Source organism: Lampetra fluviatilis, chromosome 20 (assembly GCF_964198595.1).
Source record: "Lampetra fluviatilis chromosome 20, kcLamFluv1.1, whole genome shotgun sequence".
NCBI classification, from domain to species: Eukaryota; Metazoa; Chordata; class Hyperoartia; order Petromyzontiformes; family Petromyzontidae; genus Lampetra; species Lampetra fluviatilis.
In genome coordinates this window covers 3839269-3983447 of record NC_136294.1, presented here as the reverse complement: position 1 = coordinate 3983447, position 144179 = coordinate 3839269, and the positions used below count along the sequence as shown (strand labels likewise).

The window sequence follows — 144179 nt, the reverse complement described above, 5'->3', positions numbered from 1 at the left end:
TCGTGAGAATTGTTATATATTTGTATTATTTTATTATTTCCCTTCTACGTGACTTTACCGAAAGAACCAATAATATGATTTCCTGCAGTCACGAAAGCTTTAAGTGTGATGACTCCGTTGAACCACCAGGGGATGAATCGTTACACCTCTACAGTCTGCTATACTGGCTCGCTGTAATTATGCTGCCCGACTACTTTTGTATTAAGGCTCAAAGCATTAATGCATTGCTTGTCTGTCCTTCTGTTTGTCTGTAAATTTGGGTTCACTATAACTCTTGTGATGATGATCCAATGTGAACAAAACATGAGCGTTAAGTCGCCTTGTTATGAGTGACTTACGCTACAGTAAACTGGCCAAATTTATCAAAGCGTTGGTCAAAAGTATGAAGAGAAAACTATGCAAAAAGGAGTATTTGTAAATATGAAATGCATTTGATCAAATTGAGTAAATAATTTCAAGGACAAACGCATGCTGGAAAGCATAACATAATCCATGCACATGCATGTTTTTTCTTCCTTGCTTGTATTCAAATCAACATTAATCCTGGAGCATGTCCACCCACCACTTTTCTAGTCCACACCATGGACTTCAGTTTCACTACGTTGGTGATCCAGCACAGATGTATGGGCATCTGTAGCGGGGCATCTGGGCAATGCGATAGAGCCACTAAAGACACCATCAGCTGCCTGCACGCAAAAGGGGCCGGCTGCATTTTTAAAACGTGTCTAGGATTCCCTCAGCTCTTCACACATTAGCTGACACTAAAGCCAAGATCATGCGCAAATGGATTAGGCAAAAACAAAGAACATTCCCCAGTTGGCATGAGGTGTTTAAAAATAATTTAGTTGAAATTTGTGCCAGATCCCAAGGGAACATTCTGTTGTGTCACCCGGAGGCCAAGTCCTATTTTTCTGAAATAGTGGGACTGAATCCACAAATAGAGCAAGGATGTTCATGTGTGTACCCATACATACTTAACAGGAGCTTACATGCCGTTTTGTAAGGGTTACCACACTGAACTCACCATCCAGAACACAAAATCATCATTGGCGTCGTTGTGTAGAACACAGTATGACAAAAGCAATAAGCGGACAATGAGTCTCCTTCGGATAGATCTGTCTCTCCACGTAAAAAAAAAATATTTGTTTTTACACAACTCATCGGCTGACAGTTCAATTCCATCTCCCGGCACGGCAGTTCAAATAATGGTGCAGGTTTCTCAAAAGCCTCCCACCACTGCCTACCCAGCAGTTGCACAGCAAAGCAATAAACCACAGTCAGTCGATCAGCAGGTCGTGTTGCGGTGGGGCCAAAGTGTGGGTAAACCCACCTCTTCCAAGGATTTGATCAATGTGGCAGAGTAGACCAAATGACGCCCACTAGAGTTCGCTCGAATGCAGACCCTTTTCCACCGGCAGCGGCGTTGAGCAAGCATTTGCAGGGCCGCACCTTGATCCGTTTTCGTTTTTACCCACTTAACAATAGTGTCACTCGGGGATAGGGTCCCTAGCACCGCCCTCGCAAAGCCGAAGCCACCACAATCGATGCTGGTGGACCTTTTACCTACACGGGCTGGTCAGCACAAAATGAAATGATATATGGCTTAAGCATCTCCAATATGCCTAAGCCCGTGACACTCCTGACATACATTGAGCTGGCGAGAAAGGAAATGACGTGTTTGTCGAAAGTATTATTATGCCAGGTGGTGGAGACGTTTTATCTAGCAATGCTCGGTTGGGTGTAAAAGATTAATTTTAGAATGTGAGGAGGTTTTGTGTAAGAATGCTTATTAATTTTCTAAACCCTTATTTTTGTGCTGACAAAATAAAGCCTTGTATTCGTCCAGGAAAGCCTTGCTGGTCCTCAATACTCACTTGTACAAGGGTCGTGCATTGGGTTGTTTGGCCATTTCCATTAATGGAGTGTTTGGTGTGCAGGAGAAAAAATTATCCATAAATAGTTGAAACATACGAGAAGGTAATACTCAAAGCAGCACACTGATAGATTTAATAATCCATTTATTTACTGGAATGTCATGATCAACTTACTACTCAAGCCTGCAATACCTGGTATTTTCAGGAAAACTCCGATCCGAGCTATAACCAGGCTAATCCTTGCTTCGTTTTCCAAGCCCCGGCTAATCTCGGGCGAATTCATTCAAGGGTGATCTTGTCACAGGGTTTTGCACGAATGCAGCGCATTGATATGAATCTGGCCATTAATCATCACCTTAATAATGTCACTGTGTTTTATTTTATAGTGTGTTACATTTCATCGTGGAATACCTGACGCATTGTTTAAAACAAACGCGGGCCAAATAGCCACGTGATGTCCTGAAACTGCGCCATGTAGCGAAACAACACAATTTGTCATGTGCAACATACACTTAAATGTGGTCATATGCAGATAAATGGCTCTATATGTATGCCAAAACGACATCTGCAGTGCATACATGAGTAGATACTCATATGCATGCGACAATATGCTTTGTATATTAGTGTGCACGCATGTAGACATAGATTAGGGATGAGTTTCTTATTTCATAGCTACAGCGATAGGATTTTCTGATTTTTAAGCCTACTTTCATTTTAAATATTTGGTATTTTCAGACTTAAATCTATTAAAACACAATATATATCTTATATGAACTACATTTCAATCATTTGTATATGCTAACAAATGAATTATTTTTGTGCATACATCGGTAACGGTAATAACGTGATTTCAATCGAAATATTCGTTTTTTTATATAATATATGCTCAAATTACATCACATGACTGCACTTTTGGCGAAAAAAATCTCAGAAGTAACTCAAGTGAGGCGACGCCATTGAGGGAACGTCACTTCCGGTGACATGACTCTCTGTGACATCACTTTCTGAACGTCACATTGTCGGATCAATCCAAAACAATGTTTTATGGGGGACGGTCCGAAAAGTAGTATCGTTGGTCGATTTTCAGATTCATCGGATTGATAAAAAATCATGAACGCATCCTTAATGGAGATATAGAAGGATGAAATGGTGTATTATAGGGTGGAGTGGTGGATCACACATTTTCCTATCAGAATCAGAATGTGTTTATACTGGAGGAATCCCATGAGATATACAGCTCTTTTTCACAGATGTTCAATCGAGGCTGGTCAGAACGTTACAACAACAAACAAGCTTTCGTGACTGCAAGGATTCATACTCTTAGGTTTTTTCGGTAAAGTCACATAGGTAAAAATAATAATAAAATAATAATAAATGAAAATAACTCAATTAAATCACGACGTTTCGGAGGCAACACAAGTCTCCGTCTTCAGGTGGGACCGTCACAGCCAAATTTACTGTATCAAGTGAAGAGTAATCCAGGAGACACGATCTTAAATACTAGTTGAGGGGAGGGGGGAGGAGCTTATCTAAATGTGGCAGTTGGGGACTGGGAGGGTGGGGGGGGCTACAAGGGAAGGTACAGCTGATACACCTCGGCTTCTAGCCCCGCCTACTTCCCCCCCCCCCACCCTCCCAGTTCCAACTGCCACATTTAGATAAGCTCCTCCCCCCTCCCCTTAACCAGTATATATAAGATCTTGTCTCTTGGATTTCTCTTCACTTGATACAGTAAATTTGGCTGTGACGGTCCCACCTGAAGACGGAGATTTGTGTTGCCTCCGAAACGTCGTGATTTAATTGAGTTATTTTCATTTATCATTATTATTTTATTATTATTATTATTTTACCTACGTGACTTTACCAAAAAAATCTAAGAGTATAAACAAACAATATAACAACACGATAGGAGCGCAAAGTATAGGAAAGGTAAACAAATAATTGAAACAAAATATCATACGAGGTAAAACCCACTTGGGTATTGCTGATTTCCATTCCTTTCCATGGATAACATCAGTGGAAAAGGAAATCTGAATTGATCTTGATCCCACTTTTATCAACTCGCACTGACCAGCGTGGTGAAGTATGGTCAAATAACCCCCATGGCCGTATACGATGTGGAGAGGTCTTCATTCCGTAGTTAATTGACAAGTTGACATACATTGCTCTTCCTACACAGGGAGCTCTATCGCAGACAACATTCATTACGTGGAGCTCACACTCGATTCACAGCTATTACTTAAACTCCCAACTTTACACCAGAGACTTCATCTGAAGAAGTTTCCATGGCAAGAAATTGCACGCATATGCATCGGTGGTGGGTGTCGATGGGTATGAGGAAGTGTGTATGTTGATTACCCTATGAATAACCCAACCGGTAATGGATATCCATTGTAATGTAAATACGTACATTAACAACTCCCCAACTCTGGTCTTCGCACCTGATTGGCTCACAAGTGACAACATAACATTTATCCCTCCAAAACAGGATAATTTTTCCACAAGTCTGGCTGTCTCCTGATGATGCCCGTTGTAATTGCAGGCGAAACGTCGTACTCGAACTGTAAATATTGTGGTCTTACTCTCCAACAAACCGGTGTGCTGTAGTAACGAATTGCCATTTTTTATTTACGTGACAAACCTTACTAATTGGTTGTGTCGGGTGGTGGTGGGTTTAACGACACATTTATATAGCTCTATTATGGGTATTAGGAAGTGTTTGCTATTACATTTTTTTGCAATCGATATTGGAATGATGCTCTGGTTAACGGCACGTAATGTGAAATAAGTCACAGTACACAATGGACACACACTCGCAAGGCACTATTCAAGAGCACATTTTTCCAACTCTTCCACCTAGAGATGGAATTTTTTTCCCACCACCCTCTAAAAAGTGATGATTACGCGAGCCTAATTGTACGCGTAGCTGGAGGGGATGATTGCTGATCGCCAAGACTAATGATGGCACAGGCAGCCAAAGAAGAAATGCACCGAGAATATGGAGCAATGCAATCAGCTCGTGCACAGGTACTCAGCGGATTATGACATTGCAGGATTAGGAGAGATGATGATAGGTTCGGGAGGCCATCGTCCAGTTGGATTGCTCATGGCTGCTGAATTTTAGAATCAGCACTAAGCCACTTATATTTTTTTACCGTTTATTTGCTGTAAAGCAAATACAATAAATGCATTGAGACCTTTCATGACTGGTGTATTGAAATGTTAAATATATGAATTTTTTTAAAAATTCTCTTCAATAAACCCAAAACTTTTTTTGAGCAATGAATAATTTCTTGTCCACGCATGTTTAATCAAATAGTTTAATTATGCATCCACGACTGGATGAAAGGCCTCTCCCATGCTGTGTTTGTTGTTGAACCACGCTGATCCATGTGTAGTGAGTTCAACTGAGTCGCAGACGTTTTCTTTTGGAGGCAACACATTTATTTAACACCACCACACGGGGTAACTGCCCTTTAACAGAATAACAACCTATGGTGGTGACCACCAGGCTAACGACACTAATTACAACATAACAAGCTACTACGGACCGGGACCACAGCTCGGGTCCAGGCCCACGTGTTGGAGACTCGGTAGAACGTAGGACGTAGATGAAGGTTTCTTCAGGATGAACAACAACACCGGTCCCTCTGGGGGACCCGGCTTATATTCTCTGCGGCGTGGCTGGCTCCGTCCTTGGCCACGACCACCTTCCAGAATCCTCGAGCAGGATCTGGACCCCAACCACGTGACCACCCCTAGCCCCCACTTGGGGCCCCTTTGTAGACTTAACCGGTCACGTGTCCTCTCGGGTCAACCAGAGTGCCATGGCCTTTAGTAACCTCATTCCTACGGCCGGCACTCCCACACCCTGTCCTGTAGGGCCGGCACTGTACGCCGAGCGTGGTGCCATCCAGCGCTGTCAATCAACGCTGACCGAGCCCCTCTAGGGCCGGCACTACACCCACACCACGTGGTGTTCGCGATGTCGTTACACCGCACGCCGTGCCTCTCTAGGGCCGGCACTAGAACCACACCACGTGGTGTTCGCGATGTCGTTACACCGCACGCCGTGCCTCTCTAAGGCCGGCACTACACCCACACCACGTGGTGTTCGCGATGTCGTTACACCGCACGCCGTGCCTCTCTAGGGCAGGCACTACACCCACACCACGTGGTGTCCGCGATGTCGTTACACCGCACGCCGTGCCTCTCTAGGACCGGCACTACTCGGTGACATCCCTCGATGTCACTACACATGTAGGTTGGTGAAGGGCTGGGGGAACGGCAGCAGGAACAGTTCAGATAACACCCGCCTCTGATGTTAGCCGTAGCTGGGAGGTGAACCCTGCTCCACCTGTCCTCTCCCACGTACACGCGTTTTTTTTGCAGATTAATTTGAGGCAGACCACACACATCTGAAGAGACAACATCGCTTAGCATGCCTCGGTTGTGCTATCTATTCGGAGTGGACTAAAAACCTCAACGCAGTGTTGCATATTAAATTCCTCTGGACTTATCGCACCAACGCGCAGATTCGGCACGCGGCTTTGCCTGCTCCATGCCCTCGGGTGGTCAGGGGGCGTTAAAAGGAAATTGGCACGACACTCCGTGAGAAGGTGGTGGGGGGTGGGAATGGGGGTGGACTAGGAGAGGTGGTCTGTCAGACAGGAATTTACCTCTGTGGAGTGTTCCCAGTTAACAGCCGCCGTGCTCGGTCGCGGGGATAAACGCGGCGCACACGACGCACGCAAATTGGGGATGCATTTTAACGCTTCAAGACGACACCGCGTGCAAAAATAGATAAATAACGGAATGTTTCTCGCATCACTCAGTCGAGTTCGAAGAACGTGCTGCGAAGTCACACCAGACAGCGCCCTGGTAGCGTCGTGGAGAGACCATGGGCTGCATTAGTAATGGACAGTGGACAAGTGCGGTTTGAAGTCAAGAGCAGTAGCAGCAGCAGCAGCACTCCATCTTGACGTTGGTCTCCTGCGTAGAAGAAGGGAAAAAAATCGAATAACCAGTTCTCCTCGGGCAACTGAAGACTCCCCCATCGCGTGGAGTGAAATGTCAGGCATCTTGCCAAACAAAAGCGCGGAACAAACACAGGCAACACATTTGAGAGCTGTACGGCAAAAACCGAGAAATCGCAGCGGTAGTTAACCTGTTCGTATTAAGGCAGTTTTTCCTCTCGTGATACCGAAACCGATTGCACACGGAACTCTTAGGATGTGTTCACACGGGAATTCTGTAATTCCGTGAGGTCATTCCGTCGTCGCTGGACTCGCGTTACCTGAAACGTCGTGCCTCGGTTTTTGCGGTTGTGCCCGAGAGCCCTCCGATGCATTAAACGTTTGTACCACCTGCTCACGACACTCGGCACACCTCGGATAGTTTAAAGTCGAACGTGTTTACGCCACCACATTGGATGTTTAAGCTCGCGTCATGCGGTGTGTGACGATTGCCTAATCAGCACGTGGTTGCCATGAGGAACAAAAATCAGAAATATTTCCCTCTGCTAACGATGTATGTTGAACTTCTTTTGCACCTTACGTAGCTAAACATGCTAGTCGGAGGTGTGGGGGAAGGACAACAAACTTAACATGAAAATCAGGTGTAAATAAATGAGTTTTCAATTATGATTTAATAGTGCATATCTCCCAGTGGCTTCTCGACATTGCAAGGGAGCGCGTTCCAGATGACCGCAGAAGCGCATCTCAAAGCGCGCGCAGCAGTGACCGTCTTTGTTCGATGGTTAGCCAAAAGCCACTGCTACCCTTTGCTCTGTACCAATCCCTGACCGGTTGTTGGTTAACTTAACATTTACTTATGCTTTCTAGTGTTCATCTTCATCATCAGCCACGGTCAAATCCAGAGCTGGATGAAGACCTCCCAAAGCTGTCACTGCCTTCAAGAGTCTTTAAATGTAACAATTCATTGAACACCTGCATACAAGCTGATTCCATTGCACTATCTTCTTTATGGACATCATCCGAGGGCGCATTTCTCTCATTTGGCTGCCGCTCTTTAATTAGTCTCGACCACCCGCCACCATCCCTTCTAGAAACGCGTCCTGCCCAAGCCATTGTTACATTTCTTAACAGTTCGGACGATGTATCTACTGGCAAAAAAAAATGGAACGAAGGCTGATAATTGTAGAACAACAAAAAATGAACGCGGAGAGATGCACGCTCGGAATTACATTGAGAGACTGACAGAGGAGCCCACAGTTTAATGAATACACCAGTTGGAGAGAATTAACGTTTGAACCTCGTGTATATAGTGACACGTAATCTTCACCGCACCGTGACGTCACTTCTAAGCGATGCTTAAGTGGCTATTATGTTACATCGGCTAACTTGAATGATCTCGCATCGACTCAGGTTTCGGCTCCACCCTTCGCTGAACGTAATTCAAATGTTGATTTTTGGATGCGCGGGACCAAGACGCACACCGTACGGATTTCAGATGTGACCTTACAGGTTGAGGCCCTTGCGTTGAGCATTTCACCGCTCAGGTTTTCATCACCCACTGCTGCGGCGGGGGGGGGGGGCATCTTCACGAGATGAGGCGCATTCAAGGTAATTTCAGGAGAGTGCATTGTCCATTTAGTGGGGAGCGTTTTACGGGGTTATTCCCGGAAAGGCAGAGTCATTGAGGCATTCGACAATATGTATGTTGAACTTCTTTTGTACCGTACGTAGCCAACCACGCGACGCAGCATGGACGGGTTGTGCTTTTTCTGTAGAATTAAATTGTTTACGTATGTGATGTTTAGATTTGTGTACAATGAATTTTAGGTGTATCTTGTAATGTTATTGTTTGTTGCGGTTGAACCCAAATCAAGAGCCGAATGGCTCACAGGGTAAATCCTAATAAATGAAACTTAAACTGAAACGTACGGTACGGTAACCACAGAAAGCAGTTCTAAATAATGTAGTTGAGCCAGAACAGTGCACAAACGCACCAAATCTTTCAGGTGATTTTATTGGCCTTTTTTGCGTAGCCCTTGTCAAGTAAATAAACAAAAACTGGAAGTGCGAAATATTATTCGACAAAGTCACAGTATCGTACGATATTCGACGCAATTAGAGCACGATCACAATGGCTATTTACACCGACAGTTGCGATTATCATGTGGCACGTACGTGGTTCGTATGTTGGAATATAATTGCATGAGCTTCAAAACCAGCTTTCAAATTTAACCTTCCTTTTCGATCACGTTATTTTTTTTGCGCGAGCGACACGTCCAGCTTTTTGTCTATTTCAGTCTGTCACCTCTCTATTGCTGTCTCTTTTTTCTATGTTATTTCATGTTATTTTCACCTTCCTCTCCCTGCTTGTCACATTTCCATGCAAATTGTGCAATCTGGGAAAGGCCGCTTGTTGAATGAAGCACCGTGATTTTTTTTCATTTCCTCCCCCCCACCAAACCCCTCCCAGTACCCGCTTGAACATCTCCATTAAATGAAAGAAAATCGCGACAGATTGCTGACAAGTGAAATGGATTTCAGCAATTACTCGCCGCACCATTATTAACCCTTCGATGGACGGTGCGCGCCGCTCGAGGCAACGTCGTATTCTCTCGCAGGCACCACCGCCGCCTTCTTATCAGCGCATCGCTTTAAAAGTCGACGCTCGGGAAATCATTTCTATCCACGTTTGTACGGCGAGGCATCCAATGTGGCGGCGTTGGCTGCGTTGCGGCCGACGAGGAGCGACGCGAAGTTCTCGTCCGCGACTTTCCGTTGTGTTTCCACCCCGACACCCAGCTGCTGTCTTCAAAACGGCGCCGGTTAAAGGATTAATGGCCAACAAAGAGGTCTTTGCGTAGCACCCGCTTAGAGTGTTCTGCATTATAATGCCGTAAAAGACAACCTTTGCTTGATAAAAAAATAAAGAGAAAAAAAAATTGTCTAAAGGCCACTGCAGTCAGAGGACTGGAATTTCAGATGTGTGCAATTGTTACCTTTTGGACAAAAGTGCAAAATAAATACTACACATTATCTATACAAAAAATATTCCACCAGGTAAGGCTCACTGAGCTATATAGCTCTTTTTCAGAATCGACCTGCCCACAAATAATAGCTCAACGAAGTGGCCTATCTTATATAAATTTACAACAGCCAAATACTCTAAATGCTTGATTTTCAATGTTTAGATTAAAAAAAACCAGAGGACCTGGAGAAAAACCCATGCCACCACGGGGAGAACATGCAAACTCCAAATATATCCAGGCGTCAGTATTGGGATCGAACCCACGACATCCTTCATGCCAGACGAGGGAGTTAACACCTCGCCACGCAATGCACAGGAAAATGCACGTGTGTGTGGCTGCCCTCATCTTCATGGCAGTTTCGATATTCATCAGACAAGCCAGGCGGAGGGTACAAAAAATATAAAAGCAGATAGTGTATATGCTTGCGCTGTTCAGAGCGTGGAAAATTCAAAAGGAAATGAATCACAGGTTATTAAGTCCGAATAAACCCAATATAGACACCTTTGATAACTCCGCAGTCGCCACATAATTTACAATCAAGGGATCAAACCCTGACAACGGCAATGCACATCAAACACATTTCATTGAAATTGAATGTTTATGGTTAACGCAGCAATACATGCGCACACACTGAATATTGAATATTCCTTGTGCATATTTCTAAACCATTCACACATTCTCTCCCTCAAGCAGGAAGATACTGAAATGTGTAGTGCTCTGCTTTATCACAATCATCAGCCATGGTCAATCCACTGCTGGATGAAGGTCTCTCCACGTCTCACGATTCTTCGATATCGCAGGATAAACAACTTCTCCACACGTATACAATGCAATATATATTGTTACCAGTGGACCTAAAGAAGGCTTTTCGGCAGTGTCAATTACCTATGACATATGGATCGTCAAATTCGTTTTATAACCCTTTGTAAATAGCAGTATTGAGGCTTGTGTCGACATTTAGCTAACAGAATTTGAGGTTTCCAAATGCTTTGACTGAAGCAAGTGGTGATGAATTCCAAACGCCCGGTCATACGTGAATAGAGCGCAACCATGACTTTCGTGAGCGGGGCCACGAATATTGCTCCATCAATCGGTCCCGCTTCTTTGACGATGTCCACAGTTGCACCATCTGGTCAAGAGGCCTTCCATTTATTTTCACACTTTGAATGTGTACGGGTCAGAAAATCCCGTTTCCGCTCCTTTTCTCTAATTGCCCCCTTACGCTGAAACAAACTTCCCCACCGCATTAAGCGACGATCACCCTCCCTGTCGAGTTTGTGTTCCTCCCTCTTCTCCCTGGCCCATCCTTCCCTTCATCCCGAGGTACTCCAGTAATTCCTGTACACACTAACCTCTCTCCCCATACCCCATCCATAAACAGCACATCGCCTATACTCTTTGGTTCTTTCGGTATAGGCACGTAGGTATAAAATAAAATATATCACGACGTTTCAATCGCAACACAAGCGGTCGTCCTCAGGGGGAAAAATATAATTCAGCAGTGGAACTAACTAGGATATCACCTTTAGCCACCCTCGTTGTACCACTCATAAGCCTTGGATAAAGGCGCTATAAAAATATAAGATAAGAAACATAAACATTAGCAAAGAAAACGGAACAAAAGCTGAAAGGTGTTGTAGGATATTTTGATTGGTGCTTCCTCGGAATCAAAGAGAACATATGCACGTTAAAGAAATAACATTGTTCAGAGGAGTAGCTGAACTTGGGCAGGACACTATTAAACTATTTAAACTATTTTTTATTTTACCAGGTAAGCCCCACTGAGCTATGTAGCTCTTTTTCAGAAGCGACCTGGCCACAAATGATAGCCCAATGAAGTGGCTTATCACGTGGCAATCTATAGCAGCCAAATACTCTATATGCATGTTCATTCTAAAATGTGGAGGAACAAACCGGAGGACCCGGACAAACGAAGTGGTGTATCACGTGGAAATGTATTGCAGTCAAATACTCTAAACACGTGTTTGTAAAAGTGTGGGGGTGGGGGGGGAACAGACACGGAGAAAAATCCACACGACCACGGGGAGAACACGCAAACTCCAAATATACAGCAGCAGGCGTCAGGGTCGGAATCGAACCCACGACCTCCTGTATACCAGGCGACGGAGTGAACATCTCGCCACGTTGACACGTTGCTATGAGCGGATGATGGCTCTAGGTCGAGACCTAATGACATTTGAAGCCAAAGGATGGAGCATGACCCATTGTACGTCCACCATGGAGATGGAGCAAATATTCCACTTGCTTGCTTGATGCCTTCATCCAGCGGTGAATAGATCATGGCTGATGGTGCCATTGATGATAGAGATTTGTATGATTAAAGTCGCTCTCGTGAGCGGCCAGTCACTCACTGCCGTTCTCAGTAGCAAAGGAGGGCTTCTAAAGTCAGCTCGAAGTGTTTTTGAATGCAGCTCCCAGGCTCCGTTGCCATTGTCCAGAGCTTTGTGTAGATCTGTGGCTGGATAGGGCAGAGGGGTGGTGGAGGCAAACCCCCCCCCTTCCCACAGCTGCTCCGAAATGTTAAAAGGCATCGCGTTATCATGCAATCTGTTGTAGAGTGTGGGATGCTAAATAACAGGCAGCGGTCACTGCCAAGACGAGATCTCTTGGATGGTAATGTCAAAGGCCAAATAAAACATTCCAGCAACTGCACTGCGTAAAAAAAAATCTGTATTTTTAATGGAAATGGGATCTCACCCCCCGCCCCAAAAAAACATATAACAACAATAATATATGGCCCTTTGTGAATCCACTGTTGGATACAATTCTCTCCATGCCGTATTAGTAATGGGGATAATACCTTGTGTTTCACCATGCTTCACCATGCTGGTCAGTGCAGCGTGTTGGTGAAGGCGGTGTCCAGGACCGGTTCAGGTGCCATTCGCCACCGCCTGGAATCGAACTCATGGGACCGGTTTTGTAGTGCTTCCCCTCTGCGCCACCACCCCACCACCACCCCACCACCACCCCACCACCACCCCACCACCACCCCACCACCACCCCACCACCACCCCACCACCACCCCACCACCACCCCACCACCACCCCACCACCACCCCACCACCACCCCACCACCACCCCACCACCACCCCACCACCACCCCACCACCACCCCACCACCACCCCACCACCACCCAATTAGGAAGCATATTATTTACACATGCAAAGCTGAGCCTGGGGTGACATGAACTCTATAAGTCCAGAGATTTGCATGAAACGTCGTATGCTATTATTTAATTTATTTTCTTTCTACGTGACTTTACCGAAAGAACCAAAGAGTAATTCCCGCAGTCACGAAAGCTCCAAATCAAGTCTATAAGTCCACTGATAATGAATTACCTCCTATTTTAAACGAAAAAAAAACTAAATCTGAGTCACTATGTGTTTAAGGAGTACAGTATATGTCTTTTCTTTCCTCGCAATGTAAATAATTGTTGCACCGCGTTTAAACACCTTTATTTACTGTGCGTGCCTAGCAGAGTAAAGGTTAACTCCGAGCGGGTCACAATTATTATTGATTGTGGCGCCACCTTGTGTTGAGGGAGCCATACATTGTGCATGATTGTCTTGCCCTATGCTGCAGGCTAAATAGCCCAATACATCACCGAATGCACGAGCAGTGTTCTCTGAATTCCAAAAAGGGCACAGTAGCAAGTAGTAACTACAGCGGAGGCATTACCGGCGCTCAGCCTCCCTGCGCATTTGTCCGCGTGCGCCACGCTAAATTCTGCTTGGGCTGCGTTTCGCAAGCTGCATGCAATGCACGGAGAATTGGAAATCACAGCTCCTGTCAGCAGACCTTCCTGATGCAGCGGTGCATTGCACAATGGGGTTTTTGCAAATTGAGCCCACGCTAGTGTTTCCACGCATTGTGTGTGTTTGTTGAAAAGCTTGCCAGCCGCCAGGAAGCCGCGAAGCATTCCCGGCCGGGCGCTTATAATTGACCATTCATACAGCACCTTTCAGCAAATTTGAGATGCACCATAGATTGTCGGAATAAGCCCATAAATCCCAGCACTGCCTCGCTGCAAAGCGCAGCGTGCCGTAATTCAACACTACTTAATGAATTTCCACCTCTCCCACCCAATTCGGTACACAAAAGGTGGGGTAGGAGGGAGGGCGGGGAAAGCAATACTGCGAATCCGTGTCGTGGAGTGGCAGGTGTAATGCAGAATGTAAGTATATTGGGGTGGTATGATCAGATCCTGGAGTGAAAGAGCAGACCGAAAGAATAGAAAATCGGCGGATGGGTTCTGCAGAGCGTGTCATTATGTTTGAAAGCAACATTGGCGTCACACACAAATTGGCGGAATGAAAAGCCCTCTCCACTTTCACGCTCTCTAATTTTTGCACATAGCACATTGCCTGTGTTTATTTTTTTGCGTGCGTGTGTGTGTGCAAGGTAGGTATATATTAGTGTTACTATTATTACGATTATTTACAGCTCTTTGTCATTTTCCTGCTGGGTGAAGGCCTGCCGATGCCATCTTCGAAATGCTTTTTTTACCACACTCATATCTTGAACCAGCGCCCTAGTTCAGATATCAGTTGCGATAACAATGTGATATCTGATATCCCTGATGATAGATATCACATCGGATATCTGATATCGGCGTGGCTGGGAATAGGAGTCAGAAGCTGGAAGATTTATTGCGCTGTGCGCTAACCACTGTGCCTCCACTACACCTGCATATGAAATGTATTAATACGTATTTTTTCACGGAATATATGCTATATATAGTATTTCTTAGAATTCCAGGCATGTATGTGCATATATCGCCGTGAGGAGCTGTGTTCGCCACCCACTGTGTTCAGTGGGAAGTAATCTCCACACAGCAGTGTGCCTAAACTATTTTAAGTGGGTAGTAAATCAATATAAATGTAGCAAAAAAGAGAAGACTTTATATACGTAAATAACAGCCATTCTCAATGCAGCAATTGATTTAGGCCGCCCCCTGCCCTGTCGGTCGGTCAGGGGTGGTTTTGTTTACCATTCTCCAACCACGCTGGTCAGTGCGGTTTGGTAGAAGGTGGAGGAAGGCAGGGCCGATTGTAACATCACCTGCCACTGACGTTGGGCGTGTTGAGGAATTGCATTCGGATCGCTGGTTTCATGCCATTGCTTGTGAACCAGCGTAAACCAATGTTCCACCCGTATGTACGTCTCAAAAAATAGACTCGGGTTTAAGTAATTTATTTATTAATTGCATCCCCAAAAAAACATTTTTTTACTACCTTCTTTAAGTGTCAGCAGAGTGGAGCTCCTATTATTTGTGCACTTATTATTTGCGACTCCCATCATCGATCGGCAACCCTCAAGTCTATCCACAGACATTCCGAATGTCCGTATATATTTTTTTTATGTTGGATGGAGTCCCGGATTATTTTCATGCTGTTGTCCAAGTTAATCTGCGGCTAAGAGGCACATTGAAAATTGGTCACCAACGGCACCGCATTCACCTTATTATCCACATTTATCCGCGGGCGATTGAGTAGATAAATAGGATATATTTATAAATATATAAGAACTTCCGATGAGCATGGTTTGCTGTGTACGGCGCGAAAGAAGTTCAACATACCTGGGTACATAATGGGTTGCGCTATTCAGTGAGGGATCCGAATGGATTTTTTATCTCATGAAGTGACGGGTTTTGCACAACATTTGGTCATGTGTTGGCGCAGTGGTTAGCAACAATAAATACAGGGTGCTTCAAAAAAACGTTAACACTTGAATGGGACTATCGTTTTCAAAGGGAAATGAACGGATAATACACTGTAACATTATAACAAATGTATTTTAATAGCTTCAAAAGGTCAGTCTCCACTTGTTCGCCATCGTTGTCAACACATTGCCTGGAATCGTCTCCAGGTGGTCTCTAGAGCCCCGGAGGCAGCACATTTCTCGTTGAATTGTTACAAATTCTCGGAAGTGTTCACATCTTTTTGAAGCACCCCCCTTGTATATCCGAATGCTCACGAAACACGTATCGATTCGTGTGTGTGCAAGAATCGATATTATTTTTTCTTCTTCTTTCCAAATTCAGTTGACGTTGTATGTAATCGGTTCACCACAATGCAATAGGGGCCGTCCATAAATGACGTCACGCGATTTTGGAAGATTTTTGACCCCCCTCCCCCCTTCGTCACACGGCGTCACAAAAAGTCAGACCCCCCCTCAAATATGACGTCACAAAGCTCTGCCCCCCCCCCCCCCCAAAAAAAAATAAAACATGCTTCAAATCGTTTTAAACTATTGTCATTGTAGTGCGTATTTAATGTGGCCTGCACTCTGATGTTGTAGGAGAAAACATTTATTAAAACGTCTATTTATTCAAGTAGAACGTGTTGTCTATATTTATTTAAAGTTGCGCATTTTCATGTGACGTCATATTTCTCAAACCCCCCCACCCCCCCCCTCGTCACACATCGTCACAAATGTCTGACCCCTCCCCCCCCCCAGGTGCATGACGTCATTTATGCACGGCCCCATAGTACACTTGCAATATTTGGAACCACGAATAGCACCCCCCCCTCCCCCCAACCGCATCGATGTGGATACACAAAAAAGTGTCACCACATACGGTAGAGTTGTTCACTCGTTTATCCGACAAGGACTCGCTCACCTGGAGAATTACATTCCAGGAGACTTCACTCTGCTGCCGTTGTGCCGCCATTCTGCACCTGGTAACAAAAACAAATTCGGAAAACGATTCCGCTTTGTAATACCATACTTCGGGCAGAGGAGTAACAATTCAAAAGCACTCTCCGGCTGAATGTACAAAAGGCGCACTGAAGTTTTACAGGACTTCGCTGACACAAATGCAGCGCTTTGTAAAAGGCTACATTGTAAACGTTAAAAATGATACTACAGCGGCACCAAAGCCTACGCTTTTATTACAAAAAAGTACCGTTCACTGTAAAATTATATACCAGCATCTGCAGCCCAGAACGAAATGCACTATAAGATTTACACAATACAGTAAAGGGTGGATAACTCAGACGTTCCTACCCACCTGTCTTCCTACACATTACATTCCCCTGGGGAAGGGGGAGGCGGGGGTGGAGAGCACAGGTGGAGTTAGGGAGAGGTGAGTGATTAGGTTCGGGTCCGTGGTGGCAAAAGGTGAGAATGGAAGTGTTAAATTTGACACCTCCGCACTAAACATAGGGCTGCAAAATACATGGGTGCCGAGCAATAAAAGGGGGCCCAAAGTGGAGAAAGGCCTGTTAGATGCTTAACAAAGGCTTATTGCAAAATCCTCCTGCTTCAAGAGACACGGAGTATTGTTCCAGCAGTATAAATCTCGAGCGCATCACAAAGGTGTTGTATTAGACCGACGTTAAGAAGATAAAAAATATATAATAGTTTTGACACAGCTGCAAAATCCCATTGCAGAAACGTAGACCCAACCAAGTCGCATCGGTCTGACTCGTGGCGAAGAATCTAGCCCGTCAAGTTGGAAAATCTCTGCTCTTCAGCAAACATCAATGTAACCATTCTCGTTATTGTGTACAATATTAGTAACAATATAAATAAGCAGACAATACGAACCCTCTCACATAGCTGTGGCTTGTACACAACCCCACCAGCCGCACGGCCTTCTGGGAGAGCGTAATTTCATCTTCAATGGTCCGACACAAGTAAAATAAATAAAAATGTGGCTGATGGGATGTGTACAAAAAAACAACATCAATCTGATAATTTCTCACGACAGATTATTTCCCAGGAACAACCAAGGACACCAGATGCCTGCTGATACCACAGGCTGCAGATAGCAACATTCATGAGCTCAGTGAGATGGATGGTACAGTCAGACTGGAGTGCAATGTGGACGGAGGGAACGGGTAAGCCACACAAATAATTAACTCACCTATTGTTGCTGAACTATAACATTAAATCACATTGTTTTATTGAAATGTTTATTACACACAGGGCTGAAATGCTCATTGTAACACAACATATGTTATGCATCATAAATTCCATCCATTCTAAATTTACCAGTGGATGAAGGCCTTCCCATGCCATGTCAGGTCATGGGAGTGCTATGATCATACTTCACCACATTGGTTAGCGTGGGTTAGTGAAGGCAGATGGGAGGGTAGGACCAGTTGTGATATCGCTTGTCACTGATGCCAGCCCTGGCCAGGAATCGAACTTGGGTTTGCCAGGATCATAGCACATCACGCTAACCACTGTACCACTGCTCTCGCCAAGGCATTGCACTTCGATGTCCACGCGAAGTCCCTTTGTTAGTACTTCATCCAAGACTGCAAGACAAAGATCCCCCGTTTAGCTTCAACAGACTGTAGGGGCAAGTGCTGTTGGAGAGCGCCTCTGAAGGCCAGTATGGCACACGAGGGAGTGGGTGGCCAACACCACGCCCGGCCACCCCTGTCTCCCGAGTGGCAATGTTTTTATACACTGCACCAGGCACTCATTTGAGGCTGAGTCGACCTAAGTGAGGCGCAAATATACGTCACTGGTGTTAGCCGTGAGTGGGAATCGAACTCGCGTCGCCGGGTTCATAGCGCAGCGTGCTACCACTCCCCACTACTGCACCACTGTCTTCACAGCCCTGTCACTGTCGAACCACTTTCTACGTTGATGTTCTCTCAGAGGTTCGAAGCCAGAGGAGTCTTAACGAGCTATGTCTGGGTTAGTGTAGCAGATGAACCACACAATCAACCCATCCAGGCTTACCCAGAAATTCTGCCATTGTAGGTGCGGAGATTGAGCGTGCGTTATCATGTGCCCTTTATTAACAGTCCATGGCATTGTTGATGAATGTCACGCTTCACATTTGTTTTTTCAATTACATTTACCAAGAAGTTCCAATATGACATTTCAACAGTTGTGATTATGTGAGACAAGAAGTGCGTTGCTGTTTGCTGTTTGGGCTTACATTAAAGTTTCGGCACCCAGCTGGTACAGGGACTCCTCTACTTACGAACGAGTTAGGTTCTGTTCGAAGGTCGATATGTTCGTAAGTCCAACTTTACTGCTGTCGATTCCAAACGCGTTCCACGGCATCTACACTAAACACGGGGAATGGGTTTCAAAGTTGTGTAATCTCCTGTAGATGTCACTGGTTCTTCTTACTACCGCCCTCAATAGTCTCACCACTCTTACGCTTCTGAGACATGATTGGGGTTGATAATGTTCGCGAAAAGCAAAGACAACGTCGTAGTGAACTGCACAGCGACAATACAACAAGAGACAATAGCGGCGGCCCAGGCAGAAATGCTGGGAATGCTGGGTAATGACACTGAACAACCACCGCCATCTATTGCACAGCGGTTGAACTTAAAACTTTCGGTCTGAACAGGCAACTGGACATACGGACAGGTTTGTCCGTGTCTCTGAAAGTTCTTAAGTCGAATGTTAGTAAGTAGACGAATCCCTGCATACACTTTTTGGATATTCAATTTGTCATGGATTATTAAATTACTTATCCTTGCACTTGCCCACAAAACCTCCGGTATATATTTAATTCACGCTTGCCTGTCATCCAATTCAACTCTAGGCAACGAGCAACGTTGCCTAGAGTTGAATCGGCAACTGGAATTGCACTTCTGTTGTCAACAACACAAATATATGTCGATTGCAGGAGTTGCAAAGTTTACAAACAATGCATTGATTCATTCGGTAGTCACCATATTGCAGCCTCATTGCCCAATACATTTCACTTTACACCTTCCAATACCAAAAACAAACACAAATAATAATTCGCCGCTTTTCTAATGTGCAGTTGGGAAAGGGTACCATCATCTTCAATTACCTGATCTGTTTTGGTTTCTTGTGGAAAACATCTGTAAAAAATTGCACATGATGATCCCGGCACTTCCCTATGCATTGTGCAATTGAACATATATCAATGACAGCGATATGTGTTGAAGACTTATTACATATCTTTGGGGTCGAGATTTGGCCAAGAATTTGCACATTTTGAACTTGAAGCAAGAGGTTTGCAGTTCGAGCCCTGTATTATACTGTTGTCATTCTTTAAAAAAAATCCAAATTAGAAAAATATTTTTAAATTACCTAATTGGGTAAAAGCCACATGGTGACATTAGCACTTCCTGTGAGATTAAAAAACATTTTTAATTTACCAGGTAAGGCCTACTGAGCTGTATAGCTCTTTTTCAGAAGTGACCTGGCCACAAATGATAACTCAACGAAGTGGCTTATCATGTGCACATTTATAGCAGCCAAACACTAACAACGCACACGTTTATAAATGCGGAGGGAAAAACCGGAGGACCCGAAAAAAAATATCCACGAGCAGTGGCGGCTCCTGCAAAATCTCTCAGGGGGGGCAAATGTCTGGATGATTGATAATGATAAGGTCCACCCATGCAATGGATAAATTAACAGCTTAAGCATGTAAAAGGCAACTTCACTTCTTTAATATTAATGAAAAATAAAGTGACTCTTACAATACATCTTGTTTGTTTCTATACTCACTATTAAAACAAACCACTCAAGTTTATTTTATTAAAGATTCCACTAGGTGGCGACAAAATATATTGTTGGAAGAAACGTGCTTACATATGATGACGTAAGCACGTATGATGACGTAAGCACGTTAGGGCGAGCCCTCCCGGAAGCCATAGAGAATCCATTGCAGCGCCCCCGTTCGAAAAAAAACATCTTTGAATGTAAGTCTATGGGACCACTCGGGGCGATTCTCAGCTGGAGGGAAATCGCCCAAAAAGAGGCGGTACTCCACAGAACGTAGCATGACGCTGATTGGACTATATCCAGAGGCACAGTGACGGCTAGCGTGACTCTGTGGTTGAATGACATTGGGGGTGCGTCACCCAATCGCCCTAATGAAGAAACCGCCCCTGTCCACGAGACCATGGGGAACACATGCAAACTCCAAATATACAGAAATACACGGTCGAACCCACGACCTCCTCCATACCAGGCAAGGGAGTAAACATCTCGCCACAACGCCACCCCAACTACCACATACTATACTCGTCTCTGTGAATCTTGGTGCCTCCATGAAGGGGCCTTTTCTTCTATGAATGGAGTGACTATCAACTATGCTTATGATGTAATGTGATTCAATTATATAAACACCTCAGTAATTGTTTCCTTGAAAGTCAATAACACTAATTGATAGTTAATTATCTCAAAATACACATGCACAATGCAGAATATAGTCATATTTAAAGATTTAAAAGAACAACAAACTGGTTGTGCTTTATTAGTTTGGAGCCAATTGAAATCGCTTCCTTTTCCACTCAAAAAAGGATGCAACCGCTTCTTGTACAGCAGCTCTGACCCAATTCGCTAATTTGTACAGACACAGTGCGAATCATCTCCCCATATATTCATAAAAAAAACATATCCAAGAAGTTACCGTGAGGTTGATTTTTTTTGCTAATTTTTTTTCTTATTCAGAAAATATTGTATTGACATTTCCCCCAACCCACCCCACCATGTAAAGGGGCCTGCACGTTAATGGCGCGCTCACAAATCACCTACTCATCCACCTGCAGCCAAGAGTAATATCTGCACCGCGATGAGACCTAGTGCTTCATCTATTCTTCGCGGCGCAGTCGTCGGTTAAGTTTTATTTTCACGAAACGTGTACAGGTAAACGGTGCTTCATTGAGGCAATAACAAGTGCGTGTGCGTGTAGTGTGGCGGTTAGCGCGCTGTGCTCCAAACCTGGCCACCCGAGTTCGATTCCCGCTCACGGCCAACACTGGTGACGATTATCTGAACTGGTCCTGGGCCTCCCCTAGGTTGACTCAACCTAAAATGAATACCTGTTGTGGTGCGTAAAACATTACCACTGGGGACACAAAGGCGGCCAAGCGTGGTGCTGGTCACCCACTCCTCGTGTGCCATTCCGGCCTTCATAGGTGCTCGCTAGCAGCACTTGCCCCAACAGTCTGCTAAGGCTACACGGGGGATCTTTGTCTTTGTGTCCCCCTCCTAAAGCGGGAAGTCGTATTCCTGTTCGGGAAACGGTCCCAGTTTATTTTCCTCTTCAGTGGCGCGTGCTGCCAGCGGGGTTTGTGCTCACCGTGTGTCCCCTCTGTCTTTCGAGCTCGCATCCACGAACGCTATTAAATGTTATTTTCGCGTCGTTATCCTCCTCATGACACCGTGGGCAGCGGATGGTGGCACAGGAAAATTAATTGTTGCAGTGCACTTCTAAGCCGCCTTGACAAAGGTCTCCGTATAGCCCATAACAGACTATTGGGGCAAGTGCTGTTAGCGAGCACCTATGAGGGCCGGAACGGCACGCGAGGGGGGTGGGTGACCAGCTCCACGTCCGGCCGCCTTTGTCTCCTTCATGGCCATGTTTACGCACTACGCCAGGAACCTCATTTGAGGCTGAGTAGACTTAGTGGAGGTCCATGACCGGTGCAGACAATTGTCATCGGTGTTGGCTGTGAGCAGGAATCGAACTCGGACCGCAAGTTTCCCTGCGCAGCGTGCTAACCACTGTGCCACTGCTCCCCACAAGCAAATCCCTTGTTAACGATTCTGTAGTTATTGATGTCGTGTTAAAATGACATAATTAATGTCCGTGTCTAAAAAAAAATTTCCACTGAAAACTCTATTCGCATTGGTTGATATTAAACGTGATAATTTGACACTGCAATGTACGTTAAACGTAGGTTCTTTGGTTTTGCATAAGCACTGCAGTGTGAGAAATAAATTGGAACATATTTGAACTCAATGAGGCGAGGATAAAAATCAGAGAACAACATACATTTAAATAGCGGTAACCTCAGGCATCAGTATAAATGGAGGAAATTTTAATGATTTCATGTTGGCTGATGATAGTTATTACAGAAAAGCGATAGGAATGACCTATGTGCATTGACGGAATAACTTAGCAAAGAAGGCGGCAAAGTGGGACTCGTGATAAATACGAGAAAAACAAAAGCCACGTGCTTCAAGTTTGGAAAACACATCATCCTAATAAACGCCTGGAAACAGCTACTAAAGCGATGACAATTTGCGAATTGAAGAGGCGAATGTGAGTAGGTTGGAATGGTTTTGGAAAGCGAAACTTAATTATTAGACAGTTTTTTTTTCTTCTAATGCGAAAAAACAAGGTAAGCAAGCGTGGAGAGGTGAATTCTTGGAATTACACATTGAGATATAACACGAGGGGCACCACAAGGTAAGCAAGCGTGGAGAGGTACATTCTTGGAATTACACACTGAGATGCAACACGAGGAGCACCAATTACAGAACCCGTAGCAAGTTTGAGAAGGTCATATTTTCTCTCAAGAAAATGTAAGTGGGCTTGGGAAGGACAGCGTCCCTCTGAGAAAAGACTGAGCCAGTGGCGAAAGGAAGAAACGCGCCACGAGGTAGTCTACGAGAGATGTGTGCAGGAGACGGACGGACTTTTGTATCGCAGGTCTGTGAGAGATGGCAATGGCTGGGGGGGGGGGGGGTAGCCTTCATCCAGCAGTGGATTGATCATGACTGTTGTTGATGATAATGTGGAGATGTAATAATACCGCAACGCATAATCATTTTGCATACGTTGCCAAGAACATGGTGTAAATGATAGCTCTAAGTAATGTAATCACCCGCGTCGTCGCTTTAAGATGTTCTCTGTTCATATTTTGTTTGTTGCGGTTGCACCCGACTCAAGAGCCGCATGACTCACAGGGCTACACCTAATAGATGAAACTTGAAACTTGAAAGTCTCTCTGAGTCTCAGAAAATATTAAACAAGGCCCTACATTCAGCTGTGTTTCTCAGTATCCTGAGTATCCTGAGAAAGCCCATGTATATCAAGGGTTATACTCAACATTCCTTACAGATGGATTTAATCTTGTGTAATTTGCACATGTAAAATCAATGGTCTTATATTAAAGTAAAAAGTCTCGTGCAGCAAGCATTTGGGTTGGGCGACCTTTACAGTATTCAGAAGTTTAACCATGGGAGAGATCGCTGATGAGTTGTTTAACGTGTACCTAATCCGGGCAATAATCTGCTACTCGGTGCAGCTTTCATGCGCAATGCCGTCACTTGAGCACATGGAGAATAATACATTTTCAAGATGAAATCCAGCAGAGAAAACCATTACAGTATTGCTGCCGTTACCCTGTGCCCTTCATCGATACGTAGTCCTGTTCCACCCAACAGACACACATTTGGGTCTATTTTTGTTTGGTTCGCGAGCGTAATTGTATGAAGGGATGCTGCCGTGATGTATAATGGCCAGCACACTGGACTCGCAATCCGAGGTCGCCAGTTCTATTCGATCTCGTGGAGTGGCGGTTCAAACAATGCGACAGTGTGAACGGGTTCACACACAGGAGTGCGAATGGTTTCTCTGCGCAGTTAAGTCAATCGGCGGGTCGCTGAGTGTGGTGAGGTTAAGTGTGGGTGCCCCTGCCTCTCTTGGGGCGTCTGGCAAGCTAGGAAGAGTGGGCCTGACGGACATCTTTTTGACGGGGGCTCGGTCAAGCTCCATCTAGTGAAGGCCCTTTCATGAGCAGCAGCGTGAGCAAGCATCGTAGGGCTGCACATTTACCTTCTTTATTTATTGTAATAATGCCATTTTACGTAGCGTTGTTCGTGCTATTGTATCTCACAACGCTTTTTAAAAGTGTGTCCTGCATTGCGTGAAGATCCCAACAAAACTAGCAATTTCATGCATTGAAAAAGAAAAATCATCTGAAGTAAAAAAATCGCTCTGACCTCTATCCACGAGACTTGTATTGGTCGTGACTTTAGTCTTCTGCGCCTGCTGCGAACAAGTTATGTTCGTCTCTGAAATTCACTTGATAAAAATCTACATTTCATGCCACCTTGTAACATGATACAGACATAATATTACGTAAGCAGACCATACTTTCTATTCAATCGGATTAACCAAATAAAAACGTGTGAGAACGATGTTACGACTGTCATTATAGTGATCTTTAAATGTGTCTCAATTTACTGTGTAAATTGATTCCGACTGAAGACACCGTTTAGCTTCACCATCTCGCAGCAAGGTCGGCACGGTGGCGATACGTTAACTATCTCGTCTGGTGAACAGGAGGTCGTGGGTTGCATCCCCACCGTGACACCTGCTGTATATTTGGAGTTTGCGTGTCTCTTTTTCTCCCTGTGGTCGCGTGGATTTTTTTTTATCCGGGTCGTCCGGTTTTTCCCCCCCTCCACATTTGGAATCAACGTGCGTTTCCAGTATTTGGCTGCTTTACATTTCCACGTGAATAGCCACTTCGTTGAGCTATTATTTATGGCCAAGTCGCTTCTAAAAATGAGTTTCATAGCTCACTGGGCATTACCTGGTAAAATGTAAAAAAAAGTTTAGTAAAATCGCTTAGGTCATGTGCTCTATATACTGAAAGCGTGTCATTGTGCTTCCCCAAGAAACTCGGCCAATGGGAATTGTACACGGTCTCATAAAAAAACAATGATAGGATCATCGGAGTCACGAGTGAAGATTGACAGAGGATTGTATTGAAGGAATCTCACGATTATAACAAAAAAAAAATCAAAATTATTAGCGGGGCCATATAAAACATGTGTGCAGGGAAATCTTGTGTCGTAATCTCCCACGTGAGTGAACCAATTCACGTCTCTTTCTTATGAGTCACATCGCATGATCTTAGCCCTTTGCTTTATCAAAAGTCGCAGCGTTTACCCATGAGACATGTATATGTGATGAACGAATCAAAGGAACCTAAATGCAATTTGTATTTCTCCACCTCATGTTGAGGACTTGGTCTGCCAGACTGACTGGTTTCATCTCATCCACACTTTGCTCAACCACCACCACCACGACCACACATTGCAGTTCCCCGCTATTCCGTTTCTGTTTTGTTTCTCGTGTATTGCTCGACTTTGCAATTCGCTCCCATTGTCTTTCCTGTATCTAAACGTTAATAACCTCGCTCAAATAAACAGATGCGTTAACTCTTATCTAGTGCGTTTTTTTTATCGGCCTCTTGATTTTTTGTGCCTTTGGGTCTGTGTTCAGTAACAATGTAAAACAAATACACACATACACGTGAGCACACGTGTATGTTTTCCAATGTGAGAAATCAAATTTGCTTCAAAACACGGAGCATACATGCACCTGTGCCTAACTTGTTTCTGACAACTCTTGCCCCACACGTAGGGCACTGTCTTTTTTAATTTCTGTGTGTTTACGTCACTGGCAGACTAAATTATAGCGCTTACTTGCACTGGAGGCTAACTTTTTAAGGCCTCTCTTGTTCTCGTGTTTTTTTTGCTGTTGCCTGTGCTTTATTTACCACCGTTAAATAGCTCGTGTTGTTAGTTTGTGCAATATTCCTTATTGTGGCGACGCTCACGCGGCATGGATTTCCCTTGTAAAATATCCGGGAAACTTGCTAAACGGGACCACCCGTGTAACGAATAAATTTAACTCAAACTCAACGTGCAAGTGTTTCATATTTGGTAAATTCGTTCACCAGCACTAAAAATAAATGAACGAGAGGCTGACATTTTAACACGTAGGAGGCTTTCGCGACCAATATCATCCATAATAGAGGTTTTTTGGGTGAGATCGCGATCTAACCCAAAAAAACATCACGTATTAAGGCTGAAATGGTAATGACAAAACTAATACAAGACTCAAAATAATTGCTCTGTGCTTGGAAATGTAGACCGCCTTCTATATCAAATGAATCACGAACTTAGTTTTATTACGGTACTTTAATGTATCTCTACAAGCCTTTGGAATATTGAATGAAAACTAAAAATTAATATGAATCTGTCGTTGCCCACTGACTTTTGTCACGCATCATCATGCATCAAGACAGCTGCAGATTATGGAGTATACTAAACAAAAGGCAGATTCACAACAAAAAAATATTGAGGGGTTTCAGAGCGATAACACATCTACTACGCATGTGATTTGTTCAATTTCCCAAAAAATATATATTCTAAGATGCAAGAAAATATTCTTCCCTTTGTGCATTGCAATATACGCTCTGGACTTGCATTGCTCTGGGGGAAAAAACCGATAAAAAGTCTGCTCGCAAGACATACACTACAAATTACAGTAATAAACTTGTTCTCGTAAGAGATGTCTTGGGGCTCACAATGGGCACAACGAAAAACCAGGCTCGCTCTACGTGCATGACTGATTTTAAAACGAGAATATTTTGGCAACAGATGTCAGTTTTTTTAGACATACAAGTCACCCTTTTTTTAAATGGGACCTCTCATTTTTAAAAGATGAATTCTTTCATACGCATATATAACTTTGAATATCGCAAATGGGAATTTTTTTTATGTGTTTTTAAAGGGCAGTCAAAATTTTTATTATTGGCAAGATGCTTAGAACGGAAATAATAGCATCAAAATCTGTCTCATTTTAAATGTTTAATATTTGCTTTCTTTGAAGCACAACATGAATCCCAAAAAACCTACATTGTACAGTATTCCTGTTATATCTACTTAGGTTTTACCTTAAAGAATAGCATCGAATGTCTATATAATCACTATAGAGCGAAGCTTTTCCATGCATTTTAAAGTAAGTTGGGTCTTGAGGGGCCTAATTATGGTGTTCGCACCAGGAAAAGGCATTTTTTTTTGCCACTGGCAAATATGGCATGGCGACTCTAGTGGCAGGCAACTGTCGAGTTTTTAAAGGTGATTTTGACCAGTTTTCGATGGCTGCTTTGTCTTGTTAAAAAAAGAAATATTGACAGAATTTCTTTCACCAAAATGTGCCTTCAATTTAAGTCTCGCAAGAAGAATTATTTTAATTTCCACTTCTTGGTTCCATAGCTCTTGGAAAAAATATTGCAATAAATCAGACTGCCTCGCACAAATGCAGGCCTCCTTTGTCCTCCTGAATAATATAGCACCAATAAAGGAAAACGCCGCGTAACCCAGTACGCATACCTTGGGTATTTTTCCCTGAGATGTAATAACCAAGGAAAACCCTGTGTGCACACTTAAGGCATACTGTGTTTAATAATACAAATATATATATACAATTATATTAGCACCACAGGAGGACGCATGCCCAAGAGGGCGACCAATGCACAGATGGAACCGGGAGATCGGCTCTTGGCGTTTGCTGATTGCTCGTAAAAGCCTTATGAAGCTGTAGAAAGATCGTGGCTGGTTATGACGAATATCGGCAGATAGGAAAGTGCACTGTGCTATAAATTCAGAGTGTTGAGTTAGACTCCCATCTGCAGCGAACGGCTGTGGCGAGTGTGATGTCCAAACCCCCATCGACAATCCGCACTGACCATAATGGTAAAGTACGGTCAAACAACCCTCACGATTGACACGGTGTGAAGAGGGCTTTCATACAACCATTGATTGACAGCAGGATCTGTATTAATAATGTTATTCATTTCAATGAGTTATATACAGTGTGTGTTAATGTATGGCTTCAAAACAACCACATTCCGTGAGGTAAAATTTTAAACCTAAGGCAAAGTAACTTACTTTTCATCTTATTTAGGTGGTGTTTTATTTGCTTTGTCTTCATACCCTGCTCCGCTATGAACACATTGAACGTAATCACCATTTGTGAATGTTGGTATAATAGTTGATTATGTGTGATACGAAAGTGATTAGTTGAAAGATATTGCTCCCACTAGGCACATTTGAGCAAACCTCTGAGAGATTTGTGGTTCCCGCATTGCGCTGTGTCAATGGTATTAATTTCATGGTAATGTGTTAATGTATGCAGTGCATTTACAAAAAAAAAATTAGCATGCATTTCAGCGTGAATCCCAAGTGAGAGACGTGATTTATATCGTTTACCCATTGAGTTGATTGCTTTATTTTGCCCTTTTGTGCCTTTGGCACATGCCATGCGACCATGTGACCATGGCGTGTGCAAATGGCTAAGGAGGGCTTTTAATATTTTATAGGGAGGCAATGGTGCCTCTGTTATAATCATTCAAGTGGCATTAGCAGACTAATGGGGAACAATAGGCAGACGCTGTACAGTTAATTGGAAGACTGTACCTTACAAATAACACATTTGACTCGTAGGACTTATTGACAAATCATCTTCATCATCAGCCATGATCAATCCACTGCTGAATGATGGCCTCCCCAAGCCGCCATCGCCTCTCACAATCCTGCGATGTAACGATCCACATAGCACTCACTCATCAACATTATGTTTGACAATTATTAAAATAAAATAAAGTTATTCTCAGTGGCTTATTAGTTATATGATGATTTTTTGTTGTTGCTGATGTCATTTAACTGCCCCCCCCCCATCTCATTAACTTTATTTTTTTCTACATATGCACGATAAGTCATTAAATTGTGTTACGAATCCGTGCTTTAGCCGCACCAACTTCACAATAATAATAATATCCAGGGGCCTGCCTTGGCTCCTCCCACCCTCAACCAGTATATATACAAGGACGGTTTTCTTGGAATTTCTCCTACTTGATACAGCAATCGTGCTGTGACGGTTCCACCTGAAGACGGAAGCTTGTGTTGCCTCCGAAACGTCGTGATTTTTATTTTATTTTTTATTTTACTTTTATTAATTTTAATTTTAATTTTTTTACCTACGTGACTTTACCGAAAAAACCTAAGAATATGAATCCTTACAGTCACGAAAGCTTCAAATATAGAATTACCTAAATATGCTTCGCGTAAAAAAACAGAGATTCTTTCACAGTGAAATTATTGTTACACACACCCCGTTTTTTTTGTATATGAGCATGCAATTCACACCAGTACACAAGTGTAGACAGAGCACATTGAAACACAACTTCCAAAGGGGTAGCCAAGACCGAGCATGCAACACACCGTAACATTCCAGTACAGTAAAAAATAATGAGCACTTTCCCAGTACCGGCTGTACGCCCAGATTCACACGTGCATATATGTGCAACCGTCACATCGTGCACCCTGCACATAGCTGGTTGGCAAGAATACATACATGCCATGCCACCTGAGCCCTAATTTAGATCATTAGCCCCTTCACAATTCCCCCATAACCTCATTAGCATTCAGGGGAGCGTACAGGCCTCGGTACAGCAGACGCGCTGGGCTCAAATCACACAGGCACGATTTCACTTTTAGCCCGGGGCGACACGTGTATGTGTGGCTAGCAGCGCGACCCCTTGCAAACCCAGCTGTGCCAATGGAAACAAATGAGCCAATTGCAAAGTCGCCTATTACAGAGGCTATGGTCCCCACTGAAACCTCGTTATCGTGTGTCCTGATCTCCAATTAATGCTCTTTTGATCCAATCTGACCCCTTAATGTTATTGCAATAGCAGTCTACATTTCCTGGCAGATGAAGTCTTTGATAGTCTCTTTTTTTACACGATGCTTTATGGAGCGCTCTTTAATTTCATATTTTTTTTCTCATTTTTTTTTTGCAAAGAATACTATTTGCTGCAACACGTGATTTAAAAGTAAAAAAAAGTTCAAGAGAAAGTAACGAAGAAGAATGAAGTCATTTATTTAATTCCATGCAATTTATTGCGTTGGCTTTTTTCACCAAGTACAATTGTAATGTACCTGATTTTTTTCAAACCTCTTTGTAATACTGCAGGTAATAAATCTCGGTCAATATGATAACACTGCCTTTGTTACATCCGAGTGGGTCTAGCGGAATAACGTATAATCTACATTTTATTCTGGATACAAATTTTTTGAATCGCTCAAATGTAGCAACATATAATCTGGAGCAGTCTGCACATTGGCGTGTGCAGGTTATAGTGCATTCGAATTTCCAAGGTTGTGGCTTAGGCCGACAAGAAGTGAGGTAACAAGTGGCGGTCTGCTGCATACCAATAGAAGCAATTTGGCCAGGCCATCTGACAACTGTGGAAGAGCTTTGTTCACCAGCCAATGCTTTTATTCAACACATTACTCAACTTAATGCATGAAGTAATAATTATTTTAGCAAATCTTTGGAACAATCCGCAGCAAAGCTTTTTAAATGCTATTATGCGCGATTAGTAAAAGCGAAACTTTTTGCTAACGTGAAATTAGATCATTTGCAGTCCTTTGTCAGTCAATTCACTGTTGGATGATGGGCCCCTGCCAAGGCCGTAGCCATGGAGTCAACATTGGGGGGGACCAAATCTTCCAGGGGGTCTGGCCCCCCCCCCCCATCCCAAAAAATATTTCTAAATTTGAAAACTAATTTCCTGCCATTTCCTGCCTTAAATATAAAAAAAAAAATCACTAACACACAGGATGGACTTTTGATTAATTTTTTACAATAATGTCTAATAGTGTATTGTATGTCATTGCTCTGTTTTTTTCTTTTTTTAATTTTCTTGTTCCATTGTATGTAATGGCAGAGATTAGGGATTTATAACCACAATCATGTAAACAGAAATCTATTTTATAGCAATATATTGGGGGGGACATTTTGAGCATATTTGAATATGGGGGGGGGGGGATGTCCCCCCCCCCTAATATATTATAATTACGGCCTTGGCTCCTGCCCAATGCTGTGTTGGTTAAGGGAGGGTGTCGTTTCAGTTTATTTCATCACACTGCTCAGTGTAGGTTGGTGACGGGGAAGGCCCAAAACCGATTGAGACGTCACTAACCAATGATGTTAATTCTAGATTTGAAGCTTTCGTGACTGCAAGGATTCATACTCTTAGGTTTTATCGGTAAAGTCACGTAGGTAAAAAATAAAATTGATACAGTAAATCTAGCTGTGACGGACCCACCTGATGACGGAGACTTGTGTTGCCTCCGAAACGTCGTAATTTATTATTTTATTTTGTTTCTATTAATTTTATTTTTTACCTACGTGACTTTACCGAAAAAACCTAAGAGCAATGATGTTAAGGTCAGGTCATCAGGTTCTCAGTACAGCATGCTAGCCATTGCACTACCACTCCACTCAAAAATATAAACGATTATTGCCGTTGTTGTTTTTGTTTCTCCAGTATAGTTTGACTGTGCAGTGGAGCTGCGACAGTAGTTTAGTGCACTGCGCCGTGAACCCAGCAATACCAGTTCGATTCCTGGCCACGAATAACATGAATGGCGAGTGATATCTGAATTAATCCTGTGGGTAACCAGGCCCCCCACCACCCCCTTCATCAGCCATCACTGACCAGAGTGGTAAAGTATGGCCAAACAACCCCCATGCCTGCCACGGATTGGAGATAACTTTATCCAGCAGTGAATTGATAAATGGCTGTAAATAGATGTTCATGTTATTCCATGACTAGTAGTGTTGACCTTTGACTTAACATATTTTTTATCCACGTCGTTTTTGTTATCATAGCATAATACTTGCGTGCGAATAGGCTGCGTAATAATAATATTATTATTATACACATGGCTTCTCATAGCACTAAATAGAAGAAAAATAAGCACGGGCTTTGTAAAATATTCAGTGGCACTCTCTGCACGAGTAGAGCATTTTGTGTCATCGTTATTGCTAAACGAGCCAGCTCCCGTGTGCAATGCATCTTTCCGATCGTGTAATGGCAGCGCTCTTGAAATAATCTCAACAAGGTCCAAGTGAGCAATTGTTCACCTCTGCATTCGAAGTCAATTGCAAACCACTATGTAAATAAGAGAAGGGAGGTTGGGGATGAGGTGGGAGGGGGGTGGGGAGTTCATAGTTTCTACGTTTTGCTAAAATGCATGCTATGAAAGCTATTGTTTGACTAAAGCTGCTGGTTATAATCCGAATTCTCACCGGAACAAATCAAATATATACTTTTTCAAATTCGCTATGCAAATTAGTTTCTTGCCAAGCATGTAAAGACGAAATGAGAAAGAAAAGGTGAGTGCATATTTTCCACTCCAGGTGTATAAGGGATGGTTTGGCACAGCAAATATATGCAATGTATATATAGTATGCAATCAAGAAAGCTGACGTTTTAAGTGGATTACAGCTTGCGGATGGATTTAAGTGAGTCGACAAGCCATAATCAGATGCGGGATGGGGCTGGCTTTTAGCGTGTTGGACCATTTCACTCACAGTTGCAGATGGAAGGTCCATTTTGGAGAATGTCTCGATCCGCACACGGCACAGGGTCTTTTTTAAGGTGAATCAAATTTGTAACAATTTACTTTTACCATTTTGTCTACAAATTGCAGATCACAGACCATTTGAATTCTCTCTTTCTCTCTCTCTTGATGTCACACTTCACTTCATCTCAGGAGATGAACTCAACACGTGTGTCAATACCACAGCCATGAAAGAAAGAAAAATGAACATAGTTTGTGACATTTTAGGCAATGGTCCTTCTTCACAGCAAATAGCTCAATATATGTATTTTCCTTTTTTTAGCAGTGCTATTGCCGAAGGTGTTACGTTGTTTTGATAATTGTGCTTCTGGCACCATTGCCAACGCAGGAATACGAACGTTTTTGTTTATCGACAGCCATTATCAGACTACTGTTGGATGAGTGCCTCTAAGTGCTGAAGTCACTGCCCATGATCCAGAGAAATTTGGACAAATATCTCTTCCACGATGGTCTTCATTGTATTACTCTCTCTATGATTATATTGTTCTGCTGTTTCTTCCCTTACTGTTTGATTCTTTCTGTAAAGTCACGTAGGTAGAAAAATAAAATAAAAATTATAATTTTTAATACCTAAGTGACTTTACCGAAAGAACCAAAGAGTATGGATTCCTGCAGTCACGAAAGCTTCAAATCAAGATTATTTATCCTGACCAAGGTTATTTGGTTGTATTAATACTGTTACTACTATGCATATATTGGATTCATGATATGCATAAATTTTTGTCCAATTAAAGAATACAACATTATAATTTTAGTTATTGGGTGCGAAGCTGTCTCTCTATCCATATATATTTTTTCTATACTCAATTGTTAACCCAAGGTCACCTTTGTAAAAGCAACTTTCATCTCAGTAGATCTTTTTTTACCAGGTTAATGAATTTAACCAAATAACAGTGGCCTGTGAAAAGTAGCGTATAGCTCATCGGACTCCTCCAGTATAACCTAATTTTCTGATGAAATATTTTGGTGAAGTATGGTCAAACAACCCACAGCACTGGCACAGTGCAGAGAGGCCTTCATCCAGTAGTGGATTGACAATGGGCTAGAAATCACAATTATTACGAGCGCGATTACCTCGCTGACCAACTTCTTCATCAATATATTGGCTCGAAGGTCCAATGGTTTTCAGCTCGTGAAATATTTGATTTGTGACTGTCCATCTCCTTGGGCCACTTTCCGTGGATGGCTCAATCGAGGACTTTATCCTCCAGGCACAGTGGAATTCTGTTTTACTTGACACAATTTTTTTTTGTTACGAACACTCTGTTCTGTTTTGGTGCTCCTGTTTATTTCATCAGTTCAGCCATAATCATATATAGGACCATCTATATATATGCTATATATGGAGTGATAAAATCAACGGGCATATATGAGTAAGATAGATTATGGTTACACAGCACCGGCGGCTATGGAGCCGATACGGGTTGGTTTCCCTGCAGTAAATAATGGTTGATTATATATACAGTGTGGATGAAGCTTTAACTGTTGAGGTGGGGTGATATCCGTGTATTGTTATGGCATATAAAAATACGGCCAAGTGGCTCAGCGGTAGAGTGGACATCTCGGCAATCTGAAGGTCGCGAGTTCAAGTCATGCTTTGGGGGTCGACTCAGCCCATATTTCCCTCTGGGGTCGATCAAATGAGTAACCAACGTAGTGGGATATTCAATAGTGGATGTCCTATGGATAGACCCGTCACCACAATAGGAATGCGGAATTTCCACCGCTGGCTTACACTGAAGCTGAGCTTATTAGAGCGGCAGGTCACTTTGACTTTTGGACTCTGTGTGAAAATAACACGGGGCTCACGACATGTGTTTTTTTTATATTTTCCCATCGGCAGATCGCCCATGGTTAAAGCAGCCTGCGGCACAGTTAATGCACAGTTCACACCTGCTGAGCATCTCGGCATACTCATAAGTCCAAAGCGTCACCTAGCTGCCAAAGTCTAAGCGCCATACCATTCATCAAACTCACGGGGCAGTCAGTGCATTCTAAAAAGGCTTTTGAATCGGCACGCCGTAGGTGAGGGCATCGCTGTGCGTTGAGCGGCAGTGTTCAAAGCATGGTCAAGTAAAAAAAAAAGCCTCTGGCTGTGATGCATTTAAATGAGGGCGTCCACAACAAACGTGGGGAACGAAGGCAGGCAAATTGAATTTATGGATGATAATACCAATACTAATAAAATTAGAAAAGGCACAGAGCATTCCCGAGCAAATGCACAATTTTAGCATTCAGCATAGCGGGTGTTATTCACGGTGTGAAAGCAGGTATAATACGAGCTGATTTTCTGGTGAATAAAAATGATAAATAGAAACCAACAAAGTCATGCATAGTTTCCTTTTTTTTGGTTGTATCGGATATCCAAGTCGGGGCTGCTTTTAGCAATAGCCATGATTTACAATGCTATTTTCTCTGCTCAGAATTATCCAATTACAAGGAAATAAAAACAGTCATAAAGCAGCCGAACAAGCCCTTCCAGTGGCGTATAAGTCACTCCGCACGTGTAATTTAAAGAGCAAGCGTCTCTCAAACAAACAGCGGAGTGTGGGGAAGGGGGTGGGAAGGCGTCAAGGCTCTGTCCAAGGCAACGTTCGTACGACGTTGATTCCGAGCGTAAACCACACTCCCTCTTAATGATAGGACAAGTTTATCCCATGGCAGTAAATCACTTGTTTTAAAATGTCACACAGGCTGCCTTTCCCGCTGCTTTTCATAACACTGTCAGCAACTGGGCACGCGTGTCTTGCCGAGCGCCCGGCCACACAGGCGCACACAGGCGTACGTAGGCACAAGGCAACGAACAGCCGTCTCGCATTAACATACTTTTGGGGCAAGTGATGTTAGCGGATACCTATGAAGGAGGGCTCGGAACATGGTGGGGTGGGTGGCCAGCATCATCCCTTAGTCATGATATTTACACGTTGCACTAGGCACTGATTTGACGCTGAGACGACCTACAGGAGGCCCAGGACCGATTCAGATGTTTATCATGTGTGTTGATTGTGAGCATAAATCGAAGTTGGGTCGCGGGGTTCGTAGCGCAGTGTGCTAGCAACTACACTACCCTAACCTCAACACACACAGACACACGCAAGCATGTACAGGCCTACGAAGGCGCACAGAGGCACGCATGCACACGCACGCACACACACACATCGGCGCTCACACAAAGAACAAAAAAAAATCCGCAACAAAAAAAGTGCCCCTGACATTCGATGTGTTTGCACAGCGCTAACAGCAATGGGTGCCAAGTAGGAGCAACGTGACAGCTCTTATCCACGCAGCCAACAGCCACTGACGACGGATTAGCTGCGCGCCTCTCTTCGGCAAACATTCTGCAAGGAGAGGAGAGCTGCTAAAGCAAACCATTTACCACGGTGGGGTCACCTATGTGCTCCTCGTCGTTGCCCCCCCAGAAGATGCGTCCTAAGTGTGGACACAAATGCCGATCCACAAAAATCAGACACTAGGGGTAATTGGATTTTCTCGAGTTTAATTTCCACACGAATTCCAACGAACAAATACGCTTTGCAATAAATGATATTAATCTAGTAATTGGGAATTGAATGTGAAATCGTAGGCCTGACCTGTTTTTTTTTACATATAAAAATGTGCTTCTGGAATGATCACGAGTGCACGCGACCACAACTCGGCGAAATACATTTTGATCAAATCTAGTGGGGCACTTTCAGTATAAATAATTATTTTGAGATCATAAACGGACGATGATTAAGTGGGCTCTAACCTATTTGTATATATAACAAAGCGTTTGTTGTGAAACCGCGTTGGGAGCGGTGCACAAGCTAAAAATAGTGAAAACTCCACACATCCATCAAAACCACATCCCGAACAGGAAAATAATACAATAGGCAACATCGTGGCCAATGGCCCTTCTAATAGGCAATGTTTCAGACAAAGGCCCCTTACCACATAGCCAAAAGTTCCATTGCCCAAACGTTTACAATTATATATATTCATCTTCTTGGTTCTTTCGGTAAAGTCATGTAGAAGGGAAATAATAAAATAATAACATAATAAAATATTATTTTCTTTTAATAATATGGTATTATGTTTTAGTTTTATTATTTTATTATTTCCCTTCTACGTGACTTTACCGAAAGAACCAAGAAGATGAATCCATGCAGTCACGAAAGCTTGAAATCGATATATATTCTGTTTATATTTTTTCTCTTTTCAAAGCAATGTGTTCAGTTTGTGTTATTTACGTGTGTATATTTATGATGAAGCAGCGAGCAATATTTATAAAGTGCAAGGATATTACGGTATCGCTCAACATTTTTACATTCAAAAAGGCACTATTATAAATGTGTAGTGGGTTCCACGGAGACACACACTTGACTTTGGAGGCAACACGTTTATTCTAACACCCCAACGGGGTAACTACATAAACGTACGGTAAAATGAAATTGGTGGTAACTACCACGGGAACTAGACCACAATGGGGTACCTACACAACCAGGTCAGGTAATTAACATACTGCCTGACCCACAATGCCGAACGTGACGAGCGAAGACCGAAGAGACGTAGCACAGTGGGCTGATTCTAGAAGACAGCCCTGATCGGCTCTCGGGACCTCCCTTTTATGCCCTTGAGCGTGGTCTGGCTCCGCCCTCGGCCACGCCCCCTTCTGGATCCTACCAGAAGGTTCTGGGCCATACATCACGTGTCCCTCTCGCCACCTTTTGCCCCCCCCCCCTCGCTATATTTTCTTGGTCACGTGCCCTCTCGGGTTCACCCAGACTGTCACGTCCTTAACTGCCCCCTCTCTGACAGTCCCCAGAACTAGGCCTCCTAGGGCCCCCTTCCATGCCATACATACTCTGGTGTCAGAGAGAGGCTCTAACACTCACAGTTCTACTCTTGTATGAGTAGTTGGCGCTAAACGCCGGAGTAACTCAATAATCGTCACTACAAACGTTTTCATAATTACAGACCATTGGTACTTAAACAGTATTCTAATAACCCTATCATAGGTCACACCATTGCACTTACCAATCAATACATGTGTTGCTAATTTACATTTGAATAGGTAATAAGACAACACATTCAAGAATGGGACCTTGGTGTGGATTGAAAGACTAGGATTTGAGAAATGTGGCTTTGGACAATAAGCGATGCATTTATTTCCTAGGTGAGCTGTTGCCACGCTACTAATGTTCGTTGCGGTTCAATGGAAGGTTTAGTTTACGTCTGGGCTGTCAACAAATCCTTTTGTCAATACGTTGAATAAAAGCGGCGCATTGCTTGGTATAACCAGAACCCTGTGCTCAACACAATTTAGCCCTTTGAAAGCACTGTAATGACATTTTTTTTACAGGTCACAGCTTTCAAAGACGATGGATAAACGCACAAGCTTCTATAAAATTTTCAAATTCTTAGTCGAAAAGCGGATCATTTTGTCACGACCTTTTTTTATTTAAATTTTCAGTCACACGAGCTGAATGAGAGATGAGCACATTTTTTTAAATTATTTAATGGCTTCCAATTGATTGTTTTATTATAATAGCAATCACGTTGTCTCATTGTGAATAAATTAAACGGGAATTGCAAAGCTCTATTTTAATCATTTTCCCCATGTAGTAAAAAATATGTCTGCATACCAACTGTCATAAGTGAGCATCAACTGTGCACAAATTCTCAATTGCAATTGTAAAGAAGAACCGTAACACATTCGTTTAACTGCACCATGGGGGTTTGTAAAGCCATGGATATATAAATTTGAAAATTACACATGTTCTGTCCTAAAATGAGCATTAAAATTCAGTCCTGTGAGGAACTAATGATTGGATAGCATAGAATTCCTTATTGCCTTGGGCCAGTTTAAAATATTTCCATATTAATTGTTTAAGACATACCATGCACTTTCCAAGGCATAGTCTTGACTGGATAACTCAAACTGGGCATATTGTATTTGTTATATCTCTAAATAAATAAGTTAATACATATATCCACTCTGATTTTGTTTGTGAACCTGTTTCTACCTTCGTTACTTGTAATTTTCTACTCATGTAAACATGATATTAATCATCATCGTTCAAATGTATTTTATTCATATTTAGGTAAAAAAGAATATTGTGCATGGCAAGTAAAAATGTAATACTTAATATTTCAAGTGTATAATGTTCTAAATTTATGAGCACCTACTTTTATACATGTTAATTCAAATTTCCAAGAATGGAGAGTGGGCATTGACAGGACACATTATCATGAAGGATTATTGAAGATGATCAAGAATAATGATGCAGTGTCAGTCAACAAAAAGATCGAGGAAATGGAGCAGAGATATTTAGAACTAAACTTTGTTTTTAATTTTAGTAGGTAAGGCCAACTAATCCATATAGCTATTTTTGAGAAGCGACTTGGCTATCACAAATGATAGCTCAACGAAGTGGCTGATCACGTGGACATTTATAGTAGCCCAAATAGGATAAATGAATGTTTATAAATGTGGAGGGAAAACCGGAGGAGAGAGACATGCAATCTCCAAATATATAGCAGGCGTCAGGGTCGATGCATTCGTGTAAATTCCACAGTCTTATGGCAGAGGCGGGTTTATCCCTAGGGCATCCACTGTTGACATCCTCACAAAGTGGTACATATTTTATCGACCTCATGGGAATTATGGACGGAGTCAACCACCAACCAGAATTTGAACTCTTAACCTTCCGATGGCAAGGCGAGCTCTACTGCTGAGCCACCCTAAACTTTACAGGAACATTAAACATCTGCCTATGTAAAATATTTGTTTAGGCTTTACTTCTTGACAATCACCAACCAAATACATTTGAGAAAGTCACCATAACTGAAAAACACATACGTGAAAAATATGAAAACAGTACTGGGGGAAAACATTGCGTCCATTCATTGATGCAGACTTACTCAGTGCTTTCAACATTTACGGAGCTTTATGCAGCTCGGTAGTTATAGCTCCTTTTGCCTGAAGAAGCAGACAGATCATTTCGCGTTGTGGCCACAGTTGCTCACCTGGGAGATCATATTTACAAGCATGCAGTCCGTGCGCTTGCTACTGAGGCAACTGAAGTTTGTGGAACATTTTCCCTCTGCCCTGGATATTTATTTTGCTTGGATGACAACATTCACCCGCCATGGCGTTGTAATGGTAAGCACTCTGAACTCGTGATTCAGGGGTCACCAGTTGGATTCGATCAGCATGAAGGGTGAAACAATGGTGCAGGTTTCTTATATCCTCACCACCAACACCACCCCCACCACCACCCCCACCACCCCCATCACCTCTGTTGACCCAGCGGCTAGTCGATCAGCAAGATCGTGTATGGTCGTATAAAGTGTGGGTTCATCTCACCTCTTTAAAGACGTCTTCCTAGTGTGGATGAGTAGGCCAAATACCCTCTCAGTGTCTGCAGGGGCTCACTTGAGCTTCCTCTAGTGAAGGCTTCTCCGCAAGAAGTTTTACATGAACGAGAAATTGCAGGGCTGTACATTTTTTTTGTAACCTTAGCAATCTTTATATAATAAATAAAAATGCACAACGCTTTTACTGACAAACAAATGCCACGCTTGGGATTTAGCTCTGCATCGCACTTCACGACTGCACGGTTTATGTTGCTGCAGGGTTCCTCGCAACGACAGCGGCGGCGAGCTGCTTCGTAAAGACAGGCGCCGGGGGTTTTGTGGAGTGCCACTCAAGTCAGACCACTCCGGGGGCGCTCTGCGCAAAGCGGTGCAAGGGAGGCAGCGGCGTGGGGGGGAGGTGGAAACGGGGCCAGGAAGGCATCCGCAAGGGCTTTGCATCTTGTGGATGCTGCCGCCGGCTGAGACCTCGTTTCACGGCCGCTCCGTGAGGAATCACCGCAAGCGTGGACGGCCCCCGACGAAGGAGGGGACCATGTGAAGACGGCACCTGCATGGCGCCGCGGAGGAGTTTACGTCTAATGAATTCAAGGACCTCCCACGCAATGGGGGGGGGGAGTATGATTCCGTGAAAGATAGCGTTCAGTCAGTACGAAACTCCCCGGGGTGGGGGAGGCTGCTAGGACTTTGTGTGGATTTTTTTTTAAAACATATTTTTATTTCCAAGGTTAAGTTGCAGCATGCCCAGCTCGGTTAGAGGTTACCAGACCGAGAAGCTTTAAGATTCAAGGGAGTTTTGTTGGTTACGAACAAAGCCACGTGGCTTCGCTTTGATCCCTACAGGTATTTGGGATCAGTGACAAGAAAGCCACTGGTATTTACAATTCAAATAGGAGGGAAAAAAAGCCATTGTTGTTTGTTTATTTATTTACGTCTTTATTCTCGAGCCAGGCGTGGTGGTTGCGTCCCTGTGGTCCGGCACTTTGAAGGCGGAGGTTGGTGGATCACACAGGTGTGTGATAGTTCCAAAATACCACGTGACTGTCAAGTGGTCAGTTGATGGAAATATAGCATTTCGATGGAATCCAACCGTTCAGAGCTTTGAGTGCTGTCCCCTTGCAAGCGTGGTTATTTTTTCACGTTTCGTAATTGTACTGGCATAACGTAGTAAAATGCAATGTGTATAATACTATTTACATAGATACTTCATGAATACTGAATTAGCCTATTTCCAGTATATATATCTGAGTGAGTGTATATGCATATTTCGTGGGGAGTGATAGTGAAGCGGTTAGTGCACTGCCCTCAGAACCCTGAGACCCGAGTTCGATTCCCGCTCACGGCCAACATCGGTGATAATTATCTGGACTGATCCTGAGCCTCCCTTAGGTCGACTCAGTCTCAAATTAGTACCTGGGGAGGTGTGTAAACATTACCACTAGAGAGACAATGGCGGTCAAGCGTGATGCTGGCCACCCACTAACATTCTACCGTGCCGGCCTTCATAGTGGTTACCCGCTAACAGCACTTGCCCCAACAGTCTGTTGAGGCTATTCGGGCGATATTTGTCTTATACATGTACGTGTATATAGAGACAACTCGATGATTATAGCCAGGACACATGGGCAGCCACAGGAGGGAACACGTCCAAGAGGGTGACGACTGAGACGGAGATGGAGCGATGAAATCGGCTGTTCCGCAGCCGCGAATGTGACATAGCAGAGTCGCGAAAAAACGGCAGCGTCGTGGGGAGGGTATTCATCAAGCAGCGGATAGACAATCGCTGATGATGACTCTGTCAAGTGCGTTGTGGATTACGTGCTGTGTATGTGTGTAGTCGATTTTCCAGGTAACTTGGTGTGACCTTGGAAACTAGAAATTCTCCTTCAATTTATTCACCGGGTCCACACTGCTGAAGATCATTGCGCTCCATGGTAACCACGTGTCTCAATAAAAAAAAAAGTCCTTAACATTTTTATACGAGAAGAAAAGTAATAATATAATTAAATCACCCCCCCCCCCCCTTTCTCCTTGGATAATCCCAAAGGGCTAATGAACCATGGTGCTACTGTTTGTCTGATTGTGAGATTGGAGAGTGAATGAGGAACAGTGAGTGACAGGCTTTGATACAGCGATAGAAACAGAAATGTGGGGGTATTCGCATATATTACTATGCTAATGTGTGAGAATACGTGGTGCGCAATTGATTTAACCTTGGACGCATAAACTTTTAAATTTGGCTAATTTGCTGTTTAATTTGACCTGCACCAAGAGACATTTAGGAAACCACCGCTTCCCTGTCCAGTCTCCATGTTGATTATTATCATTGAAATATTTAATGATGTCAGAAAACCCTGTCCTCTAACACTCCGAGTGGACGACCTCTTAGGTGATGTAGGTCATATTTCAGGGGTGTGCGGAACTGACGCAAGTCACACGCCCAGCGCAATTCAAATTAAATGTATATACAATGGGTGGCGAGAGTCACTTTGACCTCTACGACGAGCAGTCATGGGCTTTCGCCGTGCTCCCCAACCTGGCTGATAAAACGTCCCTCGATCCGCTCCAGAATGCCAGAACGCGAGCCGTTTATGCAATGTCAAAGGTAGAGGGTGCCAGCCCTGCTTTGCTTTACTCATGCCACCACTGGCGATATCGCCTCAACTAGTGGAAGCCCTCTTGGGGGGTATTTCAGCCTTCCCTTCCACGCTGGCCGCACGTCTTGGACGAGGTGGATAGTTACCCTCAAATTACCCCACCACACGCCACCTGCCGAACGACTAGCACCTCATATTCTTAGATTTTTTCGGTAAAGTCAAGTAGGTAAAACATAAAAAAAGTAAAATAAAATAAAAATCACGACGTTTTGGAGGCAACACAAGCTTCCGTCTTCAGGTGGTACCGTCACAGCCACGACAGCTGTATCAAGTAAATGAGAGATTGCAGGAGCTACCACTCCGTTTCTCTCATTTACTTGATACAGCTGTCGTGGCTGTGACGGTACCACCTGAAGACGGAAGCTTGTGTTGCCTCCAAAACGTCGTGATTTTTATTTTATTTTACTTTTTTAATGTTTTACCTACGTGACTTTACCGAAAAAACCTAAGAATATGAATCCTTGCAGTCACGAAAGCTTCAAATCTAGGACTAACACCTCGTGGTATTTGATCATTTATACTGCCGGGCGGACAGAGGCTGGCGGTTTGCGGATTTTTTTTTATTCTTAAAGAAACCTGCGCCATCCTTTCAAATGCCGTAGCGGGAGATCGATTCGAACCGGCGACCTCCGGATTGCAGGTTCAGTTTCGCGAACCGTTGGCAACCCGGGACGGCAGCATGGCGATGGCCGTTTGTAAATGACGCCAGCCAACAGCACCTAGACCCGGGGCAAGTTTGGCTGGCGAATGTAATAAACCCTCTGCGATGAAACCTTACTTGACTACACGGCCCCATTTGTCTTCCCAGACCAAATCAATCAGCCGCCGACAACTTAGCGATGTCAGGACGGCGAGGAGACACGCGGCTGTTTTCTGGAGTGTGGGCGGCAGACAGTGGAGCTAATCTGTCAAGTACGGTTAATCAAGTGTACTATGTGGCACGAAATTTATGGGTTTAAAAAATATATATATTATTATTTAAGAATAAGAAACCATGAGGTACATTTGGACTCAGATGGACGTTGCAGTGGGTATATTACCATTCCTATGAATATTAATGACAGTGAAAGGTGAAAAGATTTTCGAATAATGTTCATCACAATGTTTCATATACTGCCACTATGTCCTGCATGGAAAATAAAAGAGGCATAACAGAGTCCTGAGACCTTTTGAAAAAATCTGTGTTCAGGGTAGCTGTGGACGAATTCTTTCCCACTCACCACCCGTCTTGCGATTTGATGAATTGTCATGATTCCGAGTTGTGACTCAGTACAAGGATCCATTTTCGTTATTCACCATCACGGCGAACGCAGCGCCTCTCGTGTCTGCAGGGTGAACGTCGAACAATTGCGTACACGTCAAAGAACACAGAACTGAAAACGACCGCTTGTTAACACGCACGGTTCCATGCTTGCATCGTGCGCTTAAGAGAATCGGTATTTATCCATGTTTGTGGAACATGCTGCTCTGCAATTTTTTTTTTTTTAAAATTCTTGAAAACGTGAATTTTGTCTTCTCGGTCCACAATATTATTCTACGTGAAACATCTGATAATTTGCTGCTCTGATCTCTGTTGTGTTTCACCTTCACCTACAATGGGGGGGGGGGGGAGGGGGTGGTTGCTGTAGTCACATCAGCATGGTCACTACTTGTTACAAAATAAGTTCCTAAAAGGTCCAACAAGGTTCGTATCACTTGTACCCGAATGGTATCCACCCAGCAAATGTGGTTGTAATGTGTACATTTGCAATGCATTGGATTGGTTGTGTGTATGTATGTGTCCGAGTTCTTAGCGTGCTGCGCTACGAACCCGGCGACCCGAGTTCGATTCCTGCTCACGGCCAAAGCCAGTGATGATTATCTGAACCAGTCCTGGGCCTCCCCTAGGTCGACTCAGCCTGTGTGTAAACATCGCCACTGAGGAGACAAAGGCGGCCGGGCGTGGCGCTGTCTATGCACACCCTCGTGTGCCATGCTGGCCTTCATAGGTGGTCGCTAACAGCACTTGCCCCAGCAGTATATCAAGGCTATATGGATCATCTTTGTCTTTTGTATTTTTGTAGCGGTGAGCTCACTGACAGCCATGCGAAAGAAGAAGATTAACAGCACTTGCCCCAACAGTCTGTAAAAGCCATGGGGTGTTTTTTTGTCTTTATAGTGGCAAGGGCACTGCGATCTGAAATTGATTCCTGCTCACGGCCAACATCAGTGGCAAATATCTCAACTGGCTTTGGGCATACCCGAGGTCGACTCAGCCGTACGTGAGTACATGCTGCAGTGTGTAAACATCAGCACTGGAGAGACAAAGGTGGCTTGGCATGAGGCTGGCCGCACTACCCCAATCGTGCAATGTGCCAAGCCTCAAGACGTGCTCGTGAGCAGCACTTGCCCCAACGGCCCGTGTAGGCTACACGGTGAACCTTTGCCTTTGTTTTGAAGAATGTTGGACATTTACAGGTTGGAAATTCACTCCACGGGGCAGCAGGAGATGCCCTTGAGATTTAAGAGTTGAGTGTGATGGTGTCAGAAACAAAAGTATTGCATCTGCCAAACCCGTTCCTCATTCTAGGTTTCAGCACTTGAAGCCGAGAATGAGATAATATTTTATACTTGTGCATATGTATGTACAGCATACATATACACAGTTTTATAAAGAACATGCATTACCTGATATATGTGTATAGGGCCTGTGGATTTACGATATATAAATTGTGTGCAGATGGTAGTCAAACATTTGTTTGGTATGAAAATGCTTACAAAATTCACACGGGCACCAACCTATAATTGTGTTAAACTTATTTTAAATACACAGTTGTATCTTAATTATTGTGGCTACTATAACAAACGTTATTTTGCACGTATGTTGCATGTAGATTAGTTATCCAAAGTAAATCTGCATGGTTTGATGTTTTCATAATAAAAATAATTAATGCAAAGAAAAACTGTGTATTTTAGCTGACAGATAGAGGGTGGTCTTCTGGCAGAAAAAAAGAAAATTTCTTTCCATTTCAGAGGGAAAAAAAGCGTTCAATGTTAAAGAATATAAAACAGTCTCCCAAATTTAAAATACAAAGGTTTGAAAGAGACAAAAAAAGGCCCACAATATATATTTATTTACTGTTTATCATTTACCTTCATCTTCTGCTTTCACATATAAAGTTTAGAGTCCCCTTGGTAAAATAAGGACCCATCAAACCAGAGAAAGGTAAATACCAACAAATAAGATTTAATCAGTTCTGAAAAAATATTACGAAAGGGTGACATAACTGCAATTTGACGTGGGCGGCACACAATAGGATGCACGTTCTTTAAAGCTCGGCAAGAGAGTAGCGAAAAAAAAAAATTCCTCTTTACATTATTCCCACGTTCATTTGAAGAATCTAAAAGCGGAGTTGATGCCGCAGTGCGAGTGTGGAGTGCTTGGGGTCTGCAGTTTCCTCCGTTTTGATTTCTCAGGATGATGACTTTCTCGTGTCACGGCGTGGCCATTTCCTCCCACGCCGAGACAGCGCCTGCGGAAACACAGGCACCAGTGTCACCGGATCTCGCTCTGTCGCCTTCCGATAAGCCAGCAGGCGCCTGTTTATAACACAACTGAATCAGCTCTCTTCGTGATTTTTTTTTACCATTATTTGCTCCGATCAACCCATTTGACGATGACAAAAATAAAACTTGTTCGTACTGAGCACCGTTGGTTGTGTACGGTGCGAAAGAAGATTGACGCACGAATATATACGGACATCATCCTGTAAATCGTGATGATGGATGTTGACATTTATTTATTTTATCAGTGGAAGAATATTAATGACGTTGTGTTGGTTGTCCTCATAAATGGAGTGATGAAGTTCTTGTCACGGCGGCACGCTGGGCTTACAATCCAGAAGTTGCCAGCCCGATTTTAATCTCCCAGTGATGAAAAAAAATTGTCACGTTTCTTGAATCCTCTCCGCCTCTGTCCACCCAGCAGTAATTACAAATGGGTACGACACCGTCGATCGGCAGGTGGCATATGATGGTGTAAAGGCTGGGCCACTCCAATCTCTTCCAAGATGTCTAGCCTGTGTGCAAGAGTAGGGCAAATACCCTCGATAGGGCTCTTTGGGGTTCCTTCCGGGAAACGCCCTTGTATGTTTGTTGAACTTCTTTCGCACCGTGCGGAGCCAACCGTGCCAGCGGTGGCGTGAGTAAGCAATTGCAGGGCTGCACCTCTATCTTTAAAATATAAATATAATATAGACGATATTTTATGGTTCATTGTCAGTCCACTTCTGGATGAAGGCCTGTGGAGTTTTTGGCCATACTTCACCAAGTGCCGCTTTCAACAGCTGGGGGTCCAGGTTAGGTTCCGACATTACTCATCGCTAAAATTTATTTTAGAAAAAAGATCAAGTCGCCATGTCTCAAAGCACGGGGGGGCTTACCACTGCTGTGCCACTCCCCTTATAAAATTCATAAATTATTTTACATAAATCCTCCTTAAATGCAGTTGCTTTTTAATTATATGCTAATGCAGTAATAGCGCAATTAAATGCGTGTTTAATAGAGAAGGATGTAATTGTTTTCAATGTTTACAATGTATTTGCTTAAGTGCACCCTGTGATATCAATAGCTCTCCTTTAAGTATACAAATGGCAGATGTTGGCTAATTGGTGTTCAGAGCTATTGAAGGTTACCTTTCTCTAAACAAGAGCGCGACTGTAACAATATTCATAACATCACTATAGATTCTAACGGCAAGTACATTTTCCCAAACCCGTGCCTGAGTTTATTAATTTATGAACTGGTTATCAGTTCAAAGCAAGTGCACCACTATACATACATTAATCATAGCATTAAATAATTACTAGTTACATGAATGAATGCATGGATGAATGAACGAATGCACAAATTGACGGGATTTTCACTTAGTGTATTATTTAAAAATTCTACCCATGTGGCGTTGGAATGGTTGGGATATTTCCAGTAGCTGTTGCATACCAAACAGCACTAAGCACTCAAGGATATGCAAAAAAACACCCAGTATATGGAACCACACACCGAATACCATGCAATTGGAATATTAAGGGGCCTTGCATTCTTTATTGCGTGCAAAATTGGCCATTATGCAAAGTGTTTCAGCCCCGAACACTTGTGAGTTTGTGGAATTCCTACAGCGCTGTTTATCCCATTTGCATAAAGCTGTGATTGTCTCTCCCTTCTCCCCAACACCGAGCCGCGAGGGCACTGCATAAATGGGCCCATTTCGAGGCGGCCTGTCTCTTGCCATGCCGTGGATTTGCATCCAAACGTTCCCACCGGGGGGCCCCGCTGGATCACCTGGGGTAGAGCGATTCCGCGGATGCCTCGGAGCAGACCTAATTGAGATAAACGGAGCACGTGCTGGACTCCCGTCGTCCTGGGTTCAGGATGTTGCAACTTGGCCTGTCCGGTCAACGGCCTCGTAATATGGCAAGTGTTGTGGTTTAATGACAGTCGCGCTCTGCCGGGAAAGTAGGGCTTTATCCGCGGTGTTTGAATGAGAGTGTAGTGGTGTGTTTTGAGGTGCAAATGACTAGGTTACAGGGGTAGCGACGATGTATGAATGGGTGGGAATGAAAAGTTTCAGCAACAAAAATGTTCCTGTGCAATCATTAGTTGAATTATGTCCCCCTTCCCACTTAAAAAAAAACCTTAAAGCGAGCTTGAGAGAGCTTGAGATTGCTTCCGTCTTTAGGGGTTGGGAAATAACATAGACTCGACAATGAGTTGCGACCGGGACAACATTAAGGGTTTCAAAATGTACGGATGCATTGACGTGAAATGACTTTGTCATTCAGTCGTGACGACCACTGCGCCGTCACCGACGATGACGATTGTGGTGTATACAAATGGCAGACGTAACGAGGAGTGGAACAAAAACGAAAATATAAAACAATGATTTCTCACGAACGTACTCCCCCAGCACCTCCCACAAGGCATTGCAGGCAACACGCTCATGTGCCTTCTTCAAGTGTTTTTTTCTTCCAGATTGTAATGACTAAAACTGCCCCAGCAATGTTAATCATAATTCATCACTTTGATCCCAGTCCAGCCTTGGGTATGCATACTCTGACATATAGTCTATCTGCGTCCCCGCAGTAGATATATCCACTTGTTTAGCGAACTTATTTCACTCGCAATTATCCTGAGCACAATTTTGCAGCCTTCTTTATTCAGACCTTCAATCATATCCTGCAGCTTCGCCCCGCTGGTTTTTGTAATGACTATGCCATCTGCAAATCTGGAATGGTTAATATTTACTCCGATTGTTTTTATGCCTTTATTTCTGCATTCTACATTCAGTGTCTCTGTGAACGACTTTTGCGCAAACCTATCTCCTTGTCTCACCTGCCTTCGAATATGTATGATGTTATTTTATTTCGTGCAGCCACAGTCCAGCTTTTACACATTTTTCAATAGATGTTTGTGTCTGTTCTCCTATAACGGGTGTTTTCATAACGCAAATTGGATATAACGCGATTAACGTATTAGGGGAATTTGTTTTAATAACGTGGATGCGAATCGTATATAACGTGAATGAGTGAACAAAACTATGTCGCGCGAGAAGGAATAAGCATAGCATCACACAAGGTGGGATGCTGCTGGATGCTTCTAGATGCTACCCACGCGCCTCAGTCGTCGTTCAGCCTCCATACGCATATCACGTGTTATCGCGGACTGTGCTTTACCCGATATATTTATATTAACGCGATTTTCCCATAACGCGGTGTTCTTTGGGAACGCAACTGCCGCATTATAGAAGAACAGACCTTCTTTGGTTGTATGCATTTATTTATGCCTTGGTTTATGAAATTTTAGATGACTGCACTAATTTCATTGAGAGTTCAGTACTTTTACAAATCTGAACTTGACAACGAATCGCAACGTACCAACGGAACAAAAGAAACTGGAACGCGAAGTTGAATCGTGCACGAATAAGAATGGGGAGGTGAAGGCTTGGAAATACACCGAGAAGACACACAGAGGAACACATGGGTCAAAGAACATACGCATGTTAAGAAACCTAGAGTGGGCTTGGCAGGACGTGCCCTGCTAGAAGGGATGGTGCATGGGCATATTTGTTTTGGGTCTATAATGTAGCAGGCCTGACTCCACTGATGAAGCCCAGAAGGTGAAATTTTTCCAGAGTGGTTGTTGTTTCCTTAAATAAATACTGCTTACAAATTTCTGGGTGGAAAGCCAAAACTCTGATGGACTGAGCAAAGTATATATAAATTTCGATTTAAAGTACATATATTTTTATATTTATTTGGAGGTCTGCGGATATTTGCTTTAATGCACGGTGCAAGGCTGACGATTGGTGAAATTTAGAGACGATCAAGGCTCGCATGCAAGCAGAGGTTGCGTGGCATTTAGGGACACTTTACTGATCCGCGGGTGTCTGAGATGAGGGGGTTTCAACATCACCATGGGGTCAGGTTGGGTCGTAAAGAGATAGTAAAGACTGACAGTGAAATAATGGCAAATGTAACTTCTAAAGGTTGGTTCAATATAGTTTGAGATTGCTCCACTGCTCGAAAACACCTATACCTTTTTACAACAGCACCACAAACCCATTCAATCCCATTTCCCACTAGAAAGCGTGTAACCTTGCCCGGTGAGTTCTCTGAGGATGGTTATGGCCGTGGCATTAGAGTTGTGGCTCCACGTCAATAAAAAAAAACAACACCGTGGACGAATGCAGGGATGGGAGTGGGGGTGGTGGAGATGGTGGGGGTGGTGGGGGATGACTCGTAGCTCTAATTGACCGTGTCAGGATATTGAGGCAGTACCTCTGGGATGGTGGGGTCAAGTGCCAGGATGGGCAAGTGGGAAAGAGAAATGAGCGTTGTCCTTCAGTTGAAAGTGCAATGACTCTTCTTATTTGTTTATCTTACATTTAGCACAGGCACTGGAGTAAATTGACACACACACACACCACAAAACAACGCATTACTCGCACGGTTTAAAACAATTCACATTTTGCACTCGAGTTTTGTTGTGATTACCGAAAGAGTCAAACACAATGAGGTGAAGTTGCAACGCTGAAATTACTTGCTGACATCAGCGCTGGTGAAAGGGCCTCCACTAGAAGGAGATCTTTTAGAGTATTTTGGCCTCCTCTTCAATGTCCACTCTTCAATGCCCACTCTTCAATTTTGACTCCTCAATGCCCACCAGACGTCTTGGAAGAGGAAGAAGTAGCGACACTTTACCGCGCGATGCCGGTCGAGTCACTGTAGTGTATCAATTCATACTTCTGGATGAACAGAGGTGGAGGGTTGTCAAGAAACTCGCACCATTGTTTAGACTACCGTGCACGCATATTGAATCGTCGACTTCTGGATTACAAGTCCGGTGTGCTAACCATGATACCAAGTCAGTATTCCTATCGACAGTGTATACATTGATAAATAGCTGTTCATGCACTCGTGTTGTCAATGCTACGAATGTGCTCTTCAGCTGAAGCTAAATTCCTGGCTCAATGCTGTCTGAATATAACAACAACAACAACAATGCCAATGATTTACCCAGGAAAAAGCCTCACAGAGACTCATCACTATTTCACGAGGGACCTGCTTTGGGGTGTTTTAGCCAATTCGGTTTCATCGGTGGTTGACTTCATGTGGCAAGGAACTGGAGAACCCCGGAGGAAAAAAAAACCCTCTCCACCATACACGAAGGGGTCGCGACTCAGCACTTTTATCTCCGGGACGCCTCTCGGTTCCATGCGCGTAACACTTCGCAAGCCCTGGTCCATCACCGATCCAAGTACCAAGCAGGCTTTAACCGTCCTCGGCTTCCCGGGAACACAACGAGATATCGGGTGCATTCGGGGCGCTTTCGTTTGTGGCCTTGATGTAGCACTAGCAGATGACATTTAAAGATTGTCAGCGTTCACGATGGCTGTACCACTGAACTAGTAAATGCACCGCATTCGCATTAGAACGGGGGGTGGGTGGGGGTTGAGGGAACTAAACTGTCACGCCAAAAACAAAATAAATGAAAAAAAAAGGTCATCTCTGTTCGATGCATTTATTTCACGAGGAACTAATCTGACCATTATTCACATTATCTGCAGATGTCAGTACGCATCTGACAAAGCATTCACCTCTCTGGCTAATGTGAATGCCAGCCATGCAATGTGGATGAGTGCATTGCGTTCGTTCTGCATGAACGTCAGTCTCCTTGACTTGCAGGTCTCGTGAGCAGCTGGTCCAAATACGGAGAACAGCAAGAACAACAAATAAAGATACTGTACTGTTCATTTACTCTCTTTTCTTTTCCACGGAGGCTAATACCGAGGCTAAAATCTCATTTATAAACAATGATTTGGCTCATGAAAGGGGGCGCTCACCCACCTGCACACAGCTTGGCAACAATTTCAATGATTAACAACTGAAAATGGCCAAGGTGCGGCTAAATATTGCCATTCATTACGTATTTTAAGGTACATTTACAGCGCTGAAATAGATTGCTCGTACCACCGCTGGCAGAAGGCCCTCCACTGATGGGTTATGTATAAAGCCACACGTGTTTAGAGGGTAATTTTGGCCTACTCTTCCATGCCGGGCTGGCATCACGGATCAGGTGGGATAATCCACAATCAATCCCACCACACGTGATCTTCCGATCGACTGACTGTGATGTTACCCATTTCTGCTGGCGGGTGGATAGAGTCTGGGCTGTGGGATTTAATAAACGTGCACCGCTGTGGTTTACTGTCGCGCCGAGAGATCGAATCGAACCGCCGACCTCTGGATTGCAAGTCAAGTGCGTGTGCATGTACGTACGTTGGACTTCTTTCGTGCCGTATGGAGCCAACCGTGCTCATCGGAGGTGCGGGGAAAGGACACTAAAACTAAACACAAAAAAAGCAGTTCTAAAAAAATTAGTTTTTGAATCCAGATGATGGCAAAGTGCACAGCTCCAATTGCTTCCTGATATCGAAAGTAAGAGCGTTTGCACGTGACTGCAGAAGCGCATTCGAAAGGGGTGCAATGTGGTGCGCGAAACGGCATGCCTGGGCCCATGCTGAGCAGATCACGAAATTGTCAAGGGGAATTGGGCAAAATAGCAAGCGGATCCATTTCTCTCCATGTGCTTACATTCTGAATGTTGAATGCGCGCATCACCGCTGTTGCATATGCAATGCACAACATGCACGCAGTCATACGTGCAGTGAGTTGTTGCGCGTCTTGTTAAAAATAACCGTGTCGATAACTTTGCTGAGTGCCCATATCGTTCAGGAAGCGGATTGTCGTTGATTCATTGCCAAGGCTTGTATCACTGTCAGAAGTGCTATGAAACACTAATAAATGGTTTATTTGTTTTGCCAATTTCAAAAACGATTTCCTGTATTGCATAAATACATATGCAATTGTTGTTACATGTCAGCATTCAAAATGCAGACACGAGTGAGAGTTTCAACATATTTCAGTCAACATTTTTTAAAAGTCCCGATGACGTTCCCATTAACTGAAATGCTTATTTTTTCTTGTTTTGCGATCCCCGCATATATTTGCATCCCGCACCTCTCCCCCTCTTTCCATCTCCGCCCTTAGTTTACACTGAATGTTTCTGCATTCGTAGTGCAGTTTGAGAGTACTGTACTGTAGTGTGTGTGTGTATACATGCGATCGTTACAACTGCGATAGAAATTGAGTCGAGAAAGAAATAGAGATGGCATAAAATGTGAGTTTTATGTTCCTGATGATGTATGGAAGCTGCTGCCATCTGCCCTGAGAGTTGTCTCGTGTGTTCAATTATTAATCACCATTATCAAAAAGACGCGCTCTTTGGCTACACAAACTGACAACGACCTAATCCCACCTACCCACTGAATAAAAAAAAACTCATTGCATCAGCAAATGCTCTATTTTCCCTAGTCGGTGTGGAGTTCTCGATTAATCCAAAATTAGCTGCTGGATCATTAGCCACTGCGTCGTAAATTATGCATTTATTTCCCCTTTACATTAATTATTTAAACAGCCAATGGTAAGTGAAAATATTAGTTGTGGGAGGCTTTTTTTAATGGAATGTTGCCATTGCTACATGGAGTGGTGATGATGTATTATTGGCGTAGGCAGCTCCATTGCATCTTTATTTGCCAAAATGTATTTAATTCCATTTAAACTTTGTTAATTCACTTCATAAAGTAACAGTAATAATTGTCATTTACAGCCTGTTATCAATCCACTGATAGACGAAGGCCTCCGAATGTCATGTTGTCCATGGGATTTATTTTAAATCAAACTTAACAATTATCAATGCAGGTGGGTGAGGGGTGGGGGTGAGAGGTGAGGAGGGGGTATAGGTGGCTGGGGGGGGTGGGGAGATTTAATTTGCAATTAATTGTATCCATAATTGAGACAACCTCAAGATTTCACGACTTGGGAGGCGCTGCAGTAAATAAATAACAACAATACAGATGATATGACTCAAGTTACCAGGTTCGTAAGAGCACAGTGCGCTAAAAAATGCGCCGTCGTTCCCCCCAAATGAATGAACCGATTCATATTTCAGCGTTCTTCAGCGGTCACTCTCCACCGGAACATGTGACTGATTTTATTGTATGCATAGCCTGTGTGCGACTATTTATACATACTGTAGATAATGCATGTGCCGCTCTGACTGTAGAATATGAAAATAGGCAACACAAATCAGCATTGCTGATACATACTCTGCCATCATCGTAAGCACGTTTTTTTTTTCATTCCAATAAACAGTGAACCATATGGAGGTCATTTGTATGTTGCGTTCGTATGGTATACGTTATTGCATTTTTATGTCTGGCTTGTCATTACTGTTATACTTATTGCCGTATTAGTATTAGTATTGCCTTTGCATTACCCTGATCATCAAAAGCCATAATCTCGATAATCGGTTATCTAAAACCTATCTGGGAGCGAGGAATGGCTCACTGCGATATGAAATGAGCTTAATGTGACTCGGAAGGTGGAACGATTCCTGCATTTCTCTGTTTGTCCTCCGCTCTTCCATTCCAGTTCTGCACACCGCGCCACAGCCTCAATAACTCCCCCGGAATCCATAGCATAGCCAATTTTAACAAAAGTTTGAGCCATTACATTATCTGTGCGAATTAAATCTGCAGCTGAGCTTTGCAACCTGCAGTAAATCAAACCGACAACTTTTTTTTTTACCTTTACTACAACAAAAATGCTCTGATTGCAAACGTTAATGGATATTATCACGGCCCGGAATGCAGACAACAGAGGTGACGGACGCTTGTTTTGCGCCCGAAACGTCGTGATGTATTATTTTATTTCTATTATTTTATTATTTTATTATTTATTTTTACCTACGTGACTTTAACGAAAAAACCTAAGAGTAAGAGGTGTCTGTGTCGCGAGTCACTGACGGTAAATGTTACGTAATTACATTTTAAAAAGACAAACAGTTTCCGTCGCTAACTATTCCAAACTGAAACTCGGCTGGCGAGCCACGGAATGGTGCTATTCTTTATAAAGTTAGCAGGCCAAGGTTAAACGCATACAATTCATTACGAACTGACCTTGCCAATCATCTTGAGTGTGCCATTGTGTCGTACTACTGATTATATTTTACATGCAGGGAAAGAACCAAAACGCCTTTGAATTCTTTAAATATAAAACCGTGATTTTTATTCTGCTGCAGTACGTAAAACAAATGATGTAGTGCTATTTTATGCTCTATGTTTTATGATTTTTGTTGTTGCTTTTATCTTTGATTCGTATTTGCTTTGTTGTCGTAGTGCTTATGTTGTTGGTTTTGTCATTTTTGTGTCCCAGGTGACAATTGAGACTCCATTGCCTTTTGAGGTCTCATCTAAGTCAGACAAAATGAACTTGAAGCTTCATACAGCGGTGGCGAGATGTCAACTACCTCATCTGGTATACAAGAGGTCGTGGGTTCGATCCCGACCCCGACCCTGACACCTGTTATATTTGGAGTGTACAAGTTCTCCCCGTGGTCGTGTAGATTTGTCTCCAGCGCATCCGGTTTTTCCCTCCACATTAAAAAATATATGCTTAAAGTATTTGACTGCTATACATTTCCACATAAGCCACTTCGTTGGGCTATCATTTGTGGCCAGGCCGCATATGGTAAAAAGCTAGGTAGCTCATTGCGCCTTACCTGGTAAACAATTTTTTTTTTATAAGACCACTGGGATGACATCCCTGGGTTTGCTTTTAAAGAAACCTCACCAGCCCCTCATGCACGTTTCAACGAGCGAAAATAATTCACTATGTAACACGATTGATGTTACTGTGTATCGTGTCATCTTTTAATTGCTTATGCGTCAAAAGTATAGAAAATGGCTATTATTCCCCCAAAACTTTTTATTTGACCAACATTTTTACGTGAAAGAACGACACAAATGCACACGTTTTCTCATTGAAAATAAGTAAATAAAAAAATATCACTGCATTGGTCACAAAAGCAAAGTTTGTGGGAATACTAGCCATTTTCTGTACTTTTGAGGCATAAGCAATTGGAAAATAACACCTACTACCTAGGAACAAAAATATATTTTTTTGTTATATAATCAGACCCAAAGCCGTGCTGGGTTGCTCCTGGAATGACCATCCCAGGCATGGTTCGTTTGTGCTCTCTGCTCGCGGTTGCCTGGGCATGATGCCCCCTCCCTGTTGGGTCCCACCGGCCCCCTCTCTCACTTCCTCGCGTGGGCGGCGAGAAAGCGACCACGATTAAATCATTTACGATGTCTAATGTATGGACGTGTTAGATTGTTGTTTGTTGTTGCTGTTGTCTGTTGCTTTTAAAGATGTGGCCTCCGACCTTTCTTATTTCATCTCACGCCATCTCTCCCCCACTGTCTTCCTCTGCTTTTGTTTTTTGTCTTGAATTCTGTCAGACTCCACTCTGTAGTTAATGTTGTCCATCTCTTGCCAGTCGTTCTCTCGTGACCAAGTTCTGCCTTATTTCCACTGAATGTATTCTCTTGTCCCTCTTCTTTTTCTCTATTTATTCATGCGTGATGTTAAGCCATCCCAAACAAAAAAAAAGTCCAATATTTGTATGTTTTTATTTGTCACGATTTTTTTTTTACCAAAAAAAAACGTCCCAGAAGCTCACCAAAGTGTGGGACATGTTGCTTTTCCGAGTTGGCCCCCTGATATTGTGACCGTTCGCAGGGGGAAGTTCTGATGCTGGCCTCCTTTCACGTTTCTGAAGGCGAGCAAACGGCCATGCACCTCAGGCCGTCATGTGGACCCTCCATCAACTTAAACTATTACTGTTTTATTTGATCAGGGAAGACCCACTGAGCTCGACAGCTCTTTTTCAATAGCGACTGGCCACATATGATAGCCCAATGAAATTGCTTCTCACGTGGAAATTTACAGCAGCCAAATACTCTAAACGCATGTTGAGTCTAAATGTGGAGGGGGTTCGTGGAAGGGGGGACCGGAGAACCCGGAGAAACATCCACGCAAGCATGGAGAGAGAGGACAAACAACATCCAAATATCCAGGCGTCAGGGCCGGGATCAAACGCACGAACCTCCTATATACCGGGCGAGCTAGTTAACATCTCGCCACCGCGGCTCCCCAACTTGTTTTCATACAGCCGCCTTGGGCCGCCGTGCTGGCAACGATTCCGTCCGCCCAGCAACGGTAGGCAAGCGTTGACAGACGCCTCATTTTCACAGCCAGCGGAAACCGTCCTGGATCGGATTTTTTTTTTGTACTCGACTGGGCCCAAGTGCCTCGGTCTCCATGGCAACGTCTTACGGCGGCTGAACCATTCCCAAGGGGGTTTCAGGATCCTTTGCCCCTGGACTCGTTTATCGATCCGTGTTCGACGCTCAGAGCGAGGCAGGGCCCCAGTAACTGGGCTACTCTTGTTTTCTCGCACATGTAAAACAGCACCGCATTAACGGATAGCATGTGCATGTACTGTGCAACAATTCAGGGCCATCAATCTTGAAAAAATAGTCCTGAGATTCAGTGAGGGCTTTTATGGATGAATAGAGGGAATATGTATTTATGTTTAGAGGAGCAGTGGCATATTGCTTTGCACCAAGGCCGTAGCCATGGAGTCAACATTGGGCGGGATCAAATCTTCCAGTGGGTCCCAGAAAAAAAAATCTAAATTTGAAAACGAATTTCCTGCCATTTCATTCCTAAAATATAAAAAAATTCACTAACATAGAATTTACTTTTTATTAATTTTTTACAATAATGTCTAATAGTGTATTGTATTACATTGCTCTGTTTTATCTATTTTACCTTTTCTTGTTTCATTGTATCTAATGGCAAAGATTAGGGATTAATAAAGTACAACCATTACCACAATCATATTCTCAGGTTTTTTCGGTAAAGTCACGTAGGTAAAACATTAAAAGTAATGAAAGTAAAATAAAACAAAACAAAAATAAAAATAAAATTCACGACGTTTCGGAGGCAACACAAGTCTCCGTCATCAGGTGGGACCGTCACAGCCAGATTAGCTGCATCAAGTGAAGCAATGATTCAAAATGTAATCCCTTATAAGCAAGTTGAAGGGGGGGGAGGAGAGGGGGGGGGAGTTCATCAGAATGTGGTAGCCAATGAATGGAACGTATCGGGAGGGAGGGGGGTGGGAGGGGGAGGGAGCCAACAAAACATTTGGCGACGGCTTGGACGCGGCTGCTGCGCACGCCAACACAATGGGCAGAAAGGGGGGAGGGGAGGTCTGATACACATGATAGAACAAAGGAACGAAAATGCCCATGTTTATACCAATGCAGGCTGAAAAATGAAGAGAGTACTGTTAAAAATAACTGGGGATGTTAACACTCGGTGAAGTAAATTAAAATAGTGCCTGTCAGATAAGATGGTCCAAAAAGTGTAATTAAGTCTTTTTTGCGTGGTTAATAACATCTTTCCAGTGATTACTGAGTTTGTACCCATCATCACGGTTGAAATTATGTCTGTGTTTGTATATTTGTATGGCTTCGTGTACAAACCTTTGATGGTAGCCAGGAGGCTTGCAGAGAACCTTGGTCTCGGAAAAGACAATATCATGAGAGCCCGCCGAGTTGTAGCAATGATCGGCAACGGCCGAAGAGTCAGTTCTGCCGTGTTTCAGATCTGACTTGTGCTCGCGGACACGATCAGCAACATGACGTTTTGTTTCTCCAATGTAGCAATCACCACAAATGCAACTCAATTTGTAGACTCCAGGATACTGTAAGTCAGGAACGACATCCTTCACAGATGGAATCAGATCACGGATTTTATGCACTGTGCTGAATCGGACTTGGATCTTATGTTTGTTTAGAATTTTGGAGATCTTTTTGGTCACGCCTGCTATGTATGGTAACGTGATAGTTTTGGTCGGAGTTTCATGTGGTTGTTTCATGAAACTCTGACCAAAACTATCACGTTACCATACATAGCAGGCGTGACCAAAAAGATCTCCAAAATTCTAAACAAACATAAGATCCAAGTCCGATTCAGCACAGTGCATAAAATCCGTGATCTGATTCCATCTGTGAAGGATGTCGTTCCTGACTTACAGTATCCTGGAGTCTACAAATTGAGTTGCATTTGTGGTGATTGCTACATTGGAGAAACAAAACGTCATGTTGCTGATCGTGTCCGCGAGCACAAGTCAGATCTGAAACACGGCAGAACTGACTCTTCGGCCGTTGCCGATCATTGCTACAACTCGGCGGGCTCTCATGATATTGTCTTTTCCGAGACCAAGGTTCTCTGCAAGCCTCCTGGCTACCATCAAAGGTTTGTACACGAAGCCATACAAATATACAAACACAGACATAATTTCAACCGTGATGATGGGTACAAACTCAGTAATCACTGGAAAGATGTTATTAACCACGCAAAAAAGACTTAATTACACTTTTTGGACCATCTTATCTGACAGGCACTATTTTAATTTACTTCACCGAGTGTTAACATCCCCAGTTATTTTTAACAGTACTCTCTTCATTTTTCAGCCTGCATTGGTATAAACATGGGCATTTTCGTTCCTTTGTTCTATCATGTGTATCAGACCTCCCCTCCCCCCTTTCTGCCCATTGTGTTGGCGTGCGCAGCAGCCGCGTCCAAGCCGTCGCCAAATGTTTTGTTGGCTCCCTCCCCCTCCCACCCCCCTCCCTCCCGATACGTTCCATTCATTGGCTACCACATTCTGATGAACTCCCCCCCCCTCTCTTCCCCCCCCTTCAACTTGCTTATAAGGGATTACATTTTGAATCATTGCTTCACTTGATGCAGCTAATCTGGCTGTGACGGTCCCACCTGATGACGGAGACTTGTGTTGCCTCCGAAACGTCGTGAATTTTATTTTTATTTTTGTTTTGTTTTATTTTACTTTCATTACTTTTAATGTTTTACCTACGTGACTTTACCGAAAAAACCTGAGAATATGAATCATTGCAGTCACGAAAGCTTCAAATCTAGAATTACCACAATCATATGAACAGAAATCTATTTTCTATTATAATTACGGCCTTGCTTTGCATGCACCGTGCTTAGAACCCAGGGACCAGAGTTAAACCCGCCGCGGCTTTTGTGCGTTTAGTTCGTTGTCAATTTGGCGCTACGCACGGTGCGAAAGAAGTTCAGTGTACATACATGCACGTATCTGAATTGACGCTGCTCCACGCCTTTCCAATGATGTGCACACTGGCCACAGCGGTGAAGTGTGCTGGGGAGAATCCCCACAATCAACATATCGTGGGGAGGCCTTCATCCAGCAGTCGATTTACAAAAGGGCTGCATATGTACTCCTGTAATTTGCTTTTTTATTACTGTCATTAACGATTTCTGTGCGTGGGATGCCATCATACAAACAGCTCTCAAGTGTATGGCGGTTGATGGCTGGGCACAAATACATTGGAGCATAGTGCAGTACAACAATGGCTTGGTGCACTGCCTTTGTGACAATAATACCCCGTAGAAAGCAGTCGTTTGATCAGTGGTGGTCGTACATTGAGTCACTATCCAGGCTGACGAGATTCGCTTTATATTATGGGCGATGCCGTCAGAGGCAAAGGGATCAGATATTAATTTCTATTGTATAAATTATTTGTTATTATGGCGAGAAATATAACACACTTAAAAATATATAATACGTATAAATGCACTAAAAATCATGACGACAAAAACACACTAAATATACATGTAAAAATACACGCACCTAATATGTCTCGCAGCAGTGAAAATGAAATAAAATTGCCACCCGAAAGGAACGGTAACATAAAATTTGTATTTACGGAGTGAGCCCATTCACCAAATTGTAACTGCACGGCACTGCATCCCTTTCAGCCGCAGCTTGGCCTCTGCGATGCTTTGCATGCAACACGGGGTTTGCTGGCCGTATGAGCACATTGTGAAACTACCGTAAATAAAGAGAACACATTGTTGAAGGGGAAACTCTTTAGAGGTAAAGCCACGGTTTTTTATCACTTGCTAAGAGACGTATGATGTATGCTCTGGGCTGCTATTACACAAGTATAAAGTGGGATGGAAGGTTGTGCTTGGCTATAGTCAGAGCGTTCCCCAGGCTCCCCATGCTACAATTGCCACACACCAAGAGGCAGTGCACACGTCCGTACATTTGAACAATTTTTTTACGTATAAACGTATTATAATTCTGCATATATGCACGTGGCCCATCTGTGTGTGCGTGTGTGCACTGTGGAGGAGGCTCGTGAAGGACGCTGCTACTGGGCATTTGGAGGCAGTCGCCCTCCAACAACAACGGAGGGCGGAGGAGCGACGCTCACAACAACGAGCGGAGCGCCGGGTGGCTAAAGCGCAGCAAGTTGGTAAAGTAGGGGGCACAGGTGGTGCATCAGCCAGTCATCTCGGTCATCTCAGTCAGTCGACCCGTGGCACCTGGGTCTGCCCCGTGACCTCCTGCCAGCGGGCGTTCGACACTGCACGTGGCCTCAAGGTGCACATGGCCTGGCACAAGCGTCGTGGTGACGTCACCGCCACTTAGTGGCGAATGGCGGTTGTTGTTGTTGTGGGGAGCGTTCGTGTCGCGATGAGCGCGTTACGCATGCAAATCTGGCGACGCGAGTTCGATTCCCGTTCACGGCCATTAACACCAGTGACGATTATCTGAACCGGTCCTCAGGTTCCCCTAGGTCGACTCAGCCTCAATTAAGTACCTGGTATGGTGTGTAAACATCACCACTGGGTAGACAAAGGCGGTCGGGCGTGGTGCTGGCCACCCACCCCCTCGTGTGCATTGCCGGCCTTCATAGGTGCTCGCTAACCGCACTTGCCCCAACAGTCTTTGAAGGCTATATGGGGGATCTTTGTCTTTGTGTGTGTACTGTAACTGCAAATTTGGCGACACCGAGCTTGATTCCCTGCCGTCAAAATATGGTCCCTTATCTGCTTATTTTTTAAATGTTATTATCCACAATGCACCATGACCATGCGTAATATATCTTGCGAATTAAACCTAGTAAAGATTTTAACACGTGATTTTACGATTGCCTTCTGCTCTGTCCACCGAACTGCATCCCGGCCACCTGTTTGTATGTAATTCGACCACATTTCTTGGCAGGATGAACCAGAGCACACTGTGATCTGGAAGCCACTCCTCCGCTCCATCAACTCCGCCCACTTATACATAGCCACGCCCAACTCAGACGCTAGCCCCGCTCTCTCCTTCTCATGTTGGCCACGTCCACTGCTCAACTAGGCCCAACCCTTTGCCCATAGCACGACTCTAGCACAGTGGTTCTTTGCTCATTTTCAGAGGGAGGGGGGCACTTTCACCGATAAGACATCAGCAATGTGAGGGCCGCCACACATTCGGTGGTTTGACAGCAGCATGATGATGATGATGGGGTGTGTTTTCAGTATTTGTGTATTGTTGGGGGCCCTTCGTCAGGGGCGGCACTAAAGGCCACTAGGGGCCGCCAGTGACCCCCTGGCCTTGCAATGAAGAGCACTGCTCTAGCATGACGCCAGAGAATTTTAAACAGGCCCAACGCCCTGATGTTTACAAAAAATATATTCTGGGAACCGGGACGGCTTTTCTTAAAGCGGGAACGTCTCGGGGCCACTGGAGCTCGCTTGCAGTCCAAGTGGCCCTGGAGTAATGCACAAATTATGGGTCAACCAAATATCAGCTCCGATTCAAATCCCAAAAGACATTTTTATCTAATGAACATAAACAAAATAATGCATCTCTCTCGTCGCTATCATGTCTGGACCTCTATTATTCTCATTTTTCTACAGTTCTGTTTTTACCTCATTGAGGTTTTTTTTTATCTGACTAGACATTTATCTTATTGCCTATATCTCTTCTGCCGTCTAACTAGGATCTTTTCAATTGAAATAAAAGATCCCACCCCCCAAAAATACATGCTGCTTAGGTCACCCGATGGGCTAACAACACCAGCAGTGCCTCGTAATTACCAACATACACACTGTAGTCCTACCACATATTGTACTACAATGCATTGTTACAATCAACAACAAGACATAGACGAGGGTGAGGGGGAGTAAAAGGGATTTTTTTTTATTAAATCATTATTTTGTATTCTGTACTTCTGTCATGTGTCAGCGAACATCACAACCCGCAATGCCCACAACAACGGAGAAAAGTTTAAATGTGTTTCAAAAATATTGACAATGTAGCGGAATTTTGTGATGTTAAGAAGCCCTTGCCATGACATGTCGCAGTCTCTGCCCGGTCAAACCCAATTGTTCGAATTTAATAGACAAGGGTATGACTCGTCAGATAAAAAATAAAAAAACGTTTTCTACCATCAGTTTACGGGATTTTGAACCAATGTTACCACTACGCCATTGGCCATCCTGGGCTTTCTGACCATTAGGCTGATAGACTAAAAAGTTAGAGAGCATATTTTTTTCATATTTTAAGACACAGCCTCACCAGTTTATTGCGTGCAATTTATGTTTAATGTTCCAGAGTCCACCATGGCAAGCCCACTGTTACAGTTATTTCACATGACTCAGCAGCACAAATTTACAACAGTCACACTCCATCAAGTTCACCATCATCATCATCAGGCCATGGTCAATCCACTGCTGGATCAAGGCCTTCACTCCCCACGCTGTCATCTTATCTCACAATCCTGTGATAGAATGTTGATGAATATCGCGTTGCACACGAGCTGATTTCATCAATCCATCTCCACAGAGTACGTAGGTCCTCACTTCTCCGACGGCAACTCCATCGTTATTGTTGACCGGTGGCAATCATCCCTTCAAGTGACCGGTCCTGTGCAGTACCACTTTCTTTTCAGTTTAAGTTACGTCTTTAATCTGCATGTGGTCACACATTCATACTCTTCTCTTGCCTGCTTTCAATGTTTTTTCCAATCATGGATCTCACAATGCTTCTTTGTGCATTATGGTTAAACCTGTTTTGTTAACGACTGCATTTACCTTGTCAAGGCAGGGAGTGCACAGGGAGTAATAGTAGTTACGTACTCATCCGGAGAATTATGGGGAATAAAATCAATATATGTCCGTCCGTATGTCGGTCTGTCATTCCACATAAACGTGTGAAAGGATTTTTTTATCCCACTGTATCCATTTTAAACATTGTATTACCCATAATGCTCTACAACAATGCTCAATGCGTTTCTACACAAAACCTTTTTTTTCACTGAACAAGGCCCGACCGTGAAGCTAGATTGCTCTTGCCAATAACATCGAGCGACACGCCTGACTGCTGATGAGACCCATAAGGTCAAAGCTGGTCCAAACTGTGCTCAGTTACATGTCTGCTCCTGGATAACATCAGTCTGGAAGGTCAATTGGACAATGGGCTACATTTTTTTTTTCATAAGGAGAGACATAGACAAATGGAAGGACATATATTTTATTACCTATTCTGGTCGGTCGACAACACCTGTCCAATATAGCAGTACCGTACTACCTTTTGCTGCGATTAAATAAGGTAACCTGCAGACAATACTCTCCAGGACAGTGACTATGTGATAATTGATGTCCCTGGACACCGTTGCAAATGAGATGTTGAATCTCAAGCGAATTTTGATCTGAAATATCTTACTTAAATGTATTAAATATGAATAAAATGACTTAGCCATTATGCGTTTCGATGGCACGCTTTGAACTGCCGCGGCCGTTTTAATTTTCAGATTATTTTCACTCTGCTGTATATTTTCGACGGTAATACAACAGCGTGTTGAGCATCGTCACAGGAGCACGTGGGGGGAGAAGGACCACTCTTAGATCAAAGCTCCCTGACGTATCAACCCTTGACCGAAAATGGAGAAAAGATTACAAGGATGGCGAGGAGCTCATCTCGAGAATATCTTGGAACACCAGACAAAGACCAGCGATATTCGTCGCTTGTCAGAGTGTATCAATTCTCAGGCGAGAAACGATACGAAAGCCAAAGGGCTTACGAGCCTTGTTCTGAAATTTATCAAGTTTTCCGAGGCTGCACGCAGGCACACCTTAGCTGGATTGAAAGTTTCCCCCCATGATGACAGTCTCCCTTTAAAACAGGCACAGCCGAAGATAATTACTTTAATCCAGTTTGTTGACATACTTGCCAAGGTCGCATTTTTTAATTGCTGATATTTACCTCACAAGATGAAGCTAAACTGATTTTTTTTTACTTTACACAGAGGTGTGATTTCTATCTTGGTAATTAAATACATTTTACGCCACATTGCCTTGGCTCTGTAATGTACACCGGACTGGATGCTATGACATTGCGGCACCCAATACCTCCAGGACTGTATGTCGAGGAGGGCTTAAATATTTACGAGGTTGTCTGTGAAGCGCATTTTTTTTATTTAAAATTTATTTACATCAATATTTCTTACAGCATACTGTCTCGCATTAAAAATAAATAGTTGCAGAATTAAACCCAGTAACATTTCAAGAGGCATCAGCACATTTTTTAGACGTTTTTATTGAGTGTTTCATGGACAGTGCTGTATCAACATTGAATGCAAAGCAAAAACAGATCCACAAGGCACAGGTTAAAGCCCACCATTTCCCCAAATTAATAAGTAAACAAAGATATTACAGAAACATCTCATTGATGTGTTATTCCTTTCGTCTCCTCTGGGAGATTAAATATTAAAAACTGGATAGTTTAGTTCTTTTTTTCCCGTGACCAAATCACCCGGTGTGTGCCCGCTCTCATTAGGTCTCAGAAGCAAAGTGGGGTTCATCTTTGATCGTTTGCTTTGGATGGGTGACCACCATGCATGGCGCAGGTGTTGGAGCACCCCTGTAGTCACGTGACCTTGTTTAAAGGGACAGAGGGGGGGGGCATACGAAGACTCAACGCGGAGGGCACGACAGAGTGAGCGTTAAACACACTTTAAACAGAATTGAAGCTTTCGTGACTGCAAGGATTCATATTCTTAGGTTTTTTCGGTAAAGTCACGTAGGTAAAAAAAATGTAATAAAAGTAAAATAAAAATAAAATAAAACATTTTTTACCTACGTGACTTTACCGAAAAAACCTAAGAATATGAACACTTTAAGCACATGCTAATCGTGAAAGAGAACGATTAAATCTATACGACCTGCATTCGTCTATATCTAACCCCTTGGCGTGAGAGAAAATGCTGTGACGCCCATGACTTCATTGCCGGCCCGTGTTAAAATATTGTACCAACATCGTTTTTACTTTATCTTTAAACAAGTCAGAAGGGGATGGATGAGGCTTCTGCAAAGGGGTGCGACGGGAGGGAGGGGGCTCAGTACCCTCCCCCCCCTTCTGAACCCCCCGCTCCCACTCCAGTGCATCAAAATCCATGATTGTAATGTACTATGTATGCTCAAACATCTACACTCCCAGACTTCACGAACCCACGCTGACCAGCGAGGTGAAGTATGGAAAACTCAACCCCCATCCCGCCCACACCCCTTAGGCATTATATAGATCAACGCACTCGGGTGACAGGCACATTGCATTGCAAGCACATCCTTGGAAAATAAATATTACCAGCTTTCAAAACATACGTTTGAAGGACCCACATGGGCTTGGGGTGGTCATCATCCAACAGTGGATTGAGAGAAAGAGCTGTTCGTCACACGCATGTGCGTATATTTACAATGTATACGGCTAACGGTCACACTGACCGGGCTGACATTTTTGAGAAAGGTTTGTAATCTGAGGTTATGCTTCACGACTCAACACTTTTTTTTTACTTGCAACTCGAAAACAAGGGTGGAAATAATGGCTTAGCGGGAGAGTTATCCATGATTGCCTGTCCAGCACTTTCGAATAAAAAAGGATGAAAATTGTAGCAAGAGAAAAAAACAACAAGCAGATATCTCATACAATTTATCCTGAAAGTGAGCACACATAAGAAACAAAAATTGACTTCTTAGACGTTGACATCGTTGTGTTTTTGGACAGATATAAACATCAAGCATATGCGTCTTTCAAAATCTGTTTTTGAACGTTGAAATTTTTTGCCAGGGTTGTGTACTTGAAATGGAATCTGCCTTTCACCCAAGTACATTGAACCGACAACACCTTGGTCTGACGTGAACGTACACCTAGCCTGGCGCAAATGCCATGGAGGCATCTCCACCACTTGTAGAGAATGGTGCAAACCGTATTATTTGTTTTTGTCTGGAATACAGCACGTAGAGGTCCGATTATAATGTATACATTATAATTTCCCAGAGACATAATGCCAATAATAATAATAACCATAATGAATCTGCAAGCTTGGTTTTCCATGTTAGACTGCACGTTCAACGTTTCTCCTCCCAAGCTTTAGCCACGCACGACTGCGGGCGTCGTCATGAGTTCAATGAAGAATAAATGTTGAATGCGCAGCCCAACCTGGAAAACCAAACGCGGATTGCAAGCAGCTGCGGAAAAAGGAAACAAAAAACCTATCTCTTCTTGGTTCTTTCGGTAAAGTCACGTATTATTTCCCTTCTACGTGACTTTACCGAAAGAACCAAGAAGATGAATCCCTGCAGTCACGAAAGCTTTAAATCGAAAAAACCTACCTGTTAAATAATAACGAATCTGACTTGCAAAACAGCCCAGATGAAGCAAACGGGTCAAAGTAAAGATCGCGAGAATAAAAAAAAACATCGTGCGGACAAGGTCAAAGGTATAAAAAAGGACGGGAAAGTGGCATTGTATGGAAAAGCCGAGCTAAAAAGTATTACCGGTGTGTGGCAGACAGAGGAAAGCTGCGATATAATGACGAAAGGTGGAAGAAAACTGGGGGAGGAGGAGGAGGGGGGGGAGGAATCGATAAAGTAATAACCACAAGGGTGTTGTCGCATCTGTGGCTGAAAGCCCGTATAAGCTGCGGCTCTGTGCCTATAATTTCACTCGCACCCGGCGGCAGCAGGCAGCGTGAGCGAGGCTGCATCTCACGGCTGCGCTTCAGGTGACCTTGTGAACTTGGCGAGAGCACCACGCTCTAAACAATCTCCCACGAGGACAAAGCCACCTCAATCAATGCGCAGTGCGCGCGGCTGGCGCAGCGTATAATATTTCACCGTTTACGCTGAGAGGCTGGTGGGGGCCTGAATTCTGTTTTGGGAGGTTTTGTTTGCGTTGTTTGTTAACGCAGGTTTTAAAAATGAGGAATAAAAATAAACAGACAGACACGCGCGCGCGCGCACGCACGCTAACGCCGCAGAAGGCATCTTGGTTTAAGTTTTTTTCAACACGAGGTATTTAAGTTTCAGTTGTCAAAACTATTGATCTGAACACGTTTCTTTCGTGGAGTAAATATCCCGAAAGCAACAAGATAGTGGAACACATTTGAGTAATTTCCACAACAAAGAAAGCATAAGTGCCTTTATTCATTTAGACTGAATTCACTGTCATGGCTAAATAATTAATGGTGCATCAACAAAACATTTGTTTGGTTTTGAGCCTTGTATTATAGGGTACTTTCAAGTCCTGTGTTAGGTAAAACGTTGTGCTAAATTACTTTGTGGGGCCAATTTATATCTTGTGCCCTGATATGAAAAGTTATCGGCTATTCGCGTAACGCCCAAACTACATTTTTTTATTGAATCAATTAAGGGTTCAAAGTTATTTTTTATAAAGAAGACATAACGGCTTTAGTTTCTCATATCACGCACATGCATGCATTTGAGGCCCACTTAGGGCAGTGTCGTTTAAGGTCATTTGTCATGAAATTATACAAGTCTCAAGAGATTCACTTATCAATATAAAGTTGTCTTTACAATATTAGCCAGCCACGGAATGGTGGTACACTGGTTTGAACACAGCGACCGGACTTTGATTACCAGCCACGTTTCAAACATAATTGGCAAGTGATACCTGAATTTGTCCTTACCTCCCCGCTTCTCAACCTTTCATAATCAGAATCTTTACTTATTCTGGCGAAATACAATGAGCTACGAAGGTTTTTTTTGCACAGATGCCCAGTAATATGAGCACTAACCGGCACGGTAAAGTATGGTCAAAACAACCTCGTGACCAACTTGTGGAGGTCCTCATATTGAGGCAGATTGACAAAGGGCTGAACATTGTTTTTGTTCTCATACACGGTTCGGGCTTTCATGCTCTTCATTCCGGCCGTCTTCTTGATGGCATTAGTTGGCAAGTCCTCAGCATGTTTTGAGGTCAAGCTCATTTCGCACAAAGTGCTGATAACTTCTAAGAGCATAAACCATTACGCAAACTCCGGTCATCCTCGCAGTGGCTTTTAACTTACCATCGAACAAAGACGGTCACTGTTTCGTGCGCTTTCGGATGTGCTTCTGCGGCCGTCTGAAATGCTCTTCTTTCCGATATTAGGAAGCCACTGAAGCTATGCACTTTTAAATCTCAATTGAAAACACATGTTTTGTTAAGTTTGTTGTCCTTGCCCTGCACCTCCGATTAGCATGGTTGGCTATGTACGGTGCGAAAAAAGTTAAACGTACGTACATATCGCATGCAGGGAGAGTGGATCGCCAAACTACGAAAGATGGATATTGCTCTACATGCTAAAGTTATTTCCGGTGAACTGGAATTTATCTTAACACTAGCCTTACGCAAATAAAGTAAAAGTTTGTCGGAGAATAATACATGCAACTTTTAGCACTTGTTAAAATATTGTTATGTGTAGAGAAAAAAAAAATAGAGGGTGTTGATATTAGTTATTTATTCATGTAAATTAATATTGAGTTTCATTTATTATTTATCACCACCTCGCTTGGCCAAACACTTTTGTTTAATGATTTGAGAAAAGCCTCCGGGCAACTTGAGCAATATGTTCTACGTCAATTGTTTCCCCAAAGCATATTGGATATTGACGTATCGCCTCGAAATGAATAGTAAGCCATAATACATTTAAAGTGGATTTACTGGCCAAAATGTAAATACCACGACCGCCTCACCAAGGACTCATGAAATGAAAGAAAAGTATTGGGTGACTGATACAACAGAGGCCTTTAACCTGTGTCTCTGTTTACGCGAGCCTGTTCGCAACGCATTCCTGTACCAATGACATTGAGACCGCTAAAACCACCTGATTAATCTTTTTCACATAGGTCTTTTTTTAAATCAAATCGATGAACATGCCCCTACCGTGGTTTATTATTAGCCAAATTGCAGAAGCTCTAAAGACACACGGTTAACCCCCATAATTTCTGCAACGTGGAACGGATTTATGGAGCGGTGGCCTTTTTTGTATGGGTGCCGCCTTGTGGTGTGTCGACGGTCAGCGCACCCGAGGTGCAAATTCAGAGGCCGCCGGTTCGATCTGTCGGGCGCAGCTGTGCGAGTATCCCACAGTTTGTTTATGCACACGTGATCCCCCGCCTCCACCCGAATCTGGGCTTCGCACCTGATTCGCTCACAAGTGACGACATCGGATTTACCCCTCTAGAAAAGACCGAAACAGGAGGATTTTCCCACAACTCTGGCTGTCGCCTGATGATGCTGGTTGTAATTACCGTCGAAACGTCATACGCAAATTGTAAATGTTGTGGGTTTACTCACCAACACACCGGTGTACTGAACGGGTGGTGGCGGGTTTAACGACACATTTAAATTTACGCAATCTAACCCAAAAACCTCTAGTATGGATAATATTGGTCGCGAAAGCCTACGTGTTAAGCAAAATACTGGGTCGGCAGCTCCCTTTGTGGTGGTGTGAAGCGTGGGTACTCACCCCTCTTCCAAGGCGTCTGGATAGTAGGCCGCGTACCCTCTGGAGAGGATTCTCTCTCGAATCGAGTGGAGGCCTTTCTGCCAGCAGTGGCATGAGCAATACATTGCAGAGCTGCGCCTTTACAACTTGTAAATGGAGTAGCTTTTAAACTCCGTTTACCCCAGCCTCCAACTCCCCAAGCACTTATCGTGAAAAGGTGTTCAAGTGTATTTATGGGAGGAAGAAAAAAAACAACACCAGGAGTATTTAGAGGCAGTTTTAAAGCACACTTTATTCAAGTCAATTACAAATAAAAGAACAGTAATCACGTTTCATTTTATGAACGTTTATAGAGACATTTACATGTCCTGCATTAGTTGTCAACTCATTACAATATAACAGGTTTGCATTTTCCAAGTAACTACATCATACCATCTAGTCACTTTCAGATACATTACATTTGCATAAAAACGTCAATTGAAAGCTGGGAACTATTGGTATTAATCATTCTATTTAACTATGCCAGTTACACTGTTTACATAAATATTGTGTGTAATGAATACTGGATGAACATGTTAATGACTGTGCAAGCCTAAAGCAATGGTTTCATCCATTACAATATACATTTTTCTGATTTCATGGGCTAACGGTTTCATATCGAATATACGAGATATATATATGAAAACAAAACTTTTCTTCTCTTCGTGTTTTTTTTATCAACAACAAACACACTTTCTTAAAATTCTACATGCGGTACATTCAACTTACGGAATTGAAAAAACAACAACTTTTAATTAGAGCATGCATAAATACAAAATAGCTGCTGAAGCGTATAATACCATATCAAAATAGATATTTGGTCAAGGAACACTGGCATCAACAACACAGTAAATAACGCGACACAAAACAGCATTGCGGAGGACACGCGCAATATATATTTATTTTTCACGAACACAATGGCGTGTTGTGATGCTGCGCGCACGTATTGCCATTGTACGTACATTACGTGGAACTTCTTTCGCACCGCACGTAGCCAACCGTTGCTAATCGGAGGTGTGGGGGAGAAGGACAAATATCGTTTCGATTTAAAGCTTTCTTGACTGCAGGGAATCATCTTCTTGGTTCTTTCGGTAAAGTCACGTAGAAGGGAAGTAATGTATTTTATTATGTTTTATTTTTATTATTTCATTACTTCCCTTCTACGTGACTTTACCGAAAGAACCAAGAAGATGACAAATATCGTATTACGGGAACCGTGAAAAATCGCACGCGGATTAACCCCACCCCCCTTCCCCCAGTAGTGGTGGTTGCAAGAAAGACGGGGCGCGGGGGGTGATCAGGGCAGGAGTGGCAAAGCGCGGTTGGCATGGCCGCTGTTGCAAATAAACCATGGGCCCCTGCGGGTCCCAGTGCAAGGGATGTAATACAAAACAAAAAGTTGTTGCCATGGCAGGTGCTGCTAATCTGGGATCGGCAATATTGTGAGCCCCCCACATCGATGATTTTGCACAGCTCAGCACAGAGTCACGTCTAGGACCACCTTCAATGTAGCTGAGGAACATTGGCATCTTCACGCCGAAGATTGCGGCTGTTATGATAGGAAAGAACCAAAGGCATTGCATGTTGTGAATAACTTCTGTGTCGCTGCGCATACTGCGTTACATGTTGCTACATTCTTGATTTGAAGCTTTCGTGACTGCAGGAATCCATACTCTTTGGTTCTTTCGGTAAATTCACGTGGGAATTATGTTTCTACCTACGTGACTTCACCGAGAGAACCAAAGAGTATATTGCTACATTTTTTTTATTTCACGCAATTTACAGCCCTTCCTCAATCCACTGCTGGACGGAGACCTGCCCACACCGTCTTGGTAATGGGGTTTGTTTGATTATAATTCACCACACTGGTCATTGTGGGTGAAGGGACTGGGATGGACTGGTTTAAGTATCACTCGCCACCGATATTAGACGTGGTGGGGAATCGAACTCAGGTTGCCTGGTTCAAAGTGCAGTGCAGAACCACTTGCAATGCCGCTCACCACCCATTTGACTTATCACTGCTTTTTAATTTAAAAATATATTTTAATACGTTTTTTTAATACTCCGAGGACTTTTTATTTTTAACACTCTCCAACTAAGGTTGAAAGCGTTGATGCATTATTCCATCTGTCTGTCAGTCTGTCTGCTCAGTCTGTCGAAAGGGTCGGCTAGAACTCAAAGCCTTACAATTTATTGTCTGCAGTAAATTAAACGGGGGTTAGCCTTGTAACCACGGCAAAGACATCGCACAGTGTGCACACGCATCCGATGGCATCGTTACACGCGATGTCATCTCGCACTATCACGAGTCACGCGCCATATTCTCGCGACGTTGTGTGTCACGTCACGTAATTGAGCTCTAACACTCCATTTATTTATTTATCATCATCATTACTGGCCACGAGCAAGACAATTCTGGATGAAGTCCGCCCCGAGCCACTGTAATTTCTATTTTTAAAAAAAGCGATGTAACGATCCACCTAGACATCCTCTGGGGCACGTTCCATTCTTTGGTTGCCACTCCATCACTTCCCTTGACCGTTGCTCATCTTCGAGTGACCAGTCCTGTCCCAAGCCCACTCACTCGCTTTCGCAGCTTGAATGATTTAATGAGGACAAACGCGTGTTGTCAAGAGTTACAGAAGCCATTGATGCGCATGATTGTTCATCCTCGTTTAAAATTAATGTCGCTACTTTTATTGCTTATATTGCACCATGGAAATAGAAAGAATCACCAAGCAACTAACACCAGGATGTTTGAGAACTACATGAATTATTATATGTATATAAAAAAAAGTCACACTTGACAGCAGAAACCTCAAATAATTTGAGTTGTTAAAAGCCTATTAGATAAGCGGCACTAACATACGAATGTCTGCAAATCCTCTACACCAAGTGAAACAGTCCATAGATTAAGATCTTGTATGACCTCCATCACGAATCTGCTTCAGTTCACTGCATTGTTTAACTATATATCACGTATGCTTTATCTAGCAGGTCCTTCTAGTTTATCACAGCCCTGAACTCAAAGTGTATTCTATTATTTTTTATGACCTACACTGCTGATATTTGTTAGCAATGATATTGGACCTGATCTCAAAGACTGAATCGGTGTCGTAACATTATCTATAATCAAAGATTATCGTAACATAATCTATGTTACGTAAACAGTATTGTGCGTAATCATTGGTTTTTATTTATAGGTTAAAAAAAATGTAAAGGTAAAGTTGCACTCTTGCAAGTGCTTGGTCACGCGACCGCTGGTGGAAGGGCATCCACTAGTGGGAGCTGTAGAGGTTCTCGCTCTAGAAATTATTTTCTTATACCCTTCCACGCTGGCTATACATCTTGGAAGAGGTGTGAACACCCACACTTTACCCCCCACGCCATGCGACTAGGGCGATGCGGTGGCGAGATGTTAACTACCTCGCCTGGTATACGGGAGGTCATGGGTTCCATCCCAACGCTGACGTTTATATATTTGGAGTTTGCATGTTTCTCTCCCCGTGGTCGCATGGATCTTTCTCCAGACCCTCCGGGTTTTCCCTGCACATTTATAAATGTGCATTTAGATTATTTGGTTGTTATAATTTTCACATAACCATTTCGTTGAACTATCATTTGTGGCCAGCTCGCTTCTGGAAAAAAAGAGCTATATAGCTCAGTTGTGCCTTACCTGGTAAAATAAAGCAATAGATAATCAACATGGGGTGTGGCATTTAAGAAACTTTCTTCAATTAGCTTGCCGGGAGATCGATTTTCGCCAACGACCTCTGGATTACAAGTCGCGTGCGATAACCATTGCACTGCAGCATCCCACGTGATGTGCTAGTTTATTTGAGTCCTTGCAAAGGCATTTTTCACGTGAGCACTTCTTCACGCAGTTGAATACAAATTCTGACCGGCTGCTGCGGTGGATAATGGACACTAAAGACAATGTTTTGGCAAAAAAATGTCATTGGGATATTTAAAATTGACCAAAAGCTCTCACCGTGGTCGGCACCTGGAACAGCAACAAACAAAAAACAACAAGCATTCTGTTGAGGCTGCTTAAAAATCCATAACAATAACAGCTGTTGACATTTAAAAACGCAATATCAGCGCGGCTTGTGCCTCAGTGTCACTTTTTGTTCAGCAATTAAAGAATGGCAATAAACTAGCGATCAGGCCGGTTAGGAGCTGATTGCTCTAAATATGAGCGTTCCGAGCACCGCCCACCCCCCCCCTCTGGAGGGATCGCAAACTTTTGAGAGCGTGACCGCGAAAATTGGGGCAACTCAAACGGCAACGCAAAACGACAGCAGACAGACGAAGCGCGTCAATTTGCAAGCGGTGGCTTTGTTTGGCGCCAGGGTTTTGGTTGACACGGCCAACGATAATCACTCCCTCGCGCAACGGGAGCGAACATGGGGGTTGACGCGCAGCCCTGCAAATAGACTTGCTGGCGGGAGGGCCTCAAACTTGAGTTCAAGAGGGCTGCTCTACAGACCGGGAAATTTGGTCTACTCTTCCAAGCCGGCCAGACATCTTCAGAGAGGTTGGGAATTACCCCAAGTTGTTTTTGTTTGTTATTCCTTGTCACACGTGACCTGCTGATCGAACTCACTGTGCTGCAGCCATTTATACTGCTGGGTGGACAGAGGTGGGGGGATTTAAGAAGCTTACCCATTGATTCATGAATATAGTTTATTTTTGTGTTAGATCGTGTAGGTATAATAGAATTTTCTTACACGAAGTATATATCTATTGTTTTTTACTTCAACCCTCCATCACCCATCTGACAGAGTCCATCAAATCACGTTGATTGGCTCTGTCAGGTGGTGGAGCGTTATAGTTATAACATTGACATTATACCCACGCGACAATGTAACCCAAAATAACCGAATCGTGAGCCATAACATCGGTCGCGAAAGCGCTGCGTGTCAAATTTCGATTTAAAGCTTTCGTGACTGCAGGGATTCATCGTCTTGGTTCTTTCGGTAAAGTCACGTAGAAGGGAAGTAATAAAATAATAAAAAATAAAACATAATAAAACAATTCTCACGACGTTTCGGCCACAACGCAAGCAGCCGTCCTCAGGTGAAGAATGAAACACCACCAAGCTTGGAGCGTAATATTTAAGCTGCGTGTCAAGTTAAACTCATCCGGCGTCTCATAGCGGTGCGTTGAATCGAACCAGCGACCTATCGGATCGCAAGCCCTGTGCGCACTGACCATTAAAATCCGCGGCAGCCGTTCACAGGCACGGGGGGAGGGGGGGGGGGAGTCGAGGCTGTCCGCCAAAGGTTCCCGCTGACTCACCCGCTGTCGGCTGATCACCGCACGCCACGGTCCCCTGCCGCAGTATCACCGGTGAAAGGGTTAATCCCGGTGCGGATTCCGTGACCTGATGGAATGGAATGTGCTCTCTGACATTGGCTCTTAGAGCCTCTATAGAGTAGAGGGCAGAAAGGGGGGGAAGGCTCCGGGGACTGGAACAGGGGAGATGTGTGCTGCATCGAGTTTAGCCACTGATGGCTCCAAGATGAATGCTGTTGTCACACCGCATCTTTGCTAACCATCCGAACGCTGCCCAACGTCCGCCGATGTAACGGCGGGAAATCTCGTACCAAAAACAAGTCGCGCCCGCCTGCCGAATAACCTTGTCCGCCGAATATTGATGTTATTTATTCTGCGGCGGTTTGATGGATTCCATTTATGTATTTGTTCCCCAATTTTCTGTATTTTATCGTTTCAGTTAAAACATCCACGTGGCCTTCCCTTCCTAATGCGCCGAGAACATTAGAATTAAATATTCAGCGCCTCGGCGTACCACGTGTGTCCTCCGCTATTAGATTGGACGCATTAAAATGTGTAAAGCGCAAGTAATGCTGATGGATGGGTTTGCTGCCAAACACATACTTTTGTTTAAGCCTCGCGATAACGAGGCCATTGCATGACTCCCACAGATAGCGCGCGCGTGTATCTATCATGGCGGAGGAGCAGCCCGCTGAAACATACCTTGTGTATACACAATTCAAGCAATTCCAGCCAGGACCCCCATTCATTGTTCAAAGAAGCCCATGCTGACAACATCCAACGATTAACACGAAGCACGGCAAACCGCACCTGAGAGGCGGGCAGACAGAACCTGGATGCACCCGTGAGCCATTGCGTTTTGCCAAAAGACGTACAGGCAAAATGCCACTGATCATTTACTGGCAAGCGCGTCTTAATGGGATATTGAATTCCGTGGTAATAATGACATTGACCAAGCGTAATCAGCACCGACATGTACAGCACGTGCTCGCTCTCTCAACGCACGTATCTATCTATCTACCTATTAAATAAATCTGGACGTGGGTTAAGCACGTGCGAGTTAGACGGTGGAGTGCAGGCTCGGCCGGGACTCTGCTGGATGTGTGTAGTAATGATTTTCCCGGTCCTTCTCCCCGTCTGTTCCCGCTGCCGCGACAGCCCTGCCCATCTGCGGCGCGGCAAGCGTGCGCATTCCGAGCTCGCACGCTGCCTCTCGGCGCAGCCTGAGCTCCGTCTGGTGTCCCGCGACCCCTCCCGGGCCGCAAGCAAAGCGGCCCAGGAGCAGTGGAACTTCGTGCTGCAGCTGGCGCTGGGGTGGCCGGTTTTGCTGCTGTTGCTGCTGCATCGCCGACACGGAGCGGCGGTTCACCATGGGCGCGGGGCAGAAGCCGGCAAACTCCTCGGGGCTGCACCGTCGGCAGGTAGACGAGCACTTGGTGCCGAGCGTAGCCGAAAAGAGCATGGGCCTTTGTTGCGGCGGCTGCTGCTGCGGCTGCTGTTGCTGCAGCTGCTGCTGCTGAATTTGTGTCTGCGTTTGCTGAGCGCTCTGCTTCTGGATGTGAGTGCGGCCGTCGGCGGTGACGAGCCTGCGCTCCTGCGTCTGGGTTCCGCCGAGCAGTGCGGACGGGATGTAGTGGATCTCGTTGTTGGCCAGCTCGGCGCCGGCCGGGCAGGTCATCTTGGACTGGCCGCTCGCCCCCCGAGGGCAGCAGATGCTGCCCCCGCTGCTCGGGTGCTGACGCCAGCGGCGACGGGCGAAGAGAGCCAGCATGACGAGCAGGACGAGTAGGAGAAGGGCGATCAGCCCACCCTGTGAAATCGGACGCACATCAAGTACATTATCATTAGCCACGCAGCTGCTTCTCCCACCATTTAACAAATAGGGCGTCTCTTGACTGCGCGCATCAGCGGAGCTGCTAAGGATCGTGCCAGCGAAGCGAGATGGTGCGGCAACAATTTTGACGTTAACATTCATTAAAAGAGTGCAATTGACTACTCGGAAGTCTATCGCGTTACTCGCATTTTTTTTTAAAAAGCCATTATCTAGAACTTAATGTGCTGAATGAAATCAATAACGAGTGCACTTTACATTGTAAAACAATGGCACTTTATCCCTCAAAGGATTATGACTTCAAGAAATTGGATACGGCAGAGGACTCTGCGCCGGTGACTTCTACGCGCGAAAGAAAACCTGTCGTCTGAACAGCTTGTCAGCACGTCTGCAAGAAGGGAGGCTCGCGAGCGTTATTCTTTCACACCTTTTGGAGAAAGGTGACAATTAAACAAAACAGCTTGCACCCGATGAAACGTACCCACGTGCCAATTAAAGAAATAACTTGTGCTTCACGAAATTCTTTTACGAACTTAATATTAAGGGTACAATTTTTTTAAGCCAATTCCCAATCTATTTCTCTCAGTCCCATTTTCAAATGAGCTGCCAATGTGGAAATTATTCTTTTGAATGGTAATGTACAAATGCTGCATTATATGCTATGTCAACTTTTGTCGTCAGATCCTCGCTATAATATCACGGATTAATCAGCATCACACCCGGTGTCACGTAGCTTTATCTGTGGGCTGACACAAACAACCGGCAAAGCTTCCAATTATTCTATTCAAATGGTAACACATTTCACAGGCCGATGTCAGGACACCACCGTTAATGTCTATTGATGTATGGCACTGGATTGGTGTCTTAATTTTAACGCAGCGGGGAGCGGGGAATGTTTATCCATGAATTTTGATGTTGGCAATTATCGTGCGTTGTAACGAGCTTCCTATTCCGATTTTTTTTTCACGGGACACCACATCATTAATTGTCACTGCTTTCTTGCAAAAGCGGTACCGGCTCGTGTGTATTTGTGTGAGCGCGCATTATTTTTTTCAAAAGACACAGTGTTTATATGCGCCTTGGGCAATTCCCAAGATTACATAATGATTTAAAAATCAACACATGCAGAATTCAACATCTTTAACATCCCTACTTACTCACATCCTCAGACGAGACTTGCTCACGTGCAAGCGCTTCACAGCTTTGTAATCTGTCACCATTTTCATCCATTAAACCAGCAAGCTTTGCTTGCATTTTTCAACCAATGTTCTTCTTCTTTCGTTCTCCATCTAGGTGGTTGCGATGAAACGCCCCCCCCCCACTACTCCCCCTCCACACTCCCCCCCCCCCACACACATTGTGGGCCCAATGGGACAACTTAGCATTTTCTTTCACTGGAAGGCATCCAAGAGCCAGCGATAAACAGATGGTGCCAATCTGCAGGAACGTAAAAATAAAAAGGCCGTGCAGTGAAACAATTCTACCTTAGAGTAGTAGTAGTAAGGAGCCGAGAGCACCATGAAAAATGTAATACTTGTGGAAAATTGGTTAAAAAAAAGGAAAGCCTAATAGAAATATAAACGGCAACATTAAAGAAATGAAATGGTTCATATGGGCAGGCGTTCACATACAAGTTTGGTGATTGCTGTAATGCAGGTCTCTCAGTAAAGCCACACACATTCCAAATTTCATCCCAATTGGCGTTGCCATATAAGAGCCCCATTAATTTTCCATTCTACCCACCCTGTGTGCCTGGCAGATGGGTGCCACGTTACCCTGGAGTTGTGGCAAATTAGTGTATTTAATTTAACGTGAATTTCAGAAATGAAGGACCGAGGAATTTATTTTTTGTCGCTTTCTTTTTTTGCAGCTAGTTGCTGATCATGAATATTTCACACCCGTGTGGTGAACTCTTTGCGCTGACGGAACGTACTATTTGCTGCACAGTAACGAAGCTCTGGGGATGCTTCTGCTGTGGCCGTAATGCTTAAGCTACTTGGGACTTGCGATCTAGAGGTCGTCGGTTCGATTTGATCTCCAGGCGCGGCAGCTGAAAAAGTGGTGCAAGGCTCTCAAATGCCTTCCGCCCCGCCTCTGTCCACCCAGCAGTATAAATTGGGTACCACCAGAGTCAATCGGTAGGTCGTCTGTGGTGGGCTAAAGTGTGGGTATGCCGACCGTTTTCAAGACAATCTGGCCACTGTGGAAGAGGAGGCTAAACACCCTCTAGAGGGGTCTCTGTCGAGCTCCCGATAGTGGAGGGATATACTTTGTGCGTGTGGTTTTTTAGAAGACCTCCATTCTGGCGTTGTCCAATAGTTATGACATTTATTGTGGGGAAACGTCATCGGCATACGTAACAATGTCATTCAAAAACTCCTGGCCGTGCAATCTGCTCTTGATAATCGCTTTTGGAGTTCTTTGTTTATTCACAAGCCTGCGATGCAATAAAAGATACACATTTAAATGGTAACCACTCTGAAATTCCCCAAATCCTTCAATCAATCTTTCACCTCTGCCGAGGGCCTTTTGTTTCTCCAGAGGACATTATACGTGCTGATAAAAAATGTATAGAAGAGTTATATATGCATGCGTTAGGGTGAAGCGGTGGTGCGGTGCTGAGCGCGCTGCGATTTGAGAAGAAAGGGGCATATTCTGGACTGGGTCATATATCACTCACCACTATGTCCAGGAATCAAACTCAGGTCCTCAGGTTCATAGTGCAGCATGCAATCTACTTCTCCAGCACATTCCACTATAAATAATAAAAATCCCACCCAATATCACGTGCATATTATCTAACTAGTTTAACGATATACCTGGTGTAGAAATTAACACTCTTCTAAACACGGTTTTAGAAGGTTCAACGCCCAGTAAATATATTTATCATTAATAATTCATCTTAACTTAAGTGCAGTAGTAAAACAAGTATACTACTACGAATTACTTTTATTTTAGCAGGCAATGCTCACTGAGCTATATAAATTATTTTTAGAAGCAACTTGGCCACAAATGATAGGTCAACGAAGTGACTTATCACGTGGAAATTTATAGCAACAAAATACTGCCAATGCATGCTTCTAAACGTGGAGGGAAAAGCTGGAGGATTCGGAGAAAAATGCATGTAACCACGGAAAGAGCATGCAAACTCCAAATGCACAGGTGTCAGGGTTGGGATCGACCTCCTGAATATTGGGCAAGGTAGCTCCCAGCTCTTGAACCTGAGACTATTTGCACAGTTTATATGAGCACATCGCATGCCGATAATTATAACACGTACAAATGTGTTTTTAAAGAACATTACGAACGGTCTCGGAATATTTTTTTTTTAGCAATTCGACTGCACAATATTTGATGTCTATATTAGATGATTCACAAGGAACTTAGCGGCCGTCCATGAATGACGTCACGCACCTAGGGGGGGGGGGTCAGACATTTGTGACGGGGGGGTTGAGAAATGTGACGTCACATCAAAATGCGCAACTTTAAATAAATATAGACAACACGTTCTACTTCATTAAATTGACTTTTTAATAAATGTTTTCTCCTACAACATCAGAGTGCAGCGGCACATTAAATACGCACAACAATGACAATAGTTTAAAGCGATTTAAAGCATGTTTAATTTTTTTTTTGGGGGGGGGCAGAGCTTTGTGACGTCATATTTTAGGGGGGGTCTGACTTTTTGTGACGTCGTGTGACGAAGGGGGTGGGGGGGTCAAAATCGTTCAAAATCGCGTGACGTCATTTATGGACGGCCCCTTAAAACAATTAATATTTTCCTTAATGCTGCTGGTACTATTATTGCACAAACTGAGCCTTACATCAACCAGAATATCATCAAGAGCAGATGACGATTTAATCACCAATGCATATTTGTCGATATGTTAGATTTTAATATTTTCGATTTTGTTCATTGTACCTCCACAGCAATCCATTGGCTGTCCACGTTACGTAAAGCACGTAACGCATTCACGCTACCCCTCCGTAGATGTCCTAGTTATTTCTTGGTTCACGAATTTGCCGCACACACCCTGAAGCTATGTGTACTGGCGCAGATAAAAAAAAGGAATTTAAAAAACACTAATACAACAACCCTCAGGGGAAAATTGTCGCCTCATTTTGGGCCGTGACACCTGCAACAACAACACAGAGAGCCACGGCAGCTGAATGCCGTCGTTTACGCGAAAACGTTTCCGCCTCACTTCGCTTTACGCGACGCGCGCACATCACCTCGCAGGAAGAAGAAGACGAAGAAAAAAAGAACCCCATCGCAAAATATTGCGCGAGAAAGTGTCGTTGGAGCAAATGGGTGGCAATGGCGAGAAGGGGGGGTTGTTAGAGCTGGCGCGCGCACGCACGCACACGCACGTGCACGCGCGCGCACGCACGCACGCACGCGCACGCACGCACACGCACGCACGCACGCGCACGCACACACGCGCACGCACGCACACACGCGCACGCACGCACACGCACGCACGCACACACGCGCACGCACGCACGCGCATGCACGCGCGCGCCATTCCACCGTCGTTTTCACGCCACGCACGGCGTTGCAGAGTGGTTGCGAGGGCAACCTCAGGATTACGAAAAAAAATAAGCATTGGTGTTGAGCCTTTCTGAAAACACAACAGGTGTTAAGTTGTTCGAGCCTCAACAACAAACCTTTTGTAAGGAATCAATCACTGCATTACGTACACGTACTTGTGGTGAACTTATAGACGTGTCTTCTTTAGAAGACTGCCTCTCTAGTGGAGGCCAATCAGTTTCAAAGAATAATGAATATATTACAATCAGAGGATGTTTTGTTTCCATGTTCAGTGCATGTACTTGTGGTACATACGGTATTGATTAATTGTAAAATGTATCTATTTGGTGTTTGAAAATCTTAACACCTGTTGTATTGCCAGAAAGGAAACAACCTATTCTGACTTTTCATACATTTACACTGGCAAAAAAGGTCCCATGAGATAACCTCAAGATTACCGCGTAGGCTTTCGCGACTAGTATATTATCCGTAACTCTCCAACACACTGGTGTGTTGAACTAGTAACGATCTGGTGATGTTTTCTTTACACGACAAACCTCACTAATTGGCCGTGTCTGGTGGTGGCGGGTTTAATGGCACATTTATATTTACGCGATCTCACCCAAAAAAACACTCTATTATAGATAAACTCAGGATTGTTTATACTATACTTAATAATATATCAGCATTCAGATTTAATGGATCTAAAATTGGAAAAAAATCTAATGATTAAATTATTACGTACTGTATGTATGTTGAACTTCTTTCGTACCGTACACAACATACTGTGCGAATTGGAGGTGCTATTATCACGGTTTACCTGAAAAATGCATTGCTTCTGGACAGCAGAACGTCGTCTTTTTATTATTGTGTTTCATTTCCCCCCTATAAAGCTCCTTCAATGATTCACTTGGATTCTCTTACGTTTAAAGTTAAATTAAATGACCCTAAAAAATGAAGATAAAAACACAGAAGTACACTGCCTACAATTTTCACATTTTAACAAAGGTCATGTCAGTTGTGAAAAAAGCCTCCCTAAATATTGTACTTGTCGGCGCGCCTTTTAAAACGAACTGATGGGCGAAGCCACCACGCACGTAGATTTAAAACTGATATACAGAAGCGCGGCCAAGACGGTGACAGTGTCCTGCATGTTAAATGTACTTTTTGCTGTCAGATTGCTGTCAGCGATGCCAAAGTACTGGTGCGCTGCCGACTAAGCGTTGGTTGCAGGCCACACGAAAGCCGAGATTTCCCACTCATGATTTCACATACGTTACGGCATAAAAAAAAGCGCATCAGAATCTGTATTTATACTGGAGGAATCCGATGAGTAACAAAGTTCTTTTTCACAGATGTCCAGTAGAGGCACGGTCAGATAGTTACAACAACAAACATTATATGTACAGCCCCCACCCCCAACTCAAATTTGCTCAACCCACTGCTGGATGGCGGGCCTCCTCGTGCTGTGCGAATCGCGAGGGTTATTTGACCACACGTCACCACGCTTGGACAGACAGAGTCGGCGGGGTTGTCGTGTTGCTCGCGAGGCTACGTGGTGAGCAGTGGACTCAGACTTTATATGAGCTGGGAAGGCCCATTGAGCTAAACAGGAATTTTACATTAAAATTACCGGTAAAGGGCAGTGCACCAATATCTCTAGTTGTACTGTACATCTATGATTCCTACTTGCAACCAAAAACAAGTGAATTGAGCATTTTTTTTTACACATAAAAAATTATGATTGTATAAACATAGTTGCAGGGAATATAACAACCACTGCTATATCTTCTTGGTTCTTTCGGTAAAGTCACGTAGAAGGGAAGTAATAAAATAATAATAATAAAACAAAATAAACATTATTTTAATATGTTTTATATTAAAATAAAACATAATAAAAATTATTTTATTAGGTTTTATTTTTATTATTGTATTACTTCCCTTCTACGTGACTTTACCGAAAGAACCAAGAAGATGAATCCCTGCAGTCACGAAATCTTTAAATCGAAATTTAACCACTGCTATACTTTGAAGTAACAACTCTCTGCCTATGCTTCCTACCGTAACTGGCGTAGCATGTTCATGGAATCACCCAACACCATGATCGCACCCCCACCTTGGTAGATTCGGGGGTGGGCAAACACAAACTGCATTGTCATCTGCGGCGCGGATTTGAACCCGAATCCATCGTGTGTTAATCTCAGCTACCCCGTGGCTTAACCCTCTCGGATACAGACGATGCTGATTTTATTTCCTACTTAATGTCACCTCCCCGCACCCCCTCTGTTCCCACCAGGGCACCAACTACACGCTGGAAGGTGTGAGTGTCAGACTGGCAAATGGTTCCCAGTGATTGTTGATTTGGTTACATATGGCATCCCAGCAGTCACTAACCGCATCTGTACAAGGTAAGCCTATCCATAATACTCCTATATTATTTTACCATCTATGTTCATGTAACCCTATTAACAGGTTTATATAGATAAACAAATGTATGGGGACAAAACAATACGAGATGAATGAAGCAACTGGCCTGATAAAACATTCCCAAAACAGCATTCCAGACTCTTCACGCTGATATTAAGTATTAAGCACTGGAAGGAGTTCTACTCTCCTGTGAGTGTATAAAATGTACAAAACTACCGGTTACCAACTCGTATTTAAAGTGTCCGTCATGGGCACAACCAGCCTTCATGTCGCTGGTACGATTGTTCAATGCAGACCAATAAAAAAAATACCACGGTTATTATTCCATAACGTTGTGGGTGTCTCGTTAGCCGCATCTAAACGTGATGGGGGTGACTGCACACCCACGATTCCCTACAGTTTCCGCATTCCTTGTTTCCCATCCCCTGGCAGTTAGGCCCTGCGACATGTGAAATGGTGGTGCAGTCCATGGCAAGCGCCACGATGGCGAGATGTTAACTCCCTCACCTGGTATACAGGAGGTCGTGGGTTTGGTCCTGACCCTTGACGTCTGTATCTTTATAGTTTGGATGTTCTACCCGTGGTCACGTGGATTTTTCTTTGGGTTTTTCGATTTTTACCTCCACATTTAGACACATACGTTTAAAATATTTTGCTGCTATAAATGTCCACATGATGAGCCCCTTTGTTGATCTATCTTTTGTGGCCAGATTGCTTATGAAAACTATCTCAGTGGGTCTTATCTGCTAAAATAAAAATAGTTTATAGTTTTTTTTTTTATGGAATGCCAAGCCATTGGTATTATGTTATGATTATTTTTTTTAATGAAACCCATAATCAAACAATGCGGCAATGATGTATCCTAAGAATATCCACAGAACGTGATGAGTAGAATACTCCAAGTTATATAAGAAGAAGAATAGACATATTGAATAGCAATGCAGATCAAACTAACATGTTGCTTTTCAAGAAATGCATCATAGCGGCAGTTTTTTTGTCTCTCTCTACTCGTGTCTGGCTCAGAAATATATTCCGTATTTAAAATGTATTTATTTTACAGCATTTTTTTTTCCTACCGAAAAAAAATCAAGAGATAATGAGAGGATGCGCATTTCCGTATCAGTCAGTATTGTTTGTCAATGCGGGGTGACGACTAATATACAGCAAGAGGAGGTCGTGGAATGTATTTATATAAACACAGTGTCACGTGCATCTGTAATGCATTACAAATGTATCCAGCACACTCATTTATTTTGTGACCTCCCACATCAAGGCACCAGCTCTATGATCAACGCCTTGACCTAAAGATGCTGATGTCTCATACGTAAAGAAAAAATTACAGCCCTTCGCCAATCTACTCATGGAGGGAGCCCCCAACTGCTCCCCACTGCCACCCCACATGCTATGACAGTCAATGCGGTTCGTTTGACCACGCATTACTATGCTGTCCCATCTGCGATGGTGAGGTGGGGTCCTATTACCAGTTCCGATCTCCCTTGTGACCGACTTAAGCCATTGCTGGGCAATGTACTCAGCCGATGGGATTCAGAGCACAGTGCGCTAGCTAACCACGGCCGTCGCTGCTTCCACGTATAATTGCCATTCTATCAATTATTCATGCGGAGAAAACTCACTAGTCTCACTACTTTCTCACGAGGCTTCTGCATGGGGTTGTTTAGCCAATAGCAGAAGTGTGTAGTTTGGCAAGTGGGAGAAAGGTGCAGTAACTAAAGAATACCCACCAGGCATACATGGGGGTGACACTCAGCACTGCCTTATCCTTGCCGCACCTGCAAACCTACAACTGCTGGCAAGCCCTAGTGGTCAGTCATCTATGACTACTAATCAGGCTCAAGCCAGCTTAGTTTCTGAGATCTGACAAGATGAGTCATCGATCTAATGAAGTAGTCTTTATTTGTATGCATGGCGAATGTTAAAGACTTCCCATTACCATTTTTTGGCAGATCAGCGCCACTTCGTTTGCCAGAAAAACAAAAAATCACAAGACACTTTACCAGCGCTAAGTTGGAACATATTACCCTTGAGATGTGTTTTTTTTGGCTCCTATTAAGTTACACTCAATCTGTTGATCAAGACTTTGGAGCCATGAAATGCAGAACAGACTGCCATGCATTATACATCGCGATGTGTGAAAGTGTGCACTTGAATCATATTAGATAAATAAATCAGGCAACAAGGAATGGAAATATATATATAGAATGCTGATGCTTTTTTTGTTACTGAATCCCCCCCACTGTTTATGCATTATGATACAGTTTCAACCTTAAGTATATGTTATATGTGTAGTGTGGTTTTATTTACGCGGACAACTTCGTCTTTTCTCCTGTGTCACTTGATTCACAGCATCCCACACGGATGCTCCTCTTGTTCAACACCACGCTCTCCTGTCGCGAACTCTTCCACCGGGAGCCTGCTACTTCGAGCTCACTCTCTCTCGCTCCGCGAGCCTGTTACTCCCCTCTCTCCTAGCCCAGGGGTCGGCAACCAAAATAACAAGAAGAGACATTTCTTTCCAATTCGGTACAAAATTCAGTATTTCAAGAGCCGCAATGCATCTGAGTACATACTGTACATACGTACATATCGTCAAGAAGCAGCCCGTAAAGAGCCGCATGCGGCTCCGGAGCCGTAGGTTGCCGACCCCTGTCCTAGCCTGTCACGGACTCTCTCTCTGTATACTCTGCCAGCTTCTCACCCCGCTAGCCTATCACACTCAGACTAAAGATTCCGCTAGCCTCTCCACTGCTAGCCTGTCTACACCGGCATCTCCAACCTCGCCCACTGCCCCAGCGGGGGGTTCAGCCAACACCGCTGGGGAGGAGGATGAGGTGTGGAGGGCGACGTCCCGGGCTTCTCTCGAATCTCTTCACTGCTTCATCTCCAACCAACTCAACCCAACTGCCTCACACGTTCCCCTTATATCCCGCTCCTCATTAAGTGCCCTCAGAGGGCCCTCATCAAGCAGGCGTCCTTCCGGCGTCACTTGCACGTGTTCTGCCCCTTATCGCCTCTTTCTCTCGCCTCCGTGGCGCCTACCCCGCGTTTGCATTTGCAGCCAGGCCACCAGCCTGCACCTGCTTACCCTGAGCTGACCTCACTGTGTGCAACCCAGTGCATGAATGAAACTACTGTTTGCAAACCCTGCACGCGTTACGCCACTACATATGTAAAGCATTATACGTGTAGTGTGCACACACTGTCACCAGTGCCACAACTTGTGAAGATATAGTTAAAAAAGCCACAGTGGATGCAGCAGTTCTGTTCCTTGGTACATTTGAAAGAAAAAAAACACAATCATCATTAGGAGAGAGAAAGTCTGTTTAATTACACCAAGCCTGTCAAGGACAGCATCGCAGAACATTCAGATTTTTATTTTATTTTTAATTTTCACGAGTTAACATCAACTTGAAGTTTCTAATTAAAAACCGTACATTTCAATTTCTGGTTATCTTACTCATGCAACTGTGCAAGTAGAGATAATTATTGTTATAATTATTTTAGTTCTATATGTCTGACAAATGTAAAAAAAACTATGTAATTGTGATCGTAATTACATATGAACGTATTTAAGACGATCAAGCACTCACACGTGCACACAGAGCAAGGATCTAAACTCACTCTTGTCAAAGCATTGGGCACTATGACTAAATATTCCAGAATGTTCTGGATACTGTCATATCTCGCAAGCTAAGCAGGATAGACTCTGGATCGTGCTTGGATGGGTGACCACCAGTCCAACGAAATACATTACATTGTACTTCTGTGCTCCCAGATCTATCCTCCCCACCTTCACCAACGCGTGTTGACCAGCAGCGTGAAGTCTGTCCAAACAGCCCCCATGAATGACAATAGGGAAGCCTTTCATCAAGCAGTGGATTGACCAAGGACTGTAAATGATCATTGTTCAACTTAGCATTGGTGGAAACGTCTGCCAAGGCCTCCCCCATCAAAATTCACACACTTTGAAGATATTTTTAATGAGAAAAATCCTGTATGTGATCCCCTTAATGCTTTATGCATTTTCCATCAATTGCAGTGTGATTATTTGTCACGTGACATTCAAACCAAGATTTATACAGTATATTTTTATTCTAAGAGCTGACCAAATTTAAATGACGCAATTGTCAACTAGGCTGAGACCATTAACTCGCTACACTTAAGAACGCAGTCATCAGCATTATTTATTTATTTAATGACAGTTCTTTACCCAAGAACGCCTCACTGAGTCACGCGACTCATTTTCAGGAGGGTCCTGTCAAGTTTCCGCAGGTAATGGGGAATAATTGCAACGCATGATCTCAATTGAGTAATTTTCTTTTCAGGTATTTTTTTTTTATCTAGCCCAAAAAGGCCAGCATGCACTGGCCTACTCTTGCGAATGATGTCACGCGAAGCAGATGGAATGCGTATTTTTACGAATAAATACACAACGCAGTTTTTTTTCAGGGCGGCCGCTAGATTTGAACCGTGTAAACCTCTGCAACAGATTGTGAATGTGTATCTGTAAGGCCACATCACCACCTCAATCAGCGGTGGCTGCCCTGGATTTGAAGTTAGGATTCTCAGCAGTGCTGGCTAAGAGCTCTGACCTCTGAGCTACCTATTGCACAAACTTTGTAATTTGTGTGTGTGTCAATGTTGCCGAATACAGGGCCCAAAGGCCCAAAACGCTTAGCGGCCTGTCACAAACAGCACTCTTAAGGTGTTAGAGCAGTGGTTCATAACCTTCACTACAGCCTTTTACTCCTTTGGTTCTGAATCGTGATACAAATTTAGAATGTGAATGAATACATAGGTTTGATGAAACAAAGTAGTTGTACTTACGTGCCCATGTTTAATTTGTGTTTTCGATGATTCACCTTCGACAAAAATGTGCTCATGTCTCGCACCCCCAGGGGGTGCGTGCACCCCAGATTAAGAACGACTGTGGTAAAGGAAACGAGTTAACGCGAGCAATATAGGTAGGAAGAAGATATCAAGAGTGGAAATATGCAACCGTGTCACCGCACAGCACACGTGCGCGTTATATGTTTCGCGTGCACACCGTTCACATTAAACAATACAACGCACTACTTAGGAAGTGGATAATTTGCGGTGACACAATAAAAAAACAAATATGCGTACGCAGAACAAAGTGGCATATAAATAAATAAAATCGGTCAGACGCAGCTTTGCGAATCCCTCATTAAAAAAAAGTGTATTACACCTCACCCTTTTGTATGTTTATTTGCCTCCTCTGGCGCCGTGAGTGGGAGGTTTGATGGATACTGATTATCCAGCCGATGCTGTACACGCACACATTCGCAGAATTCATGCTATTTTTACCGACGCGTATTTTTTTCCTTGCTTTATCTTTCCGAAACAAATACGCGATGCGTGAAATACGCGGGGATCCCTTGAAGCTCATTGGAGTCACATTTGACGGCAACTTTGCAGGTGGCGTTTACCAGCGCAGAGATGGAGCATTTAACAACAGAGTGCAGCTTATATATGAGATAATGATAACAGCAGTGGCCATTGTCGGAGGCTCTCTGGTGGCACTCGAAATAGCAAGATTACCGCATTTTATAGGCAATTTGATGCAAGCGTGAACTCCGCAGCTGTACGGAGCGTGGGATGCGCGGCCCATTTCATATGATAACGAGGCATCACGTTGCTTCCGTAAAGGAATCAAACAAGCTGTAACGAAAAACCACTGGCATTGCCTTTTTGTGTTTGTTTGCCAATTCAGTATGTTTTAATTGGCTTAGCGAACGCACGCGATAAATAATGGGCACCCGCGCCCATGTACGTGTGCACGCATATGGCATAATACCGCGTGCCAACTTTTTGATGTCCCCTGTGCATCATGGTTCGTTTTTAAGTGACGTTGGCTACAATGCGCATGGAAGAAAAAAAACAGAGCCACAAATTTTAACAGCGATTCTCCGGCGTTTTGGCGACATGGCCAAGAAACTGTCGATTTGCAGTGCGGTGCCGATGGCAGACTCATGAATCTTGCGAGTGAAATGGCTCGGCAGCGGCTCAGTAGGATGAACCAGAGAAGAGAAAGAAAGAGAGGCATCGCCGGATAATTCCTGACATCTCTTGTTGGGCCGTCAGTGCCACGTAAAAAGAAAGCTAGGCTTCACGGTGGCTGAAAGTGCGCACCCGGTCACCAATGCGTGATACGCCACTGTGAAGGGTAGGGAAATACATTTTGAATTAAAGCTTTTGTGACTGCAGGCATTCATATTCTCGGTTCTTTCGGTAAAGTCACGTAGAAGGGAAATAATTTAATAAAAAATATATCAAAAAATTGTCACTAAAATAAAAATTTAAATCTAATTTTCTTGCTGTGGATTTCACACCTGATGATGATTGCTTGTGTTGCAGTCGAAACGTCGTGAGAATTTTATTGTTTAATATTTATTATTATTATTATTTTATTATTTCCCTTCTACGTGATTTTACCGAAAGAACCAAGCATACGTAGGGAAATACTTAACTTTGATAGACTTAATGTGTGTACTGTGTTCCGAATTTGTGAATAGAACGTGATTTTTTTAAATATGACGATTTGAGCTGCGAGATTCATTCGGGCAATGTGACACCAACAATTCAAATGCAAATGTTGAATTTAAAATAAATTCAAGAAATTCTGCGAAGGTGAGCTTTTCGGGGTTTTTGTTTGTTTTTGTAAGCATCATAACTTTGATGGGGAATTTTATTTCCCTTGGTTTTTTTTCCTGAAAAAAAATAGTGCTTCTTTGGAATGCTGCTGTAGACACAATTGTATGAAACGGCTCACGGAAAGAATGCAACCAGGGCATCATTATCGCCAAGATAACGAGCATGTTTTTTTACCTTGTAGAATGTTTATACGGAGGTGTGAGATGAAATATCGAGATGTGGTAAGCACTGATGGTCTCGGGAAAAAAAAATCACAATTTAATAAGGGCATTGGGTTTTTATATATTTTTCTAAAAAAAAACTGAACACTCATGAAAATAGGACATGGCCAACGTTTCTGTTGCAACATCACTGTGAAGACTCACTATAATGCTTGTTTCAATTTTAATTGCTGAGAATGTAACGCATAATTGCGATATATTGCCCAGTGCATGAATGTAATTTGCTGATCTATTTTACCAGATAATATGATAGATTCCTATGGGTCATTAAAATTTAAATTTCTTTCACTTTTGAGGTTTAACTGAAGGCTGTAAAAAATTGCGTTGTACATTTTTAGTCAGAAATTACCTTTTGGTATGCAATTATATTTCTAAATGCCAAAGGCACTCCTAGTCAATTTTTTTTTAACATTACAAAATAATTAAGAAGCAATAAATTAATTAAAATATTGAATTATGGGCAAAATGATGACCAAACAATCTAATGTCAATTTGTATTTTTCTATATATATTTATTTAGTGAAACAAGCGCTTACTTTAGAGCCCCATGTGCGTCACAGTGACACACGTAAAGGGTAAAGGACTTCAGCACCGAAAAAAAGATCCCGTCGGGGTGACAGTTATCAAGCGCTTCAAAACGATGGAGCAATTCATCACAGGTAGCAGAGAACACTCATCGTGCAAAGGGTGGGATCACTCCGCAGAGGTGCCAGGTAGCTACGATAAAATAATTACGGAGGGAATTAAATCCTCACCATGAATTACTGCAAATTTGCGTATGTAAATCACTTTGTAATGTAAATTGTCGGAGTTGCTTCCGCCGACTTCAATTATGCCTCTCCGAGAAGCATATTGTTTATTTGACCTTCAGGTTTTACGTCTGAGTCTCCCGTGTTCAAAGACGTGCATTACACTCACGTGCAAGGCCACGGGAGATCTGTGACCCTGCCGCTGTCCAATGGCTTGAGCCCTGGACTTGCAATCGTGATCACCCGTTCCATCTCCCTGGGCGGAAGTCGTAACAACGGTGAACGTTTATTAAGTGCCCACGCCAAAACCCGCCTCTGTCCGCCTGGCAGTGTCAATGGGTCGCATCCACGGTCGGTCCATCGACAGGTTGCGTGTGGTCGGGTGAAGTTTCGGTGCCTCTTCCAAGACACCTGGCCAGTGTGCAAGCGTCGGATAATTCTGCTAAAGAAGGACTCTCTCTCGAGCTCCTTTAAACGGAGGCCTCTCTCACCAGCAGCAGCGTGAGCAAGGCATTGCAGGGCTGTACAGTTACCACTTGTACAACTGCTGGGTAAAATATAACGTTTTATGGTATTTTTTTGTGCGGGAACTCAAGTGAAAGGAAGTTTCATATTTTTAAAAGGATATGTTTTTCATTTGATTCCTGAAATTTTCACACAATTGTTGTGTTATTTTGGGAAGCTTTGGCATATATCGTTTGATTAAAAAAATGTAAATTTGTCAAGATTAGGACTCATGATGAAAACCCACACAAGCATAAACAATACACCGTTACCAAAATAATTCCTACCACACTTTAAAGTGCACATTAAAAAATATAATAGTATAGCTTGGTTCTTATACATTGGGACATGTACTATAGTATGAGTAACAGTTTTTCAAAGATGTCCCTACACACTGTTGAAAAGTTTGAATTCCCTTCCTATTAGATTCTATTTTCATTGAAAACTTTAAGTTTACCATGCTAAGCCCTCGGGGATTAAGTAACATTCCTCCCACCCACCCAGGAACGTCATGTGACCAGTGGTAGTAGGACCCCAGTCGAGCTGAAGGTTATTGTGATAGAATGATATATATTGCGAAATGAATTCATCTGCAAGGGCCACTGAAGCAGAGTCTTACTGAACAGTATAATGCGATTTTGGCTTACATTTTAATACATTTTGTCTCCAAAGTCAGCCACACACATTCATATAAAGAGGATACTGGCACCCAACTCTCCCCGTTCAGCGACATTGGATTGGTTTGGCAAGTCGTGAAGTTTGGAGCTTCGTATGCATATATTTTTTTATATTGCAAAATGGAAATGTTTTACTTAAGCATGATGTGTGTGTGTGTGTTTATATACCAGACCAAGGCAAAGGCCTACCTTAGGTCGACTCAGCCTCAAATGTGTAAACATCACTACTGGGGAGACAAAGGCGGTCGAGCATGGTGCTGGCCACCCCACACCCTCGTGTACGGTGCTTGCCTTCATAGGTGCTAATCGCTAACAGCACTTGCACCAACATCCTGTTAAGGCTATACGGGGTATCTTTGTCTTTGTTATACACAAGAGTGCATTTTTCTTAGATATCATGTTGTATTATGTTGTATTACAAGGGTACTTTCTTGACAAATCCACCGCAGTACTAGTGGAATATTTTTCTGGTTCAGATGTCGCTTCGCTACTGATGCTAGCCATTGTGGGGAATCGAACTTAGGTTGCCAGATTCACAGCGGAGTTGCGTGAATCGCTGCGCCGCAACTCTGCTGCCTTAAATGCTGTGTGACACGTTTAATATTGCACGCATCTTCACTAACCCACGACGGTGAGCACAGTGAAGTCAGTTTAACACGTAGGCTTTCGCGATCAATATCACCCATAATAGAGTTTGTTTTGGGTTAGATGGCGTAAATATTTCAATGTGTCATTAAACCCGCCACCACCCGACACAGCCAATTCGTAAGGTTTGTCACGTGAACAGAACGTGGCCAATTGGTTACTAGTACAGCACACCGGTGTGTTGGAGAGTAAACCCACAACGTTTACAATTCGAGTGCGACGTTTACAATTCGAGTGCGACGTTTCCGCCAGTGCTTACAACTAGCATCATCAGGCGATAGCCAGGGTTGTGCATAAATATTCCTGTTTCGGTCTTAAACAGAGGGATTAGTGTGATGCCGTCACTTGCGAGCCAATCCGGTGCGAAGGCCATGACGGACAAAGATAAAACCACACCCCCCAGTCTCCCAGCAGCTCTGGATCCAGCAGCAGTCAGGGCTTCAGATGGAGGGGTGACGGGCGAGGGAGCGCTAAGAATCACTGGGTACGAACTGGACGCCTTCTGGACTTGAACATTGCGACACGCGATGTGCGCAGTCTGTCTGGCGAATCAAGCCTCATCATGCCAGAGACAGAAGTGGAATAAATGAGACACGAGGGAGGAAATGTGAGAACTCCGTATGCCTAATAAGCAGCAATCTTTTCTATCATTGAGGAATAGTTGACAGTAAGTAGGGGGATGAGTAAGATTCGTGGTCTCAATGGGAATAAAAAGTAGAGTTTGAGGGTTGAAGAAATCTCCAGGTTTGTCCGCCGAATGTTAAGGGTTCGAAACACGACAAGTCAAAGACAATTTAAATAGATGTCGATAATCTCAAGCCGAGTTAATGCCGAAGTAAACCAAAACGTTCGAAGAAATTAACCAAGTATTAAATGAGGACAAAGCACACACACACACAAGAGCATTGTAATGGGAGAGGGTGATTGTTACATTTGGCATCGAAGAGAGGATGGAGGGGGGGGGAATGACATCTGCCAGTCCACCATCGTCAGAGACAGGAATATAATGAATGCCCATTTTAAAAAAAAGAGTCGGGAAAATGGACACGGGCAGATTCTAACATTGGCAGATTAGGAATGAAACTGACTTGATTCTCGTAGACAAACCTCCGTATTGTCGGAGATAGCTCCGTCCTCGGTAGAAAAAAAAAGCATTCAGCACAATAAATTAACACAGGCCAATTAAAGAGAGCACACACACAGCTAATCGCAGGCAAAACAAGGCAGGTTAATGTAAAATGTATTATTCAGGAGTCAGACAGAAATTACAGCGATGCAAAGCGAATCACCCAAAATGCAACAGATTTCATCAAATCTCAGATTGCTGATCAGGATGTTGATCCTGGATAGTGATTGAAAAGGGTGATCAGTGTGCGTAACAGGTTGTTATAGGTTGTGGAATTACATGGGCAAAAATAGGGCAGTGATAGTGTCAGCAAGCACAGGTCTGATTAATCATCGTCGTCATCATCACAATCACCATCACAATCATTAATGGCATCGTTATGAATGTAGCATCATCCTCCTCTTCATCGTCATTGTCCTAATCATCACTCTCCCAACAATATCATAATTCAAACGTGTAACACGCTCGGTATTTGATCACTCTCATAGAGAAATAGCAACTCAGACGCAGGAGGAACGACAGACAAGCTGGAAGGCAACCAGGTGGTTACCAGGTGGTTGCCTTCCAACAATTGCCCAAGCTCTGCGATCCTCTATGTATGAATGTGTTATCGGCCAATTAATGAGTATTTACATGCGGGAGGAAACCAGAGCACCAGGGGAGAACCGACGCGTGCGAGGGGGCAACACCCTATCCCATCCTGATAGAATAGGTGGAGTCAATACTATTAATGTGGACTACACTTGGTGGCGAGATGTTAACTCTCTCGCTTGGTATACACGAGGTCGTGGGTTCAATCCCGACCCTGACGCCTGCTGTATATTTGGAGTTTGCGTGTCTCTCTCCCCGTGGTAGCGTGGATTTTGCTCAGGGTCCTCCGGGTTTTCCCTCCACATTTAGAAACGTGCCGTTTGAATATTTGGCTGCTATAAATTTCCACGTGAGAAGCCACTTCGTCGAGCTATCATTTGTCGCAAGGACGCTTCTGAAAGAAAAAAATATATATATTAGCTCAGTGGGTCTTATTTGGCAAAATAAAATCAGTCTTTTTTTTGTCCTCCAAAGGCTTTTTGTCGTGGTATTACCCACCACATCTTCTCCTGCCACACTGCTACTCGTCTCTTTCTCTCTCTCTGCACGCCACTCACTCCAGTGTGGTCAAATTAAAGGGTTCTCGTTGGCATCGTGATGTTGGCGGCCACATTCGACTTGCCTCGTCATTTTAATTGTATGTGCAGCCCTACCTGAATTCATCCCTGAAGTAAGCCCTCCTCCACGCCGTTTCAGTGTTGGATCAGGTGAAGTTTGGAACATTCATACGCATGTTTTTTTTATATGCCATGATTTGTGTATGTATAGTATCTCTGCCTTCAATGCTGGAGTGGGTAGGTAGGCATTTTGTTGCAGAAAAATACTCCTTTCTTGATTAAAGCATCACATTGCATGTGATTGGATAAAAAATTTAGTTCAAATAATAAACACAACATTCTCAATCCACTGCTGAATAACCCCCCCCCCACCCCCTCCCCATGCTGTGTTAGTCATGGGGATTGCTGCTGGACCATACTTCACCATGCTGGTCTCAGAGCGGGTTGTCATATTCATCATCAGTCATCTATAGACACAGATGCAGTGGCCACGGCAGCTATGAATGCAGGAACTGCTGCTGTCATCTTGATCCATCATCATGATCATGATGTTCCATCATCGTCGCTATTGTCATCTCCATTCGTCATCATTATCAGCATGATATCTTCTGTTCACAGATAACATATTCATTAGATCCTTCACAACAATATAAAGTGACCGTCAACAAACAGCTTGTCGTTTCTCATCCGATAGGAAATGAAGCAAGTGAATATTATCACACACTTTATTATTATTGTTGTTTGAGTGTTTGGTCTGTCATCCAAACAAACAGCATATTCCAAACATGGTTCGATCTATCGAGCCAGCACTGCCGAGAACTTGGGTTCCAAGCGGGGGGTTCAGTCATGCGTGACTCAAACAGGTTGTGAAGTGTTGTGAGTTCACGGTGAATATCAACATCGCATTGAATAAATAAATACAACTCACTTGATTTTGAAAGAAATGATCTCTGTTTAATTGCCATGCCATCTCTGGATTATAATATGGCGAAATGCATTGCCGTCCGGCGCAGGAAAGAGAGTTAATTCACGATACCTCAAAAAAAGTTCTGCGATGTCTACTTCTACGGGCTGTTCTTCAACACATGGTGGTGACGAGTTCTGAATGGATCCTTCATCTCATGAGAGGGTGGTCGCTCAAGCAAGTGGAATAAATTAGGAAATAAGGCAAAACAATATTTACATAAAATGGCAATACATAATTAATTTTCCACAGAACCATGTGGCGTGACCTTTTGTAAAGGGGGGAGGGTGAGGGTGGGAGGGGCGTCAAAAAAGTCAGAGCAGGGGGAGGGTGGTGGGGCTGGGAGGAGGCAGTCGATGCTCACCAAACTTTAGACAAATATTAATCACTCAACAGAAGCACTAACGAAGCGGTCACATTTTGTCTGTGGTGCGTTCTGCTCTGGCGCTCATCCCACGTGTGTGTGTGGGAGAGAGAGAGATGAGAGGCTGCTATGCCCGTCAATCAATTGCGCCAGCTTTTGCATTGTGTCCAGCCCCTCTCCAACTCTTGCAATATTTTTCACTTGACCACACTACAAAATTGCTAGTATAAAAAATGAATGCAAGCTATCGCATAACATCATGACTATCTTACGTGTAAGTCAAAGTTTAAACAAACTGAGTACCAAGTAAATACAATTTGCAAAAAAAAAGAAAACATTCATGTACGCACACTTGATATGCACGCATGTCTAAAAATATTACAACCGGCTTGCTTCCAAAGCTCTCAAATGGACTGGCAGCATTAAGTCACTCACATTGTGATTCAAATGAAGGCCGTCGGTTCATCTTCGGAGCCACATTAATGATTCGCTGCTCTTAATTCTCCATTCCCGTGCATGCATCAACGTGGCTTAACACTCATCCTGCTCCTCCCGTGCACCGGGGAAACGTTATTTTTTTCGTTAATGACAAAAAATCTAATTACTTTTTCATTCTTGGTAACTTCTGAATTAGCCTGTAATTTGCTGCCTCGGGAACAGGAACTCTTGCTCTGCATGTACCGTGTGCTGAGCGCTAATGCCGGGTCATTAGCAATGTCTTCTCAAGTTTCTTGTGCCAAAAGATGACTTGAAAATTACCTTTACCCGGCCCAAACCATTTTTAATTATTTTTGTATACGTAGTTAAAATAATTTACTGCCCTTTGTCATTCCACTGCTGGATGACGCTTTCCTTTATTCAACAGCGAATTAGGGATATTGGACCACAATTTAAACTATACAACTATTTTAATCTATAAAACTAAACAATTTTGTTTCATTTGATCAGGTAAAGCCCACTTAGCTATCATCTTCTTTTTCAGAAGCGACCTGGCCACAACTAGTTGCTCAACAAAGTGGCTTATTGTATGTAAATGTATAGCAGCAAAAAAAATTCAAATAATCTAGACTCATGTTTCTAAATGTGTATTGATGATCAATACGCTATTTATATCCAACACTATTGTAACATTCACATACACAACACTGCCTTATAAATGAACACAGCATATACTCATCAAACGTTTCAGACCCCCGTCTTTCAGAGCAGAGAGACAGGGATGGCTGAAGATTGTTATTCGTGGTTTGAAATAGCTTTACAAAGTGGCACATCAATGAGCATAACATTATTTCAACAGACTTTCATAGTTTTCCAGTCAGAGATATTAAATGTCTCAAAACGCATAGTAAATAATAAATGCATGCATTTTTTTTTTGCAAAATTTGAATACGTAAAAAGATAGAGCTACATGCAGGACTACTTGCTATGTATTCAAATGTTTGCCATGGCTGTGGTAGTTGTGGCAGTGAGCTCAATAAATACAGCAGTGGACATGCATACGAATGTATTTGCTTGCTGTGACTCATATAGGCCATATGAAATTGTTGTGGCGATATTACAATAGTATACGTGCGGAACTGTGCAATTTCGAATTAAGAAATTTAATTATGACCGTTACATTCGGCACATCTCTCCCACAATGGCATATCTGGGGATTAAGCGAAGAGGGAAACATGGATTTGAAACACGTCCCTATTAACAGCGGGGGTGGAGTGGTGGCGTAGTGGTTAGCAAACTGCACTATCAACCAGGTGACCTAAATTCTATTCTTGGAAATGTCTGACCTCAGAAGCGAATAATATCTGAAGCAGTCATGGCCCTCCCTCGTTCCTGCCGCTTCACCAACCTGCACTGACCTACGTGGTGAAGTATAGTCAAATCACCCGTCCCTCGTGACTGAAAGGCATGGGGAGGCCATCATCAAGTAGCAGATTTCGTGGCACAATTGTAAATGTGCTCATTAGCGCACATCCGATTAGCATGGTTTAGCTGTGTACGGTGCGAAAGATTTAAAGTGAACGATACACCATAGGGATAGAGTGGTGGCAGAGTGGGTTGCGGCATGCGCAATTAACACAGGCAACCTGAGTTTTCATTTCAACCATGGCTAACGTCATTAATATCTGAACCAGTGCTGCTCCCTTCCCCACCCCACCCCATTCAACAAAACGGCACTGACCAGCGTGGTGAAGTATGGTTAAACAACCCATATGGCCGGCATTGCACAGGGAGCCCTTCGTCCAGTAGTGGATTGAGAAATGGCCTGCGAATCACCATTATTCAATTACTCCTCTCAGTAAAGACAGCAGTAACGCGCGGTCTTGGCTCTAATGTTTTGTGTAAGGATATGTTCAGGATAGAAGGGGCTAGCGCAAGCGACACAAGAACATGCACCTTTTAGATAGCCCAGCAAGATACGCCAAAGCACTCAACTTGCTTGGCACACCACTTCCACATGCACTGCTCTAGGTCAGCCTTGCCAGGCCAGCAGACAGCTGATGCAACTTTCATTAGCCCCGGCGCATCGATCTGATGAAGATACAGTGCTGCTTGCAGCGGACACATCATGCTGTCCTTCAAGAGTGGTGCTGGCCACTTGAGAATGGGGAAAGTGCTAAGCCAGAATTGTGTACACCAACACCTTAAGCCCCGTGTGCACACTAGAAATCAGTCAATGCACTTGCAAGTGGAAGTGGATTCTAAAATGGAGACTTGAAAGAGCTGTAAGTGTGGCGCTGCCAAACGTGACGTACCTTTATTCCAAGCATGTTCTTCTGGATGAGACATCAACGTCCTCACGCGGTATTTTCGACAGATGTGACTTAGTTTGTTTGTTTCCCTTTCAATGTGTTCATTTCTCAAGGTGGATTATAATACGTCTCAGGATTGTGAAGAGATGGCGGCCAATTGGGGATGCCTTCATCCAACGGTGGATTGACCATGGCTGATGTCGATGATGATGATACATTCAATCTTCGAGTAATGAAATAGTTATATCTGCTGTTGTTGAAACTAAGTTTTTTTGGTATGTACACGCAAATAGACGTATCAACATTGTGTATTTTTCTCCGTTACAGAGTGTAAACTATTTTAAATTTCTAACAATGATGATGATGGTGGTGATAATAGTGACGAAACATTCAGGAATCCTAGCACAATTGTACATGCCTAATGCAATTTGTAAGACTGTGTATATATTGAATTCTGCTAGGAAACACATTCCACCCCATTCTCTACCTAATGGCTCTGTTTGTGCAAATACATTGACTAATTTGGTTACCGTTCTTAAAGGAAGCACTCACAAAGGCAGACCAATTTTTCTTCACAAGAGACTATGAAGCTTCCAGAGTTGGAAATGCTCAATCAATGGGTGCATCTAATTCTCTTAAGATGTCTAATAGAAATCTTATTCCCTCTCATTCCGTTTAACATAATTGTACACAAGAAATATGTAGCCGTTCTAAGCAGAAGACAGTGATCTACTACAACCCCGGCTGATTATTTAGAGCAAATGAGTTTAGACTTATGCTCCCCATCTACAATATAAATAATGTATTACACAATGGTTTGTGTCTAAAGAGATACCACTAAACAGCAAGGGAACCAGATTCTCACAAAATCCATTCACTCAGATGATCAATATTAGAGCTTTGGGCTGGGAGCAGGCAGTCTGATAACAGAATATGCTCAAAACCTTATTAGGATATCTGGAAGATGCAACTTGAAAATGTAATGACCTAATCAAAAATTGATGACATTTTTGACGTTAATTATTGTTTTTTTGCAACAAAAAAAATCGTGCAATCATTTTATTTATATTTTTATGACTATGATGGAGAGTTTTTTTCTGTTCCCCTGGTGTATTTATAATAAAGGTTAAATAGGCCACGCAGGCCTAATCCACCGCTCATTTTGTTTTCCTAGATGTGAGGAGGGCACGAGGTTTGCCATAGAAAATGTAACTTGCACCCACAAGGTAACAACACGATTTCATTCTCTCTTTAAATCTCACCATACGCAATAAAAAATAATTTTGCCTTCAAGACAGGGATACCAAGAAGCGATGCAGCACCAGATATTGCCATTTTCATTTGCATCTCAATAACTAACCACTGTAAGAAGATGAAGAAACGGAATTTATTTTCCAACCAGAGGTGGGAGCTGCTGCTGTGAATATAACGAAACCAGCGCCTATTTTGATTTCGCCAAACGCATTAATAACACATTTAAATTTAATATGCGTCAGACAGTGACGGGGGCCCCGCATCCAGTTAAATAAATCATTGTTTGCGACTTGTGTTCAGCTGCCTTGATGGTATTATTTCAGGGAAATGCGCCGATATCTCAAGGCAACAAAAACAAAAAGGAGCGACAGTTGGCTGTCATATTGCACGCACCCCTAATAAACACTCCAAACATTCGGTTCATTCATTAACTCATTTTTAGCCAATCTTGATTTTAAGCTTTCGTGACTGCAGGAATCCACACTCGTTGGTTCTTTCGGTAAAGTCACGTAGGTAGAAAATAAAATAGATCACGACGTTTCGGGCGCAACACAAGCGTCCATCATCAGGTGGGAAAGCATGGTCTGCTGCTGATGCAGACTGTTTTAAAAGGTTTGAAATGGGTGTAGCTCAAGGGTCATAAAGAAGTGGCCGGGGCTAGTGATGCTAATGTGATAAATTAGCATGTAACTGTAAACTTTTTTAGCCATGAAATTATTCTCGTTCCTTCATGGCTATTTAGGAAAAGGGCTTAAATGTTATAAACTTAGGAGACCGTCATGATACCGAGAGTGTACGTTTGTAAAACTTAAGGAAAGGCAGGCAGGTTTTGGATCATTTATTCCACAGCAGTTGATGCAATACTTCTGGTAAAATAGGTTTAGGGGAGCAGTTTGAAAAAAACAACTGCTACTAGGAAGGCCATTTTCGTTACACAATGTTCAGAGAATGATAATTATTCGTGTTGGCTTGGAGAATATAAGCAACACAATAAATACGCAGATGATACACCTCCTGCCCGTGTCTCTCCACGTAGAAAAAAAAAGCATAATTATGTTTACATATCCCATCATCCACACGGCCATTGGGGGTGATTATTATTTTTCCAGCAGCATTGCTTTAATACAAGCAAAACTCTTCACTGAATTCGACACGCGGTGTCTCATCGGCAATGCTAGCGGATTGCTGTAGCTCTTCGAACGACTGTGGTTGAATATTTGTATTCATGAAAATGTTTGTTCAACCGTTTTTGAACGCGGTCTCCTGGATGAGCAAATGCAGTTCATGAGAGACATTGCGGCAAATGGGCCTTTGTTGGGCACTGTGCTTATCTTGATCAGGGAACATTTCAAATTCCATTTACTGTCAAAAAATAGCTGGAGTAAAACAACAACAACAACAACAACAACAACAAAACCACCTAAAGTATAAACACTGCTATCTTTTTGCTTTGAAACAATTTCATATTACCATTGATGGTTTGTGATATCAATATTTTTTATACATACAGAGCAGCACACCAACAAAGTTACATGTGTGTGTGTGTGCGCGTCCTTCACTCTATGTATGTAGCGTAAGACGTAACAAGTGGGAACGTGGCGGTGGTGCAGTAGGGTAGTGGACTGCACAAAGACCCCGGATGCCTACGTTCGATTCCTGGCAGAGGTCGCAATCGGGGACCCGATACCCATACCCTACCCGATACCCGGCGACCCTGGTGCGGCCGGGTACGGGTACGGGTAGGCCGTGAGTCACTGGTGAGTCACCGTTTGTCACTCATTTCCCAAAGTCTTGTCTCTTCTCACAATTCAAGTTCCTAGAATCAACCCACCCACGCCTGCAACATGGCTTCATCCCAGAGGTCGCAATCGGGTACCTGTACCCGTACCCTACCCGATACTCGGCCGGGTACGGGTAGCCGGATATCGGGTAGGGTACGGGTATCGGGTACCCGATTGCGACCCTGGTGCGGCCGGGTACGGGTACGGGTAAGGAATCAAAACCCGTTTGCGACCTCTGATTCCTGGCCCCTGGTATCAGCCGTGGCGAAGTGACAGCTGAAACGGTACTGGGTGCCCCACCTCTACAAATCCGTACTAGCGTGTGTGGTGAAGTATTAGCAAACAACCCTCAATGATCAGCAGGGAGGCCTCCATCCAGCAGTGAATTTAGAGCCTTACATTATAATGCGGAGCACATCCGAGAGGACGTCAACAGAGGAGATGGAGCGTTGAAATCAGCTCGGGTGCTCGGCGGATTGCTGCAATGCAGGAGTGGGGGACTGACTTTCATCCAGCAGTGAATTGACCTTGACCGACTATAATGATGGTGTCATTATTAAAACTGCAATTCGCAGCAAACATAATGACATAATGACATATCCTGCATCACGCATGGAATACAAATACACGAGTTTAATCAGTCCATAAAACTTTCGCATGTCAACGTATAAAATGTACCCGACGCGCGCACACACACACATGCATGCGTGCCGCCTAGCCTTGCACAGTCTTCATGTAGCAGGATGTGATTTATGATTGCCATCTATCTGCGCTGTGCTTGGCTGCAGGCTGATTCTTGAAGATATTATTTTCTCCATATATGGTATCAGAAAGTGTCACATTGCAGCACATTTCGAAAGAGTTCTTTTCATTACTCGAAGATTAATTTCCTTATAATCCTGAGCATTTCAAAGCCACGCGGTCCCTAAAGAGATGCCAGCAGCTACTTTTTGTGTTACCGCAATAGCAAACGATAGCATTTTGAAAAAAAAAGTAAATATCTAAACGCAGGCATTTATACGGAGACAAAAAAAAATCATCATTGGTACCACATTCATCACGTTCTCGATTGAATTTTTTTTTGTTAAATCAAATTCTTCTACAGCCGGCAAGTGATTCCTTAAGGCTAGCCCGGCTATCAATCAGCTCATAGCGATTCTCAACATCCAAACTAATTACAGGCATGGCTGAGCCAGCCTGGTGCACTCGACCAAACAGAGCTGTGGTCAACGCCAATGAACGACTATCCTCAAGCATTTTCCCCCTCCCTCTAGGAACAAGTGGCTTGTTTGTCCTCCATCAGTGTCCATCTCTACGTAAAATATTTCTCATCTCAAATGTATTCTTTATATACCACGCAAATATATATATATATATTTATGAACAGCTTAATGCACTAAAGCAATGAGCCGGTGCATGCATACCTAACGGCAGAATGTTGATACATTCATGTCAAACATAAACCGTTACGACAAGGAACACTTAAACCAATGGTAATGTCTCGTATGGCACACTGCCACGTGGTAACAGCCAGCAAGCACACACCGCTCCTGCGATCAGGAGGTCACGGGGTTCGATCTCCCGGCGTGGCAATTGACGCAACGGTGCAAGTTTGTGAAAGCCCTGACACAGCAGCGGTGTGGACGTGTTGCGCCAACGTTGGTCGTTTGGCATGCCGCGTGTGGTGCGGGGTAAGTGTGGGTGCTTCCGGCTCCTTCAAGGTGATCTGGACAGTGTCGAGGAGTGGGCCAAATTACCCTCAAGCGGGGATCTCCACAACTCACTTCTGTGGAGGCCCTTTTGTCAACAGTTGCATATGCAAGACATTGCAGTGCTGCACTTTAACTCTTCTTTTGTTTTACCTTATTCGGGATAAAGGTCACATTCTGTATTCAGTATACAAAGAGCACTATCTGTATCCTTGGGAATATTCAGCGTGATGTTACTTAGAGCTGACATTACGGACTCATTTTGGGCTTTGAACCTTTCAGCTGGACAGGAGCATTGGGAGCATTTGCCCTGTGGCCTTTCTAAGTGCGCAACAATTAGCCGTTAGCCACCGTTGGAGCTTCAGGAAGCCGCCAAACACGCTCGCTCGCTTGCTCCGTCGGACCGTGAGTCTCCGTGAAGGGGAAAAGAGAGAAAGTGCTACGCGAGCCACATTGATTTAATGAGCAAAGTGTAATTTCGCTTAAAGAGAAATTGAATAAGAGAAGACATGTTCCAGAATTCATTTTGGGGACTCCTGGTGCCCAAAAAAAAAGGTAGACGTTCAAATAGATTGGAGTTCGAAGGGAGATTCCTTTTAAATGCATCTGAGTTAGTGGCTTATGGCAGAAAGGTTACAGGGAACTGCAGTTAAAGGGGTAAAATAATGTGCCTTGAGTAATTTATTTCAGCGTTTTCCTCGATGGTTTCACTATTTCAATGCTTTTGGCAGGAATCGCCGTTGCGAGAAGTCATCAGTGTAGACACACAGCCCCCAGACCCCATAAAACAACCAGATAAAATGTCACCATCATTTCGAAAAGTTACAAACGTAGTACGTGTGATATATATAGGATGAATGAGACGTTTCTTTGTTTCAATTTCCCGTTGTTTACCAAATGAAAAGGTTTAGTTTTGCAAAGTTTGTATTGCTCTCTCTCTCTCTCGAGGGCACAGGGGCAACGCAGTGAAGGGACTTTCACGTGGCGACGAGGAAGACCTGAGAATGAATGACAGCCGGGTACGGTTCAATCCTCAGTGCAGTCGTCGATAATCGTGTTCTGCTTTTTAAGTTCTTAAACCGCCAATAAAGCAGGCTGTTCCATAAACTATGCCGTGCCATTATTGCTAAATGGGTGGGGTGGAATGAAACTGTGTGGTTCGGAGAATGGAGTGAGTAGGAGTGTGTGAGATGGGTGCTTTGATAAAGGACTTGAGTCTGCACCCACCGCTACTCACTGCATGCCTCCTTCACCCAACGGGGCCCTTCCTACCAAAATGCATTTACAACACAGCGGGACTCTAATGCCATGCATTGTCGCCTATAGGGAGTGGTCTCCTCCAAAAGGAGCATCCAATACTGTACATATATATACACACATCGGTTGAAATGACACGTATTACCCCTGTAGGGAATGGTATTTTCCAAATAGATTGTTTCAGAGCTGCGTAGTTACACATAGTGCAGCTGCAAAGACGAGGGTGCGTGCCATTCAATTTAAAATGTCCCATGTAACACAGGGGGGGAGGGGAGGGGGTGAGGAGGGGAGCCAGCCTCATTTTGCCTAGGGCTTTGCAACATTGGCTTTTGTTGTTACCTGTGATAACAGAAAAAAAGGTCATTGAAAACGTGTGAGTGTTTTGCTGCAGCATTTGCTCTGCTGGGCAATCTGCAGCATCGTGACCAGCCCCCCTTCCCTTCTAATGCTCTGTTATCCACACGTGTAGGTCGTGAGGCGCTAATGCCACAGAGACCGCACTGAATGTTCCGTACGGCCACATACCTCCCCTAATGAAAGGCACGAAGGCCTGCTGCCTGAGTAACCTGTGTGTGAACGCACACGAATTGTCTATTGTGTTGAAGAATAAATAAATAAACAAGCGAGAACATCGCGTGACAGATATTTTGAGCCAAACTATGTATTTTTTCACATTCAAAATATAAGGTTGTTGGGTTAGGTCGCATACATATAAATGTGTCGTAAACCCACCACCACCCGACACAGCCGATTAATAAGGTTTGTCACGTGAACACAACGTGTCAATGAGTTACTACTTCAGCACACCTATGTGTTGGAGAGTGTAAATCCACAAGATTTCCCAATTCATCCAATATATATGTGGCACGTACTACTTTTGTAACTATATATATAAAATTCAATTTAAATAACACTTTTAAACTAAAACTAAAGTCTAGGCTTACCTCGTGTGAATGGTGCTGGGTGATGTACAGATAATGGCTGAGAGTTCTAAAAATTGTGGCCTCTTTGGTAGAGTGATACACTTTTTTCGCGCTCGGTAAAAGGACGGGTTGTCCCTGGTGAACTGGTAAATCTCCTTCCCACAAAAGGGCACGTGCCTGGTCATTTACTGGCACCATCTTTTTTCGTTGCAAAAACCCTAAAGCTTTTGACAGCTAGCTGCAGCTGTGAAAACATCTTAAACAATGTGCTGTGATTCAAAGGGGTTTCTGGCTGAGCCTAGTTAAAATCCATGCCTTGCTGTAAAGCAGAATGTGTACAATGAATACTGTGTTTAATCATAATCCAACAGTAGTACAACTAAAAAGACAAAATATGAGAGCAGCAGACTTACATTTTATATCTACATATTTTGTGATGATTTTCATCATTGAAGAAAAAAAGCTAAAGTTGCTGTGCAACACATTGGTTTTGTGTACCTGTTGTCATATACTGCCTCTATAATTGGTGTTGAAAGCTGCTTCTGGTTAACATAATGCGACTAGCTTATTTTCATGATAGCATCAATGGCTAAGAACACATTTTAGTGGAACAAAATAATGGAAATATATTATATGCTGATATAACATGCTTTTCCCCTGTCTCAATACTTGTTGCTGACATAATTATTCGTCGAATTTAAGGGGTGCAAGCACTCATCTGAATGCAAAGCACTTTAGGTTAATTGCATGTCTGCAAAATACACATGAAACACTCGGACAAGAAAAGGCAGAACAAAAGTATTTTTGTTTCCATATATTAAATCTACTGTAGCTCTGCATATGAAATATTGTCTTTATTATGAAGTACTTTGTAGAGAAGGGTCAACGCATTAGATAATGACCAAGTGTAATGGATGGGAGTGGGTCAAAGGACCAGCATGAATTATAAAACACAAGGTTCAGTAAATGAAGAAATGAACTGCTTGGAAAATATTTATAGGGCACACGGAGAAGGGAAAGGATGAAATTACAGCATTTTAATGACTAAAATGGAAATTAGGGTTTCATAAATGGCAACGTTTATCTTTCCTATTTCTTTTCGGCTGTCTCTTCATTTAATTTTCTGTCCAAGACTGGAATATATAATTAATTTTCTGCAATTTGCGTGGAGATGTTCTCATACGTTTGAAATAATTTATGTAATTTCCCGTTAACTGAACAAGAATGGAAACCGATATGATGAAAAACTACGAGGCGTACGGAACTGGTAGTGTGGACAATCTCCTTCACTCCTGCCGCCATGATTCTCGGTTTAATGCATTGCACATTATAAGTAGGCAGAGGGCTCATGTTTTATTTGGCCGGTATAAACAGCCCGTACCGCACAGACCTGTTCTGTGGATAACAGCAGCACGGGCTAATGACCTCTCCACCACCACCACCACCACAGGTAGTCATGTTGCTGTGTTCGAGCAGTGAACTCAACAATGTTTGCTCAGTGAACACGACCTGACAATTAACACCTCCGGAGGATAAACACCTTGCGAGGGAAATCAGAGAAGGGACCATTGAGCCAATTAATAACATTTTAAGATTAGATTTATTTTTTTAACGTACAGCCATGCACAACAAGTGCACTAAACAATTAGAGATGTCGGGTCGGAGGGACACAAAAAAAACAAAGCTGAACAGCGACTGAAAGGGGACTTGAATTAGAAACATGAAATTAGGGGGTGCACAAAGTCAGGTTTTGTTGTAAATCTAAACTTCATCATTAAAAGCAACACAACTGACGTGCCTGAAGAGGAAAGTTATGATGACGTGCGGTTCAGAAACGCGATCGTAAACTCACAACAAAAAAATTTGATTTTGTTTCCCACATTGCACAATAGAGGATGGAGAGATGCATGCTTTGAATGATGTCGAGACACAAAAAGAGGAACACGTGGATTGGCCAACATGCGCAGGTTAATCACATTCCAATCGTAAAAAACGAAAAGTTGGCAGGCTTGTGCAGGATACGTTGCAAAAGGGGATAATGACGCAGTGGCAGCCGGATGAATGTAAAGCATTATGAACGGACGGCCAGAGAGGAGATGGAGCAATACAATCAACTCATCTGTAGGTGGCAGGTGCATTATGGCACTACAGAATCGTGCAAACATGATTTGGGAGGCCTTCATACAGTAGTGGATCGACCAAGGCTGATGATGATGATGATTTTATGAATATTCCAAATTTATGGCAATATTTTATTTTGCCGAGTTGTAACAGTGGTTCTGCATTGGCTGGGATGTAAACAATACTGCAAACGAAGCACGGTGATTTCAGTTCCCATTTGTTTGCCTTTTAGACTCTGCCCAGTGACCCCACACGCAGGAGCTCGAAGCTACAAATGTTCACCCCTCCCCCCGCTCCGCCCTTAGCATGCAGTTAAAAATAGACCTTGTTTTCAGAATTCACGAGGCATAACGCATCATCTTCCATGCTAAATTAAAAGTACCGCTCCGAGTAATTTACACAATCGCATTGTGAGCTGACAGGGTACTGTGCGCCCTGGGAGGGATTGTTTAAGGGCGCTTTGTGAATTTAAATGATTATTAATATAATTACTGTGCAGTGGATTCGATGACAATGATAACGCAGCTTTATACAATTGGTCCACGTTTAAGACATGGTTCATAACGTCTAATTGCAGTGCATGAACAGAGCCCGAGGTACACTAATGAATTTCGACTTTCAAAAAACTCCCAAGCAATTTACCAAATTGACTGTTAGATCACAAACAACATTAATATGAACAAAATAATACATGAACCCTGATATTCGAGACACAGCATTCAAATACACGTGGCAGTCCGGGTATAATTGGCATCTATTGTTAGGTCAGATGAGCACTAAATATTTGAAAAGTCAGAAAATGTTATGTCATGTGAATATTAAAACAAAGTAGGAGGAGCACGTTTAAGGTCCCATTCGTTGGAGGCTCTTCAGACAGCAGTGGAGTGAGCAAGAAATTACAGGGCTGCACCTTTACCTTTACTCATATACAGTGCTGTACTATATGAGAAAGTAAAAAAAAGTTTTGCTGGCTTGCTGGATTCCTGGCTGCCTGGCTGGAGCGTTGGTGGGCAAATGCGCCGTGGTAGCGTTATCGTGCATATTTGCGTAATGGCGTCACCCTCATTCAACATAATCATAATCTTTATTTATAATAACTGGAGGAATCCGATGAGCTATGAAGCTCTTTTTGACAGATGTCCAGTTCAATAACAAACAATGCAAAAACTATAGGAGTTCAAAATAGAGACGAACTTAAGCAAGGCACTATAAATAAATAAATACATAATAATGCATTGTTCACGCAAGTTCGTTGTTTTATTCTTTTTTTTTATCAGCTTCGAGCAGGGTTCGTGCGTGCTGACATCACGCCTCCTCCCCAACCCAAATCTGCAACCGCCGGCCGTGTATCCCGCGCAATTGCACGGCAACTGCTCTCATTAAACAAAAACACATGAATTGCAATGTTGTTGCTTTTGTTGTTGTGGTTGTTGTTGCTACGGTACGCCGCTTCTCTCTGTGAAAAGGACAGAGGTGAATTGTAAACATGCACATACAAATGTAGCGCTCCAGCCCTTTAAAACCACCACCACCACCACCAAGCCACGAACTATCGAGCATGTGTGTGCATACGCAGACGCCGTTAAAAAAAAAATATAAAAATCTCTTCCAGGATAATCTGACATTGAAGCTGACACCGCTGAAACTGAAAGTGACCCTGCGCGCCGTGTAACAACCGCACCACACTCTGCCAAGGGCCTCGAGTGGTTCTTGTATGGGAATAATGAAAGAAAAATGAAAGTTTAATGCCTTGCTGCTGCGCGGGCCTGTTCAATGTAAATCTGAGTCGGAAGCAATGCCCCGTGTAGCGCGAGAACGTGGGGTGGCCGGGCTCGTGTCGCGCGCCAGGAGTGGTTCCTCACATCCTTTGCGCCATCAACCACCACCACCACCGCTGCTGCCACCGCTCTCGCATTACCTGAGCAGGTGGCCCATTGTGGCATGCAAAGTAGTACTTAGGGTAATTGCAAAGGCATGCCTATTTACAATTATAGCATTCGTACTGTATGCAGGGCAATTGTTCAAGATTCACAGCTGCGTTCTGTTGCGACAGAAACTTAATATGGAAGGAAAAAACATGAATTGCTGCTGAAACAATGATGCATGTCTATTTGATCTCTCCACCTCCTTCCCTCTCGCAACCTCTGTCGACCCAACAGCATAAACTATAAACTATTTTACTAGGTAAGTCCCACGGAGCTATGTAGCTCTTTTTCAGAAGCGACCTGACCACAAATGATATCTCAACCAAGTGGCTTGTCGCGTGGAAATGTATAGCAGCCAAATGCTCTAAGCGCATGTTTCTACATGTAAAGGGGGAAAAAAACAGAGGGCCCCGAGGAAAAGCCACGAGACCACGCGGAGAAATACATGCAAAGTATAAATATACAGGCGCCAGGGTCGGGATCGAACCCACGACCTCCTGTATACCAGGTGAGGCAGTTAACATTTCGCCACCGTGGCACCCAAAAAAGGAGTAATAACACAGTCGATCCACAGATAAATTGTGGTTACTACCACCTCGTTTAGGACCCGCTGGCCAGCGTGGTAAAGCAGGCTTTAGAGCTGCGTCGAATGAAAGCGCTTCTACCGGCAGTGCTCTGAGCAGGCAATTGCAGGGCTGAACCTTCACATGTTTTACCTTATCATAGGCTAGTAGTAGGTTTTTACCCTTTTTAAACTGGTACAAAACTGACACCTTTATTCAAGGCATCATGTTTGCAATAACCACAACACAAGTAGTCAAAAAAGCAAACAAAAAGAAGCAACTCTGATAATGATAATAATATGCACTGTCCTTGAAGTTGATTGGTCCACACCCGGGACGGCTTTCTTTAGAGCCTAGTCCCCATTGGTGTTGGACCAGATGACACCAGAAGGCGTACAACTCAAACACAGTGCAATATCAGAGTATTGAGAGCTCGGGGTAAGCATTTACACTATGAGATCTCTTTTACCAGTGGCAAAATATAGTAGTAGGTTTTTACCCTTTTTAAACTGGTACAAAACTGACACCTTTATTCATAGGCTGCCTGTAAATAGCCTGCACGCTAATTAGGAGGGTAGACGCAGCAGACAGTATGCAGAGCTGTTTATAACCTGGTATCTGCAAGACCATGAGCTTTAATGAAGCCGCTGTGGACTTATGAATCTAAATTCGTCTTTTTTATTATATCATGCTAAAATAAAACCTATTGCCCATGAAGGTGCCCAATATCTAAGGCTGTCAGTGCTATTTTAAAGCACACTTTTTACTTGTAGTTTTCCCGCTGAAGGCTATATTTTGTTAACACGTTTCAGGCCTCAAGGCAGTGTTTAGAAATAAGCATTTTAATATAAACAGGTATCTTGAAAAATTTCTACTCCCTCCTCTGGGTTTACATTTTTGTTTTGTTTGAACATCGTAGATTAGAAGAAGTTGCGGTGTCATGCATAATTATCCAAATATATGTATTTTGTCATTGTAATGTGCAGTCAGTCTGTGATGGGGACATTATCGTTGTATACGAAGATGGTAGAGTAGATTAAACGTTAATTGCACGATGTAATCTGTAAAGATTCGTTATTATATCCGTGCGTAAGTGTTACGCTCGATATACCTATGAAAGCCTCGCTGAGTCTCGGGCTTCTCTTTCAGGAGATTCCTGCCAAACTTTTGCGGCAGGGCTATGTCTAAGATGTGGCCAATTTAGTAATTTGCATGTCATTTTTCCATCCTTGAGATATCTGGACAATGGTAGTTATTTTGTAGTTTTTTTTTTGCTTGTTACAGAAGGAAACCAGAGAAACTGACACCTTTTTTTACAAGGAGTCATGTTTGCATAGACCACAATACCTGCAGTCATAATGCAAACAAAAAACATATCTCTGATAATGTATGCACTGTCCTTGAAGTTGATTGGTCCACACCCGAGACAGCTTTCCTTAGGGCCTAGTCTCACATGGGTTGGACCAGATGACGCCAAAAGGCGCCTTTTGCCAGATAGAAGGGTAAAAAAAACAATTATCATATTTTTTACTGGCAAATGAGGTTCCAATGGTGAAACCAGAGAACCTAGAGGAAACCCATACCCATGCAGAACAGCGGGAGGACATGCAACCCCCACAAAGGTGCCCTAGTCTGGAATAAAACCCAGCCCCCTCTTTCTGTGATTCAGAAGTGTTACAACTGCGCACCATTCTATATGGAGAATGCAATGTGTATAGATGAAATCACCCGACAATATATATATTTTTTTATCCTAAAATAAAATGTACAATCACATCACACGTTATAAGTTCTTGGATTCCATTTAAGGTAATCATAGTTTACAGATATTGATTGTATACGCACGAAACACGTGAAAGTACAAAATATTTAAGTAATCTATTCTGGTAACGATAAATCAATAATCTTGAATTTATATCATTAAACTGAGACAAAATGATAAGCCGAGAACTGCGGGATTATTGAATTATTGAGGCAATTTTTAGATCAATGAACAATTTAACCCAATTTATTAAACTGGGAAATTGTAGCAACAGCCTAGAAGGCTCAAACAATTATTTTGTTGGGTGTAAGTGACTGATTGCAAAGATTTCACTTTGAACCTTCATGCGTCACGGTTTTTTGCCCTTCCAGTGAAATATTTCAATTAATTTTGAAATTAAATTGCAAGCCCAATACAGATTGTACAATCTGGACCCCTTAGGTATCGTGGCATGAGCTTCCTTACCCTCCTCCCCCCACCTCCCGATTAAAACCTGAGCCCCCTCCCTTTTCAAAACACACCAAGCCCACGGAAAGAGGCTGGGTCCTGGAACGACCGTCACGATTGGTCTTCCTTCTCAGTGGCCCCTGGTGATACAGTCGATTTAACCTTGGCATAAGGCCGTCAACTCTCAGAGTAAGTATATCATTGTGTCTTTCGCTTTTTGCGCGTGTCCATCAGCAGCTATAACAACGCAAAGATGGTGCCGGCGATGTACACCTGTGTCCTTGGAGTTGATTAACCAATGTGATGATGATGGCAATAACAATGCAGATGATGACGACTCAGCGGTACGATCATCACCACCGCCACCACCATCAGAGCAACATACACGTCTCTATGCCAATTATAAATGACAGGTGAATGGAGGAGAATTGCCCACCCTTTGTGAACTCCGCATCCAAGAGATTGCACTTTTGAAGATCGCCGCTGGTTGCGCGCCTCGCGATGGCCTGGTGGCTGAACGACGAGGAAGAGGGGGTGCAAGTGACGAAGCCATACCATGAGGAAGACGCGCAGCATGTGACCTCGGTCGTGCTCCAGCGGGGTAGGCTGAGTGGGTCCGCGAGGGCCCAACGGAGTCTGGGGTGGCGGCGCTGCCGCTGCAGAGGCTGCGTCGCGGGCGTGCACGTGGAAGTAGAACGTGCCGTTCGCGAGCCATGCCTGCTTCCAGTAGACGCGCGCGATCTCCTCGCTGGGGCCTGAGATTTCTGCGGACAAAGGTGGTGGGGGGTCGCGGTGGAGGGGAGGAAGTGAACATCGACGGATGACCTTTTGAGCACGTGGAAATGTGCGTGCTTGCGAGAGGACGCAGTTAATTTGTTTTAATATTCGGCTACGATGGGCATTTATGAGCCTACGTGGACTCGGCGGGGATGTTGCCATAGTTGTAGTGGTTAGCGCGTCGGACACGCGAGCCAGAGGTCACCGGTTCGATTTCCTGGAGCGTGGCAGTTGAGACGATGGTGCAAGTTTCGTAAATCCCACCGCCGCTTCGGTTCACCCAGCAGTAACAAAGGGGTCACCACGGACAGTCAATTGGCAGGTCACGTGTGGTGGGGTCGAGTGTGTGTGTGTGTGTGTGCTCCCTCCTCTTCAAATGTGTCTGGCCAGCGTGGAAGAGTAGGCCAAATGCTATATAGACGGGCTTTTTAGAGATCCCTCTCCTGAAGTCCCTTCTGTCAGCAGTGAGCCATTCCAAGGAGGCACCTTTACCTTTTGTAGACTCTGAGTAATGACCTGCGGTGCCCCATGACAGGGCCCAAGTTAAGTACTGCACCACATATCTCTTACACAATACATACATAAATTCCAGCCAAAAATTACCAATTGTTTCAATAAAAATACAAACTGTAGAGATACATTTCGTAAATCTGTCTCCAATGCACCCACTATTGTAACCTGGTGTTCTCCGTCGTATCTTTCTTGGAAAGTAAATAAAATGTTTCATTTATTCGTCAAATGTCTAAAATTGCAGGACCCTCAAGATAAAGCACTGAGACTGAGTGAGGCGTTTTTTGAGTGAGGTTTTTTGCATAAATATTGGCCTAGTATGGTTGTAAATATTTTAAATACATACCGCTGATGAAAATAAATAAATACATTTCCATTATATAGGCCTGTATGTGTGTGTACTGTCAAGAATTGAGAACATACACTCATGCATGCCTTGCAAATAAGAAAAAAAAACGGACAAAAAACGAAATAAGTACCACAAATGGAAATGGCCACACTTTCCCGGTGAAGCAGTAACAACTCTCAATGTGAATTCCAAGTTTTAGCAATGTTTTGGGTGACTTGTTTTCAAAACGAAAACAGATTCGTGGTCAAAGGAAAGGCACTACAACAGGAGCCCAACTGCTGTCCTTTTTGAACATCATCCAAGAAAACTTCACTGGCATATCTGGAATACATTTAAGGTAATTATGAATGATCATTCTCATCTGGCACTTAACAATCCACCCCACCCCCCAGAGTCTGGTTACACAATATTAGAGTCGAGCCGCTAATTATAATACATGAAAATTATAATTGAGATTGACGTACATATATATTCTGGGCTCGGGCTGGTACATAATTTATGCTTCGAAGACGTTGCCTTCTTAAGCAAATTTGCACCCAGAAAAAACACACAAATTCAGACTTCAACAAATTCTCCCACACTTTTGGTTCATTTTGCCTCCAAAACAGATGTGGAATGACAGAACGTTAATCAATTTACCTGCGTGTGCTTCACTTTTTCGTGACGCGCTCCTTTTTTGTCTCAAATGATTAATGTTTCCCAAATATGAAGACCTTTTTGGTAAATGCTGAAAAACGAATTCACCCCCGGCGGATGGAGATTGAGAAATATGTTTCCACCACTCAAATGCATCTCGACTGTGAGATGCTGAAAATAAACTCGCAGCTGTGATCGCCTGTTCCTCTGTTTGTGATTTAAACAGGAGCACGGTCATGCATGGAGCGGCAGAAGCGAGCTCAAAACATTCACTCAGAATTGCTTAAACGTCGGCCTTACTCGCATGCGAAGGTGCTCATGTGTTGCGCGTGCGAAGGCGCTCCCTTGCAAAAGGTGTGCACACAGTATACAGCCGTGGCACTCACGCTGTGGAGTCAAAAGACATTAAAATGGCGGTATTGGATTTCTATAGTTACTGTTCTTTTCCGCAAGGCATTCTTGCAGCCTTGCACTTTTTCTATCAATTTGAGACTTGCACCTTCCACCCAAGTGCATTCGGGGTCATCAAGTCAGCTTCTTTGGCCCATATATAAATTATTGCGGAGGTTGACACTAAACTGGGTGAAGGCTCGGCAATTCCTTAGCTCCCTGTCGAATTCACCCCCCCCCCCGCCTCTATAAACCAACAACGGAAGGCGTGCATCATGTGAACGTGCTGACAACATGCAGGCAACAACAACAACAAAATATCCGGCTTTGATTTGGCAAGGCCCACAGCTCACTTGGGTGTGTCAATGGCATCTCTGAAGGTCGCAAATACATGATCCGCAAATCACACTCCAATTTCGAATTCAGCGGCTTTTAGACGAGAGGGGGGGGGGTGTAATTGACGTTCAATTTGCTTGTAATGCGTGCGTTTGGATGGAAATAACCGCAGCGCATGTCTATGATTTAATTTTGCCTGATTATTTTGCGTGACTCAGGGCTGCCTCATACTGGGCGAATTTAGGAGATGCACATTCGTGTGACGCTTCATTTCATTGGGGAGTCATCGCCGCCGATGTCTGTGCGCGCAAGCCGGGCCCACACAATTCACGTTGGAATGATTTCCTTCGCGATGGGAAATTTCACCCCAAGATGCTGCACGTGGAGTTGGAAGACAACTTGGAGGCGCGCGCGCAAAGTTTTGCGAGTAAGGGGCATCCAGGGAGGGGAGGGTGGAGGGTGGGGGTAGTCTCGTACATAGCGCTATAAATCCCAGATTTCACACACGATAACAACGGGGGGCGGGGAGGGGGGAGCGTCTTCTGATTGTGTTATTGGTGGCCGTGATGCTCGACTAGAAAAGGTACGTGAAGGCAGCCCAGGCACGCGTGGCACAAGCGGGGAGCCCCGTGACATTGCCATATCTTGTCATCGCGTAAACATGCAATCAATTCTCCAGATCGATTGGCCTCCCTCCTCTTATGGGAAAGAATTAGGCCCTGACTCGCGTAATAATTAAGCGTTCGCCAGGCCCCGAATTCGAGAGGAAAGGCGGCGGGGGGGGGGGAGAAGAAGGGGGTGGTGGGGTGATTTGGGGGGGGGGGGGGGGGGGAGAAGGGGGTGGTGGAGTGATTTGGGGGAGGGGGGGAATGAATGTTGGTGAAATAAGTGATTGATTATAGCGATGCCCGTGATGGTGATTACAGGAAGCGCGCTCAATTGGGCCCAGGTGTCTTTGGTGTGTGTGTGTGCATTGAAGGCCATCAATGCGCTCTCGGGGATAACGGAGACCGGGTTAAACGAGGCATGCATTTCGCGCTATTAACAACAACAACATCAAAAACATCCGCGCACCAATGACGAAGTAAGGCGTCTCGGAGCTCTGCAGGTCGTCCACGACGGCAAGCTCCCCCGGGAAATCGCTTCGCACCGCCAGCGACATCTTCTCGCCAGCGTCCCAACCTCCGGGAGTCTGCCCGTCTCGCCGGGTGGCGCCCGCGGCGGGCACTCCGGACGCCGTCACCGTCTTGAGGCGGCACTGCTCGCCGCCACCGTGGGACTCGGCCGCGGGGTTCGCGGGGGATACAAAGGGGGTGCGGCTACCGAGGCAAGCGCCGCACAAAATGATCCAGAGGAAGGGCATTGCAGCGCTTGTCACGTAGCAACACCCGCGGCTCTCTTCTGAGCGCGCCGTCAGCACGCGGAAAGCAAGCCCGGCGGTTTTGCTCCACGCTGCAGACTCGGGGTCCCCTTTAGATCGCGGGGCGCGCAAGATTAGTGTTGCTATTTATTGGCAGTTATTGTCGCCGTAACTTCAATCGCAAGTCAATTTACTGGGACGATATACGGATCCAAAATTGTGCTGTGATTTGCGCTATATTTGTCGAGTTGCATGCCCTGCCTTCTTCTCTCCTCCTGCCTTTTGGAGAGCTTGCTGCAGCCGTGATCTGTAAGTACAAAGGTGCACGGGTGCAGGCCGGATGTTGTTGTGCTGTTGTTGTTGTTGTGGTGCTTGTGGTGGTGGTTTTGCTCGTGGTGGTGTCCTTTTGACTGAGCGCTTTGACCTGCAGGGAGGAACAAAAGTCTGAGTGTCAACACGCGGTCAGCTGGTGCACTCATCAGCATGCTCCAGTACCATGCCTTCACAATGCTGGCTATCGATGGCGTGTTTATGTTCAGAGCACAATGTAAATACTCAACTGCGGTTGCTGCTGCTGTTTGCTGTAAAGTTATTGTTGCGGCAATTCGATTATTCCACGCGTTAGCCGAGGTTTTGGCCCCCGTTCCAACCGAGGGGGAGACGCGCGCTGACATCGATGCATGCGGTGGCCAAACGCAACACGCTAACCCGCACGCCCCCCCCCCCCCCCCCCTTCAGGATTGCCCCCCCCTCTACCAACACGACATAACCCAAACCTCAACCCCGACCCCGCCGCTACTCCTCTCCTCCAAATCCTGCAGTCCGGTTCAGTACGCGCTGCTAGCCTGGGTACGACTCCTAACTCCGGTCATCAGAGGCGCTGTCCCGAATCGTTGAATGGACGCGCTGCGCGCATTTCGCGATCGTGCAGGGCTCGTCGCGAGACTCGGCTCGCGGCCTCCGCGTCGCACAGACACCCACGCGCCGGGCACCCCTGCGGTGCCGGCAGCAGAAGAGAGATCACGATCACTTACGCCGAAGCGATAAATAAGTGGCGCTCGCTCGCTCGCTCGCTAGCTCGCTGTCTCTCGCCCGTTCGCTTCTCTCTCGTTCGGCTCGCTCGCTTGCGCTCTCTCGGACTCTCGCTCTCGCTCGCTCTCTCGCTCGCTCGCATATGATTGTGCAGAGCCGTGCGCGCGGAGCCTTACCTGTGACTTTGTGAGCGCAGATCGCTCAGTGAGCGAGTCCCCTTGTCCGTCGGATTTCACTCCCCCCCCCCCCCCCCCGCGACTCCAATTCCCCCACCCCACCTTGAATGAGCTGTCCGACGTGGCGACCGCGTTCTCCAGCGCAGGTACGTAGCGCGCGCGCGTGTGTGTGTCCTGTGTGTGCGTGTGTCCTGTGTGTGCGTGTGTCCTGTGTGTGCGTGTGTCCTGTGTGTGCGTGCGTGTGTCCTGTGTGTGCGTACGTGCGTTCGCACACGTGTACCGCGAGTGTGGTAATGATATGCCGCGCGCGCGCGTGTGTGTACCACACTCCCGTCGGCTCACGCCGAGAGCTCGTACCGAACAATGTGAGGTTGTCTTGGCAGGGGGGGGGGGGTGGTTGCGAGACGAGCGATATTACTGGTCGCTATGAACGTGTCGCTTTACCGTTTGGCAATTCTGTGCGCATATTTACATTACGTCGTCAACTTTATTTTTTTAATTTTCGATTCTTCTTCTTGGTACTCGAATCTGTCCGCGTGGCCATCGATTGACCGACGGCTTATAAATATCGTCGATAGCGCATTGCATAGCACGGCGGCTACAGCGCGTTTGATTATAAAGCACGAGTCTATAGCAAAACAACAAAAAAAGACACCGCCACCACCGCACACCATCAAAAACAAACTTGCGCTGTGGACAAACGAGGAAAGCTATTCTCTCTTTCTCTTTTTTGGACCCCTTGAAAGATGTGCAGCCACGCTTCGGAGCCGTACTTAATAACGCTCCTATTCGCTGTCACTCTCTCTCCCCGCCGTCTTCCACTCTCTCTCTTTCTCTCCAGAATCGATACTATAGGAGGCTATAGAGGGGAGGGAAGGCACTGGGGCGGGGGGTGGTGTGGAGAGGAGAGCGAGCAGGGCAAGCGGGAGGGGGGGTGAATTTTGGGACGAGAGTGCGGGGGCTGGGATTCTTGACCCCTTAGCCCGCAGACATCGCAGTCGTCATTTTATTTGTTCGGTTGGCTAGCGTTCACATCAAATCCCTCCCCGGCCATTTAGCAAGCTGGAGAGACAGCGAGGAGGCTGCTAGGAGCCAGCGAGACCGCGCGCCCGCGAGAAAGAGAGAGGGAGAGAGAGAGAAGCGGTGGAGAGAGACTCATTCACAGGGAGACCGAGAGGGGGAGGCGCAGAGAGAGAGAGAGGAAAAAAAAATAGAAAAATCCACAATCCTCAGCAAAGGACCCATTCGGCGATATTCGCAATCGCCGGCCCGCACTTCGCCACACGCTTGCTCGCGGCTCGTAAGGTTGTCTCGGCTGCAGACCGACTGGTAGGGCGAGAGTTAAAGTCACTACCGTGCCGGAGAAGAAGCCGAGGAAAAGCCAGAAGCAGAATAACAGACAAGCGGGCATCCACGCGAAGGAGGAAAAAGGGGTTCTTGGTGGATCGGAAGATTGTACGATTGTCCCCTGGATAACGCACGCCTCACACACGTGTGTGTGCGTGCGTGTGTCTGCGCGTGCGTGCGCGCGGCGGGTATACGAGGCTCAGTGATCTGTTGTGGTGAGCGTGATGGACTGGAAATGACTTAATACCCTCTCGCCGTGTGCGCACAGCGCCAGTTGTCCAGCACCCCACGCGGCCCTTCCGACCTCTTGACGACACACAGAGAGAGAGATATCAGCTCTCCGCGTGGCATCCTGGATTTTGTTTGAATGCGCTCTCGGATGGGACCTCTGGCTCACAGCAGCAAACCCGAAATGTTAAGTTACCACTGCCACAAAGGTAAGGCCCGCACGCTCGCTACACATGCAGAGATATATATAGAGAGAGAGAGGCATCGTGATAACAATGTGCACTGCGTATGATGTATGTATGCATGCATGCCCTTTCTTTTCGCGTCTCGTTTGTGCAGCTAATTATTATTCTCCGCAGAACTGTGCCAGTGAGTTGGTGAGAACCAACAGGCTCTATTTGGCTACTTTATCTCCTACCCAATGTGATCAGCGGCAGGGTTGTGTGTGTTTTTATGTTTACAAATGCTGTGCAACCGCGGTGGAAATCGTGTGGTGCATTCGCTGTCTGTATTTATTTCGCGGAGGGAAGGGGAGCACGATAACTCACCGGAAGATAATTCAACGTGAGCGAGAATGTTGTCGGTTTGCGTGTTTGCTCACGGCGATTCTAACCAATTGAAAACTGGCCAACTTGATTAGCAAGGGTTGGTAAAAAAAATCGGAGGCTGCAACCGGAGCATAAACGGACTGTTTTGTGAATAATAAGCAAAGGCTTTTTTTTGCACTGGCAGCGAAACTACCTATTATCGGCCAATGCAATACCTCGCAGGGCATATATATGTCAGAGGAAGCGTTCCGTACTATATCATGCGTGTGCATCATTTTTTTTTCTAACTTGTTTTTTTGTCGGATCAGCCCAACCGAGAGGGTGGCAAAGACAAAGATCCCCCGTATAGCTTCAATAGACGTGTGGGCCAAGTGCTATTAGCGAGCATCTATGAAGGTCGCCACGGCACGAGGGGGTGGCCAGCACCACGCCCGTCCGCCTTTGTCTCTCTCATGCCGATGTTTACACCGCACCAGGTACTCGTGTTAAGGCTGAGTTGACCTTCGGGTGGCCCAGTACAGGTTCCGATAGTTAATTCGTCACCTAATGTTGGCCGTGAGTGGGAATCGAACTGTGGGGGGTCCGGGTTAGTGGCGCAGTGCGCTAACCACTACACGACCGCTCTGGGTGAATGCGTGCGCGCGCGCACACACACACACCACTTGGGCGGGCAAGCTGTTGTAGTCAGCATTTTGTCTGCCGAGTAAGACGAGTGATTAGTATGAATTGTTAACGTGCGACGCAAGGGTGGAGATGTGTCTGTGCGTGTGTGTGTGTTTTATTAGTGGGGGAGTGCTAGTGTGTTTATTATCACGCCGCGCTACGAATCCGGCAACCCAGGTTCGATTCCCGCTCACGGCCATACACCATCGGTGATGATTATCTGAACCGGTCCTGGGTCTCCCCTAGGTCGACTCGGCTTCAATCGAGTACCTAGTGCGATGTGTAAAAACATTTCCACTCGGGAGACAAAGGCGGCCGGGCGTGGTGTTGGCCACCCACCCCCTCTTGTACCGTGCCAGCCTTCATAGGTGCTCGCTAACAGCAGTTTCCCCAACAGTCTGTTCAGTCTATACGGGGGATGTGTTCCTTTATTTGATTATTACCGCTCTTAGTGTCATGCAAAGCACGCGGGTCGCATAAACCAACACCTGTGACCATTTTTCGAACAGCTGCGTTCTTGAGATAAACGTGTAATAAATTACACGCCCTAAGCCATTACGGTGCTCCTATCGAGTTATTTAAAACAATTGCGTTCACACGTTGTATTTATTACGACTGTGCGATAGCCTGCATCCACATCACCTTTCACATTAGGCCAGGACTCTTTCAGATATACACACATGAAAGACATTTATTTGTGCGGGGAATAAGGAGCATTGCCCGAAACGTCGCCTATTATATTCATCACCTTAGCGCGGTGTTCGTGACGAATGTGAGAGTTTTTTGCGTGAAATACAAATTATCTCGTACTATAATTATGTTTTAGGGTTAAGATAATGGATTTTAACGCGAGCAGAGAAGAACTCAACTTTAAAAATTAAGCCAGTCACACTATCCACGCGTCGTTTAAACGTAATGAATGTTCATTTGGCTGCTGCTTTATGGAGCAGTCTTCTACACACTTTGCCGAAATGAAGAGCTCGGTTAAGATGTCTCGTACGATTCAAGCGTCCGTGCGTAATGCGGTTAACATTTCAGAACGATGGGCACTTTAAACCCACCGCGTTATTTCACGTTGGCGAGTGAGAGAGACAGAGACCGAGAGAGACGCGAAATGAGCCACCGTCTCTTATAATCGGGCAATGCAAATTCCCAATTGTTGCGGCGGATGAAATGTTGAGTTCACCAGTCGCATGCGTCAATGCGTGTTGCCATATCTCATGCACATAACCCTCTGGGGCCCGACGATAATTCGCCTTTCAACGTCTCCTGTGTTTTAATCCGAGGCGACGCGGCCTTTCGAGAATCGTGCATTTTGGCTTTTTTGTTTTGGGCGAGTTCAGAAGCGGGAAATCAACTTAGGTCATTGACCGTGCAACGCTGCCCGCACAGTGCAGCAGTCACGATTGCATGGCCAATACATGGACAGGGCAGTAATATATAGACGGCTAAACAAACAAAAAAAAATTAGGCTATTCTCCAATTAGCTCAGCCTCTTCACAACGCGACATCTTGGATTTACAAAGGAAAAGTGGGATGAGGGGGGGAGAATTAACCACTGCTCTCTCCATACAGACACCGCTCACACGGCGCGTTCGTTTGTGCCACTTTGAACCGCACGCGAATTGCTTAGAGGATCATGCAAATGCTCAACGGGCCCGGAATTTTGGCACGCGCGGAGTTTTGCGCGGTGAGAGGAGGCGAGGAAGAATAGCGGCACGTCGAGGAGCTTGTGAAGATGGCTTTGTGGGCTTGGAGAGTGAGAGAGCAGAAAGCTGGTGGAAGGGGGTTGGGGGAAGTGGATGGGTGGGAGGAATGGGTTCTTCTCAAGAGATTGACAAAAATGGTGGATGGGGGTTGTGGTGGTGGTCGTGTTCAGTGTGGGGGCTAAGGGCGGATTTGGGATGGCAGAGAGTCGCTTCGACTTGGCTCATCGAGCCACAGTCAGCGCCGCGAGCTGCTGCGAATAAAAATCACGTTCGAAAGGATGGGGGAGGAGGGGGCGGGCATCGATTGGGCTCATAAAATTCACATTCATTTTTTGCGGGAAACCGGCATAAATCAATTGAGAGACTGACTTTGTTTAAGCTACTCACCGTAATTATAATCTGAGTATGATGGCTCTGAAATGTAGCGACCCTGCAGTGGCAACGCGTCATCACTTCTTGTAGCTACGTCGTGGTCCAGTGCGGGGTGTTCGATTTGAGAGCACGATATAGGGACTCTTCTACTTACGAACATTCGACTAACGAACTTTCAGAGATACGAGCAAACATGTCCGTATGTCCAGTTGCCTTTTTCGGACCGAGAGTCGCAAGTTCAACCGCCTCGCACATAGATGCCGGTGGTGGCATCTACATCTGCAGAACGTGACGAACCAGCAGCATCTACATCTACGGGAGATTATACAACTTTTAAAGCCATTCCCTGTGTTTAGTGTACATGCCCTACAACATTTTTGAAATTGACAGGAGTGCAGTTTGACTTAGGAACAAATCGACTTATGAACAAATCGACTTACGAACAGACTTGAAACCTACCTCGTTCGTAAGTAGAGGAGTCCCTGTGTACCCACGCCGTGCCCACGCGCGTTCTCGTCATTCTGTGCGAGACGTTTACCCCATTACACTTTGCACGGTGCCGTGTCTCTATTTTTACTTTTCTTCTGTTTTCTTAGTGGAGCCGGTGGCCCAGTGATTTTCAGAGGACCGCGCTAATTATGAACCCAGAAATCTGCTCGATTCCCGGCCACGGCTAACGCCAGTTCAGTTGTCGAGTGATCATCTAAAACCCATTTACAGGGGGCCACAACCATTTATTCGCCAATTCGCACTGACGAGTGTGGTGAAGTATGTTCAACCCCCTGCCCCCCCCCTCCCCCCTCCCCATGACTAACACAGCCTTCACCCAGAAGTGGATTGACAAAGGCCTTTACATTTGTATTGTTGTTATTATTCCAATATTAATGTAGACGGCTTACTCTATGGAATATTTTCCATGAGGCTTAGCCTCGGACAGCGCCGGCTGAGATTAAGCCCTGATTACTTATTTTATAAGTCGAAAGACATTCGCTGACTGACTTGGCGGGGCGTAATTTTGACTCGAACGATGGGCATAATGAGGCGCTACATTCCTGCCGGCCCTCGGGAATAAGCGAATTATGGACACCGCGCTGACAGTGACTTTCAAGATCTCAAGAACATCCACGGCGTGCGATCCGTGAGCCCTCATTAATGTAGAGTTTCCCAAACTCCAGTCCTCGCCACCCACCACGCTGTTTCTTTACGCGCTTCTCCCCACATTCAAATTACGAATTAACGCGTTTCACGCTGCACGCGTCGGATGTTTGTCAAACAGGCCCCACGTGACGCGCTGAGCAATTAACGCTGTGTGCCTTACGTGGAACACGTTGTACACACACGCGCGCGCGCACACTAAGATTTCAATCTGAATAGGCTCCATTAACGCACACAGCGTTGATTGCTTGGCGCGTCACGTGGGACGTGTTTAACAATCATCGGTCGCGCGCAGCATGGAACGAGTTCATTTGGATGGGGAGGAGTGCATCGGTGAAGCGCGGACAGATGTAGCGAGGTAGTGGGCCGTCAGGACTGGCGTTTGGGAAACCCTGCATAAATTCGTCGCTCAGCCTGTATATGTATTATATTGAACTTCTTTCGCACCGTACGTAGACAGCGGTGCTTTATTGTTGTTCACTAATCCACTTTGATACCGGCGTTGTGTGACTGCGAGCACACTGGACGTATATTTATAGAGGTCACCATATGGTTCGACCTAACAGGTGGGGCAGCTGAAATTAGTTTTCCAACATTATTAAACATCTCCACCTTCTGTCCACCCAGCAGTATAAATGTCTAACGCCACGCAGATGGAAAGTCCTATACTGAATACTCCCCTACCTTAACCCCCTAGATGTGGCCGTTTACCTCGGCTGTTGTTGGTCTCCTGCCTTTCCTGAACGGCGCTTTTGGCATCCCCGGATGAAAATGCGCCTTACAAATCTAAATTCTACTTTTCGTATGAATCTATGACCTAATACCACCCATTATAGAAGATGTCTGGAGCTCCCTCTAGTGGAGGCCGTTCCCGCCAGCAGTGGCATGAGCAAGATGTCACAGGGCTTGAACAAAGTTACCTTTTAATAACTCTTCCACTTTTCCACATACCGAGGCTCATCACTCCCGGCACAAACTGCCGAAAGCCAATAACTGCCAAACATATCTCCACGGCAGTCGATGTTTGCTCGAGAAATGTTGCTTTCATTCGGCAGACCTGTGACTTAAAAAGGAAAAATATGACTCGAAATGCGCCACTAATTCGTCTCATCTCGTCGGCAAAAGCTTGGTTGAGCCTTGTTGGTGCTTAGGTGGGTGAGATATAGTCTGCTCTTGGGGATTTTTATATAGTGTTGCGAGCAGCAGTGTCAGCAATATAATTGGTTGTACTGTATTCTACACCTATGCTATGCTCCCGCTTCTGATTAGCGTTGCAGGGATTTTTTGTAAGCGACTATCGTACTAATTACGTCCTGCATAATCGACTAAAATACTCTCCAAATGACCCGCACGGCTCGAGGAAGAGCCTCTCTCGATCCCCGCATTGATTGACAAAGGGGAGGGCTGCTAGCGTACATATTGTACTACTTGAAACCTATTATTGTCATTAAATTATTGTCGCTGTACCGTGAATAACGAGTCGTGCATCGTCAAATCCAGCAGAGCGTGGGGAGGGGGGGGTGGGAGTTATTTTTTGTGGCCGTTGCTATGCGCCTGATTCGTGTCCGATAATGTAATGCGCTTTATTATTATTATATATTTATGATGATCGCATGCATGTGCGACGCTTGATAGGGAGGAGGGTTTTAAGTACCTCCCTGCCTGTAGGCGGCGTGTGTGGGGTGCGCTGCAACAGTTGAGGACGCAGCGTTGCGGAAGAACGAGAAACCCACCCACCCGCTTTGCCACTGGCGAAGTCACACGCACAGCGATAACCACTGGGAGCCAACGCCGGACGTGGGAAAGGCGCCGTCCCTGCAACTGCTTGCTCACGACACTTGCTGGCAGGAAGGGCCTCCACTAGAATGCGCTCCCCAGGGGTGGGTTATTTGGTCTACTCTTCCACGCTCTGCCATACGTCTTGGACGAGGTTGGGGCTGACCTACGATTTAACCGCACCGCACACGACTGGACGATTAATACATTGCACGGTAATATAATACTGTATATACGTGTGTTGTTGTCGTATCGATGGGCATGCCCCTGCCATAGGGATGTGGAGTTTCCACGACTGGCTAAGGGTTGCAAACGGGTGATGAGCACCACCACCACAAATGTATGTCGGTGAGGAAACCACTTAGCTAGAAGATTGCCACTGGGTTATGAAAGTCATTATTATTCGTGCATTATCCTTGTTGAGGATGTCGGAAATGCTCAGCAAAATTCCTCCTTAACCACTGCGATATCACAAATGCACAGATGTGCTCATTATAAGGCGTCCCACTATAAACAAATAAAAATGTCATCAAAAGTTATATGTGAGATGAGTACAAGCACCGTATGAGGCAGTTGATTTGCGGTATGCAGTGGCTTTTTCACATTACTATTCAACCTGGTGACATGGGTTTTCCTCCTGGTCAGAGCCAACATCGTTGGCGAGTGAAATCTGGCCACTCCAACTCGCTCGCCAATCGGCGCTAGCCAGCACGGTCAAGTATGTCGAACAACCCTCGTGATGAACGTGGTATTAGGGAGAAGGAGTTGTGTCCATACGTGGTTTGACAAGGGCTGGTACATTATTATTATGAGACGCCAGCCTAACGCGCTCGGCCTTTTTGAAGCCACGTAATTTAAGCCAAGACACTAATCGCAGAGCCTGTACATTGATGTGGGAGGTTACGACAAACAAATAATACGTGTTTTGTATGAATTTGTAATGACTACGTTACGGACGCTCGTAACAACCATGTTTATATAAATGCATAAATCACACGACCTCTTTGCTGCATATTAGTCACCCCGCATGGCCAAACATTATTCACTGATGTTGAAATGCCCATCCCTCCCCTTTTTATAATCTAAATCCCAAGCAACATATTTTTGTTCCGTGAAAAGCAATGCAATGGGGGGGGGGGGGGTGTTAACAAGAAAAACATTTCTCAACCAGAGGAGAGAGACAAGCATGAACAGCTGCAGCGAGCGCAAAGGGGATAATTTTTTTTATTTTGTCGAAATGCGACATGTCACTTTCATCTGCGCTACTTTGCAGCGCGCCTGTCAACGCCTGGGTAAGGGGGGGGGCTCTATCAGGGGGATTCGAGAATGCGAACGGAAGGCGGGTGGGTGAGGAGCCAAGACACGGGAGAGTGGTGACGAGAGAACGGGCAGCAGCAGCAGCAGCAGATGACAGCGTTGCCGTGTCACGTGTTCAGCTTGCTGGGAAGCACGCGATGCGCTGGCACGGTGCCCCCTCCCTGCATTTGAACCCAAGACAGACGCGGGCCACGCCGCGGACGCGGCTGACAGATGCCCGCACGATGATCAAAAACGGCCGACTGAAACATGAATAAGTAAACCCGTAAAAACAAAGTTTTTCACTATAAATCCTTTATATGCGTGGCGGCTAGAGTCTTCTCGTCCTCTGGCTTGAGATGGCTGCCACCTATGGGTCAGATGATTGTCTGCCAGCATTAAGCAATTGGTAATTAAATATTTAATTTGTTTTCCATAAACAGTGTAAAATTTTGGGAATTTTTTTTCACGAACATTAATTGTCTCGCACAACGAGTCTGTGTGCAAAATGTCAGCTCGATTGAATCACGGGAAGTGGGTTAAAAAACGACCGAAAGATTTGCACGGTCGCAAGCAAGCACGCAAGCAAGCAAGCAAGCGAACTTAATATAAAGGATTTTAAAAAGTGCAAGCGGCAATCAAAATGTCATTAATTTTTTTTGCGTTGTGTTGAAATCTCGGTTTGATATTGCCGAAGCAAAACAGCTTAAACGGACCAAACCGCAATTTTTGTTGATGTTGTCTTTCAGAACTTATTCTTTTTTTCCCCTCCTCCACCGACATTTGGCGTACAAGACTATCTCAACGTCCACCGAAAATATGAAACCCCAACGAATGAGAGACGAGCATATGTTATACCTTTTAAATATCACCCCACTGACATGAATAATGTTCCAATGAAAGAGCTTAATCAGGGGGACCTTGGCTCGTATTCAGCCTATAATGAGTGTGCCTCAAGTCATATCGGTTATAATTTGCTCGTGCACTTTGGACCCACCTATTGATTTTTTTCCCCTCCGACTATAGACCTCTTGAGGATTATGTCACGGTAAGTCTGTTGGTCGTAAACACTACATCAAAATGTGTTAAACCTCTTTACAGTAGCCTTATTTTCCACACAGCGTCTTGTACGAATAAGGAGCTTGCGCGCCAGGTATTGCATTTCTCAGAAGGACCGCCATGTGTTGGTCTGATTGCTTATTGGGATTCCAAGTCCACAGCGCGTACACTCATAGGTCAGAGATGAACATCTCCACATGACTGAGCAAGCATCCTTTGATTTAAAGTTTAATTTAAAATTATAAGATTGTCTCTGTTTGTTTCATAATGTTACTAGCCTACTGTTCATTTTCAGATAATTAACCAAATATATTCACCAGCAAGCACGATGTAACTATATACTTTTTATATGCTTATGTAAAAAGAAAGTAATTCCAGTTTGTATTTAGCAACAAAAACAACATCAGTACACAGTTATTAGGTTAAAAATGCACTGTGAAATATTTTCTTTTTTCTCAATTTAGACTAAGTAATTAAAACTGTTTTGTGAGTTGTTAAGGTGTTGATCGTATTGTTCCGCAGGAATTGTATCTGTTTACACTGGATTTAGATTTTGCAGAAATATGCGACGTCTCTTTAATAGCATTAAACTATTTCTGCTCAGACAAGTTGGGTACTTGAATCGGAGAAAAAAGTAAAAAAAAATAACTAATCATCCGTAATGACATTTAATCACGTAGCACTGAGTATCATCTGTCAAAGATAGCACGAGAAGAAATCAACAGACAGAAGATAGAGCCTCATTTAAGTTATTTGCATTCGCGTTGGGATTTTTACATTTTCAGTCTTAAACTAGAAAAGAATAAAAATGTCCTGTAATGAGTAAATTTCGCCAGTCAGACATGAGCGATGACATCGTCGTTTTTTTATTCATCTGCACAGCCGAAGTAATTGCCCACATCTGAATTAGGAGAGTAATTATGAAAAAAAATGTATACACTAGGTTTTGTTTGTTTGTTATTATACACTTACAATCTATTTAGATGTCCAAATCACTGCAGCTCGGTGGCTAGCGCACCACACTATGAAACTTAGTAGCAACGTGACTTTGCTTCCCGGCTATGGCTAATATCAGTGAAGAGTAAATTCTGCACACTCGTCCAGAACACCTCGCTCTTCACCCACACGCAGTGACCAGCGTGGTGAAGTATGGTCAAACAACCGCCGTAGTTGACACTGAATGAGGAAGCCTTCGACCAGCAGTGGATTAACAAAGAGCTGTACATGTATGATAGTAGTCGTACGGTGATAACGGGCAATCTATTCCAGCATGCACATCCCTCGTGCACCTATGTGGGAATATATAGAGCGTGCCCATTTGATCACAAACACCTCAGCCAGCGTGTGTGGTTCACGGGTTTGAAAGGCATTGGATTATGCAGCATTTATGGATTATGGGAAGGATTATAGCATACTTGATTGTCTGTGTGTGGGAAATGGCTTTCATGCCGTTTATTATGAAATTATGAGGAAGGCCACATTGAGCATAGATTATTGCCAGAGAGAGAGAGGCTGATGCAAAGGTTCATGCTGTGATGGGAGGGCTTTTCATTTGAAACCACGTCTATGAGGGTATAGCCATTTATTTGTGTGTGTTTGCTAAAGACTCATGCTTGGGCTTTATAAACTCTAGTGCCAAAACGGATATTATGAATTGCGTTAAATATAAACCTGCAATGTAATACTTAAGTAGCATTAATTGAAAAAAAAAGCATCTGCTTTATAAATAAATCATGAATATGTAAACTTATGCACGAAAAATTATATTCGAATGTGAAGAAAAAAAATCTATTATGAACCATTTACAATGCGTCATGTTTTCCGTTAATGTGCCATCAGTACATAATTGATGAAATATTAGTGGTCTATTTATCTACGAAAGTGTTTCTGAGCTCTAAACCCTTGCCCGAACATGGATCATGGCCAGCACTGTAGTCTCGACAGCTATACAGCACAACATCTTAAGTTGTTTCAGAAACGTTCAAACCAACTTTGTGCAAAGTTATGTTTAGTCACTTTATTTCTGAATGTTAGGGTGGGAGTGGTGGTGCAGTGGTTTACGCATTGTGCTACACACTGTCAGCCGAGGAGGATTCTCAGCCACGGCTAACATCGGCGGCGATATTTCTGAACTGATCCCGAGACACCCACGCATTCACTAACTTGCACTGACCATCGTGGTGAAGTATGGTCAAAATATCCCTCCATGACCCACACGGTGTAGGAGGCCTTCAACCAGCATTAAATGGACAAAGCCCTGTACGTACATCACTAAAAATGATGGGGGACGAAAAATACTTACATTGAGAAGCAGTCCAAGATCCCATGCGTTCATTGAAAACTCAACGCATCCTTTCAGGCAATGGTCCTTCTTTCTCAATGTTACGAATTTTCGTACCCATTTTTAGTGATGTACATGTACACACAGGGCTTTTTTCATGAATAGGGGCTATTGGTCAAAACATTGCCGATCGTATGCGTTTCTTTTTCGGGCAGTGTCATTGATGGATGCGTTGAGTGAGTTTTTGTTGTTATTTGTGCTTGTGCACCACTGCCATCGCAGGCATCGGAAATAAATTGTCCCCATGTTAAGCAGTTTTTTTCGTTTACGCACTTGAAGTTTCTCCTGCTTTCACTGCGACTCGCCGCCCATCGCTCACAAGCATTGGCCCAGTTAATGTCGAGCAGAATTAAGGCGTTGCGATGGGCCGCGGCCGCCGCCTCCTTAAGGTGGTGCTTGACACGGCAAATGGACTTTGACAAATCTGATGGTAACGATCTCACGTGCAGCCGTGTCAGCGACTCGCTCAAAATCTCACTTTGCCCAAGTTGGGCAAAGCAGTTCGATTTTTTTCTCTTCCGTGGCCGCTTTGACGAAGTGGACAAAGCTAATGATAGATTAGCCAATCTGCGTGCGCGTATCCCTAACCCAACCCATGCATCTCTGCACGTCTCGGTTGCATGAGGTAATCTGTCTCCGCGTGCGCACTGCCCCCGCGTGTAAATGTCCAACAGCGTGCTTCTGAACGCTTCGAAAGTCTTCGCGTCCACCTTCGATCTCGTGCTGTCATCCCCCCACCCACACCCCCTCCCATGGATTATTGAATACATGTAAAAGAAAAAGCAAGAGAGGTGGCCAAAGAAGGATGGAGAGAGGGGGGAGAGACGCTCGCTTGGAATTACATTGAGAGACAGAGGGAGGCACACGTGCAATTAGTTCCAGTTCAAGTTAATTTATTAGGTATAGTCCTGTGAGCCATTCGGCTCTTGAATCGGGTGCAACCGCAACAAACAAAAAACAAAAACATGAACAAAAAAACATCTTAAAGTGAATATGTGACTGAGTGCAAACAGAAAATCCAAGAAAATCCAAGAAAATACACAATTAGAGTGCATGCGCAGGTTAATGTCAAAATTCGTGATCGGTTCAAGTTAATTTATTAGGTATAGCCCTGTGAGCCATTCGGCTCTTGGATCGGGTGCAACCGCAACAAACAAACAAAAAGATGAACAAAAAAACATCTTAAAGTGAATATGTGACTGAGTGCAAACAGAAAATCCAAAAAAAGACGCAATTAGAGTGCATGCGCAGGTTAATGTCATAATTCGTGATGTTAAAAAAAAAGAAAGTGAGTGAGATTCTGCCGGGCGCATCACGGCTAGAAGAGATGATGGACGACGGTCAAGAAGAGCGATGGAGCGGCAGCCAAGATGCATTAAAAGCATCTTGAGAGGGATTCCGGCCACGGTGGAGATGGAGCCAATTAAAATCGACACTTTTTTGCGGTAGTCCTCGTTTGATTTGTTGCATCGCGGGTGTTGTGAGAGATTGGCGGCAGCGTGGGGAGGCCATTCAATCGTGGATTGATTCATGGCTGACGATTGATGATGATGATGATGATAATAATGATAGTAATTTCACTTGGAAGTATTCCACCGTTTCTAACGGGGGCCTCGGCGCTTAGATTGCACATGCAGGCGATGCACGCAGCGTGGCCATCCAGAGCAGCGTGCCTTTCTTTCATGTGTAGCTGCATTCGTAATTATCGTTTTGTATGTCAAGTGCGAACAAAGAGCTTCAATGATTGACACAGGTGTGACTGAGCCAACCAATATGCATTCACGGGGCCCGTACTGAGAAATGATGTTTAAGTGAATGGAGCTGCAAGAACAAGACATGGACATGGATTTAGGTTTATATAAAGATAAATTGCTGTTTATTTTCTATTTGCTCAGTGGCAACAAAGGTTGCAGCAGTGTAGGTGTCTCCAGTACATATCTTTTGGCTTTGTGAAAGCGAAATTACACTAATTCTCTCTTTGTCCAGAACGATAAATAAGACATACGCCACATGGAAACTCGATTGGAAATGTGTTTTCATCGCTAACAAAGGAAACGTAGCGAAACCGAAAAGTGTTCAGAGAAGAGTTCTCTGAATTATATTGAGAGACAGAGGGAGGGACACGCGGATGAGATAAGCTACGAAGGTTAATGACATCATTCTGACTGTTTAGAAAAGTGTCCATGGGCAGAACAATGCTCTAGACGGGATGGCGGCATGAGGTCGAAAATGATGACAGAGTGGCAGGCAAGGGAGGGAACGCATCAGAGAGGTTTGACTCCCCCCAGGGAGATGGAGCAATGAAACCAGCTCATGTGCAGGTGCTCCGTAGATGGCTATATCACAGCGAGCATGCGTGATGGCAACAGCTTGCTTGGCTGATGCCTTCATTCAGAAGCCAAGCCTTCTTCTCCGTACGACTAATATTAATGTAGGGCAAGCAGCTGTATTTTACACCGAGATGGTTGAGCTAGATGATTCAGTCGGGAGTAGTGGAGTGGTGTGTCGCTGTGATGACGCCTCCTTATTTGTGAATCGCGCAAATCGAGTCGATATATGTCCCGTGGTCTTTGTTCTGGGTGACCACAGTCGCAAACCGCAGATTTTTTTTGTTTTTACCCGTAGGCTTTCGCCACCAATTCATCGTACTCTAATTGTAAATTCTGTGGGTTTACTCTCCAACACACCGATGTTCTGCACTAGTAACGAATTGGAATGTTTCGTTTCCGTGACAAACCTTATAAATTGGATGTGTCGGGTGGTGGCGGGTTTAACGACAATTTATATTTACGCGATCTAACCCAAAACCCTCTGTTACGGTGAGCATTTATTATTTATTTTCCATTCGTGCACCATCGAGTATCCGCGCCAGCTGCTGTTATGGTTTGCGGCCCCGTGAGCTTCGCGGATGATTCGAAGCCAGGGATCGGTCCGCGTCGCGTCTTTCACCCGGTGCTTGTCCGTGACTCGCAGTGAACATCGTCTGGGCTCAAAGTCCTGGGTCTTTCGGCGAGTTTATTAATTTTCTATTCAATTTGTTTAAAAAAAAATTGTATTTTGTTATTCAAATTTTTTTCTATCTACGTGACTTTAACGAAAGACGCAAGAATATGAATTCCTGCAGTCACGAAAGCTTTAAGTCAGGGTTCAAGTTACATTTGTTCGACGTTTAAGCACGCGGCGTCCAAAAAGGCCTGCACGGCTTCCGAGCATTGAATTGGGACGTTGTTTTGTAAGGAGCGAAGTCGGATTGAGCGTCGCTGATGATTCGTTGCGTGCGATTGAGAAAACAGAGGCATTTCGCTGCGTGTGCATTTGCTTTGAATTGGAATGTCCTGGCAACTTGGAACTCATAATGGATGACATTATCTAACCGACTATGAGAATAACATGTTCGGTGAAAATTCTGTTTTTTTGATAGCCTTGCTGAAGTCAGATAGAGGGCATTGTGTCTGAAGGACGGTCTATTCAGTCAGATATACCCACTCCAGCAGCAATAACATAGATCATTCACAATTGTATGACACTAATAGTACACGTTTATATACTTACTTATGAAAAAGAAACACTCTCAAAATAATTTCCAAATTTTTTCGTCAACAATGATATTTCATTTGCTGACAGTGGTGCAAAGCTGCTAACCAATGAGAGATGCGTATGAATTTAGGCCAGTTATAATTTTTAGCCATTGTATTACATCGAAGCTAATTTGTGTAAAATTGGCATTCCGCATTGCATGTCAATTAATTTTTTTTTAAAACATACTTTGAATAGCAACTGTAATTGCTCGGACAAAGTGTTACAATGTATGGCGGCTCTCCCATCGTCATTGTCTTTTCATTGGCTTCTGGTTCCAATTATATCGCTGTGACTGACTGGATCTCCAGTTCAACAACGGCAGTCATGGATTATTGTTATTCAACCCAACATATACCAGCTCGCCATGCACACTGAGCATCGAATAGCCACACATTGCATGATTTTAGCAATCATAAAAATCACTAACATATTTATTTCATAAATAGACTGCTTGATTAATCCATAACCAAGCCTGGTCCGTCATTGGGGGTGTTTTCACCGCACTGCAGCACACTTGGTGAGCGCGAGTTGTAGGCCGGAGGGTTGGCACCGCTTCTGTTATCACTCGGCAATGATGTTAGCCATGGCCGGGACGTGCGCTAACCAGCGTGTCACTGCATCCATCGCGAAGATTCAATTCTGACCAAAACAACAGCCTGTGAGCATAGTTCATCCTGGAATTTGACGTGCGTCGACAATGTCCATCCAGCAGGTGTTGTTGCTCTTGTTTTCTTAGCCGAGCAATTGCACCTCCACCCCCCCCCCCCCCCACGGTCAGTCCACTGCTGGATGAAGGCCTCCCAAAATTGCCGCCACCTCTCACAATCCTGCGATGCAATAACCCACATAGCGCCTAGACACCAACTGATGTCACGGGCGTCCTCTCTGGCTTCTCTGATGCGTTCATTTCGTTTTTTTGCTGCCCTCGCCAAGAATTGGCATCATCACCATATCATACATGAATCCGCTGAGCATTGCGTGGACTAAGGAGAGATCTGACCTTAGTTGCACGACACCGGTAGGCTGCCCAGGCTAACACTGCAGGTGTATGAACCGTGATACATGGGCTGCCTGCTTCACTCGCAGTGTACGTTAAAGATCCTGTGATGTCCTTTGAAAAGAGTAGATTGTTGTGCGCTGGCTTCGTGGTCCAAACAATGTTGACACATTTCAAAAAGAACCGGCAAAATTGCTTCATGTTGGATTACACGGATCAATCATCTCCCCCCTACTGGAGACTAATCCCCACTTGCAGGCCAGTGCTAAGTCACAATGTGCTGCGCAGTGATAGCTGCCACTGGGGGTGCACTTTGAATTGTTTGAGATGCGATGTGACGTAAGGCGCTTTGAGCTGCCCAGGCAAATATAAGCGGCAACACATGAATGCAAATGTAACGATTGTGTGAGCATGACTGATCTTCAGTGTGAGCCTTGCGGCCCGCAGTGTGATCGTATGTTGACCACGGTGTCACGTAACACCCACGCTGACTCCACTCCACCCACCACCACCACCACAAAAACAAGGAAAATACGAAACCCTCCAAAACAATTTTGTTTCATCTCCCCTCCGCCTTTGTCTCTAGCTCTGAGCAAAGTCCACTCACCGAACGTGACGCATCGCACCTACTCGGACAAATACCCCCCCACGTGTACCGCGCGTGGGCTACGTGAACGCGCCCTGCCCCCCCCCCCACCACGGCAACGTCTCGAAGCTTGACGATGCTTAGCGTCGGTTCCCGTGCGCACGAGAACCCCCACCCGCCCGCAGGCAGATGCCCTTCGGGCCCAGCCTTCTCCCGTAACGCGCAGCAACAGCCGCGTCTGCACACTCACGCGGCACTCAATTGTGCGCCGTGGTGGCGAGACTTTAGCTACCTCGCCTGGTTTTCAGGGGGTTCGTGGGTTCGATCCCGACCCTGACCGCATGTTGCTGTATATTTTGAGTTTGCGGTGTCTCTCTCTCTCTCCCCCCGTGGTTGCGTTGATTTATCTCCGGGATCCTCTGGGTTCTTTTCCCTCCACATTTGGAAAGGTGCGTTTGGAGTATTTGGCTGCGAGACATTTTCACGTGATAAGCCACTAAGTTGAGCTATCATGTATGGTCAGGTCGCTTCTGAAAAAGAGCTACATAGCTCAGTGGGCCTTACCTGGTAAAATAAAATACATAGTTTAGTTAATTTTAATAGTTTATTTTACGATAGGTGTTTGTCGGCCCCATGGGTTTGCGATCACATCCATGCTCACTGCTTCATTCGGCACTTTCGGAAAGAGAGGAAGGGTTCCAATAAAAACACAAACGCTTCTCGCCTTCGCTTTAGCGCAGGGTCGAAACGCAACGAGCACGTAACTCTTTACCGGCTATGAAAATAACTTGCATGCCCGTGTGGCAATTTTTTTTTTTTGCGATAGCTCTTTGGGCAAGATAAATGAACGACAAAGGATAAACCTTCTTCCCAGCGTTTTGGTTTTAATTGGAGAAGTGAATTGCCGCTGGGAACTGTGGAAAGCAGGGCGTGTCCGTTTCCGTCTCCGTCTCCATGTTTGCCTTGCGTGATGTGTTGCCAGCAGCAGCGACGGCAATGGAACCATTAGGTGATTTTAATGAGCTTCACGCTGGATCTCGAACAAATTCGCCCGTCTGATATTGAGTTTCGCAAAGACGATCATTTGTTTAAAAACATCTCATGTGCCGCAGATTTTTCTCCGTTACACCCACCGCTCCCCGATGTCTGGCATTAGCGGCAACGAAACTATCGTCGACACACTCGCGGAGTTGTCTAATTATGTTCATTGCATTCAGCGGAGAAATTTCCGCCTGCAAAATAGACGTTATCGACAGAGCACATGCTGCACACATCTGCGCCTAATGCCAGCGCATAATCCATCGATTTGCATCCGCGTGTACTCGGAAATGAAGCTTTAAAATATTGTCCTTAGAAAGAAATGTAACACGGCAGTAATAGTGATGTTCTAAACGATTTCCGTGTGTTTATAGCTGTTTCATTTTACACCATTTTAAACATTTCCCGTTTATAAATGATGCATGCTTCTTTAGTCTGGGTGGCAGCACAACTACAAAAATGCATTTGCAAGCATCTGGCATTCACTAGATACCTAGTGAATGGCTATGAAGTTTTACAAAGAGATCAAATCATCCAGGATTACACCTGACCTCGCTAGATCTTGGAAGTTCAGCAGGTTTGAGTCTCTTCAGGACTCGGATGGGAGACTGCCTGAGAACACAGGGTATTGTGGTCGGCTTGGGAAGGGAGGTAGCCAGGAGATTCGCAGCAGAGCAACGGATTGTTGAATTAATCTGTGCAGACATTTAAGTGTTATCTCTCTTCGTATGCAAAATATCTTCCGGATCTCCGGTTTCTTGCCACATGCCAAACGCTTATTTATGGGTTTGGACAAACATCTCCCTTTATCAGGACCCTCTTGAGTGAGTCAGTGTGGCTTTCCTGGGTAAATAAATAGCATTATTATTATGATACTCATGAAACCCGAATAAATACAATAGTGAGGGGAAAACAAGCCACGTCAATTTAAATGTTGCTTAACCGATGAATCGCAGATTAAGTTCGTGCAAAAAATATAACCTGTTTTCGTGACTTCCATAATTTGCCCAGTATACATTTTACCTATACAGCAATGTAAATCCCTCCAATGTTTTTGGGGCTTTTAGCTGTGTCTTGTTTGGCACGAAGTCCAGATTCTACGCTGCACACGCACGAACGCCCCTTTTAAGTACTTCTCCATCAGCTGCTGAAGAAAATCTCCCAACACGTGGAGCGCTCGTAGAGCAAGACATCGGTGGTGCTCTAATGAATAAGCATAAAAAAATAACTCTTTTTATTTTGCAAGGTAAGGCCCACTGAGTTATGTCGCTCTTTTTCAGAAGCGACCTGGCAATCACAAATGATAGCTTAACGAAGTGGCTTATCCTCACGTGGAAATGTATAGCAGTCAAACACTCTAAACGCGTTCATTTTACACGTGGAGAGGAAAATCCGGAGGACCCAGACAAAAAATTATGGTGACCACGGGGGGATAAATCACGCAAACTCCAAATATACAGGAGGCGTCAGGGTTAGGATCGAACGCGCAACCTCCTCTATACCAGGTAGTTAACATCTCGCCACCGTGGCACACGCTCTGAGATTGCGAGCGGAACGCGGCGTAAATGACACCTGTGTTTAACTCTGCGGCAAATCCCGGGGGGCCTTGTCAAGATGAATGATCAGTCCAGACATGGAAGATTCAATTTTCAGTCAGTGTGCTCCAAGGTGCGGCCGAGCGCATGGCGGTGCGAAGGCGAATTGGCAGATCGTTTGTGGTGGGGCCAAGCAAGCGTCTCACCCCTTCATCTAACCCCTCCTTGTCTCGCGTACTAGAATAGGTCAAATGTCCCTTGATCTGCAGTGACAAGCGCGCAGTGCGCCACGTCTTGACCTTTCACTTTCCCAACATTTTGACATGTCTGCACTTTATTGTTGGAGCAGCGGCAGTTTATATACCGTGGCTCTTGACCACAGTTGGATAATTACCGTGCCGCCCAATAAGAGAGATCCGACACCGCGTGGAAATTCAGACGCTGCGCGAGGACAATTAGGAGACCACAGAGAGCGCCAGCGCTCTTGCCTGCCAGCGAGGAACGCCGACGGCGACCTGTAATTGAGAAACTGCATCACACGACTCGTCGCTTCGGCGCCCGTGCCTCCATCATCTTCTCCGAGCTTCGATGGCACACCCCCCCCACGCCCACCCCGCCATTGTGCCACCAAATTCCATCGAGAATGTGACAATGATGACCACGGTTAAACACAAACAGTTGGAATGTAGTGAATTATCATCCGTGGGCACCTCTATTTGCGCATTACGCACCTGTGAGTAACAGTGCGGAGTTTTTTTTTTATTCTATACGATGGTCGACTCCAGGTGTCCCAGAGCGATTCAGGTTCCGTCCATTACCGCTCTAACCTTTCCTTTGGCAGTCTAAGGTTGGGGGGGGGGGGATGGGGTGGGTTAAGGACCTTCATCGAATGCATGGGCAGATGAAAAACGCTGGCCCATGCCAGCGAGAGATGAAACGTGTTGTTCCGCACCAGCGGGCACATGAAATGCCCTCTCAGAGCACTAGCAGACAGATGAAACGTGCTCACCATCACCGCCGACCAGATTAAAAGGCGTGCGATCGCACCGTTGGGGGAAGCTGGGAGAAGGTGGCTGGAAGTTGGAGGCCTTCAGAAGGAAATTGAGGAGGGAGTACGGGGCGGAGATTGGGGGGGGGGGGCGGTGGGGGCTGGGGGGGGGGGCGGGGGTGCCGGGGGGGGTCAGTGGGCGGGAGGGCTCTGTGAGCCAAGCAATTTGCAGTCCAGAGTCCGATGTCTACGCATCATCGGTGCCCGCTGCCGATGGCGGTCCGACTGTCCGTCTCAATGGCAGCGCAATCATTCGTATTGCGGCATGAAACCCGACCAATGGAACGTACGCGAGATGATCATGAATTAGCCGTGCATGACAATGCACAATGCATTTTTACAATGGAAGAGGTTGCTGGGTGGTTCGTCACATATTTGTTGTATTTAAGTCACGGTCAGAAACGATCGTTGATATCAAATCAGCCTCCGGCAACGGTAAAAAAATAAAGACACGGACGCACGCAGCGCGCGCGCGCGCACACACACACACACACTTTTTAATGACCGCTGAGTAATTCCACGACTGCAGCAGATTTCCCTGCTTCACCATAAGAACTTGCAATTATGCGCCCCTCTCGAACGCGGTCGGCACTTTTAAGTAGGGAATGGAAGGGCCCGTGGGAGGTGACGAATGGCCGCGGTTGGACAACCGTCTTGTTTTGGTCGTTTGGTATCTCCCACAGGGCAGGATGAATGTGGACTCGATAATGGCATCAGTGTGAGGGACCACCAAAGGGGGGTTTGAACAAAAAGCGAAAGTCAGCCCGTCGGGAGCCATGGGATTTATTGACAGGAAAGAGTTAACGTAATTGTAAATTAATTGATTAGTTCTCATAGTTTGATGATTATTATTCCATCAACTCCTGTCGTTTGGTCTGCAATCCATCTCACTCCTACATCAGCCCTGAAGTCATCAATCTATCTTCCATCAGCACGACGTGGCAGACAAATAATCTTCTATGCAGTGTATTATTTCTTTAATCAAAAATTGATTTATATTTTTTTTACGCTGGTGAAATTCCACTGGCTCATAATTTGAAATGTTTTCGTGGGGTAGCTTTGTGTTGGTCCCTTAAGCGTGCATATTTAAAACGCAATACAATATTATTATGTTTAACATTGCTGATTGTTTTTGGCGAATTACAGGCTTTGGGCCAATGCAATTATTGTTGTGGGAGCGTTAAATAATTGTTTTAATATTAAATTCTTGAAAGTATCTGTGTGAAATGCTGCCTGTACCAAAGGTAAATGGAAGCTCTATATACATGGAGCGTAGGACTCTCGAGAAAATTGACATTAATGCCATATTGTTTATCATGTTTAGGCACAAATCCATACGGTTTTCTACTACTTCTGGAAACTGGTCACAAAAGGGCCATTTAGACCGTACGAAAATGTCAATAAACTTAAGGTTGCTGCGTAAATCAGGGGCCGAATTTGCAGATTTTTAGTCGATTTCTCTCAATTTGCCGTCACCTTCGGTAGCAAATCCTGACATATTCTGCGTTTGATTTACAGTATCAAGTGCCATTCACATTGATGGGCGTTTGTTACCATTAATCACAGACGTACATGTGCCTGATGCAGATTGCAACAAATCTCACACCCAAATGACCGCCGTATCGCAGGTATTGGGAGCCACGGTGGTGATACATTAACTACCTCGCCTGGTATATCGGACGTCGTGGATTTGATCCAGACCCTGACGCCTGTATATTTGCATGTTCTCCCCGTGGCCGCGTGGATTTTTCTCCGGTTTTTCCCTCCACTTTTAGAAAAGTGGTTTGGGAGTATTTGTCTGCTAGACATTTCTCCGTGATGATAAGCCACTTCGTTGAGCTATCATTTGTGGGCAGGTCGCTTCTGAAAAAGAGCTGCGTACCTCAGTGGGCCTTACCTGGTAAAATGAAATGAAAATAGTTAATAGTTTTACATGCAGTGCCCTAATTCTGCTCGCCAAATGCCACTCGTTCACGTGGCGCCGAACGGTGCCTCCATTTGGTTTTAAATCCGCCGTTAATGCCAACCGGCCAGAGGAACAACACGACGCCACTTTTGACAGCGGGTGGCAGGTTCCGGGGTCAGGTGGACACGTCAGGCAACGCAAACTCCTTCACAAAGCAATGGCACGCGCGACTGGATGGAACGCAATATCGTGTGCATGTTAATGAGGATTAAGAGCACGTTTTTGCGTGTGCTTCTGAACACCTTCTAATGCTGGTTTTTTTGGCTAATTGTAGCTCGGTCATGTATGTCTTCAAACGTTCTTGGCAGAAATTGCGTTTTATTTTGAAACCCCATCTGTACGTATGTATTAAGCACATCCAATTTAGCGATGATATAGTTACCGATCAGAACGCGACACTGATGCATGAACAATAAGTGTGACCGTTGACTTTTTAGGTGGAGTTTTTTAAATGTTTTCGAAGCCCAGTGTAATACATATTTTAAGATGTGCAATATATATTTTAATGTTATTCCTTTACAATTGAGTAAAAATCCACACGGCAATCCCTGCGTTCTTTTCAATTCCAATGTCCCATCCCCTATTCCTATCCGTATTTCTCCCAGACCCCCTCACCATCCAACTTACTCATTCCTCCCCACAA

At 44.3% G+C, this 144179-nt stretch overlaps 1 protein-coding gene across 2 annotated transcripts; it reads right to left on the bottom strand.

The window, feature by feature from the left end:
* Positions 1-71063: 71063 nt before the first annotated feature.
* On the bottom strand, positions 71064-119392 carry LOC144937859 (uncharacterized). 2 transcript variants are annotated; one of them, XR_013637784.1, is made up of 4 exons: positions 118800-119392; positions 115283-115491; positions 72020-78165; positions 71064-71221 (listed from the first exon to the last, which is right to left on the bottom strand). XR_013637784.1 is itself a non-coding variant. In XM_078865383.1 (3 exons), exons 1-3 carry the CDS (start codon positions 119086-119088, stop codon positions 77416-77418), a joined length of 1248 nt encoding a protein of 415 aa, XP_078721509.1. In that variant the 5' UTR covers positions 119089-119392; the 3' UTR covers positions 71293-77415. The 2 variants fall into 2 exon arrangements, 1 of the variants encoding a protein (XP_078721509.1); XM_078865383.1 differs by lacking the exon at positions 71064-71221 and having other exon boundaries at positions 71293-78165.
* Between the last annotated feature and the right edge of the window lie 24787 nt (positions 119393-144179).

Coding starts and splice junctions, on each gene's coding strand:
- LOC144937859 (XM_078865383.1), bottom strand. CDS start 119,088: ATGCCCTTCCTCTGGATCATTTTGTGCGGCGCTTGCCTCGGTAGCCGC. Junction 115,492..118,799: donor GACGCCTTACTTCGTCATTG/GTGCGCGGATGT, acceptor CTTTGTCCGCAG/AAATCTCAGGCCCCAGCGAG. Junction 78,166..115,282: donor TGCTGCGCGTCTTCCTCATG/GTATGGCTTCGT, acceptor CCGATTTCACAG/GGTGGGCTGATCGCCCTTCT.